Source organism: Leguminivora glycinivorella, chromosome 8 (genome assembly GCF_023078275.1).
Source record: "Leguminivora glycinivorella isolate SPB_JAAS2020 chromosome 8, LegGlyc_1.1, whole genome shotgun sequence".
NCBI lineage: Eukaryota > Metazoa > Arthropoda > Insecta > Lepidoptera > Tortricidae > Leguminivora > Leguminivora glycinivorella.
Genome location: NC_062978.1, coordinates 10386032 through 10530210, shown reverse-complemented (window position 1 = coordinate 10530210; position 144179 = coordinate 10386032). Strand labels below are relative to the sequence as shown.

Genomic DNA, 144179 nt, shown 5'->3' with positions numbered 1-144179 from the left:
GCGGCGGTTCTATGATAGATCAGCCCTGCCGTCTTCTTAATGTCTTACCGACCACTAAGCTCTTGATTTTCCGTCACTTCGGCTTCTCAGTCGAGGCTTCCATAGCAATACTCGCCGGCCACATCTGTCTTCGTCTCTGCGGCAGGTACTTATTGACTAGCGTCATAGAGCATACACAAGTATGGTGCATTGGGGTAATTTCTAAAGTCGTCTAATTTCGAAAGTTACATAAAAATGACCATTATTTCCATCATATTAAGATTTCCCTTTCGAAATTACCCGAGCATTTCAGTGCTTCGAAATTACCCCAATGCACCCTACTGGTAATATTGGACTTATAATCTTCTAAATTCAATACAATCCATATTGTGGCTGATATTGAATATCTGAGTGGAGTATTTTAAAATCAATAAACCTTATCGATATAACATAAGCACCTAAGCCAGACCGCCGTCTCTCGGCCTACGTACCTGCACTATCGCGCCTACCCTCGATTGCAAGTCTTTGAACTCTGCCCCCTACCAGACGGTACGTAGGATTTACTTGTCCCGATCGTGATCCCCAACTTTGTGCTCATTGATTAGCGAATCAACGACCCCTATTAAACAATCTGTGTTCAAAAATTTGTCTGTTAGCAGAGGTAGGAATCGCCTAGCTTCGGGCGACCTCGGCGTTACTCGGATCGCATTGCTAGTAATGTTTAGGGGTGGGCACAATTTGACGTCCCTTTGCGTGCGCTACCATAGATAAGATAATTGCTTGATTTGACAACCTTAAATTGCAGTAGAAAGTGATAACACGAATTGCTTAAAACTTATGAAGTTTCTTTTCTGTATGGCAGTACTGTGCGTTTGGTGTAACTTTGTGAAGCCTGACAGCAATTATCAAAATTATTCGTAGTTAGATTTTATTATGTATGTTGTATGCTCCCCTCTGCAATAACAGCCCCTGTTTTTGGACGCTCTGCTGGCTTCCGCTTAAAGCCTACTTTAAAGCTTTCCAAATGGATTGTGTCTTAAAATTTCTGCAAATTTGTGCGCTTAATATGCAAATTCTGACAGCACTATAGGCGCATTGTTAGTATGACATGATGAGCAGGCGTTCTACTTACCTAGTTTTGCTCGTAAAATACATTTTGAAATCTATATAAAGCTTGTTCTCTGCTTTTTAAAGGTCAGTACCTCTTTAACTTACTCTAACCATAGGTTCAGCTATTTACTCGTAAATGCTAAGTTTCTAACACGATTATTATGATCTATCGCTTTAGCAGTGTTAAACTGACATATGATGTGAGGTCTCCGTAACTTATTTTTTATCACGCTTAGTAGGTAAGTTTGGAATTGGATGCAAGCAGTTATATAATTTTTTTTTCCGAATTATACTCGTTCGTAATTTTAACTCAAAGAACATGCCCCAAGCCCCACGTTCCACGATGTACCATTTTAAACATCTCGCTAACTAATGTCATTTAAGTAAGTACGGTAAGTACATACCTACTGTCGGTAGCCATACAGGTTTACTACACCAATATGTCTCTTCTATGCACATATATCGTTTCAATATAAATCCTAATAGTCAGAAGGTGGTGCATATGGTTTAAACAAATATTAGTACTTGCCTAGCAAAACATACAGTCACGAATGATTACTTAATTAATACATACACATGCCCAGTGTCATTGAACCACTGCAAGAGATTTGGTCTTTGACACAACGTGGACAAGAGCTGTAGGTACATACAGTCGGTCTGGTCACCGCGGCGAGTACTAAGTAAATACACGCCCGTTCGCTTTCCAATTAAGTTCAGAAACTGTTTGAGTTCTGTTCAGGTATCATACCTGAATGCCTTTGACGTGCTCTCATAACCGTTCAAGCGTGATGTGTAAACTTGCGTTTCCATTCACGGTATGGATAGTAGATGAAAGGTAGAAACGAGTTTACTAAGTTTACTGTCTGACAAGTTTCGGAAAAACCGGCCAAGAGCGTGTCGGGCCACGCTCAGTGTAGGGTTCCGTAGTTTTCCGTATTTTTCTCAAAAACTACTGAACCTATCAAGTTCAAAACAATTTTCCTAGAAAGTCTTTATAAAGTTCTACTTTTGTGATTTTTTTCATATTTTTTAAACATATGGTTCAAAAGTTAGAGGGGGGAGGACGCACTTTTTTTTCCTTTAGGAGCGATTATTTCCGAAAATATCAATATTATCAAAAAACGATCTTAGTAAACCCTTATTCATTTTTAAATACCTATCCGACAATATATCACACATTGGGGTTGGAATGAAAAAAAATATCAGCCCCCACTTTACATGTAGGGGGGGTACCCTAAAAAAACATTTTTTTCCATTTTGCATAGTGCTAACGGTTACTGAGATTATCCGCGGACGGACGGGCGGACGGACGGACAGACAGACATGGCGAAACTATAAGGGTTCCTAGTTGACTACGGAACCCTAAAAATGTTGATTATATTTTTCGTTCGTTCATCGCTACGTACCTACTAAATATCTGCGTCATTTCAAAATCGAAACTTCATCATGTAATAAGATTAAAGGCTGTCAGAATTGTCACGAAGCGAGCATTAAGTAACATGGCAGACTGTGAAGATTTATGCAGTCGGGCAGTCTGTGAGCAATTGTAGACAGTGAAAAGGTCTCGCCGAACTTATTTAAATTACGCGACAATTTTCTTTGGCCGTAATATTAAGTGGTGGAGGCGTCGAGCGCTAAATGACGCTTAAAGCCGTCGCCATGAAAAGGGCTTCGCAGGCAGATTCAAGCCGCTCTGCTAGCACAATGCCGCTGATCCCTAGCCTTGCTCCAACGCCTAAATTATTACCATTGTATTATGAATCCACAAGGTTTATGACACTCCAAATTAAGTGAGTAAAGTTTGTTTTCAAATTTGGCGCGGAAAGTACTTCATGGCTTAATAATTTGCACAACAAAGAGATACTTAAGAATGATAATAAATCTGGTTCATTTAAGCACCTATAGCATAGCATAGAGCGTTGACTTTTAGACAATAGCTATAAAGTCAACTCGTTTTACTCACAAACTCGAAATTTTGCTGTAACCGTGAATGGTAACAGTAGGTAATGATTTATACTTGTTGGCATATCATAAGTGAATATAGGCCACGTAGACTGTTGTGTTGTGACTGTTGTGTGTTGTGATTATGATTTAAACTGGTTTCTAGAAAGGGGAAGGTTTTCCGGGGAGGTACATTTCTTTACAAAAACTTGTCTAAGGATAGAGTTGTTTATTTATTTATTTAAACTTTATTGCACAGTAAAAAAATGTACAAAAGGCGAACTTAATGCCAGAAGGCATTCTCTACCAGTTAACCTTTGGGCCAAACAGCTAGAGATCTATGCGCTTAATAGGTGCAGGAAATGTCGCAATGACGAGAAATGGAATACCTACTAAATAACCATAAATGTTTATGTATATCATACAGCTTACTATTATATAGTTGTTACTGGTGACTGAACTTTAGATAATAGCCAATTCGCAAATCTTTCTACTTCGGTTCCGTTTTCAACTCTTGCGACTCCACTCTAAATATCCAGCTAAGGCAAGATAGAGGCAAAGAATCGTGTATCAACCTTCCTCGGTGACTGGGTTTTAAGGGTCGATACTTGCCACCATTTACCACAAACCATATGTAGGTAACTAAATAGGTATGTAATACGGAACATTTTTTTTTATTATTACAAACACTTCAGTCAGGCGCATCACTCAGAGAATCGGGATATAATGATATCGAACTTGTGTTTACTTAAAACACTCCCTTTGATCGTGTTTTTTATCGCCATCCACTCATTTCGAATTACCTATTTTTTTGCAGCTCATTGCGTTGTTTAATCGTCTTTAAAGTGTAATAAATGTTTAAAAAATTGTGTTAAATGTTCTATCGGATCTCACGGCAGATTACGCTGGATTATCCTCTAACGTCGGGGTAAGCTGAAAAGATTGTGCACTAGGACATTACCGTACGGGCGCTTTTGTCTAATCCTTTGTTGCTGCATTCTTTGCACTAATTTATTGTGCCGTTTTGCTATGCCCGGCTTCTCAGGGACCATTTTGTATTTGGTTTTATGCCTTAGGTTTCTAGTATTTAAAGTATTAAGTAAAGTTAGTTTCAGAACTAAATCATAACCCCTTAGTAAAATCAGAATGTGTCGAAATGTAAATATGAATGAAACGGAACGACAAACAGTAGGTACAGGTACCCATTCTACCCAAAGAGATACTCGTAGATAACTATACTCATCTAGTTATCTACGAGTATCTCCCAATAAGTATCCTTGTTATCACAAGACACCTCTTTGACACCTTTGAGAAACGGTCAAAACAAACAAAGCTGTTTTATTTACTTTTACAGCTTTTACTAGCAATATACAAATATATGCGGGCCGATTTTTGAGTCTGACGCGTTCGAATTCAGAAAATTGTCACTGAAAATAATAAGCAAGTCACCGTTTTCAACCGGTATTTTATTGACAAAATCCCGTTTGCGAGATTCAAAAATCGCCCTCCTGGTCTACAATAACGACAACCGTATCGTCAGTATCGCGCGCATCATAGCAAGCGTGCTCTGAATGCCGAAACAGATTGAAATATGAATCCAGATAAGGCTGTCCTTTGAATAGTTTCGAAAGAAATGGTCTCGGTTTAGCATAATGCGGGACACTTAGTCATCGTTTATCTACCGGATATATTGTGGCATATATCTGGAGGCATTTGTCTTAGCGATTTCAGTGGGAATGCTGTTGGACGCCATTCTAAATTGTTACATTACTAAATATTTTGGAACATTGCAGGTCGCGATATTCAATCTATATCCATGTGTGGATTGTGAAATATGAAACTCAAAATATTTGCAACAACTGGTGACATAAATAAAATGTTCAATCGTAATTACCTAATGGAAAATTCGGAACTGATCCTCAAATAGGAGCTGTTGAATACGTATAAGTATTGCTGATAATTTTCCAATTAAGGAACAAATCAAATTATCTGCGAAATTTGATTCAATTGCCAAAGTTAAAAATGTAGTCGAAAAATTAAAAATGTTTAGGACTGGGTTACATAAAAAGTTTCTGTGCTCTGGAATTTTATGATACATTGCTTTGAAATAAGTGTTAAAATAGAGTGTAGTTGGTACTTGGTACGAAGTCCACACAGCCTAAGCGACTTGTTACAAAACTCCATTCCCCACACTTAAGGTATTTCAATTTCTCTCCCAGCAAAGGACGTGCCTATTTGCTTGTGAAGCGAAACGGAACATGTGCTTAGGCTTTTGCGGGGAGCGGAATGGGTACGGTTAACCAACGACTAAATCCTGCTTAGCCTGAATTAGCTTAATGCGACTCGGAGTGTTCAATTTAGTAATTACCTACGGCGTAGATAGGTTTAATTGCCGTACTCGCAAGAATAATTCTTCGGACTATTTCTTTGTAATCAAAACGAATAGCTGGCCAAATGTGTTTAATACCACATGCAGGGATACGTAATTCTGTATAATTATCAAATATGGAAACTCATAAAAGAGTGTGTCGTGGTTGAAAAGTGGTTTTGATACGAACATAAGGTTTTTGTAATAAATCTTCATTACAAACTTAACAAAATTCAAAACATTTTTTATGACGTAAATTTTTTCTTAGCACCCTAATATGAGTATGTAATGTTATATATATGTAAAGATCTATCGAATGGTGCACTACTATATAATGTATGTTGTTTAGACAGTAAGGCAACTAATTAAAGTATTTAAGAGATATTAGAAAATCATTAAGGCGATTGAATTACTAATATCAAACCTGCACAAACTCGATTACCCAATATTTTTAAACAGGTATATCACCGAGTTTTGAACTCGTTATCGTCCAAGTCCCGTCCGTGCCTCGACTGTTCTCCCAACAATAAATGCTACGTCAAACTTCTGCGCTCCCGGGCTAAAGATAACCGGCTTGTGTTTGTTTCGAGAACTTTGCACGGGTTCTCACTTTATTTCGTTTTAAATTTGCAAAGAGTTTGCTGGGCTTTAGGTGAAAGTGGGCATGTAATTTGTGAGATTACATTATGGTTTATTTATAAATCTTTGGCCAGGTTAGGATATTTTTTTTATAATTTACCAAAATCATTCGCATTGGTTTGAATAATGAAATTTAATAGACAATAAAGGTAACTAATTTCTAGCCGCACGACTGTACGACTTCAGCTGCACGACTCCACGACTGCAGTTGCACGACTCCACGACTGCAGAGGCACGACTGCACTACTGTAGCTATACAACCGCAAACCTCTGCGCTCCCGGTCTAAATTGTATGACCTTCCTCTAAGAACAAATTAAATTATTTTCACAGAAAATATTATATATGACCTTGAGCGAATAATAAACCTAGTCTAGCCATAAATTCTGTTACAAAAAGATTTTCGTGTAGAGAGAGACCTTCCTATAGGATAGCCACATCCTATAATTATTATAGCATTTTTGTTGGCAATTTACCCCTCTATCAAATAATATACCTATATTTGAATAAAATAACTTTAAAATCGTCTCTCGTGACGCAATTCACTATGTAACAGAATTTATGACTAGACTAGGTAAAATATCTCGCAAACGTCTGATCTAACTCTACTCTAATTTAACCCAAGGTAAAAAATAAATGCTTTTCCAAAGTGTACTTGTTTTAGATAAGGTGAGATGAAAGTCGATAGGTACATCAAGAGATTAGTTGTTTCCCGCCCCAGAAGGAAGGATCCAGGCAAAGTGGTGCCGTAGTGACGTGCAAATAAAAATTTATTAAACTTATCGTCGTAAAAATTTTATGTACTTGAAAATTCTGTTAATATATGTATTGATTTTGATATATGTATGTACGTTCCAATTTCCCTCACACTTAAGCACTACTCGAGGAATTATAATGCTTTCTCTTAATAAGAATTAAAAGTCGTTCTTAAAGGTAACTAAAATAATACGTCATAGTAATTTTGAATAAAAGTATGACATTTAATATAACTCTTGCGCAGTATGCGATATAAAATAATTGTAAAAGTAGCTTGGTCTGAATCTACCTGAGGTAGCTTGATTTTTTCCGACAAAATCACGTCAAAACCTTACTGCATTAAACAAAATGCGCATTGAAGCTGCAACAACGTTTCATACCTAAATTTCCATCGACGTTTACCCATCCCTAGTCTGTAAAGAGCTCCATAAGTTAACCGGCAGTAGTGAAGCTTGTCATACATCAAGCCGGTGACATATTCCCCGTCATGCGCTCTGCATTCTTGAGTCACGTACGGAATCAAGCCCGGCTTATTCAAGCGGGTGTTATATGACTCGTTCAATAAACGTTGGTGACAAGATGAGAAATAAAATTACTCATTACGTAGTTGAAGCTATCATATTTGTTTGTTTTTCTTTCTTTAGGAGCTTATATTATTATATTAAAGGAGACGATTAACCAAGAAATAAAACCCCCAAATTATGGAATACCATGTTTTAGTAGGAAATCGGAAAGAAGAAATGGTTTTGATGACAATTAACGCTCTTTGAATCTGAAATCGACACTTGACAGAAGTTACCGTGGTGATAGCACAATTAATGTTAACTGTCTTTTCTTTTAGATCTCATGATTAGTAGACCTAAGTACACCTAAGATATTTTAGAGATTATTGTAAGAAACAAAACAACCTATTTCTAAGATATTGTCAATACCTTAATAGAACATTTTAGATAGGCCCTCACTAATCGAATATGTTGCGTTCCTGTGGCTGTCTACCGAATGCGCCCTAAGTACGGGATCAGACGCAGGTAGGCAGGATTTGAGACAATATTCGAACATGGCGGTACACGTCGTTACCCGCCCTAATGCATGGTTGTCTAACCTCTGTATCTGGAGAACAGAATTAACCGGTTCGTCTGATGTTATGGCTTGGATACATGGATACAACACCGGATAAAATATATCAAGTCTACGAAAAAAGCGTAATCGGTAATCATTTCAGTTTTACACTTTTTAGTTGTATGAATAGGTAGACGTTTGACCACGATCACACCTGATGGTAAGTGATGATGCGGTGGAGCACGCTTACCTATGAGATACCTACCACGTTACTTTTGTTGATATTAGGTTAGATGGTAACGATACTGACTCATTTCTAACAAATACATACACATATCTGTTGAAACATATGGGTCAAATTATCAAATGGCGAGATGGTAATAAACGCACAGCAACTGCAAAATTTATTTGGATAGTTTAGATACTCCATTCTCTTTGGTGCTTGATAAGAGGGTTGAGCAATATGAACAAGACGAAGAATTACAGGCGTTGTGAGCTTTAGAATTCAATATAAATAGGTACAATATATAGACCCAAGACCCAGAATAAATTATTGTTTATTTTTCCTATCGATTTTGAGCTACCATGAAAATTTACGCTACTTATTCCTTTTAAATATTTATTATTTACCTACACCAATTATATCAATTCTTATCTAAAATAATTTATCTGGTAATTTTCGAAGAAATTATGATTCTTTAATAAAACTTTTCATGATTACTGGGGGATTCTTAAATAAAAACGTAACATTTCCATCAGCACGCATCACGCATAGTTAGTTGCCTACCTGTTCATTTCCCTCCCTAAGTTAAGCTGAGAATAGAAATAGCGTAACCGCCTTTGGTGATTCGGTGCACTGTGCATGGTTCATTTAGACTTTGCGACTATTTGTGTTTACAACTAGTTGACACTAGTGCTTTATTTCCTGTTATTTAAAAATACTATACGACTGTTACTTATGGCGCGAGGCCATTGCTTTGTCATTTTGAAACATTTCCAAAATCTAGGTCGGCAAAAAATGTAATCTTTACCAGTAGTCTAATCGGATCATCTACTTATCAACAGGCGTATAAATTCCGATTCAGATAAATAATGAGTTAAGAATTAAATTGTTTGTGCTAGATCATCTAGAAAAATCAAGTTGTGCTAGAGGGGCAGATTCTTAATTCAGATCACGCCTATCAGTCGATGTTATTTATTTGAGTTATTTTGCTACAATATTAATTGCTCTTTAGCCAATCGTCAAGTGTAAAGGAGCTCTAATGGATGGTATCTGCCTTTTCTCTTTTAATGCGTCTGTACCGATAAATTGCGCCCCCTCGCGGACGAAACGGCAAATGTTTATGGATGTAATCCTCTGCCGGTACAACGTGCACCGTGCCGGCTGACTTTCAGCTTAATGAATGCAATAAAATGTCAACAATGTACGTGATCGTTTAATTTATTTTTAAATCCATGAGAGGGTTCCCTATGAACAAATAATATAATCATGTTTTTGAATTGGAATATTTTTAAATTGGCATCGAATAAAAAACGTTTAATCTTTCCTACATACATATGGGAAAAACCCTGTAAATACGCAAAATACCGGCAGTTGTATTAATAAAATAAAATAAAAATAGCCTTTATTCTATGTATTTATACAGGTTGAAATAAATTGACTTTTGAGGCCATAATGAACAACTTTTATTATGGGACCAATAGTGAAATCGCAAAAAAAAATTGACTGTTCCATAGAAATGAACAGCATCTATGTCTGATTGGAATGTAACAGCCAATTTTTTTTTGAGATTTCAGTTTTGGTCCCATAATAAAAGTTATTCATTATGACTGACCTCAAAAGTCACTATGCAAAGTTTGAATTTATCTCACCGTGTATTTATACGTCGCCTCAGATACCCATTATTCGTACGGTCGTATTAGCATGTTCAATATAATAAAATTTCTCATTTTTTACTATGTACTTATAGTTTATAATTGTGGCATACGACCACGGCTATCTTCTGAATCTCTGCAAGTATTTATAAAATTTACAAACTTATTATAACATTGAGTTTATGTATTGAAAAGAATACACAGCTGTGAATTTCATGCATGATAATTTCATAAAACAATTCTATCTTGTTTCATACTTTTTAGAGCACATTTTATAGTAGTCGGGTTTTAGTTTTTGAACTTATTTTTTATTTAACTTACTTTGGAGTTACTGTTTTGTTTATTAAATATGAGGGCGCTGAAGGCACCCGGCTTAGGAAAGCCTGCGTCGGGCTTCGTCCGACACCTTAAGAGGATACGGTAGCGAAAATGCTAAAATGGAAAGGAGCGGTTTCAACTTAGGAATTTTAGTTAAATATACAAGTGTTATTAACTAGATTTATCGAAAAAAAATTGTCCATTAAGAACAAGTCAGTCAAAAGATATTTCAAAAAAATCTTTAAAATCGAGGTTCCGCTCTCGACTCTTTCCTCCTTCAAAACTAAATCAATCGGAACTAAATTTGAGAATCTGAATAACAATGAAATAATCTATGTCGGACCGTTTAGCTTTTTTGGTTAATTGTTACCAATCTTGAGTATCACACCTTTTTTTGCGCCAGAATGAAAAAGGACGTTTTTGGAAATTTTTGATTGGCTCTAGAGTCTTTAAAAAAATTAAAATTTTGAAAAAACCCCCGACCGCGACATAGTGGACCGATTTTCATGAAACATGGCTAAGAACACTCCCGACTAACTCAGCTTTCAAACAAAAAAAACTAAATCGAAATCGGTTCACCCGTTCGGGAGCTACGGTGCCACAGACAGACACACACACAGACAAACAGACAGACAGACAGACAGACAGACAGACAGACAGACAGACAGACAGACACGTCAAACTTATAACACCCCGTCGTTTTTGCGTCGGGGGTTAAAAAGCAGAATATCAAAAAATCAAAACGGTCCGACACAGATAAAAATAATAACAATCTGTGTTGAAAAAATCATTGCTCTATCTTCAAAAACCAGGGAGGAAATAGTCGAGAGCATTTGTATGGAGAATTGACCCCTACAGTATCGTCTTAAAGGGCGCCGAAGGCGCCGGGCTTATTACTGCGTGCGTCGGGCTTCGCCCGCCACTTTAAGTTAGAGGGCGCCGAAGGCGCCCGGCTTAGAACCGCGTGCGTCGGGCGCCGCCCGACTCTTTAAGATAGAGGGCGCCTTCGGCGCCCGGCTTAGGACCCCGTGCGTCGGGCTTCGCCCGACACTTTAAGTTAGAGCGCGCCGAAGGCGCCCGGCTTAGTACCGCGTGCCTGACGCACGTAACCTTATTACTATCATGATAGTTGCTTTTTAACTACACTGAGACTAATAGCACGTGCCGTTTAAACGGGAGCTAGCCGCCGTGAATAATAGAAACAAAGGCCTTTGTTTAACAGATTACGGCTAAAGCGAAAAGTTCATCTCAGAAAATTCACACTATACCTATTGTACCTCTTTGAAAACTATTATTGGATATATCTTAAGCATTCAAATGCACCCTTAGGCTTTTGCGTCGCACACTAACTTGTCAACTCTCGTTAACTAAACTCCCAGTTACTTTACTGTCTAACGAATGAGCATCTGTCCCTCAAACTTTACATCTCACAAACGTTTACGGCACGTAAACATTCAAGGCTAACAATCAAAACAAGTATAAAGACAAGTCGAAGCCATAACGAGGGCTGCTCCTAAATTCTTAATACCTCACGTAACACTAGGGGGAGACTGCACTTAACTTTTATTGTCGAAGTGGTCCTTATTCCAACTCACTTTCGCGCGTTTCCCATCAGCTGTCCCTTTCGTTCTAGTAAAGATGAAAGAGGAAGGATGTACGGCCGGATCAGGATTGTAGGAGTAGATGTTAGGAGGAACAGATGCTTCGATCGATGATAATGCACTACGAGTTGTCTCAGACTTGAGGGAATTTTGAAGGGATACACTTTAATGGAGGTGTTTGCTTCTTTCTGACGCGCTTCTGTTACTGGAGTTCTTTGTGCAGTTTTGTTCATTTTATTAATATTTATAACACCTTCACCCTGAAAAGCATTAGTTTGTCAAGAAATTACATTGAAAAAGACATTTTGAAGTTTAGTTAATTTTGATTACTTAATATCGTCGTAATCGCTCGGTAGTGCTAGGTATCAATACTATCAATGGCGGCTGGTGAAAATTTCTACAAGGCAACACTGAGCAAAAAGAAACCTAACGGTTGGTTAGGTAGTAGTTAGGTACTTTACTATCAATTTTAGGCAAGCCTGTGGGAATCGGCTTGTATGGATCAGTCGTGGCTGGTAGGTATTGAACATGGTATCTGTTGATTTACGTGATCATTATAATGTCTTATAGGGAACAAGTACGAAATGGATATTTATTAGGGATGTTACCGACTATTGAATTGGCCGACTAGGCCGACTACCGACTAGTCGGCGCTTGAGTGGCCGATTAGTCGGCCGACTAGTCGGCTAGTCGGCCAGAACATAATATTCGAGTAATTTATCAAAATTTTTGAATTACATTGGTCCTTTGTTGGCGCTTTTCATTATTTTTTAAAGGTTCAAAGGTCAGGTTATTTTTTTTATTTATATTTTAAGTGGGTAGGAATCCTGCCTATGAAATCGATAGTCCTTTGGTAGGACATTTCTTTCTGTGATGACCGCAGTTGTTCTTCTGACTAACAACATAACAAAATGGTTCATAATACAACAATATCAGCTGTTACTTTATGTTTGTACTGTTTTTCTATCACTTATAATGTGCCGACTAATCGGCCTTTTTTGCCGACTAGTCGCCGACTAATCGCAGACTACAAATGTGGCCGGATAGTCGGCTTTACCGACTAGTCGGTACATCCCTAATATTTATCACTTATGAGTTATGATTATAAAATAACACTACCTATATGAAAATGGTGTACATAAATATGTTTTATTTCAAACTTCTTAATCGCGGCGAGTGGCACTAAAACGTGACCTTATTCTGTTGGCCCAACGTGTGGCCAATGTAGCCATACGTTCATCCCTCTTCTTTAACAAAAATCGAATATGTTATAGGTATTTACGTAACTTATTAAATATTACTTCCTTAGCTACAATACCTCATTTAATACCCCCACACGTTGTAAAAGGTACTATCCTCCTATTTCAGTTAAGTTTTCATCGTCCAAATACAGACAGAACAGTTTCTTGTCGCGCGCGAGTAGAGCGTTAAACAACCTTGCTAACGACCTAGATATAGATGTATTTAATTGTAAAATCCCTGTTATTAAGCACTATATGATTCTTAAATGTTTCGTGTGAGCAAGTCTAAGAGATTTGTCATTTATATTTAATTATGTTATTCTTATAATTGTCATTACCATCCACTATTGAAATACCACGTTTGGTCTGAATTCTTACGTCAATGTGTTTGTGTCCGTGCGTTGATGCTTTTCGTTTGAGTAATATGTACTCAAATGTATTAATATGTATTGTTTCTATAAGTGTGATCCTGTAATTGGCTTTCTATCTTTTATTCAGTAGTGTTATATTGTAATAGTAGCTGTTGGATCTCCATAAACTAAAATAAATAAAATAAAATAAATAAATAAATAAATACAATTACATCTAACAAGTAATACAGTTATGATTCAATCCCGACCAATGCTATTTGAAAGAGTGCTCTCAAGAAGAAATAAGTCCGTAGAGGCTTGTTGACTCCATTGTACACCTTTCGCAGGCAAACATTTGCCTCTAGTACCAGTATGCGTAGCCGAATGCACAAAAGCTCACGAAACGCTCACGATAATATCTTTTGTAGTTCTATCTATCTCTACCGCTCTTGCGTATTGCCGCGGCAGAGCCAGACTACCTTTCTGCGGCGTTTCGATTTCGATTCGCGTCTCAGAAATACCATTCGGCTACGGGGCCAGGTCTATCGCGAAAAATTAAAATTGAAGTTTCATTATCTGCGTCTCTATTGTACTTCTATATTCGTGTAATAGAGAGATTAGAGAGTGGAATTTCCATCCAGCGGTTGACTCTTATTGGTCCAATAATTTATACATAATCGTCATTCTCTATCACTGTATTTACTTTTACATTAGAACTTCAAGTATATAGATCTAGATCAGATCTATATCGTATCTAGATCTCATTTTTGAGGTTTAGTAAATATAAACCGATTAGCGTTTTGCTTGCTACGGCGCAAACGATTGTCATCTATGATAGGCCCTCTGATGCTACCCCTATTGCCAAAGCTCCGTTGATCTTATTAAAACCGGCCAAATAAGTCAATCGTTAGCCCTTCCATCGTTAGAGCGACAGTAATACCGGCAGAATATCCCGAGCAAGTGCACAATAACTCTTCCACATCTAACTTCGCCTCTCACATACCTAGCCTCGAGTTTTAACGAGCCGAACTTGTATCTAGCTAACAAGTAGGTTGTTAGACCAGCCGATTGTAATCCGCTTACTCGCCCTTCAATGGGATTAAATACTGCAAAATGAACACGAATAATGATTCCTGTTAAATGGAGAAGTTTGTGAACAGGTACCCTAGCTAATGTCACAATCGCTTACGATTCTTTACCGTTTCGTAGCTTGCTCTCTCTCTATCGCTCTTCTCTATTGGCGCGACAGAGCTAACCGCGTTTCTATCGCCACATAGCATCAAAGATTTTCACTTTGGCTAGGCCGACTGAGATGTGAATAATTTGGGAGTGCAGTGGCTAGCTGGTTCGTTACCGTTTCGTAAGACCGTCAAAGATTTTCACTTTGGCTAGGCCGACTGAGATGTGAATAATTTGGGAGTGCAGTGGCTAGCTGGTTCGTTACCGTTTCCTAAGACGAGTTCAATCAATCAATCAAAATCAAAATATTCTTTATTCAAATAGGCTTACAATAAGCACTTTTAAATTGTCAACAGTGTACAATGTTCATCTTATTCTAAATATCAGAGCAATTTATTGGTGCAATAAACAATATTGTTTTAAAACTACATTGATTTAATAAAATGATATCAATCTAAATTGTATAAAAAAATACTAGTATAAAAACTTCTAGAATAAATTCTAAATGTCAAAAAAATTGTATAAAAATACATTGAATTATCAATAATTATCATCATTAATAAGCTATATAATTAATGGTTTTCAACAATACTTGCATCCCACGGTGTTTCATCATTCATGTAGTCTTGTGTGCTGTAGTAGGCTTTAGAGATCAGTATACGCTTTACATAATGTTTAAATCGATTAAAAGACAGTTCAGTGATGGCATTAGGAAGTTTGTTATAAAATCTTACACAATTACCCATGAATGATTTTTTAATTTTATGGAGCCGAGTGAAGGGCACTGCAAGCTTATGCTTATTTCTAGTGTTTATATTATGTACATCACAGTTTTTCTTAAATTTACAAATGTTTTTATGTACATACATAATATTCTCATAAATATATTGACAATGCACTGTCATTATATTAATGTCCTTAAACTTATCTCTAAGTGAGTCTCTATGGTTCATTTTGTATATTGCTCGAATAGCCCTCTTCTGCAGAACAAATATGGTATTTATCTCTGAAGCACTGCCCCATAGTAAAATACCATATGACATAATGCTGTGAAAGTAACTAAAATAAACTAATCGAGCTGTTTCCACGTCTGTTAACTGACGGATCTTGCTCACTGCAAATGCTGCAGAGCTCAGTCTATTCGAGAGGGTAGCAATATGGGGACCCCACTGAAGTTTAGAATCTAAAGTTATGCCAAGAAAAACTGTACTATCTACCAGTTCCATTTCCTCATCCTTCACAACGACACTTGCTTGTTCATTTTTAGCATTACTCGTTACAAACTTAATACATTTAGTCTTTTTCTCATTTAACAATAAGTTATTAACACTAAACCAATTAACTACTTCGGAAATAGCATTGTTTACATTTTCACAAGTTTGTTGCTGACGTTTGACTTTGAAAATAAGGGAAGTATCATCTGCAAACAATACTATATCATGGTGGGTCTTTACAAGATATGGCAGGTCATTAATGTAGATAAGGAACAGGAAAGGCCCCAATATTGATCCCTGCGGTACACCCATAGAGACTAGTGACCCCGGTGAGCGCTGTCCATTCACGTCGACCCTTTGTATTCTATCGTGTAAGTAAGATTTGACTAAATTCAGTGCCGATCCTCGCACTCCATAGTAGTGCAATTTCCTGATCAGTGTTTCATGACAGACGCAATCGAAAGCCTTAGATAAATCACAGAAGATACCCAAGGCATCCTGTGACTCCTCCCAGGCATCGAAAATCTGTTTGATTAGCTCAACACCAGCGTCGGTTGTTGAGCGACCCCGTGTAAAACCAAATTGTTTATTGTGCATTAGATTATTGATGTTAAAATGTTGCAATAGCTGAAATAACACTAACTTTTCAAAAATTTTGCTGAATGTCGGTAACACTGATATCGGTCTAAAATTAGTGGGGTCGGATGTGCTACCAGATTTAAATAATGGAATGACTTTACTGTGTTTCATAAGATCAGGAAACTCACCACAATCAACACTGTTATTAAAGATAACTACCAAGTCAGGCGCTACAATTTCTATCAAAGATTTAACACCATGGACAGAGACTCCCCAGAGGTCACAAGTTTTTTTAACATTAATTGATTGAAATGCCTTAATTATATCTGAGGTACTAACATGTTCAAATACAAGGTCTCTACTACATTCTGTGACATTATCTTCTAACAATGTAACGGCAGATGCGGGTGATGAATTTAAGTGCCTAGTTGTGGAAACTGGTATATCAGTGAAGAACTTTTCAAATTCTGTTGCTACTTCTAAATTGGAATCTACAATTTTGCCATCAATTTTTAATTTCAGTTCATTTGTTCTTTGCTTTGACCGACCAGTCTCCACGTTAATTACTTTCCACGTTGCTTTAATTATATCGGAACTACTTTTAATTTTCTTGCTTAAATAATTACGTTTAGCGGTATGACAATCTAATTTAAACTGTTTCGAAAATTGTTTGACATGTTCTTTAAATTCATCACTCGTATTAAACCGCCGTTCCTCATACAAGGCATACAATGCACGTCTTCGTTGATGTAACTCTGCAGTTGCCCACTCACTAAAAACTGATGCATCACTAACCGTGACCGTTTTTGTTGTAAATATCGTATTATAATTTTCCATATATGTGTGAAAGAATGAATTATACATATCATTAGGACTCATGTTTGGAGACAGAACGGGTAGCGCCTGAACTAAACTCTGTTTCATTCTTTCCACGCGGTCCGAGGTTACTGGTACAAAAGTTATCTGTTTTTTCCAGGTATTTTTCCTAGCAGCTTCAAATACCATTAATTGACCTAAATGGTCGGACTCTAAATTGCTGATTACATTTTTTGTAATAGGAAAAATATCTGTGAAAATATTATCTATACAGGTTGCACTAGTAGCAGTCACTCTAGTAGGCTCCATAAAAATGTGGTTCAGATTACATGATTTGAAAAAATTCAACAGCCTACAACTTAATGTCGAATTTTCTAGAATATTTACATTAAAGTCGCCGCAAATAAGTAATTTCTTGCTGGAAGGCGATATTTTCAGTAGCACAGATTCCATTATGCTTTCAAATAATTCAAAATTACTTAATGGCGGCCTATACACGCACACAACAATAAATTGCTCCAATTCTACTGCACTTAGTTCTATAGTCCGTTCAACAGACATGGACACAATATCCTTGCGTTCCTTAAATTTTAACTGATTATTTATTATAATTAACGACCCACCATGTATGGAACTATGCCTGGTGAACGAACTTCCTACCTGGTGATTAATAAATTGAGGCATTAATTCATTATTTTTTAACCAGTGTTCAGTAATACATAAAATATCTATATAAAAATCCTTCATAAAAAGTTCAATTTGTAAATCTTTACCTCTAATACATTGAATATTTTGATGCACCAGGTGGATATACTTCCCTTGCTTACAGTTTTTTTCCTTATATTTACTTAAGTCTAGATTGCCAGAGACAGAATCTTTTGTCTTAAAAGCTAGTTTAAATCATTGGTTATGACTGGAACCAATTCCAAGTTCATACTTTGCTGCTCAATAGGAGCAGAATTGTCTGCCAAATTTTTGGCAGAAATGTCAAGTAAATAGGATAGCGATAATGCTATTTGTCTTTTGTAATAATTTGAAAGGTAACAATTACCTTTAGTCAAAAATACCATAGGCATATGGTATTTACTAACAAATTCGTAAGTTACCTATTGAAAGGAGAACTTCGACTTGTATTGCACTTAGTGTATTATAGTAATTAACTATGACTACCTAAGGCCTTCATAGGGTAGGTACGTACATTTTAATAATATATATATTAGTTTTAGTTTTATTTATATGAGGATCTTTTAACATTTTTATGAGAAATGAATATGAATTAATAAACATAATTTTATAGGTAGGTTGTTGTTGTTCAACCTATGTTGAATTTTTTGTAGAACAAATTACAAAACATTTATTTGAAACAGGGTTCTTGAAACATAAAAGAGAATCATTACATATTTGCCAAATTACATTTTATATAAGAAAATTCGCCCAATCGATGCAGCTGGCATAAACATTTTTAAGCTAAAATTCATAACATACCTATCAATAATATTGTCTTCGGTTACCGCGATAGTTACTCATGAAATAAAACTATGGAAACGGATTACGCGATTTAATCCGTTTCCATAGTTTTATTTCATACCTATCAATGTTATTTTATTTTATCAATTTGCTTGCAAAACCGAAATTGAAATTGTTAAGCAACTGTACTATTTTCCTTCCAACTTGTTAGTCTTACATTTATTTTTATATTCGTAGCTACGATAAAGAACACACGAGACCTAACACGTTTCCCGTCACGTCAGCGATTGGGCGTTCGGATTTGCCTAACGAGTGTAGAGAGAAATCCCGACAATGGATGAACCCGAACTATATATACCTACGAGTTTAACTGTCCTAAATACCTGAAACTTGTTCTATGCAGAATGGTACAAAAACTTATTCTAGCATTAAAATAGTTTCAATGCAAAATTTGTATATTGTCAACTCTTACATAAAACCTTGTATACTTAACAATTTTGTTTGTTACGTGTTTTATTGAGGTATGAAATCTGGGGTACTACTATATTTAATAACTTAAGTTGTTGTTAAAGTCAGCAATGGAAGCCAAATTGGTGAAACAGAATTCAACACATCTTTGTGTCAATAGAAATAAGGATCTGTTGCGATTCATTAAGTTAAGTGCAGTGCTATCACTATCTTTTTGAAGCTAACTGTACCAAAGCAAACAGATGGAGCAAGAAATGCTTGTGTTGTATGGTTTACTCATGAACACAGTCGATGTTACTACTTAGTTAATGATATTCTGCTGATTGGTACAAATGCATCCATGCCGTTGAAAACGGAGTGATAGAGCACGAAATCTGAATGTTTTCAATGATTCACGGTTAGTTTCACTCGTCATCATCATCATCATCATCATGTCAGCCCTTTATCGCCCACTGCTGAGCATAGGCCTCGCTTCTAGTAGGTACAGTCAAGTGCAAAAATACGTATCGATTTTATCCGCTCAAAAATATGTACCGAGACCTTATTCCGCCGACATAAAGTGCTATGGGACATATTTTTGATAAGTTGTACGCACCCATATTTTTACACTTGACTGTACGTCATGTATCGCGGTCCCGAGCTAGTCTCATCCAGTTGTGCCCCGCAATTTTGCGGATGTCGTCCACCTAATGAGCTAACGGATGCCAAGCGCTTCTTACATCTCACTACTAGATATAGGTATACGTTTGACTATTAGATATATAGTGACCTTCACCAATGATGCATTTCATTGCGTTGAAATATAGGGAGCAAGACAAAAACTAAGAAGGTAATCACGCTCTTTAACCCTATCAATATGTCTAGTGAAAATATGAATAAATTCGTTTCCTACCATGATATACCTAATTACAACAACAGGGGTAAACAAATCGATTAAATGCCAGTCCCGCTGTCGCATTTCCACGAGGCAACCTAAATGAGCATATTTCACAAAAGTGGTCGCTTTATAAAGGTAATCCCGGCTTAAATCCGCCGGCATATTTGTAACAATGAAGGGATATTTGACACCGCTCCGCCGCCAACCGCGCCTGAGTTACCCTGAATATCATTATAAAATTATGGTATTTATCTTTAAAATTTGCTTGCTCGCGAATGTACTCTGAAAGATGTTTACCCTCTGCATTTGGAGTTTCAGTGATAGGTACCTATATAAATTGTGGCATTTACGATTATGAGCAAATAAAGCCTTAATTATCATGCAAACATAAACCAAATCATTAAGCTTCGTGAATCTATATAAGTATCTAGGTAGGAATCTAACTAAACTTTGTAGTGTTGAAGTGACTATACTCGTACTTTCGCCTTAGCTGTTTGTCCTGTCTGGCTACATCCCCGCTACCAATCATCGGTATTTACCTTGCGCCCCTCCGAGATTTTACAGCAATTACGTGTGTTTTGTAGGTATCTACTCGTATCTATTCCTCCCAAAGCGTTTCACAATTAAAATTGGTTTGACATCGTTTGAACGGTCAGTGCGATTAAACCGTTCTGTAAATAATCCAAAAATAATCAGGTAGCAATTAAATACAGCTTTGAGACAAACATTGAGGGAACATCAAAGGGACAGAGATACGATAGATACGGGGACACGTGGTGTGTGGTGCAGGGTCCCAGTCCCAGGGGATGGGCGCGAGCGGGTTAAGCCAAAATCGCAACAGGTTTGTAAAGTTTTATTTATATGAGGATCAATATTTTGCCATAACTACGTTATTCCTTGTCTTTTTGCTAGTTATAAATTATTATTAAAACAATAGTACCTAACCCACTAGTCAACTAAAGTTTCTGTGTAATATTTTGACGGTAGTTGTATTCAGGGAAAGACAAAGATTGCTTCAAATGCCCGAAAAACTGCCACGTGAAAGAAGCTCGTAAGGAAGGAGATTTTCACATTTTAGTGATTTCTAGGAAATCTCTAAACATAAAATTCGTGGAGGAACTATCTACACAATAATTATGTGCTTTCCATAGCAAAAGGATAATGCAAATTGCATAAGGATCTCTCGGGTATGCCAAATAACTACTGCAATGCACAATATCACTGATTGCGATTTTTGCAAAGCGACTACAACTAGCTATGACATGGGCCAAGGAAAATAAAAAAGGAAATATGTAAAATAAATATTGCGTAGGCAGAAAGCATAAACGTACTAGTGGATACAAATTAAAGAGTTTTATTTGCTTTGATACATTTAATAATTAGACTTATATTGACCGGGATATAGACCGTGATTACCTTTTTGATTTTTGTCGAGCTCCCGATATTTCGACGCAGTTGCATGCATCATGATCACGGAAAACTGACAGTTTCCCGTGTAACCGTGTAAAATAACCGTGAATCATTCAAAACTCTCATTTAATAATTGTATTCGTTTTACGGGGGTGCGATGCAGCTTACGCTACGAGTAGGGATGGTTTTAATTTGTAATACCTAGGTAGGTGTATGAATTACGAAAAGCTGTTTAGCTTTGCCAAAGGAAAAACGAAATAAATCAAAGTGCAATTTTATACAGTGTCGTAATATAAGGGCTAAAAGAGTAACAACAGATACAGATAGGCTCTATGTATGCAATAGTTATTGATTGTTGTTTAAATTAATATTTATAAGATTTATCGAATTAGTTGGGTTGATCTTAAAAAAAAGACCAGACCAGTTAGTTCCATTCGTCTTAAGCAAAAATCTACGAATGGAACTACCTAACATACCTAGACAAGAGCTTAAAGTACCGATGAACATGAATTTTAAATTGGAGCTTTTAGACCACGGACTTGTACCACGGAAACATTGAGTCAAGTTCTTTTCATTTGCAAAACATTCCCAACTATACATTTGTAAACATATCTCATGTAACAAGTAACTAGTGGATTCAACCGCACTGGATACCGCGAGGAAGAAAACTAGCTTAGCCGGAAGCCACCAAGTTTACAAATCCACTGGCTGAAACTGGCAGCGCAATTACTTGCCCAGACACTTTTAAATTCCCGCAACATTCGGGAAATGGAAACGTCGGCCTTCGTTGTTGCTACGTGCGTGTAAATGAAAGAAACGACCAAAGTATATCGGGACATGCTCAGGTAGGGTTTCGTAGTTGGGCATTTTCAGAAGTTGGGACCCAATATTAGCGTAAGTCGTTAACAAAAATTAACTCGCTGTCAGTTTTGTGACGACAATTAAGCATAAAATCTGTCTAAAAATTAACTTTTTTCACGTTCTGAATGTAGATTATCGCTTAAGACCCTGACAACACCCAATGACCTTGACGCTAACGTACACTGTCTATTCGCATGGGAGTAAGTGAGAGCGCGATGTCACTAAAACAGGGCGGCTAGGTACGAAAAGTGCGGAAAAATATTAAAATAAAATAGGAAAATGCATTATTTGTGCAATATGTTTCGTTAGTGTTTTAGATATGTATATTTTTGTTATTGTAATTTTAATTAAAGACAACTAAGTGAATAATTGAACGACATGGAACCGTTAAATGACTAACTCGAGACCAATCTTTGCAATTTTTTTCTATCGAGCCGATTTCGTTAAGGTGGCTCGCTTTCCATACAAAAAACATCTACCATTTATTTAGTCACCGCACACTACAACTAAATAAAAGTATGCGCATGCATCTACTATACATTATCTGTCGTCGCGGTAGTGAATGAAATACATTGTTTCATACAGAAATCATGGACAAATCCTTGTGAATTTTTTATTAATTTTACGTAAATGTGCGTGCCAAATTTTGTGTACAGACACAGAGCCGTCATATTTCGCGCATTTTTAGTTGACATTGTCATCAGAGACATTTGGCTCTTGACAAGTAATTATTTAAAGATATTGGTTTAGATAACTCAAGCAGACTCAGAAATAATGACGCATTTTGTCAACAAAGATACATATCGTGTATTTCGACACTGCTAATGTAAATCGAAATGGCATCTCGGTCAAACGACCGACTATGATGCAGAAGATCGTGGGTTCGAGTCCGGTTTTTTTTAATCATTTGAACTTTTATGTATTTATTAAGTATTTTTTATTTTTTTAATGGAATATTTGACTATTACTATATTGCTTTCCTATTTTTTATTTTCATACAAAAATACAATACAATCCTTTATTATGCCTTTGTTGATAAAATAAAATATTACACGTCTGGTATAATACATTATACATAGGTCATAGTGTGGGCATAGTATTAGTAAAGTATTGCATTTACTGAGCTGGTTGACCTATGTTATTGTTGTGTGAATGTTTTTCTTCAACAACTAAATGGTTATATACAAGAATATGGGTAGCTTTTGCACATTGTAATTTTTCCTCAGTCACCCGTTGACCACGAACGCTGTAAAGTGTTTGAAACATCGGGATGAATTTTAAACTCATTATACGCGATTTAATCCGTTTTCATAGTTTTTATTTCATGAGTAATTATCGCGGTAACTGAAGACAATATTAACTAAATGGTTACAAATAATAATTATCATCAATATAATCTGGTCCAGGCAGGCAATTATGGTCGCGCGATAAATGATAAAACATCTGGCCGTCCCTATAATCGCACTTACTAATAGTGCGACAGGGACGGCCTGATATTTTATCGTCTATCTCGCGACCATGCTACCCGTGCTGTACTAGCTTTTGCCCGCGGCTTCGCTTGCGTTAGAAAGAGACAAAAGTAGCATATGTCACTCTCCATCCCTTCAACTATCTCCACTTAAAAAACATGTCAATCCGTCGCTCCGTTTGGCCGTGAAAGACGGACAAACAAACAAACACACATTATCTTTGGTGAAACAACGAATTCTTCCACTTCAGATTATAGAGTAACCAGCTTTTCCCATTTATAATAAACTAGCTTTTGACCGCGGCTTCGCTCGCGTAAGAAAGAGACAAAAAGTAGCCTATGTCACTCTCCATCCCTTCAACTAAATCCCCTTAAATAATCACGTCAATTGGTCGCTCCGGTTTTGCCGTGAAAGACGGACAAACAAATAGACACACACACCCTTTCCCATTTGTAATATTAGTATGGATTTGATATGACATTATTATTTATATTTAAATAATTATATATGTATAGCCCAATTTCGTCGGGAACAGCGTGTTATGTAATGGCGTCGTTGGTGTACAGTCGTCTGTCACGCCGTGAAGGTGCGTTCGATTCCCAGGATTCTATAAACTTTTTGTATTTTTTTGGATATAAATTTCGTATTTTTTATTGACCGAGCAAGAATGGAGAGCCGAAGGTATCAATTTTATCTTAGAGAACCTATTGATATTTTTATTGTCATTTTGATTTTCTATTTATTAAGTTGAGATATAAAACACAACTTTTAATACCCTCGCTAAATATAATATTTTATCGAAATTACTCCTTAGATAAAAAAAGTCCACTTGAGTTTTTAAAGCATTACGTTACTCAGTTAACTATTGCATTTTCATTTACTAATTTACATACATACATACATACGATCACGCCTGTATCCCATAAAGGGGTAGGCAGAGCACATGAAACTACTTAAGCTTTACTAATTTAAGATTTCAAAAGCGATTTGAATACCCTTGCTCCATCGAAAATAAACAATTAGAAAAAAAAATCATTCGAATCGTAGTTTAGAAATTAAAATTTATCTATACTTTTTTGGAATTTTTTAAAATATCAGATTAGGATAATTATGTTAGAAATTCTGAGTTCGACGAACCCAAAAATTATTACCATGTAAGAGAATAGGTTTTTAATCTTTTTTGTGGAAAACGCTCAGTAACTACTGTACGAGTACATATACATTTATGTATAATAATAAAACAAAAAATAGTGTCTCATAGTGTTGTGTTCCTGCCGGTGAGTAAGGCTGCCAGAGCTCAACGAGGGTGTGGGGTGCTGACGACGGGAGGACTTACGGAACTAATTTGTTCCGTCTATTGTCCTTTGAGTCGTCGGCAACCCAAACCCTCCTTTGAACTTGTACACTCCTTTTTGCTGTGCACACGCAGCAAAGGGGAGTGTACAAGTTTCTAATGGGGCGGCAACGCGCATGCGACACTCTTTGAGTTGCAGGCGTCCATAGGTTACGGTGACCGCTTTCCATCAGGCGGACCGTATGCTTGTTTGCCACCGACGTAGTATTAAAACAAAAAGAGAAAAAGTCCTGGATTCGAACCCAGTACTTCCATGCAAATCATGCGATGGCACGTATTTACCGCAAGGCTATTTAAACAAGCAGTCGCCGCGTGAAATTATCGACTAGAAGGAATACAACAACACTGTTTGTATGTGTGAGTGGTACTTAGAAATAGTGTAAAATAGTAAATTTATTCACATTGAGGGGATTAACGTTACAATGAGAAGTTGAATGTTTGTTGTAATACGTCAATTTTAATATTAAATGTTCGCGAAGCATAATTGAAAGTATATAAATGCCTGTACGACTCCACAAAAAAAATAAGACTGGTAATTTGAAGATTAACGCCATCTAACGCAGCCTGAGCTTCGGGTAACCTAAGCGAGCCACCTTAAATCGAGTACGGCTATGTTCGTTGAAATATAATAAATAGTAACATATAATTTACTTGCCTTACCAAAACTAATAGTCTGTCTTAAAAACCGGCCAAGAGCGTGTCGGGCCACGCTCAGTGTAGGGTTCCGTAGTTTTCCGTATTTTTCTCAAAAACTACTGAACCTATCAAGTTCAAAACAATTTTCCTAGAAAGTCTTTATAAAGTTCTACTTTTGTGATTTTTTTCATATTTTTTAAACATATGGTTCAAAAGTTAGAGGGGGGGGACGCACTTTTTTTTCCTTTAGGAGCGATTATTTCCAAAAATATTAATATAATCAAAAAACGATCTTAGTAAACCCTTATTCATTTTTAAATACCTATCCAACAATATATCACACGTAGGGGTAGGAATGAAAAAAAATATCAGCCCCCACTTTACATGTAGGGGGGGTACCCTAATAAAACATTTTTTTCCATTTTTTATTTTTGCACTTTGTTGGCGTGATTGATATACATATTGGTACCAAATTTCAGCTTTCTAGTACTAACGGTTACTGAGATTATCCGCGGACGGACGGACGGACGGACAGACAGACATGGCGAAACTATAAGGGTTCCTAGTTGACTACGGAACCCTAAAAACTGCGCAAGTAACATCAATTTTGCGCAGTTGGGTGTTGTCAGCCCCTTAAAGTTTATGTAATTAATTACATTACATTATTAACTTTTATTAACAAAAACAATATTTTTATTGAAAGCCGATTCCGCATCGATATGTTTGGGGAGACCCTTATGCTATCAAGAAATAGATTAAAATTTATGGGTAGCCACATAAACACTAAATGTGTCAATCTAAAACTTCACAATAGTGAGAATGCACAAGATCAATTATTAAGTTGTACAGCGAGTTGGCTCTCGGTTTGTGAGTCGGGAAATTGGCCGCGCGGGATCGCACTGTCGCAACTTGTAACTTGAAAACTATATTCTGGGGAGATTTGCGAGAGCGCGCCAAGTCAGATATCTAGTGCAGTACGTCTGAGGTATATTTAGGTTATCATTAACTAAGTGCCGGGTTGACGGCAAGAGGCCTGACGGAATGACACTGGTGCCTTGGAGTATGGGTTGGCCGCTTGCCTGGGAGGCTACCAGGTCCTGTGTATATACCCTGGTACCGTCCCACGTTCCAGGCACCAAAGTGGGTGCTGGTGCGGCTGCATCCTTGGCTGAAGACCTCAAGCGTCGCAAGTATGTCACCCTAGGCAGTAGTTACATATTTGCAGCGTTTGGGGTCGAAACCCTGAGGCCGAGGGGGCATAGTGCGCGTTGTCTCTACAAGCCGCCGATCTGAGAAATGAGCCATGTGACGAAGCATTTAAGCGCAAATTGAGAAACCTTTTGTTAGATAACCCCATGTACTCTGTAAATGAGTACATGGATTTGAATTTTTAATGACCGATGATATAATTATACCTATATTTCTCTGTTATATAATATTTTCTTGCTTCGTGATAATTTCATGATATTGTAACTTAATTTATTAATTTTATTTAGCTTGGCATGTGTATTTTCTTTCTTTGTAAATGACGATCCTCATTTGGGAGACACAATTATTTTTATTTGGAATTTATTATGTAATTTTTGACGATCATGATGAGAAGATAAACATAATTTTGAGATGTAGCAAATTTATAGTGTAATTTTTATCATGAAATAAAGAAATCAATCAATCAATCAATCAATCAAGGAATTATCTAAGCGCCTTATAGATGCTTCTGGTGACCAGAGGGCTGGCCAATACTTTGCTCAGCGGATCCAGCGGGGCAATGCGGCCAGCCTTCTGGGCACCTTACCCAACGAAAAAGACCTGGGCCAAATTTTTTATTTATAAGTTTTAATGTAAGTGTTTATTGTGTTATTTTATTTTTATATGATTTACATTCTTAATCACTAGTATTCAGAAATATCTACATTAGAAAGGGTATTGGTTGGTTGCCTATATAAAGGTTGATTCAGACGATCTCGCATAGGATTTTAGTAACATTGCGGACCTTTGAGGTTACGCCCAGCAACCGAATTAGCCGACCGATCAAATAACACGATGTACTACTTAATTGAAATTCCCATGCGAGTAGTCGCTCTGTGTAAATGGGTAATAATATCAATACTTCTCGTTCTCGTTATCTTCCGGAGTGCCCTCTTTTCGTGTATTCGTGTAAATTTGCAGATCATGTAAGATCATGACTTAGTCTTGGCTGTAACATCGCCATGCCCCCATCACAAGTTTTAACTATATGACAAGGAAACGGAACGAGATTGCATCAGGTGCGGCTTGTTTGTATTGTACTCCGGCTAAAAGGAGTTTGTTTTAGTTTGCCTCTTCCTTTGGTTTGCGAGGGAGTAATTTGTTTTTGCCATGAAGATAACCAGATTGTTTATTTTATTCTATAATGTATGTACTTATTTACTGCGCTGGCCCAGCGACCTGAAGTGGATCTTGGCCTCCGATACTATTCTATAATGTAGACTTTGGAAATGTACTCGTAAAAGATTAATTACCTAGTTGGTAGTCTCCGTTATCTCTGTGTATCGACGCGATTAGTTCTAACTGGGCCTAATACGAGTATTGATGGTCTTCTTTGTTTCAAGTATGTACTTAATTAAAGAGTGGCTCACGATAGAACAGAATGGGACTGGCCGAGGTGTCAATTTCTAAAAAAAGTGACTAATAGCGTGAGTCCTTTAAGATCCCGTTCGGGTTTCAATTACAGCTGCATAACTGTTCAAAAGTTCATATGGCGGGCAGTCGCTTTTGTAAAACTAGTGTCTACGCCAAATCTTGGGGTTAGTTGTCAAAGCGGACCCCAGACTCTCATGAGCCGTGGCTAATGCCGGGATAACGCAAAGAATCCTCCTTCAATCATCCCATTACTGTTGAAAAGTTGTTCTGGCGGAGTTGATATTGTAGCGTGCCGCTTGCAATTTCGTTTAATTGATAGTTTTTTAGTATCACGATTTACTAATTATATTAATTATTCATTTAACTCAGATAAATTGTTATAATTTACAATCAATATAAGTAAAAGGTAACTTAAAATAAATATTTACAAATAAACTAACTATTAAACCCCGCTCCTTATCGTTTCTGGTACAAAAGTACCAATAATACTTATGGCGTGGATGGTTATGGATAACTTTTGCACCAAAAACGATTCAGCGCGGGGGCCCTCTCCTTTTTGCCGTAATCTACGGCCTATGTTGCGCACAAACTCTTTTGCGTTAAATAAAAATAATATTGAATAATATTAATTATTCATTTAAAAATATAAGAGTCTTTTTTTTTCAGAATTAACTGTAAGTACTTCTTTTGGCCTTGATAATGTGTCGTCAAAATATTTCATTTTACCTGCGCGCTTTGCGACGGCCGGTCTGGCCTGGCGCGTAGTGGCCGTGCCTGCTACGCCGAGGTCCCGGGTTCGAATCCCGGTAAGGGCATTTATTTGTGTGATGAGCACAGATATTTTTTCCTGAGAATCCTGAGTCATGGATGTTTTCTAAGTACCTCTATATAAGTATTTGTAAATTATATAATATATCGTTGTCTGAGTACCTGCAAGTCAATCTGTGTTAGGGCCCATTTAGACGGTACGAGAACTCGCATACGAGTTCTATTACATTGCGGTATTTGATGGCTGTGCAAACTTGTATGTAACCTCAACAGCGCGCAATGTAACTAAAATCGCATGCGAGTTCGCACGCCGTCTAAATCAGGCCTAAGAATGTTCTATAATATTTATTATTATTTATACCTACTATTAGATAGATGTTTCACAATGGTTATTCACATTTTTGGGATCGCCCGTGTCCCTTGTTTAACTATAGTCGCTCAATGTTGTGGAAACGCGTGCGAAGGCCCGATACGGCAAAATATAACATGTCATAAATATTCCCTGCTATATAAAAGGATTTATTTCGGACAGTTTGAGTTTTTTACTTCCGGATCCGGCCTTAAATTTTAGGAATATTTAGAGATTACTCACCCTTACACTGGCATTAAATGTCTATAGTGGCAATTTCAGAATTTGGGACCCCCCAATTAGCGAAAGATGTAAACAAAAATTAACTCACTGCAGTTTTGTGACGATAATTAAGCATGAAATTTCAATAAAAATATACATACAATACATACAATCACGCCTGTATCCCATAAAGGGGTAGGCAGAACACATGAAACTACTAAAGCTTCAGTGCCATTCTTGGCAAATAAGGGGTTGAAAGAAAACGAAACTGTGACATTGCAGTCACGGGAAGAAAGGGGATGGTGAAAAATATTGTTATTGTATTAATTTCATAAACTTTAAGCAATAATCTACATTCTATGATTTTATGCTTAATTGTCGTCACAAAACTGACAGCGAGTTAATTTTTGTTAACGACTTTTGCTAATTGGGGGGCCCAAATTCTGAAAATGCCCATAGTGTGAAGGTCATCATTAAGTGCATCTATGAGAATATGCTTTCGGAAAGAGAATGTGGTGGAGCAAAGTAATACCCATACTAATATTATAAATAGCAAAGTGTGCGTGTATGTTTGTTTGTCCATCTTTCACGGCAAAACGGAGCGACGAATTGTCGTGTTTTTTTAAATGGAGATACTTGAATGGATGGAGGGTGACATAGGCTTCTTTTTGTCTCTTTCTAACGCGAGTGAAGCCGCGGGCAAAAGCTAGTAAAATATAAAAGTATTGTACAGCTACTAAAAGATCCTACCTGCATAGGAGTTTGTATGCAAAAGTTTGTAAGGAAATTATGTAGTAGCTAATGCTGACTGTGATAGTACTTTTACGTTCAGTTGATTACACACATTTAAATAAACCTAAAATGTGAGTGTATTTAGTAAAACGTCCCTTTGTCGATTGCTATAAAGCCGCTTTTCATATAAAGATACAAACAAATCTCGTCTTTATGTTACGAGTAGGTACATTGTTGTCGGCATAGTTGCATACGCGTTTCAAGCTTAGGTACTTACCAAAGAGCCTACATATTATTCTTTTATCTACAATTTTTGTTTTGACACTCGTACATTCAAATGAATTCGTAATTAAGTCCCGTTAGATAAAAGTGGATGCACATTACACAAAATGATGATATTTAAGCTGGCCTCAGACAAGGTTATTTACCCAATTTTTATTTAATGTCACAGTTTCGTTTTCTTTCAACCCCTTATTTGCCAAGAGTGGCACTGAAACTTTAGTAGTTTCATGTGTTCTGCCTACCCCTATATGGGATACAGGCGTGATTGTATGTATGTATGTATGTGTTATTTAATGTACTAGCTAAATACACAATTAAAATTCTCTATTCCAAACATTTTCTAATTTTTTACTTTTTCCTCCAGAATTCAGAATAAACGTGCACATTTATAGAAAAAGTTTACATATTTTTAGCTATCGTTCATAATAAGTTGGCATACATCGTCGATATTCAATCAAAAACTCAGGATTCGAACTACTACTACGAACACTGAAATTCCTAGAGGAAGTAATGAAACTAATGAATCTGATAGAGTGGTTATCATTACAGACTACTCCTATACCTTATCACGTTATCAGTAATATCATCTATTCCTAGAATTGTAGAAAGAAAATTAGTTAATGAGAGATGGACGTAGGTAATGATAATCACAGTGCACGGATCTTTTGTTTATGAGTACGATATTTAATGTCACACACAGGTCGAACGCGATTAATTAACATTATTTTCCCCTCACTAGCTCGGAAACACGTGTTTTGTCCTTTAATACCAGCGGGTAAAAACGCATTTTATCCACTAGTGGGTAAAGTAATTTGACCTTGAATAAAGTCGAATTTACTGATTTAAAATTGATAAAAGTAGGTGAATCTAGTGATAAAGATGATTTACCACCTGTGGAACTACTGAAAGCAGACGAAGCAGTGATAAACGCATTTTTTGCGTTGTAGTTTCCTCGCTATAGTGAGGGGAAAAGTTTTGTGTTACACTCGGGTGCAGATGTATTTTACTTCTCGTGTGTTAAAAAACTCGCAAGTTCAGGATTCTATTCTCGAACCACTCGCTTCGCTCGTGGTTCAACTATAGAATCCTTTCACTTACTCGTTTTTCAATTCCACACTCGGCGATAAAATACAACTTTGCCCCCTTGTATAACAAATAACTATTTTACCTTTTTTCCCAACGTTTCGGCCAGGTTGCACTGGCCGTGGTCGCGGAAGACTCAACCAACCTGGCCGAAACGTTGGGAAAAAAGGTAAAAATAATGTTAATTAATCGCGTTCGACCTGTGTGTGACTTTAAATATGTGTACAAAGCGCGAGAACTTAAAGTATTATGATTTATGAGTACGATATCGCATTGATATCATATTATCGTCACTCTAGAAGATATAAGTGCAAATATGTAAGTACCTACTACACTACACTTGCTTGTACTCTTATCATTAGTATTTACGTCCTACTGACATTGTTCATTTACACACACATTGTATATTTCGTGTTTTAATTTAAGCCAAGTCCATATTGCTGCCGGCTTCATTCCGTGGGAACTGACAGATTCAGAGCAGAACTAGGTCCAGTGATAAATAACGTTCTTATTTATACAACCAAATAGGAAACCTTTGTTCATTTTATTTTAAAACAAAACGTAACTTTTTCAAAGTGGAAAAGATTTTCATAAAATGCTAGAACGTAATAACAACACCCGTCTGAGAGGTCATCAGTATAAACTGGTCTCTTGCAAATCATACAACAATCCTCAGACGTTTCTGTAGTAATAGAGTGGTAAAAGCTTGGAATCAGCTCCCGGAGATAGATATCGGCCCAAAGTGTAAACGAATTCAAGAATAAGTTAGACAAGCACAGTGCTGATTCCGCATAACACCTGAAACCGCTGCCGACAATTGGATACAGGCATTATCAGTTACTACAACTGCCTGCCTACATTACAAATAACAAAATAAATAACTAGAATGCATTTCAGAAATATGTTTTACTTGTTTTTTTTAGTCAAACAAGTGAAAATAGCGAAACGAATAATTTTTTTGACTTAACTTGTAACCCGAAGTCGATTTGCTACTATTACTTACCTATAGTGCCTCAAAATGTCATGTCATGTCATGTCATAGCGTCACGTTTCAGTTAAAAGATTTTTTTTTCACTTGTAGGTAGCCTATGTTTTTGTCGTAACGTAGTGATAAGAATATTTGGATTTTGTTTTCGTCCACCTAGTGAAAGAACCCAAAAATATTAGGATCAGTAATCAGCCCCTTTGTTAAAAAAAAAAACACGTCTATATTAGTTACTGAATTCGGAACTCTAGGTTTGCCAACAATTGTTCAGTTTAGCGTAACCACAATAACAGACCGTAATTTATTCAAGTTAACTTGTGAAATGTTAATTCATGTACTCAATTACAAATAACTGTCCAATTAAACGATGGCCGGGGGCTGTATATCTCAAAGTGAGCGCGGCAGGTAAGCGGTGGAACACACGGTTCGGAAATCGGAATATTAGATATTTACCGCGTGGTTTTATGATAGACGCAGCGTTGAACTCATGAAAAATGACAAATTGCCATGTTTACCACGTACTCATAGAACATGGTCATTAAATTATCCATCCATACTTATATATACTTAATATTATAAATGCGAAAGTAACTCTGTCTGTCTGTCTGTTACGCTTTCCCGCTTAAACCACGCAACCGATTTTGATGAAATTTGGAACAGACAATCTTTAGACCCTGAGACAGAACATAGGCTACTTTTTATTTAAAAGGGATGAAGGGGTTGAAAAAGAGGTTGAAAGTTTGTATGGGATTTCTTAATTTTAAAAGATAAAACCATGAAACTTTATATTTTAGCACTTGATAAGAAATCATTGAACATCTTGATAACGGATAGGGATAGGGATAGGGATAGGGATAGGGATAGGGATAGGGATAGGGATAGGGATAGGGATAGGGATAGGGATAGGGATAGGGATAGGGATAGGGATAGCGATAGCGATAGCGATAGCGATAGCGATAGCGATAGCGATAGCGGTAGCGGTAGCGGTAGCGATAGCGATAGCGATAGCGATAGCGATAGCGATAGCGATAGCGATAGCGATAGCGATAGCGATAGCGATAGCTATAGCGATAGCGATAGCGATAGCGATACGGATACGGATACGGATACGGATAATATGGGTATCGTTAGAGGGATACGGATAATCGGTCGGCGGTCTATTACAATCAATGCGCTCTAAGACGATCGTTGTTTGCTTGCTTGAAGATTACGTTTGCGATAAGTATAAGCAAAATGTAAAAAAATTTAAGGGATAATAGAAAAAAGTACTTTTTACCCACCGATTATAGTGTCGAAATACGGGCTATGTTCCGATGTTTATAAAGGTTTCCCCAGCGTATATAGAATTACCTACGCTGTGGTCGATGTGTAATATTTCTACAATCATTGCAAGCAAAAGTATTATGTGCAATCGAAATAATCTCAGATAAATATACCTACAGAGAGACCTAAGGATCCAAATGAAAATCTTAATGAATACTTTTATTACGCGGGCGAAGCCGCGGGTAAAAGCTAGTTAGAATATAATGATAAAATCACATAAAAAAATATTTCACTATTGATATTCCGTTGATCGTTTGTGATAAACTTTTGTACCGATCCCAGGAGATTTGTAAAGTAGGGAAAAAAGTTCTACACATCACAATCTTTAATGTCATAGAACAACTCGCGCAAATGAGGTTGATGTTGATTCTTGGTGGCGTGAAAATGAGTAACTAAACTACTAATCAAATCATCGATCCGACAGTAGGTACATAGTTGCCTCTGCCTGCAAAGCCAATGTTAGAATTCCGGCAATTAATGTGTTATGGACAGTATTGGACAGGTATGTTTGTTCCTGTCCCATGGTTATTTTGTATTTCGCTGCTCAGTGATAATTGCTTATTAACCGCCCTGCTCGTATGTCACGCGTTGTTGTGTAGAACGAGGTACATATATTTAACTGCGACCCTATGTAGGTTTGTGTTTTCGCTCCAACCCCTCAGAACGGGTTACAGTTACGTAAGTGCGAAAGTTCAAAGTTTCAAACGTGGCGTAATATTTTTAAGGCTTTTTCATTACCCTTTACTGAAAAAAATATGTTCTATTGATAGCTAGCTAGCTAGCAAAGTTGAAAAATATCAACAAACGATATTATATGACTATAATATGACTACCAGTTCGGAATGCTAATTTTCGTATTCAATATAGGTAATCGGAGTGGTACTGGGCTTTTAATGGATGTATTTATGTATGTACCTATTGAAACACATTTTGTGATTGTTTTCATAAATAAAATCCTCGGCAGCATCATCATAATCAGACTTTGAACGCCGATTGTTTAAGTGTTGAGTAGGTATATGCGTTATTTCAAGAACGCCACATATCGCGTTCCTAAGCTAATTTCACTAAAACTAGTAACGAAACGACCTCTAAGTAAAAACTGGTAGGATGAAAGCGAGTCTCAACCTTCATCTACTTATTGCCTAAGTCTTATCATGTTGAACTTGTAAAATTGCGACTTGTAACTTTACAACAAAGGGTCATGTCATCTCAAGCGTTTCCCGCTGATTGCCAACCCGCGGTTAATTCTCAGTGGCGTGAGTGGCTCACAAGCCACCTGGGTAAAGCCTCCTAAACTCGTCGAGACCCTAAGGAGTTAATGTTTTCATCCATTAACTGAACCGAGCACTTATGAAATTCAGGCCCGCGATCCGAACGAGATTATACGGGCTAGCTGACATGTTTCCCTTTGCAGGGTTGTCGCTTTTCTATTACATTATAATACATTTTGAAAGGTCACGTTATAAGTTATCTAGCTTGAATACCGGGTTGGCAATGAGCATGAAAAAAAAAAAGCTTTTGTTGGTAGCAGTTAGATATTTGATATTGGCTTGTGAGCACCGAGCTTTTGAACTCTTGAAATTGAAAATATATACCTAACCTAAATAAGTAGCAGAACATGAGATTTTGACTCTTTAGAATACATTATGTACTCGAAAGCATAAATGCCAAGGAAAATGTAAATTTAAAGAAAACAATTGGTTCTAGTAAATAATCGTTCGGATCCGCTGTTCACTATTTTATTATAATAATATGTTATTTCCCGTGTCGTTTACGTTATCGAGTAACGTATTAAAAACGCATTGTAACCACACTCTCTTTCTCTTTCTCTGTCCCTGGTCCCAGCTCGCTAGTTGGGGTCGGGCCTCCTTATGGCTCGCCGCCAGGACGCTCTGTCCCGGGTTGTCGTGGTTGATGGTGACAGTTGCTTGAGGTCTCTCTGGACATTGGACCACCACGAGGCGGGCGGTCTTCCTCTTCCTCTGGATGGATTGGGATATCGAGCACCTTGCGGACGGTGTGGGTGTCTTCTCGTCGCATGACGTGGCCAAACCATCGCAATCTGCCCTCCTTCAGCTTGTCGGTAATAGAAGCGGTCTTAAATGTGCCCCGTATGTAGTCGTAACCAACGGAACGCAGTTGTAACGCATTGTAACCACACTGTTGCAGAATTTTCCTTAGTTTATAAGTGCAACCGATCATGTTCCGTGCCATAATTAACAAATCAATATAATTAAAGTACAATGGATATTCTGCAATTGACTGATAAAACCTGATTTCTCTAACATACCATATGGGGTTTTCAAACAAATTATAGGTACAAACGCCATAACACGTCAGCCGTAGCGACAACCCTCAATCCCCATATTCGTTACCTGGTCTCCGGCACCTCAGGCGTTTGTTGCGTCTTAGTCGAGCCTTGATTAAGCACCACCTTCCCCTAAACATAGCTATCAGAAACCTTTAAAAGGGGCGAGGGAGATCAACATTCATTGGCGAATCTTTGCCAAGCCGTTTGCTAATGGAATACAGATGTGAAATGATGTACATTCCGCGGTTCACGTAAATGCCTATGTTTACTCTATTATGTTTTGCTGAATACGTTGACGGTGGAAGGAGGCAAACACAATTTCATTATCTCGTAAATTAGATGATAAATGACAATTAGTACCTTCCTACACTGAAATTGAAAAATAAATGAGGAAGGTATTATACTCCGTTTCTTCGTTATAATTTGTAATTGTAAGAGTAGGAAGTTAAGTCTTATATTACTGTAGGGTCATAATTTGGTAGAATCAAAGGATAATTTACATAGGATTTACAATCTTTATACTTACTAAGAATCGTATCTCCATTTTTATAGCGTCATCTATTAAATACTATCATAAGTACACTGAAGATGCCTACAAATTTATTTTTTTATATGTGTATTAACGTGATATCATGATATTAAAATAAAGAAGCATCTCATTTAATTTTATTCTTATAAAAAATAAAAATACGCAAAAATATTTGGGGAAAATATGATTTCGGCCACTTCCAGGCTTCACAGCGCCATCTAGTTTTAAGAATAAAAGACCCATACATTTCAGGGGTACGCATTTTTGTATGGGATTTGTCTGTCCCGGTATTATATCGTCCTTGGTAGAATTAAGGATGACTCAAACGCTTCGGGACAGGTCGATGTCTCAATTTCTATAAAATGAGTCACTTGATAGTCTGAAGAATAGGTTATATTTTCTACAGACATTGTCACTTCGGCCTAACTCGTGCTATTCTAGTGTGAGTCAACCTTTATCAGACGTAATAACAAGATGCCCGTGTGGTGACGGGTTGAGAATTTCACCACCCCCTTTCTTCCCGTGGGTGTCGTATTTAAAAGTCGACTGTGGGGTATAGGTTAAATTGTGACTTAGGCGAGAGGCTGGCAACTTGTTACTGCAATGTCACAATTTCGTTTTCTCATCACTAGCTCGGAAACACGTGTTTTGTCCTTCAATACCAGCGGGTAAAAACGCATTTTATCCACTAGTGGGTAAAGTAATTTGACCTTGAATAAAGTCAAATTGACTGCTTTAAAATTGATAAAAGTAGGTGAATCTAGTAATAAAGATGATTTACCACCTGTGGAACTACTGGACTGGAAGCAGTGATAAACGCATTTTTTGCGTTGTAGTTTCCTCGCTATAATGAGGGGAAAAGTTTTGTGTTACACTCGGGTGCAATAGTACATTATATCAGAGGCCGGGAAAATGAGGATTTCCGGCCAAGTGGTTATATACTCTATTATCTATCTTATATTATAAAAAAAATGCTCTAAAGGACAATATTTTATAAAAAAAAGTTACTTTGCAGGCCTAGGCCTAAAAAATAATATGAAATCCCTTTACAGTCCTCTCGAGTTGTTGCGCCCAAAAAGCGATACTTCCCAGCCCATTTTAAGGAACGTAAAGACAATATTTCATTGCATGTTTGAGAAAATGTATTTTACTTCTCGTGTGTTAAAAAACTCGCAAGTTCAGGATTCTATTCTCGAACCACTCGCTTCGCTCGTGGTTCAACTATAGATCCTTTCACTTGCTCGTTTTTCAATTCCACACTCGGCGTTAAAATACAACTTTGCCCCATTGTATAACAAATAACTATTTCTTTCAACCCCTTTTTGCCAAGAGTGGCACTGAAACTTGAGTAGTTCATGTGCTCTGCCTACCCCTTTATGGTATACAACGTGACTGTATGTATGTATGTAATAACAAGATACATGTTATGGGAATGTTTCTCTCGTACTCGTGATATTAATTTACAATAGGTACATCTAAAGCTTTTTTCATCACACTCGCTCAGAAAGTGAGCAATTGCACGCAGGCGTCACGGAAGTTATTATAGAAAGATCTTTCTCCAAAAGTTATGATATTTTTAGTAGTCGTCGCGATTTAACTCACTCTCTTGCAATGTTTAACTTCCGCCCCGCGTTACACAATGCACTATTATAGTGCTTTAACAGAACAACCATTGGTTTGGCGTGGACTAGTCTAACAAACTGCCACAATGATGGATTCATCGGCCAGTGCAAATATTCCCGGCACGCTATCTACCCATTACGAAGTGCCTAGTGGAATAAGTATTGAGTAACAAAGTAAATTGATAAGCACTTGAAAGAAACGTTGTTTTAAAGTTTGGAATGAACCCTGTTTTTTGTATACCTAATTTCGTTACAGCACAATAATTAGAAAAAAATGTCCGAATTCGAATAACGCGTTGCCGTAAATTTTAAACTAATAGTATTTTATACAATCGTGATATAATACAAAGCTTTTCAGTCGATCATGTTTAGGCCACGAAGCTTGCTGAGTGGCCTAATAGTACGGTAGAGTGAAAAGCTTAATTATATCACTATTGTATACAATACTTTTTCTATGAGTCATCATTTTCATCATCAATGGACGAAAAATATCATCATTCAAGTTAAAATAATGTTAATAGCGTCATTCACCGTTGTATCAACATCGAATTACCTATCAACAAATTGTTTATAATAACCGCCTCTGATTGGTCGATAACGCGATAGATTTAAAAAAAAATGTGTTTCAGATGCAGGATAATTTGCCAGGTATCGCAAATTAGTATAGAAATAGTATGAAGTTCTATTTTTGAAATTATTACAGTTAACTAAAGTCAACTATAATGAGATATTATGGTTGAGTCGGAACTGCCATAGAGTATCCAACACTGAGAAGTTAGCACTTATAGTTTAGTCTGTGGTGTCCTAATTGACAGATTAAAGTCGACGAGTAGAAAAAGTATTAAACATACGTACATCATCATTCATTATCATTCATTTCAGTCGTTAATCGCCCATTACTGGCTCCGTAGCCGAATGGCATTTCTGCGACGCGAAACGCCACCGAAATACCGCAGAAATATAGTCTGGCTCTGTCGCGCCTATATGCAAGAGCGATAGAGATAGGTAGCTACGAAAGAGATATTATCGTGAGCGTTTGTGCATTCGGCTACGCACACTGAGCATAGTCCTCCTTTCGTGTACGCGGTGTACGCCACTTATCCCGGATAAAACAGGTTCAATTTTAAGCGTAACCCTTTATAGGTCTGGTCTCAAAAAAGACCACCTTGTAAGACTATCTTTTTGTATTATTTCTTGCACAGAATTTTTAGGACTATAGGATGGCGATGAGGTGATATCCACGATTTTTTTGTCTTGCCCGTTAAAGGGTTATCATTTTACAAGATAAATATTTTAAGCTAAAATAAACTAGAGTTTTTTTTAATACAACGTCGATGAAAACAAGCATACGGTCCGCCTGATGGAAAGCGGTCACCGTAACCTACGGACGCCTGCAACTCATAGAGTGTCATATGCGCGTTGCCACCCCATTAGAAACTTGTACACTCCCTTTTGCTGTGTTAAGTATAAGTACATAGCAAAAAGGAGTGTACAAGTTCCAAGGAGGGTTCGGGTTGCCGACGACTCAAAGGACAATAGACCGAACAAATTAGTTCCGTAATTCCTTCCGTCGTCACTGTCGTCAGCACACCGCACCCTCGTTGAGCTCTGGCAGCCTAACTCACCGGCAGGAACACAACACTATGAGTAGGTCTAGTGCTATTTGGCTGCGGTCTTCTGTAAGGCGGAGGTACTTCCTCAGTTGGGCTCTGCTCTAGATTCGAGCGAGACGATATCCGCTGTGCTGTGCCCTACCACATAAAGAATATCATTCGCTATGCCCTACCTCCTACAAATCGTAAATCGTATTGCCCTCCCTCATGTCCTCACCTATAAATCTACTCGCATACGTTCATTTCTAATAGACCACCTCATACCAATTTTATTCCGTTGGAAATTAAAGTCAAACAGAATTGTCCAGACATGTTGATTAATCGCGTACGAACTTTCAGGAGCAACGTTTATATTCAGAATTTCAGTTTTGTCCATTTACAGAACAAGCTGGACATTTCAATTAGGAGATTGCTTGTCGGCCGGTCGAGGACAAATAGGGGCCTTTGTGCGCGGTCCTTGACGGCCCGATGTGACGTCATCACCATATTTTGAGCTCATTGATTGGAGGCAGCTAACTTATTGGTTTAATAACTCACCACTTATTTTCAAATTACATTGGCAATAGCTCCCGATTAATGGTATTCCTTATTCCCTATATTATTTAATACTTTACATTAAATTCGATACTAAATTCTGCATTCGTTGACGGTTCGATGTACACTTGTGCAGTCATTGGTAATTTTTGAGCTTATTGATTAAAGGTAGTTAACTAATTGATTAAATATGTCACAATTAACATATTACATTATTTATTTTAAAATGACAATGTCATTATAGCCTACAATAAACTTAAAAACTATAATAACCTAAGAAACAAATATGGATAACTAGCTTTTGCCCGCGGCTTCGCTCGCGTTATATTCGAAAATTGCGGAATGCTCCATACAAACATCCACCCCCCATTTTAGAAAAGTGGGGGCTTACAAAGAGACAAAAAGTACCATATATCATTCCATCTATTCAACTACCTCCACTTATAAAACCGCCTTCAAAAAAAGCGTGTTACAAAACACGGAGAAACTAAAAAGCCAAAAATAATAAACCTTCGAATTCAGTTTTCTTATCGGATTGCAATAATCTAAACATCCAAATTATAAACAAATCAATTATTTTTGTCGGTTCCAGACCTGTTCGTCGCCTTGCTATTTCCTGTTTGCCCCACCCAACCATACGCAGGCTGGCCCCGACTCCAAAAATAATTGATTTGTTTATAATTTGGATGTTTAGATTATTGCAATCCGATAAGAAAACTGAATTCGAAGGTTTATTATTTTTGGCTTTTTAGTTTCTCCGTGTTTTGTAACACGCTTTTTTTGAAGGCGGTTTTATTTTATGTTAAAAAGTTAATTTATTTGTTGATTTTTAGTGGTTCCTAGTGATATTATATGTATCAGTCCGAATATATGTACAGTAGTGAAAGAATTATCCTTTAACTCCTAACCGTTGAGGAGTTGACCTTCCATCATCAGCTCAGCCACATAAAATTATTACCATCAGGCGTAAATACTGGTGTACCTTTGAAAAATACACTAAGACCATTACATGTGCCTATAACATTTGAAGAGTTCCCTCGATTTCTCCAAGATCCCATCATCAGACCCCGACTTGGTGCCAATGGGACCATCTCGGGGTTATACCCGTTCGATCAAAAAAAAAATTTTGAAAATCGGTCCACGATTCTCGGAGATATCGAGTAACATACATACAAAAAAAAAAAAACATTCAGTCGAATTGAGAACCTCCTCCTTTTTTGAAGTCGGTTAAAAACATCACGTTACATTTATAATATTAGTATGGATAACATTAAGAACCTAATATCTAAGTAAATAACTGGCTCTAAATCCGTACCTTGTGGCAACTTGGATGGCAATGCCTACACGTTGTCCGAAGTCCTTGACGAATGACAACCCGATTTGATGTTATCACCATATTTGAGGTCTTTCTTGGAGGCAGCTAACTTTTTGATTTAATTGCCCATTATGAATTCGCTTACTTAGAACATAATTTTCACTAAATTTGACATTAAATAAACTGAAATATATTCGCTTGAATTCTTAATTAGAATAATTATGTTTAATGCCAATCCCATGAGATATGTTTTCCTACAGTCGGATATGTGTATCAGAAGTCATGTTTTTGTTTGAATTTCGAAGCGTCACTATTCATATTGACTTTAGCATATATATAACTCACTCAACGAAGCCTACCTCATCGGAAAAAAACTCGTGTATAAGTGAATTTTGGCATAGTTGTAGGCAATGGTGTTCTAATTCACATACTCAAAGTACTCAGGGGTGGAGCTAAAGGGTGGAGGGGGGTGCAAAGGTCCCTTTCTAGGGTTCCGTAGTCAACTAGGAACCCTTATAGTTTCGCCATGTCTGTATTGTCTGTCTGTCCGCCCGTCCGTCCGTCCGTCCGTCCGTCCGTCCGTCCGTCCGTCCGTCCGTCCGCGGATAATCTCAGTAACCGTTAGCACTAGAAAGCTGAAATTTGGTACCAATATGTATATCAATCACGCCAACAAAGTGCAAAAATAAAAAATGGAAAAAAATGTTTTATTAGGGTACCTCCCCTACATGTAAAGTGGGGGCTGATATTTTTTTTTCATTCCAACCCCAACGTGTGATATATTGTTGGATAGGTATTAAAAAATGAATAAGGGTTTACTAAGACCGTTTTTTGATAATATTAATATTTTCGTAAATAATCACTGCTAAAGGAAAAAAAAGTGCGTCCTCCCCCCTGTAACTTTTGAACCATATGTTTAAAAAATATGAAAAAAATCACAAAAGTAGAACTTTATAAAGACTTTCTAGGAAAATTGTTTTGAACTTGATAGGTTTAGTAGTTTTTGAGAAAAATACGGAAAACTACGGAACCCTACACTGAGCGTGGCCCGATACGCTCTTGGCCGGTTTTTGTAGAGAATTTGATGAATATTGAATATTGTTTGTATCTCAGAACATTCTTTGCTACTGAACCTATCAAGTTCAAAACAATTTTCCTAGAAAGTCGTTATAAAGTTCTAATTTTGTGATTTTTTTCATATTTTTTAAACATATGTTCAAAAGTTAGAGGGGGGGGGGGACGCACTTTATTTTCCTTTAGGAGCGATTATTTCCGAAAATATTAATATTATCAAAAAACTATCTTAGTAAACCCTTATTCATTATTAAATACCTATCCAACAATGGTTGGAATGAAAAAAAATATCAGCCCCCACTTTACATGTAGGGGGGGAACCCTAATTAAACATTTTTTCCATTTTTTATTTTTGCACTTTGTTGGCGTGATTGATATACATATTGGTACCAAATTTCAGCTTTCTAGTGCTAACGGTTACTGAGATTATCCGCGGACGGACAGACAGACATGGCGAAACTATAAGGGTTCCTAGTTGACTACGGAACCCTAAAAAGGAATTCATACTTTTTATCTGGGATCAATAGTTAATGAAATATGGAGGGGACAAGATGGAAAATACAGAAATAAACACACACACACACACACACACAAGTATATCGTATACGTAGAATATACATACATACATACAATCACGCCTGTATCCCATGAAGGGGTAAGCAGAGCACATGAAACTACTCAAGTTTCAGTGCCACTCTTGGCAAAAAGGGGTTGAAAGAAATAAAAAATGTGACAACGTAGAATATCTTACACGTATACTTATTAAAAATTAGAATCACGTCTAAAAGTTACATAAAGGTTAGTTTTAGAAGTTCCAATAGTTCTTCGCAGTAGATAGATATGTAAATAGTAGGCGCGTACATTTTTTTTTAACTTTCCTAGCTAAGTGATGGATCGGGCACGCCATGTCTGCCTCTGCGTACTTCTATGCCAGTCCATTAGCCAAATAGGTTTTCATCACACAAGCTAACTCTAACATGATTATATCAGAACATTTGAAGGATGTCATTCTGATATCGTGCATTTCGCTCGTGCCTGCCCGTAGCTGTATTGGTGCGAGCGAGACACACGATAACTGAATCACATTCTTTGGGGGTATCGTTCTGATGCCGGTGTATGTTTGAATTAGCTTGTTAGCCTTCGAACGACATTCTCAACGCGCAATGTACCCCTGTGTGATAAATGTTGAGTTTTCCAAACAACTCTCGTTTCTTCATTTAATATATAAGACATCTTTTATAGAAAATCTAGTTCCTGTGGTACACTACTTACCAGTCCAAAATTCCTAAACGTTTTTTCTCAATTGTTAGGTATTTTACTAGAAAACAAACAGCATGAAATTACTTTACCTATACACAATAATTAACATACATAATTAATTATATACTCAAAAAATTGTGTTTAACTAATGTCAATACATTATAGGTAGGTACTTGTACTACATTGTAAAATTTGTTACATAAGTACCTATACCTACCTATCCTATAGTACATCCTATGTATCTACCTATCGAATTTCCTAGGCCCCAATTTCATATCGGTGACAGGTGCGACAATTGTCACAAAAAATTACATATCTAGAATTATTGGTTTCACCACGCTGACAGGGGCGACAATTGTAGAATACAATTGTCACGACTAACCATAGGGACAAATGTATCAAATCATTAATAGTTATATTATTTCTTATAAACGTGAATAAAAGAATAAAAAGTAAAAATACCATTATTACAATAAAAATCTACAAAAAACAAAAAAAAAAACAAATTAAAACTATTCTACTAAACTAATAGTTAGAATGCTTAAATAAACTAAAAATATTTCAATTTGGAATTCGGTGTAAATACGAAGCTACGTCGTTCATTTAAAAACGCTCAAATTAATTTGAGGGTATTTTTTTTTCAGTACAGATGGTCGTTTTTTTACGCACTAGTTCGAGAAGTGGTTCATTATATGCGAGGTTGAAACTTCGGAGGCTCATCTGTACTGAAAAACGTCGTACGATTCACGTGCGAAAAGGAAATTCGTAACTCGTGTCGATTTAAAACACTCCCTTCGGTCGTGTTTTAATTTATCGCCACTCGTTTCGAACTTCCTTTTTTACGCACTTGTATCGTAATGTACTATTTTGACATAAGGTAAAACTTTTATTTTAAAGATGTGTTTAAAACACAGAATCACAAGAGAGCCCAGAAACCTGGCTCTATAAAATTACTTAACACGTTAAAAAGTGAAGCCAAAAATGGATTGTCTCCATGTCTTTTACCTAATATTATAAAAAATAAATGAAAAACAACCAAGCGCTCTTTTACATCAGAGCAAATATTATGAAACATATATAAGTTTTCACGTCATTATGTAAATTATAATCCACGAAAAAATAAGACTTTGACCTTGCTGAATACCACTGCCGATAGCTAATTTCAATGTTTTGATGGTTAACGGCATAAGATATTGTGTTGTCTGTGTCTGTTTCTGATAAAAATGTGTTCTTAATGCGTTTGGCTTTATCAGAAAAACTATCCGCACGTACATTTTGCTGACGACACACTGTCTATCAGTTGAGCAGCAACAACCCAGCTGTCCGGACGTCTGATCCGTTGTGTTTAATTGTTTATACACTTTGTTTAGTTTGTGTGCCTAAAAGTGGGTAATAATAACCTCACTGGTGAAATAGTCTAAATAAGTGTGAAAACATCGTATAAAATGCAAGGTTAGTCTAATATCGGGGCGTTACCAAGGACGCTGTTGTTAGGCGTGGTCTTATGTCAAGCGCGGATCCAGCTTTATGCCCAGGGGGGGGGTCACGTGGTCTATTTGTATGGCCAACTTAGGCTCCAGGGGGGGGTCATGACCCCCATGACCCCCCCCCCTGGATCCGCGCATGTCTTATGTGGTTTGTGCCAAATTATATTAGGCCGTACTTGAGCTTTTTTGACACCGGGCGCGCCGGCAAGGTTATAGGATAGACTAGACGGCGGAATGATGTGCGAATTTATACTATCTATGTAGGTATAAGAAATAGGAGGGGTTTCGTTTTCAAAACGCAAATAAAGGACACATAGGTACTTTGTGCGTTTCCACATTATCCGATCCGATATCTGATGTCGGACCGATCCCATATATTTACGCCGCCATCTTGGATTTTTTAATTTGAAATCCTTCCTACATCCGATATCGGATCGGATAATGTGAAAACGCACTTAGTGTGATTGCGTCTGTCCCGTTTGTTAGTCATAGTATAGGTATTTCTCAGAAATTAAGGCGGTGGTGTGAAGTAATCAGTAATAAGTATGTTTATTGCTTTCTTAGGTAATATTTATGTTTTATTTTTATTTTGTTGTATTGTTTGGGTTCGAATCCTGGTAAGGGCATTTATTTGTGTGATGTACACAGATATTTGTTCCTGAGTCATGGATGTTTTTTATGTATATAAGTATTTGTATATTATATATATGGATGATGAGTTCTCTGGGTATCCACAACACAAGCCTTCTTGAGCTTACCGCGGGGCACACCGTTTGGGGAGTGTCCTAATAATATTTATTTATTTATTTATTTTGTAAGGGCGGTCAAAAGGCTGACAAATAGTTTCCATTGAATAAAAAGGTCTTGTTACGGAACCACTCATTTTAACAAATTGGTTGTTAGTTGCTTTTAAGTGTTTCCATCATTATCAATATTATCGTCATTAGTATTGTCTACCATTGTTGTCGGTGCACGCACAAAACAAAAAAACTGCACTTGCACGATGTTGCGTGCACTTGGTCGATGTTTTGGGATGTCTTGGTGCAGCCATCTTATCAATAGTTTATGCTCCGCATATGAAACTTAGTTTTACTGTGTGTGTCGTACTACATTTGAAGAGTTATAGATACGCTACGGAGCGAGAATGACTGGCACATTGGCTAGGCACCCTGAAGTGTCGTCGGCCGTTGTACTGTCTTGTATGTGTCATCTTTCTTTGAAATATACACGGTATAAAGTTTGGCTGTCGAAATGAAATAGGGAGTCAGCGGTTTTAGCCAAAACAAGATACCTATATTATATTATATTTGACCGTATTTTCTTTTCTGCTTATAAGTATAGGATCTTATATCTCGATGGCTTCGTCCTTTGTTATCATGTTTTTCCTTTATTTCTATTTAATCGTATTGTAAATAGACAGAAGTAGCCTCTTAACAATTTTATCTATGAAAACATTTGTTTATTGTTCTTATAAGTAGATAAATGCTCATTGAGTCATAGTTTCTTATAGCTACCGTTATCATTATTCAGCCGACTATTATCTCATTTACAAAGTGATATGGAATCCTATGTATCTGTTTACGAACATGGCGTTATTTTTTCAGGCAAAGACGCTTCCAATTTAGACGCGGGGTACCCGACGCTTCCCATGCAAGACACTACGCCGCGCACGGCACCACCTCCGTATACCGATCACCCGCAACCTCAGGCTGGATGGCAACCGCCACAAGATGGTAACACCGGTTACCCGCACCCGGCTACCGGGTACCCTCATCCTCAACCTGGTCCAACTGTGCCCCCAACGGCGCCCGGAGTTACTGTGATCGCCGGACCGACCGTCATAGTTCAATCTGTTGTGGGCCCGGAGTCTACTTGTACGACGTGCCGCAATTGCAATGCGCAGATATCTACAAGGATTGATAGGAAACCGACTATGAAGACGCATCTCATGGCGATGCTACTCTGTGTACTTGGGTACGTTTTGATTCTACCTGTCACTTACAATTAAGTCGAGCTATAGAGTCCCTTACCCTTTGAGCCTATGGTCTATGGTATGGATCATAAAATTCATAAAGCTGTTTCCAGCCTGCGCTTTTAACAAGCAAATAGGTACACTTCCTTTCCGGCTCATTGGTTTTTGAGATTATCTACTACAAAACCTGATTTGGCTACATAAGCCAAAATATTATAAATAGGTACTTCTATTTGCGATGGTAATTAATTGTTAATTTAGGTACTATATTATAAATAAATGACTACAAATTTAGAGATTATAATGACGTTATTGTCACAGATGTGTAATGTGGTCTTCCAAGAAAATGACTATTCAATTGTGATAAGAGTTGTTTACAGACCCAGCTGCCAGTAGGGCGGCCGGGTTTTCCTATTACAATCAAATATAAACAAAAAAGTAAATATTGTTACCGCTGCCAAGACGAGTATTGACGAGGAAAAATATTGTTATGATGTAATTTATGACTACTACGGGAATCACAGGTTACCTATATATTATATGTAAGGGTTTGAGCGCGTCTTTATTAAGATATAGGCATCTAGGCGAAGGATTTATATGTACCTATAGAACAGGAAGCTACTTTTTGAATTATGCGCATGGAGTGCAGCGAGCGTAACTATCGCACTAAGCCTCCGCCACACATAAAGCGTTTTGATAGCGTAGCGTTAGCGGACCGCAATGATAGCGGTGCGCTGGCGTTCCGCTTGCAATCCGCGCGCATTACGCTCGCAATCCGCGCTCGTTAGTTCCCGCCGGCGTCCGCTGGGCGCAACGCCAGCGTTCGTCCGGCGCACCGCTATCAATGCGCTCCGCTGACGCTCCGCTAACGCTCCGCCTACGCTCTCAAAACGCGCATCTGTGGCCGAGCTTTTACAAATAGTGCGAAAAAGACGGCCTGGCATTACATCTTTTATCACGCGACTGGTCCAAGAGCTGGCAGGATTTTGGAGTAGGTCCTTGAGGCAACCTGGAAAGGTGCTCAGATGCTTCTATGATCATAGCCAACATCAGGTCTGCAAGTCTGGCAGCTGGGGAGCGGGGCTTTATCGAGCTATGAATTTTTAAAGATTTAATTTTTTGAGGCCCAAAAAAGGTGTTTGAGGCAACCTGGAATTATTAAAAAGTGAAAATAGAGTTCCTCAGAAGTCGCATAGTATTTATGCCAGATCATTTGGCCGGGTCCTTCACCGTGCCAGAACGGTACAAAGTGGTAAAAAGAAAAATTCCAAAAAAGGTTCTTGAGGCAGTCTGTCATTTTTACCAGTGAAAGACTCATCTTTCACTGGTAAAAATGACAGACTGCCTCAAGAACCCTCAGGTCTAAATAGCCATGGAAAAATAATGCCATGACATGAGGTGGGGTCCGTACCCTGCCATTCGATCTTGAAAGTCAATTTTTTAGTTTTTCGTAAATAACTCGTAAACGGTGGCCCACAGCAAAAAAATATGTTAAACAGAAAATATCTACATAAAATTTCCTACAAGAAAGGTTATGTACGTTTTTTCGATAGGATCAATATATAAATGGATAATTTAGTAAGAAATTTTTTTTAATCGATTACTTGCTCCGTTTTTCGTCAATACCTCGTAAACGGTGGCCCACAGCAAAAAATTATCTTAAACAGAAAATATCTACATAAAATTTCCTATAAGAAAGAATATATAACTTTTTTCGCTAGGATCAATTTTTTAGTTAGAAAGTATTTTTAAATAGATATTTGGGCCGTTTTTTGTTGATAACTCAAAAACGGTGGCTCACAGCCAAAAATAATGTTAGACAGAATTAATCTACATAATATTTCCTACAAGAAAGGTTCTATACGTTTTTTCGCTAGAATCAATATTTTAGTTGGAAAGTATTTTTAAATACATTTCATGGGCAGTTTTTTGTTAATAACTCGAAATCGGTGGCTCACAGCCAAAAATAATGTTATACAGAATTAATCTACATAATATTTCCCACAAGAAAGGTTCTATAACATTTTTCGCTAGAATCAATATTTTAGTTGGAAAGTATTTTTAAATAGATTACATGGGCCGTTTTTTGTTAATAACTCGAAATCGGTGGCTCACAGCCAAAACTAATGTTACACAAAATTAATCTACATAATATTTCCTACAAGAAGGGTTCTATAAAATTTTTCGCTAGAATCAATATTTTAGTTGGAAATTATTTTTAAATAGATTTCATGGGCCGTTTTTTGTTAATAACTCGAAATCGGTGGCTCACAGCCAAAACTAATGTTACACAGAATTAATCTTCATAATATTTCCTACAAGAAAGGTTCTATAATATTTTTCGCTAGGATCAATATTTTAGTTGGGAAGTATTTTTAAATAGATTTCATGGGCCGTTTTTTGTAAATACCTCGTAAACGGTGGCCTACAGCTAAATAAAATGTTCACGAGAAAAAAATCTACATTTTTATATATAAATATACGTTTTTTCGCTAGAATCAATATTTTAGTTGGAAAGTATTTTGAAATGGGCCGCTTTTTGTTGATAACTCAAAAACGGTGGCGCACAGCAAAAAATAATGGTAGGTATACAGAATTAATCGTCATAATATTTCCTACAAGAAAGGTTCTATAAGATTTTTCGATAGGATCAATATTTTAGTTGGAAAATATTTTTAAATAGATTTCATGGGCCGTTTTTTGTAAATACCTCGTAAACGGTGGCCCACAGCTAATTAAAATGTTCACGAGAATAAAATCTACATAAAATTTCCTATAAGAAAGGTTCTATACGTTTTTTCGCTAGTATCAATATTTTAGTTGGAAAGTATTTTGAAATAGATTACATGGGCCGCTTTTTGTTAATAACATCAAAAACGGTGCTCCATTACCAGAAATAATATTAAACAGTAATAATCTATATAATTAGACTTATATTGACCGGGATATAGACCGTGATTACCTTTTTGATTTTTGTCGAGCTCCCGATATTTCGACGCAGTTGCATGCATCATGATCACGGAAAACTGACGAAGGCGGGTGGATGTTAAAGTTGTATAGACAGCGCGCGATCTACCCTCCTTCGCGCGCGTCGGCTGCGTTCACTTTCAGCGTTACCACTGGTCGCGTTCACACTCGATGGTCTGTCCAAACACACTATACTCACAGTGTCACTACGTTTGTTCAATTCTGACTTCACCGGTTTTTTACACAAACAAATCACTGGATTCCATACATTAGATAGTTTGAAGCCATCCTCACGATTGAAATTTTTATATTTGTGAATCTCAATGGCTTCTCTTACCAATCTCGGTATGTAGTGGCGTTCCGTCGAAATTACCTTAGGACTATGCAACTCGATCCAATGATTTGCACCCGACTCAATGAGATGTTGAGCAATAGCAGACTTGCGAGTATCGTTCTTTTTGACTGCAGCAATGTGTTCTTTAATTCTGCAGGCAATAGTGCGCTTGGTCTGCCCTATGTAAGAACTGCCACAACTGCACTCAACTTTGTACACACCAGGTTTTTCCAGAGGAAAATTGTCCTTAGGTGACCGCAAGAACTGTGCAATTTTCCTGTGTGGGGTGAAGATAGTTTTTACAGAGTAATTGTTTAGTATTTTAGAGATCTTATCTGTCACTCCCTTTACGTACGGCATAAACGCTGGTTGTCTCTCTACGCGATGAGTGAGGTGCTTGGGTTTTGCATCCCGTTTATTAACGTTAACTCGGTAACCATTTCTCCTCAGGACTCTCTGAACATGGTTCAACTCCTGTACAAGATGAGAGGAGTCACACAAAGCGTGTGCTCGATTGGTTAGTGATGTTACGACCGAGTTTAACTGTCTGGGATGATGGTGTGAGCTCGCATGCAAGTAACGATCTGTATGCGTCGGTTTCCTATAGACAGAGTGTCCCAGCATGCCCTCGGCTCCAACCTTCAAGCTCACATCAAGAAATGCAATACCCCTATCTTTTTCCATTTCCAATGTGAACGACATGGATCGATGCACGCTGTTCAGGTGTCGTAACATTTGTTTTGTTTGTGTAAAAAACCGGTGAAGTCAGAATTGAACAAACGTAGTGACACTGTGAGTATAGTGTGTTTGGACAGACCATCGAGTGTGAACGCGACCAGTGGTAACGCTGAAAGTGAACGCAGCCGACGCGCGCGAAGGAGGGTAGATCGCGCGCTGTCTATACAACTTTAACATCCACCCGCCTTCGTCAGTTTTCCGTGATCATGATGCATGCAACTGCGTCGAAATATCGGGAGCTCGACAAAAATCAAAAAGGTAATCACGGTCTATATCCCGGTCAATATAAGTCTAATGAAAATAACCGTGAATCATTCAAAACTCTTAATCTATATAATATTTGCTACAAGAAACATTATGTAAGATTTTTCGTTAGGATCAATATTTTAGTAGGACAGTATTTTAAATAGATTACACGAGCCGTTTTTTGCAAATAACTCGAAAACGGTGGTCCACAGCTAAATCAATCTTCAACGGGAATAACAAACATAAAATTTGCTACAATAAAAGTTTTGTACGTTTTTTCGCTAGGATCAATAATATTTAAATAGATTTATTTATTTTATTTATTTACACAAAGAAAATTACACAGTATGACAGTATACAAAACTAAAGCACCGTGAATTTTAAATAAACATTACAACAAGTAGCACAAAATTAAACATTAAATAAACAGCAAAATCAAAACATTACATACCATAACATAACTAATAAATAACAGATGAAGGCCTAGCATCCAATCCCACACAAAACCTCATGCATTCGTCACGTATAAACGCCCATCTGCTCGCAAGAATATCAACATTAGGTGCCACGTCTAAAAACTCATTCACTATTTGCAGTGCACGAACTAGCGGTCACTTGCGGCAAAACACGGTTCAAGCGGCCGGCACCGCCAGTAGGGGTGCCTACATTCACGAAAAGCATATTTCGTCACAGAGGGAACAAATAGACGGACCAGCTGGGATACTAAAACCGGGCAATCTGACTCCCCCTTCAAAATACCACATGCAACAGACATCAGCACGACATTACGCCTAACTTCTAACGAGAAGAAACCCAACGTCCCCAAAAGGAATTTTCTTGGGCACAAGAATCGGTAATACCCGTACATTTTTTTATAAAAGAAACGCAAAAATATTTTTTGGACCTTTTCGAGCAGCAGGATGTAGAGCGCTTCATGGGGATTCCAAACGGCTGAGGCTGTCTCAAGCTTACTTCTCACGAGGGCAGTATAAAGAAGCTTTATGTCCCTGGGATTGTCAAATTCTTTGGCGTTGCGGACAACAAACCCAAGCCTGCGGTAACAGTCTGCAGCAAGCATTGTCATGTGCTCATGAAAGTTAAGGTGGGAATCTAAAACAACCCTCAAGTCCCGTATTGATGTGACACGGGCGATGGATTTCCACCCCAGGAGATACTGCCTACACAGGGGACTACGCGCTTTACAAAAAGTAATAACCGCACAGTTGTCAACATTGAACTGAAGTTTCAGAAGTTTGTTTACAAGACTCAATTCATAAACCCGATCAATATCACTTTGTAAAGATTGTAAGTCGGAATCTTCCTGGACCCTGTAAATTAGTTTCAGGTCGTCAGCATAGAGTAGGCATTGCGCATGCTTAGGCACCAAGGCCAGATCATTGACCATAACACCAAAGAGCAGAGGACCCAGAATAGAGCCCTGACTGACCCCGGAACGGGTGGGGTAGGCACTCGACACAAAGCATCCGTGCTGCACATATTGCCGTCTATCACGTAGATAACTAGCAAAAAGGCAAAGCAGTTTAGGCGAGAAACCAATGCTGCATAATTTGCTTAAGAGTACGTCGTTATCTACGCGATCAAAGGCTTTTTTGAAATCAAAGTACATCACGTCCACCTGCATCCCTCTATCTAAGTAGCGCGAAACGGAATCAACCAAGGTTAAGAGGCCTTATTCCTAAAGAAGAGCGGTTTTTGCAAAATGTAACATTTTTCATTCAAAACTATAAAGAAACTATACTTAAGTGATTATTAAAAAAAACCGGCCAAGAGCGTGTCGGGCCACGCTCAGTGTAGGGTTCCGTAGTTTTTCGTATTTTTCTCAAAAACTGCTGAACCTATCAAGTTCAAAACAATTTTCCTAGAAAGTCTTTATAAAGTTCTACTTTTGTGATTTTTTTCATATTTTTTAAACATATGGTTCAAAAGTTAGAGGGGGGGGACGCACTTTTTTTTCCTTTAGGAGCGATTATTTCCGAAAATATTAATATTATCAAAAAACGATCTTAGTAAACCCTTATTCATTTTTAAATACCTATCCAACGATATATCACACGTTGGGGTTGGAATGAAAAAAAATATCAGCCCCCACTTTATATGTAGGGGGGGTACCCTAATAAAACATTTTTTCCATTTTTTATTTTTGCACTTTGTTAGCGTGATTGATATACATATTGGTACCAAATTTCAGCTTTCTAGTGCTTACGGTTACTGAGATTATCCGCGGACGGACGGACGGACGGACGGACGGACAGACAGACATGGCGAAACTATAAGGGTTCCTAGTTGACTACGGAACCCTAAAAACTGATAATGTTCCTAAAAGAACATATCTTAAGCTAGTTAATCATAATATAATATTTTAAAATATGTCTTTTTATACTTAAAACAAATCAGTTTTTTCGGTACACGTTTTCAAATTTCGTAGTGGGATCACTCGTTTAGAATCGTGATTGTGCTGTTAAATATGTTATTTGGGGTAATAAATGATCACAATCCTATTTGTTATATCCAGCATGGGAAGCATGGTCGCGCGATAGACGATAAAATCTATCGCGCGACCATGCTCCCCGTGCTGTACGAGGTAATCATAGTTTGACATTTTAAGATTTATTTGAAATGGTGGATAAATAACCTTCCGTATCTTCCCCATTTTTTCGATAAAAAGAGGTTTACATTATGTATTTTTCCTGCGATTCCTGCATTTATTGTAACTCTTAAATAATATTATCCTAAACTAGAACTTCTTGTTGACATATAAGAAAAAAATTATACATATAGGACATACCTTTCTGTCGACAGTCATTTTTTTAAAGCACCTGAAATTCGAATAAAATACACTGTGTTGATACGGGCCCGCTCACTCCGCTCAGTCTGCGCCGAGCGCTCGTAGACAACGGACTTGCGTTCGATCGTCCGGCGCTCCTTGCTTTCGTAAGTAGCTAGATAGTTCCGAGAAATGCTGTATACTGCGACTTAACAAATCTTGATCCCGTGGGTGGCAAACAGGCATACGGTCTTATATATAGCTGCAACCCCACTGATTTCTAACCTCTCCCTATATCTGGAGAACGGCTAAACCGATTTCATTTCATTTCATTTCATTTATTTTGCAATGTGTGTTACAAAGGTCTTAATGATTTCGACGGTCGAAGTGTCTTTGTATAGAGGGAGCGGGGAGACGTGTGGAAAAAATATGGAATCTGGTCTGCAACTCTTGAGTCAAAAACTGTTGGACGGCCTGGCTAAACGGGGGAGATATTGGGGGGGTGCTCGACCAAATGTCATAGAAGACCCTGGGCAGTTTTTGAGGCCGCCATTTTTTTTTCAAAATGGCCGACTTTTTTTTTGTAGATTTTTCAAGTTTATCCTAGAGTGCTCAAATTTTGGTCATATAATCTCTCTAGGGTCTAGATTAGAATGATATAAAAAATTTTTGAAAAATGCTACAAATGTGAAAAAAAATTCCACTTTTTGTATGGCAACTTTTAAACCGTAAGAGATAGCCGGGGGGTGCTCGATCAAATGTCATACAGGAGCCCGAGTAGAAAAAAGTTGCATCAAAAAATTCAAAATGGCCGACTTTTTTTTTTCAAGTTGGTCCGAGCGCGCTGAAATTTTGCATGCGGCTGTATGGGCCCCTAGAATACAAATGTCAAAAAAAATTTTTCGAAAATCCAAGATGGCCGCCGTTATGGCAAAATAAATTTTTCAAGTATTTTCGCGAACCCGAAGGGCGAGCTTCAGGGTGGGAGGCCGAAGGCCGACCGCGGAGGGCCGCAGGAACGGAGCTCACCTTTAGGCTCCCACCCGGGCCAAATCCAAGTAATTTCACTGCGGGCATAAAGTGCTCCCATACAATTTCCTTACAAAAGTGTCTTAAACAAGCGTAACCGGCGGGCCGAAGGCCCGGCGGTGGAGCTTCGAGCCGAGCGAAGGCCGAAGGCCGAGCTCCGCGTAGGGCCTAAGGCCCGGAGCGTCCCTGATCGACTCGCCGGCGGTCCGGGAAGTTGGAAAAATACTTTCCAACTAAAATATTGATCCTAGCGAAAAATATTATAGAACCTTTCTTGTAGGAAATATTATGAAGATTAATTCTGTGAAACATTAGTTTTGGCTGTGAGCCACCGATTTCGAGTTATTAACAAAAAACGGCCCATGAAATCTATTCAAAAATACTTTCCAACTAAAATATTGATTCTAGCGAAAAATGTTATAGAACCTTTCTTGTAGGAAATATTATGTAGATTAATTCTGTATAAGATTATTTTTGGCTATGAGCCACCGATTTCGAGTTATTAACAAAAAACGGCCCATGAAATCTATTTAAAAATACTTTCTAACTAAAATATTGATCCTAGCGAAAAATCTTATAGAACCTTTTTTGTAGAAAATATTATGTAGATTAATTCTGTCTAACATTATTTTTGGCTGTGAGCCACCGTTTTTGAGTTATCAACAAAAAACGGCTCAAATATCTATTTAAAAATACTTTCCAACTAAAAAATTGATCCTAGCGAAAAAAGTTATATAACCTTTCTTATAGGAAATTTTATGTAGATATTTTCTGTTTAATATATTTTTTTGCTGTGGGCCACCGTTTACGAGGTATTAACGAAAAACGGAGCATGTAATCGATTAAAAAAAACTTTCTTACTAAATTATCCATTTATATATTGATCCTATCGAAAAAAACGTACATAACCTTTCTTGTAGGAAATTTTATGTAGATATTTTCTGTTTAACATATTTTTTTGCTGTGGGCCACCGTTTACGAGTTATTTACGAAAAACTAAAAAATTGACTTTCAAGATCGAATAGCAGGGTACGGACCCCACCTCATGTCATGGCATTATTTTTCCATGGCTATTTAGACCCTCATCTTTCACTGGTAAAAATGACAGACTGCCTCAAGAACCTTTTTTGGAATTTTTTTTTTTACCACTTTGTACCGTTCTGGCACGGTGAAGGACCCGGCCAAATGATCTGGCATAAATACTATGCGACTTCTGAGGAACTCTATTTTCACTTTTTAATAATTCCAGGTTGCCTCAAACACCTTTTTTGGGCCTCAAAAAATTAAATCTTTAAAAATTCATAGCTCGATAAAGCCCCGCTCCCCAGCTGCCAGACTTGCAGACCTGATGTTGGCTATGATCAGAGAAGCATCTGAGCACCTTTCCAGGTTGCCTCAAGGACCTACTCCAAAATCCTGCCAGCTCTCCGTCTAGACCATGCTTGCCTGCCAGGTTCTAGCCGGCCTAGACGAAGCGACAATATTTAACGCTCTTTTTCGATTTTCCGTATTGGTGCGACAGAGCCAGTTGCGTTCCGTTTACCACGGAGCAGGAACGAGTGTCACTTTGGCTATGCCAACAGATAATCTTTACCAAACTTTGCTGAAACAAAATCCTAGGAATAAATAAATGAATTCTTCCTTTTAAAGTTGTTTGAAATAAGAGTGTTTTTATCTTTTTACTCGATTGTCACCAACGTTTTTGCATCAAGGTCACGGCGATAACATTTTAAAGTCGTGTCAGTAGAATGAACGTGATCGTATTTATTAATAAGCAGATGCAAACGTGATATAAACCATTAAATCGTGTATTTGACAGATACAGGCCCCGTAGCCGAATGGCAACGAAATGGGTGGAATTTCTACGACGCGAAACGAAAACGAAACGCCGCCGCGAAAGGTAGTCTGGCTCTGTCGCGCCAATACGAAAAAGCGATAATAGATATCTACGAGCGTTTCGTTTCGCGAGCGTTTGTGCATTCGGCTAAGCACGCAGGTATCCACTGTCAAAATCCATACTAATATTATAAATGGGAAAGTGTGTGTCTGTTTGTTTGTCCGTCTTTCACGGCAAAACGGAGCGACAAATTGACGTGATTTTTTAAGTGGAGATGGTTGAAGGAATGGAAAGGACATAGGCTACTTTTTGTCTCTTTTTAACGCGAGCAAAGCCGCGGGCAAAAGCTAGTATATTATAAATGATAGATGAATTTATATTTTAGGACTTTATTAATAATTTAGTTTTCTGTTATAAACTGGTCCTTATGTCTCATGTGCATAGGGATCATTAAATAAGATTTTTTTGTTAAAATTTCGGTAGGAAAACCACAACATAGTACAAGAGTATAGTTTAGTACGTTCATTTGATCTGAATTCTGTCAAATGTTATAAAATGCCTAGTTTAAAAAATACAAATTAATTTGCTTTATAATAAGGTGAAGTATTTTATAAATATACCACATTTAGGGTGATTCATATTTTATCAATGTTAAAAAGTTCTATGTCTCACCTCCTCAAATTGTTCTCTGGTAATAAAAAATATAATTATAAAAAAAAAGAAAAAATAAAATAAAATAAAAATCATTTTGTATGAAAAATAAAAAATTTCATTGTGTGGTAGCGACCTCTAAAATTTTACGAAAAATTCTGAAAAAAAAATTACAATTATTTTTTTAGTACCAGAGAACAATTTGAGGGGGTGATACATAGAACTTTTTAACTTTGATAAAATATGCATCACCCTAATATCACATAGTACGCAAAGAAATTAGAAATGGTTTTTACAAATTACTTTTTCCCCTCACTAGCTCGGAAACACGTGTTTTGTGCTTCAATACCAGCGGGTAAAAACGCATTTTATCCACTAGTGGGTAAAGTAATTTGACCTTGAATAAAGTCAAATTAACTGCTTTAAAATTGATAAAAGTAGGTGAATCTAGTAATAAAGATGATTTACCACCTGTGGAACTACTGGAAGTTGTGATAAATGATGTTTTTTGCGTTGTAGTTTCCTCGCCATAGTGAGGGGAAAAGTTTTGTGTTACACTCGGGTGCAAATGTATTTTACTTCTCGTGTGTTAAAAAACTCGCAAGTTCAGGATGCTATTCTCGAACCACTCGCTTCGCTCGTGGTTCAACTATAGAATCCTTTCACTTGCTCGTTTTTCAATTCCACACTCGGCGTTAAAATACAACTTTGCCCCCTTGTATAACAAATAACTATTAACACGAAGGGTTCTTACTTCGCTCAGGTCGTTTGATTGTAGGTATCTGTTAGCTATTAATTTCTTCTGCACCAACATAATGTCTCTAACCCAATGGTTGAAAGGTAGAGAATGCCTTTTGGAATTGTCCGCCGTTTTTACATATTTCTTTAGTTTCGCAATAAAGTCTAAATGAATAAATAAATTATTTTTCCCCTCACTAGCTCGGAAACACGTGTTTTGTCCTTTAACATCAGCGGGTAAATACGCATTTTATCCACTAGTGGGTAAAGTAATTTGACCTTGAATAAAGTCAAATAAACTGCTTTAAAATTGATAAAATTAGGTGAATCTAGTAATAAAGATGATTTACCACCTGTGGAACTACTTGGAAGCAGTGATAAACGCATTTTTTGCGTTGTAGTTTCCTCGCTATAGTGAGGGGAAAAGTTTTTTGTTACACTCGGGTGCAAATGTATTTTACTTCTCGTGTATTAAAAAACTCGCAAGTTCAGGATTCTATTCTCGAACCACTCGCTTCGCTCGTGGTTCAACTATAGAATCCTTCCACTTGCTCGTCTTTCAATTCTACACTCGGCGTTAAAATACAACTTTGCCCCCTTGTATAACAAATAACTATTGTTTCAGGTCCTATGATAATTTTTGTATTCAATTCATACTATTCGTGAAATTTAAAGCAAATAAATTTTCACCACACCAACTAGTACCTAAAGGCTTTGCTATTCGAAAATAGCAAAATTGCATTTTATCCACAACAGTGCAAAATAATTTCATACAGATTTTAACTTGATGTCTTAAGCTGGCTGGTAGAATTTACCTATAAATAAATGATGATTTTGAATCATATTAAATATTGAATAGATTGATAGATTTGATTTAGTTTCATGTTTTATAGTCAGTATTTAGTTCGTGTTGGTGTGGTGAAAAATATATTTTGTGTTTCACTCGGTGGCAAAGTTTGTTTAACATGCGTGCCTTGAAAACCTCGCAACGCTCAATATTCCACTTTTTGACCCACTCGCTACGCTCGCGGTTCAATATTGGAATCTTTCGCTTGCTCGGATGTCAATATTGGCACGTGCGGTTAAACAACAACTTTGCCCACTTGTAAAACAAATAACTATTCTTTCCACAGATGCTGGTGTTGCGTGTGTGTGCCATATTGCATGGATTCCTGCCTCGATGTAGACCACTACTGCCCGAACTGCGGAGCCTTTGTCGGATCATACGCTCACTAAAATCGCAGATACTGTTAAAGATATATTCCCAATGCTATGTTTCACAATGTATAAGGGTCGGTTTATACTCGTATCTAACACATACTTTGAGCGTGTCAGGGTGCGTAGCCGAATGGCACAAACGCTCAAGAAACGCTCACGAAACGAAACGCTCGTAGATATCTATCTCTATCGCTCTTGCGTGTTGGCGTGACAAAGCCAAACTAGCTTTCGCGGCGTTTCGTTTTCGTTTCGCGTCGCAGAAATGCCATTCGGCTACGGCACCAGATAAGTAGTAGTAGTAGTAGTAATACACTTTATTGTACAAAGATAAGAACACACACAGTAAAGAAAAAAAGAACACACACATCATTTGTACAAAGGCGAACTTATCCCATTAAGGGATTTCTTCCAGTTAATTATGTCCGGTCTGTTTATTTACTATTGAGTTGCTTGTCCATCGGCTAATAGAGTATGTCTGTCTAGACTAGACTGAACGAAACGTGACTGTGAACATTGAATTTTAAAATGAAGTTTTTAAATAAAATCTTAGTATTGGATGTCGACATATGTTATTGATAAATACGAGTACGTTTAAATTTGTATCATTTTGTATTTCACTATTTTATACCTTATTCGTTGTAATTTGTAGGTACCTATGTACAGTCTGACCAAAAAGAGTAGAAATTAAAGAGTGTCAACATTGTAGTGTCATCCCTTTCAAATGAATACGTGTGAGAAAACGAGACGACACTACGATGTTGCCACTCTTTCATTTTTCTTTTTGTTCAATGTTCAGTCTATAAGATAGGTAAGTATATGTAAGTAATGTTTATTAAAGTGAAAAATAAAATGAAATTTTCGTATTACTTAATGGCTACGTGCGAAGTGATTGGAGGGGGTAAGCAAAGCGATCGCAGTGCTTGCGGTGGTCAAAATCGACACTAAAAATGGGATGTCAAAACTCTCACAGTCATCAAAACTCATACAATATAATACAATGTGTAATGTTTGAAACGGGGCACCAATGTTTTTTCGTTGTTAATTGTAAAAAGAATAGCATAAATAGTCGTCACATGTTGTATGCGTTTCCTAGAGCACACTGGAATTTGGATCAAAGAAATAACCCCAAATGTCAAAACAAAATATTATAATAATTATATTTACGCTTTGTTTACTTAATATTGTCCATTACGCTGTTAGTATTTTTCCTACCGTAAAAGATTATGCTCAAATATCCAGGCCTGGCCTGAAAATAGGCCCGTGTCGGAATTTTCTGCGGCCGCGGACATGAACAGGTACATACGTTTAGACTTGTTTTATATAGGCTTAACGGGATGGAAGTTTCGCGAATACCATATCACACGCTCGTAGAACTTCTACCATTACTCCTATGTTCTTCAACATTCCTTATATGCCCTGCCAGCACCAATTTATTGCCTTTTTCAATGGCCGGGGGTTAGATGTTTATAAGTAATGCTTTGTAAACTGATTTTTATTATTATATGCATGTCTTTATAATCTATGTACCTAAATTACACTTGAAATATTAGTAGCTCTTGTTATTCTATTTATTTAGAATTAACGAAAAATCGTTAAAATATATGTTTGTTTACTTGTAATTTTTTTGACATTTTCCACTTCAAGTTCACATCGTAGGTAGCGTAATTGACGTGCACGTGGCCAATACGCGCATTGTACAATTTTTTTTAACAATTTGTCAACAAGTTGGTTCTGATGCATGCTAGTCTCACTAAAACATCATACAATGTTGCGTCAGGGTAAAAAAAATGGAACACAACCTCAACTGTGGCCACTGATTTTAATGATTAGTGACTTACTTATAAGTAAGTAAAGTAAGTCCGTACTTTAAGAATTTAAATTATCATGGGGTTCGACCAGTTTAATTCAGATTAATCTGGCTGAGACCTAACTTAAAATTTGAAAGTGATCTCTAGAATACCAAAAGTGTAGTTTGTAATTTGAGAAAATTATAAATGTCTGCACATGACGCAGTTTTAATACATACATACATGTAATCACGTATGTATCCCATAAAGGGGAAGGTTGAGCACATGAACTACTCAGTGCCACTCTTGGCGGTTTTAAATGTATTGATTATATTGTACTGTTTGATACTATGAATAATAGAACTATGATCATGTATGCGTTATGTAATGTCAAATAAAAGAGTTAATCCATGATAATAATTTTATTCCATTTTGATTCCATTTGCAATATATATCCTGAAAATTGTATTTATCTGGTAATAATTCAGACTCAGGTTATGATGGTTCAAAAAATCATTTGGAGAAAAGCTAGATAGTGCCCTTGAGATTCGTTTGGCAAGGTATCCGTGTAAAACAGATTAGTACTGGTATGAATCAGTGTATCATATACGATATATTGATATTCTGATACAACTATCGGTTAGATGCCAACGCGACAATCAATGACGTTCCGTAAGCGTTTCGTAGATAACAAGCTTTGCTTCTCGCTCTTCTATAGTGGTGCGACAGAGCCAGACTATGTTTCGACACTCAGCCTTAACGATTGACATTACGGCTAGGCCGGCAATAGTGAATTAATAGAATAGAGCGTTTGTCTTAAATCTGAGTATAAATCAATATTAAGTAATAGTACTTAGGAAATGTTAAAAATGTGTTGTGAAAAATTGATATCTCAAAATCGAAATAAAGTACCTAAACTACCCATAACTACATGTTATATGCATTTATAAAAATAGCTTAGGTACTTTTAAAAAAAGAGTAGTACATCACATAACATAATTCATAATTCATAATTCATAATTCTTTATTTGCGATAGATATAGTGTTTACAGATCTTAGTCAAACATATAGTTTCATATATCTAGACTTAAATAAGTCATGCAAATTTTACATTTTTTAGCTTACTTGCTAATACTAACTACTTAACTAAAGCTACTTACTTACATTATTAAAATATTCGGTGGTGCTATAAAAACATTTCTGGACTAGCCAACTAAATAGTTGTCCCCTAAATTTTTTGACTGGCAGATTTCTTAACGGCTCTGGTAAATGATTAAATATCTTAATACACATCGCATAACAATTTTTACCCTTCATTGCAGTGTGCATTTTTGGAAGGACAAGTTGATCTGGATAACGTGTGTTAATTTTTGTAACCTCTCTTTTCTTTTGAAATAATTCATTATGCTGTTTAACAAAAATACACACTTCATAAATGTATATTGAATGTACTGTTAGTAATTTTAAGCTAACAAAGTATTCTTTGCAGGATGTTGGTATGTTGATGTTGGCTATTGCTCTTACACATTGCTTTTGCGCTAGGAAAGCACGATGAATATGCACAGAATTTCCCCATATCAATATCCCGTATCGCAAGTTCGACGCTACCAAACCGTGATATGCTTTTAAGGCGGTTTTTGTATCCGCTATTCTCGTTAGTCGCCATAGGACATATGCAAACCGATTAATTTTAGAACAAATCTTGTCAACGTGCTGTTTCCAACTACAATGATCATCCAACACGAAACCAAGAAAAGTAGTACTCTCACATTCTTTTAAATTATGACCATTATATGTACACACAAGTAAACATTAAAAACACGAGCTCCGTCGTTTTTCTGTATCAATAAATATGTATTAATGTTGAAAACAAAGGGATTTAATGTGGAAGAAGTGCAGTGCTATGCTTACCTTGGAATTACGGACCCAAACATTCAAATAATCACCATTGGACACTAAATAGAAAGGTGAGAAGATTAATTTGACCGTTGAATCACTTGTTTTTGAACTACAATAACATTAAAAACCCTAAATCACTTAAAAGATAACGGCACTGCTAACAGCTGATTGGAAGATTCGGCACGACTGACAGTGCTGACAGTGACAGCGCTCCAACGTGACAGATGCAAGTGTTGCCATATCGAAATATCTCTGCGTTTACGGAGATAGCTGTAAAATCGTGTGAACATCGACGATATTTTTAAGCACCTTGTGAAAAATCCAAAAATGATCTGCTCCGAGTGCAAGAGGAAAATAGAAAGGGGAGAACTATTGAGTTGTACCTTCTGCCAAACAACTTATCACTTTTCATGCTTCAACTACACTACAGCTTTTATGAGAGAGCATGGCAATGAGATAAAAAAATACTGGAAATGCCCCCCGTGCGCAGCGAATTCCCGCTTACCCCGCGATGACAACACGCCTGCGTCTCCAACGTGGATGAGACAACCGCCGACTAATGAAGCAGACATGTCGTTAGACGACAGTAATGTTTCGAATATCATGGGTGACACCAACATAACGGATACACCATCCCCAAATCACCAGGTGGAAACCCCAATCGAAGAGAACACGAATATGAATATAACCACGGAAAACATATCTTTCGATAGATTCAAACATTTAATAAAGTCAGAATTTGAAACTTTGAAAGATAGTCTGACCGAATCTATCACCAGAAATATAAAAAGCGCTACTAAATGAAGTGAACTCAAAAATAAACACACTTCAAGAAAACATATCTCGAGAATCAACAATATTAACTAATGAACAAAAACGACTACAAGAAACCATAAACCTCACAAACGAAAATATTAAACACTTAGAGGATGAGAACTCAAAGCTACGTGCAGAAGTAGAAGCATTAGCGAATAAACTAGACAACAATAATCAAATGACAAATGGAGAGAACACTATTAATAATAATAAAAGTATTGTTCTCTATGGTTTGGAAGAGCACACTGATGAAAACAGCTATGTTCTAATAGAACGTGTTGCTAGATTGTTTTATGAAATTGTGGGCACAGATATTAATGGGTATATCGAAGATATAGGAAGAATAGGAAAACGAGGAAATCGAAGACCAATACATATAGAACTTATAAGCAAGCGGATGAGGAATTATATTCTAAACAATAAATACATCTTCAAAAACACAGGGTTTGCAATCTCGGAATTTATGGACACAAACACATTGAGACAGAGACGAGTAATAAGAGAGACTTTACAGGACGCACGAGCACGCGGTCTGCGTCCGATAGTAAAAAATGGAAAGGTTTTTGTAAATGGATCCGAATACTGCTGTAACTCGCTGCAGACCACAGAGCACCGACAAACAAATGGACCACAAGCACCGGAACAAACCCAAGAGAACTCTAGCTCGAATAGTGAAATACACGTGCAAAACACAATAGCTAAAGATAATACATCAAACTCTACCTTTCGGAACTAAATTGCAAATTATATTCCAAAATATGCAAAGCTTATGGAACAAGACCCACCTCCTTCAGGCTTTCACAGAAGAAAAACCTCAAATACAAATAATAAGCATCTCGGAAACCTGGCTCAATAAAACTAAGGAAGATCTACTGGATATAAAGGGATACAGTGTCAGCTCGTCCTTTTGCCGAACACAACACGAAGGTGGAGGAGTGCTCATATTGACAAAAAATGGAATACAATGTCTCGACCGTACAGATATTACCTCAATCTCTTTGGAAAAAATAATAGAAATAAGTGCGATTGATCTTCCGCAGGCAAACCTTTTAGTCATAAATTTATATTGGCCAAATAGTAAGAGAGAAATTGAACAATTTTATATAAGTTTAGAAAACCTTTTAAAATTGATTAGCATCAAAGACAAGAACAAAAATATTGTTATTGGAGGTGACTTTAATGTCGACTTTCTCTCAAACAATAGAGAAAAAAATAGGTTATCAAGTTTAATGTTATCCTTTAACTTTCATCAAAAAGTCATAGAGCCAACTCGTGTTACATCAACTAGCACTAAATGTATTGATTTAATATTTACCAACTTTAACACTAAAGATTCTATATTAAAAATTCACGAATATGGCTTTTCAGACCATAAAACTATTTCGCTAAGTATACCTATATTCGCTCCTAACTTACACACCCTAAACATCTGTAAAAGGCTTTTTAATGACGAAAATATCTCCAAATTCCGAAACGAGATCCTAAATACAGAATGGCATACACTATTTTCATATAACAATAACGTGAACCAAAACTACAACAACTTTCAGAATACACTGCAACAAGCTCTTGATAAATGTATCCCTAAAAAAAATGTCAAAATAAAACTAAAGCCCAAAAAACATTTTTAACCCCCGGTATAAGAATTTCATGTAAAAATAAAAGATTGCTAAAACTTCTTGTAGCTCAGACCAAAAGTGAGGTTCTACGCTGCCATTATAAGCAATACTGTAAATTATTAAAAAAAGTTATAAGCAAATCAAAAAGAATAGACAATAAAAATAAACTACAAAGTTCGAATAACAAATCCCAAACGATGTGGAAAATTATCAACTGCGAGACAAATAAAAACAGACAACAACGAAAAAATAATATTCAAATTAAAAGCCAAAACGATATAGTAATAAATGATCCATCACAAATAGCTAACACGTTCAATAACTATTTCCTGACCATGGGAAGCACCCAATCGAGAGGTCAAAACAGGGCACCATTAACGAATACAATTAACAAATCATTCTTCCTCAGACCGACAGAGCCTAAAGAAATACAATTAATAATAAAAAATCTAAAAAACAAAACATCATTTGGCATAGACGAAATTCCCTCTTCCTTAATCAAAACATGCGCGGATATTTTAACTTACCCATTGACATGGCTCATAAACCAATCATTCTCAGAAGGAATTTTTCCTGATGATCTGAAAACCTCAATAGTAAAACCCATTCATAAAAAAGGTGATAAACAAGACTTAAATAACTATAGACCAATTGCTCTTCTGTCTACAGTAGCAAAAATATTTGAAACAGCAATGATAAAACGGCTCTACTCTTATTATGAAAAATTTAAAATACTGCACGATAGCCAAGATGGATTTAGAGAAAACCGCTCTACCACTTTAGCCATCTACAAATATGTTCAGGGCATAATGGATGAAATAAACAATAAAAAATATGCCATAGGACTCCTGTTAGACATGAGCAAAGCTTACGACAGAGTTAGATACGACATCTTATTGAACAAACTATACAGCACGGGAATCAGGGGGATAGCCCATAAATGGTTCAAATCATACCTCAGCAATCGCGTACAGTTAGTCCAAATAGAACATACAGATTTTGAAACAGGCCAAATACAACATTTCAGATCAAATAGCGTGACCCAGACAGGCTCGATCCCCCAAGGAAGTGTCTTGGGATGCATTCTGTTTCTAATATATATAAACGACTTACCGAATGCAATAGAAGATCAAAGCGCTCTATTTGCAGATGACGTTTCAGTATTGTTCTCGTGTTCTGAAAAAAATGAAGCTGAAAACAAATTGACTGTAGCAATGGAAAAGATTGAAAACTGGTTAGATATTCACAATCTCCAACTTAACCTTGAAAAAACCAAAATAATTCAATTTAAACCTTACCAAAAATCAGCATTACCAATAATCTTTAAGCACAAGGGCACAATATTAGAGTCTGTAGAATCAGCCACCGTACTGGGTATCGACCTAGATAGTAACATGGACTGGAAATCGCACATCCAGAGACTATCAAAAAAGCTGTCCTCCTTTCTATACGCCCTACAACACATCAAACGCGCGACCGATTTCCAAACCGCCCTTTCCGCGTACTATGCATACGCATATTCAAGAATGACCTACGGACTCGTTTTATGGGGGAATAGTCATGATATGGAAAATATCTTTATCCTCCAGAAAAGATGTGTTAGAATACTTACCAATTCGGATCAAATGGAATCGTGCAAACCACTCTTCAAAAAACACCAAATACTCACTTTACCGTCAATGTACATCCTAGAAGCATGTAAATTTGTTAAGAAACACACTGAGTTGTTTACTCCTACAGTAGCAAATATCAAGAGAAACAACCGAAATTTAAATAAACTACAATTGCCTCTAACAAAACTTAAAATAGTCTCATCTAGCCCTCATTATATGACTATAAAAATATACAACCACCTACCAAACTCCCTAAAAAACATTGAAAATCAGCCGACGTTTAATAAATATTTGAAAAGTTTTTTAATAGATAAATGTTATTATACAGTAAAAGATTTTTTTAACGATAAACATGATTAGATAATTAGAAGTATGAAGTGCATGTTAATTTTAAGCATATATTGCTGTGCCCTTGCAGGGCGTCACATGTAAACCTACCTTTTGTAAGTTCCACCTAATATTATGTAATGTGATATGCAATAAAAATTTGATATTTGAATTTGATATTTGATATGAGACATTAAGATTAATCTTTTTCCCCCTTTGGTTGATAAGTTGCATATATTTAGTTTTGTCTAGGTTTACTTGCAAATTATTTGCTTTAAGCCATAGTATTATATCACTGATGGTATTATTAATTGAGTCATTGTAGTTCGAGTTATTATTGTCAGGTATGACCACCGATATATCATCAGCAAATAGTGTGCAATTATAATTGCTAATTAATGGCAAATCATTGACGTAAAGTAAGAAAAGAAGAGGCCCCAAAATTGTCCCTTGTGGAACTCCTACTCTATTGTGTTTCGTTTCTGATTGGAATTTCTCTTCTATATTTTCGCAGTTGACACTTGTAATTTCAACCATTTGACGTCGATTACTGAGATAGCTTCTAAGCCATTTCTGAACTACACCTCTTAAACCATACACTTCACATTTTTTTAGAAGGAGGTCGTGAGAAACATGGTCAAAAGCTTGGCTCATGTCGAAAAAAATTGATACTGTTTTGTTTCCTTCATCTACATTATTAATTATATTGTTCACGACGTTAAAAGCAGCTAGTGTGGTGGATTTTCCTTTTTGGAAACCGTGCTGTTGGGTACTTAATACTTCGTATTTATTTACAAAACTCATTAATCTTTTGTGCATGGCTTTTTCTAAGACTTTGGCGAGGATTGGGATGAGTGTAATGGGTCTGTAATTTTCTACTTTTACTTTGTCCCCTTCCTTGTAGATAGGCTTGACGATAGATAATTTTAGTTTATCAGGGAAAGTGCCTTGCTCAAATGTCAAGTTTATCAGATAAGATAACACAGGGGCTATTAAATCACCTGTCAATTTCAGTACATCAGTTGGAATATCATCATACCCAACAGATCGGGTATTATTCAGATTTTTTATTAAGTCCGACACTTCCTTTGAGCTTGTGGGCGATAAAAACATATTTGCATAGTTACTATTAAGATGGTAGTTATATTGCAGAAAAAGAGAGTCAAATTCGTTATTATTAGTGTTAGTGTTGTTGATAAAGAAATTGTTAAACGCGTTTGCTATATTCTTGGGTCCCTCGATCAAAGTATCATTAACAATTATTTTATTCATATTATTCTTTCTATTATTTACTTTCCCCATATCCCTATTAATGATGTTCCAACTGGTTTTAGCCACATTTTTAGAACTACAGACAGATGTTTTATTATCTATTCGTCTGGATTCGTTTATGCATTTTTTAAGAAGTTTATTATATCTATTATAGTTTATTTTATCTTGGGGCGTCTTATTTTTGTAATATAAGTATCTTAATCTCCGTTTTGTTTTAAATGCATTCCTTATGCCTTTTGTTATCCATTTCGTATTATTAACAGAATGCCTGACTTTAGCTACGGAAATCGGGAAGCATAAATTGAAAAGCAAGGTATAAATCTCATAAAACTTATTAAATGCACTATTGGCATTTTCTTCCATGTAAACCTCTGTCCATGACAAGCTTTCCACGCAATGGCAAAACTTTTCTAAATTATCACGATTGAAATCTCTTCTCTTTATATATTTATAGGAAGGGGGAATATACTTTTCGCGTACTGGTATTCTAAGTAGCTGACCAGTATCATGATCTGATAAGCCTAATGGAAGAACCTCCGCTGTAGCATGTGGTATATTGGATATTATCTGATCAATACAAGTATTTAATCTTGTGGGTTTTGTAATATGAATATGAAAATTATGATTTTGAACAATTCTCTGGAATTCATGAAGAGATGGCGTTGGTCGTAACAAGTCAATATTGAAGTCCCCTGCAATAATGACGTTAACAGATTTTTTTTTGATTATGTGTAACAGACTATCTAGCTTTGCCAGAAATGTTTCAGTGTTATAATTGGGGATTCTATAAACACAGATAATTATACAATTAAGATCCAATATTTTAACTCCACAGACTTCAAAATTATATTCAGTTTTAAGATCATTTAAAAAAGTAATAGGTTTTACTTCTAAATACTCTCTAGCCAATATACAAGTTCCACCTCTTTTTTTGTTTCTCGAAAAAGAGTCTGCAAGTTTAAAGCCATTAATGTTTACATTTCCTTCTTCTCCTAGCTTTACAAAAGTCTCCGAAAGACAAATTAAATCAATATATTTCCCATGATTTTCTAAATCGTTAAGTGTTATTTCTAATAAATCTCTTTTGCTCAGTAAACCTGCGATATTTTGGTGTAACATTAAAAAGTTATGGAATTTCTCTGCAGCACTAGTTACTACATCGTTGTTCACGAAAAAAATCCTCTTCAGTTTGAGTACTCGTTGTGGCAAAGTGCTCATGTGTTACATTTAATGGTGAGCTACAATGTAATGTATTTTGATCATCGTTACATGTATTGTTATTAAAATCATCAATTTCAGATATGTAACGTTTCAGATCCCTGAATATTGTTCGCAGAGCACTATTATTTATAAAACCCGATGCTCTATCAAACATTTTACTCGAATATGACAAATATTTGTTACTATCTAGAATGTAGGCAAAATTATATTTGCACGCTTCACTATACAACATTCTGTTAAAAGATTCAACACGGTTATTAAACAGTGTCCCAAATTTGTGCAGTTTGAAATTTGGTAAACAAATAATTATATTAGTGTGCTTAATTTGTTCTAGTTTTAACCTCAAATAATTAATAATTTTGTAGTAATTCACCGTGTCCTTAAAGTCTGCAGCACCAATTAAAATCACACAATAGTCCAGCATCGTAAAATCTTCAATTTTGGATTCCACTTCATGCAGCAGATGGCATATTCCAGCGTCTGTTTTTATGTAGTGGCAGATATCATCTGACTCGAAAGTTTGTTCCATTGTTTGCAAAATTTTGTTTTTGGCATTACTGCTAATAAAGCATATTTTTCGCTTTCCTTTAATATTATGATTTTCAGTTTCTGTAGTATCCTCATTGTCTTTAATTTCAGTAATACTTGTGTTAGTGCTACTAGTACTTGTATTTTTTTCATGTGAGCCAGAGAATGCATCAGCTGTTTCCGGAAAGTCAAACGGTACAGTTGTTATTTGTAATGATATGTCCTCGTATTGGGTGCATGCCGGCGAGAGGATAGGCGTGTCATCATCACTGTCCAGCACTTCTGATCTTTTAATTTGTAGTAGTTCTTTCTTTAGAGGAGTGAGTCTTCGCAACGGTACTTTATCTGTAAGTATTTTTTTATAGATATCAGTTTTTTTCTGCTGCTCTTCTAATGCTCTTTGCAGTTTAACTATTTGTGTATTAAGATTGTCGACCTCCTCATTTGCGCTAGCTAGCTGAGTAGTCAAAGAGCTAACTTGTGACTTTAATTCATAGATCTCTAAGGATTCTGATCCAGTTATATTTGGAAGGCTGTGTGAGCTAATGTCAAGATCGGTATCTCCTTGAGACTCTAATGCTGACTCTGGATCTGATAGAACTTCAGTTTCTTGGGATTTTGGCAATGGTTTTCGCATTGTAATTTTCTGATGATCAGGGGTTTCATAGATAGGTATGTGTGTTCCATAGTGTTGTATCCTGTCTTGGCCAGCTAATCTTTCAGTTGTTGCAATAAGCCACAACCGGACGCACTTATCAAACTCGTCGAGTACAAACATAATGAGTCAGCCGCGTTTCACCACAATTTATTATTATTCTGTACATCCGATGCCTGCTGCTTAGATTGACGAAAAATCCGTTTCATTGAATTTTATCAGTGATATCCGATAATTTTGTTATCATCGATTACGTATCTACAGTTATCAGCGAGCGGCCTTTTATGTATCGCATCACAGATGGACACTCAGTTCAGTAAAACTGACTAATACATACTTACGTATTTGTAAAAAAGTTTGTGAGGTATATTGAAGTTATCATGGAAAGTAAGTGTCAAAGTAATGTCTAATTGATCTTCCAATTCTACACATACCTAAAGCTGAGTTTAGACCAGCAAGTTATTGCTGCAAGTTTTGAGACAGAATTATATGCAAGAAAGAGATAAAGATATTTGCCACTCACTCTTACCTATAGTTGCGTCTCAAAACTTGCAGCAATAACTTGCACGTCTAAACTCAGCTTAACAACAGGCGGTCTAACATAACTGGCAACTGTCGCCCACGAGTCTATACTTGAAGTCGCGCTTGATGTATGGACTCGCGCGCGAGAATGCAAGTTGTGCTAAGCCATCTGATAATATTTCTATAAGAAAATTTAACTACTTCTCACTTTTCTTATTTCAACCTTTTCTTGTTCTATTCTATGCCTGCTTCAAGTTTTCAAAAGGTAGTCTGTCCAGAAAAAAAGAGTCCAGGGCCCTTTCGTTCTGCGACGCTTCTTTTAACGCACAGACTAATAAAAATTATATTTTAGGCAAAGAACCCACCACCATTGACGCACATGCACCTAATACATCAGAGTACCCCGCAGGACCCCCTCCGTACTCAGGATATCCTCCAGGTCCGCCGCCGGTCCAGGTCACACATGTAGTCACCCCTGGGGCCGTAATAATACAGCAGACTGTCGGACCAGATCTCACGCACACTACTTGCCGGTCTTGCCACCAAAATATAGTCACAAGGGTTGAGCGCAAAGCGTCGACGCGGACACACATTTTCGCGGGTCTCCTTTGCTTGTTTGGGTAAGTACATTAAGACGCTACGGGAGCGAAAATGCTAAAATGGAAAGGAGTCTCCTTTTCAATTTGGGAATTTCAGAATATACTAGTGTTAGTAACTAGATTTATCAAAAAAAGAATGTCCATTAAGAACAACTCAGTTAAAAGATATTGCGAAAAAATCTTTAAAATCGAGGTTCCGCTTTCGATTGTTTCCTACTTCAAAACTTATTTAAACGGAACGAAATTTGAGAATCGGAATAACAATGAAATAATATGTGTCGGATCGTTTAGATTTTTTGACTAATTGTTACCGGTCTTGAGTATCACACCTTTTTTTGAGCCATATTGAAAAGGGCCGTAGCGTCTTTTAAAATAAAAATAGCAAAAAAATCAAAACGGTCGGACACAGATAAAAATAATAATAATCTGTGTTGAAAAAATCATTGCTCTATTTTAAAAAACCAGGGAGGAAATAGTCGAGAGCGTTTGTATGGAGAGAATTTACCTATATCGTATCGTCTTAATGTATTCTAAGCTCCATTATAACTGTTTGGACAAAAGCGCAAAATATTATGTGCGTATGTACGTTTTACATGTTTCTTAATTGTTTCCATTCAACCCCTTAATTGCAAAGAGTGGCACTGAAGCTTGTGGAAACAACTTACCATTAAATATTGATAAAAAAATAAATAACTTAATAACATCAGCTACATAAATATCTACACACCTGTATTCACTTTTGAACCTTAATATATGTATAGATACTCGTATTTATACACGTGACTGTATCTGTATATCCAATGATAAATACAACGTTACGTTTCGAACGTTACGTGGAAAGCGCAACGTGAAACTAGATAAAAAATACAAGATAAAGATAACACTTTGATTATATTTTATAAATGTAATATTATTTTCTTAGGCCCACTTGCACCAACCACTTAACTCAGGGTTAGTGGGCTGTCATCTGTAAAATTCCATATAAAATGGTGGGTTAACCCTCGGGTTAACCTTCCATTTTCTTTGGTGCAAGTGGCCCTTATGGGTTAAATTGTGGCGTAGGCGAGAGGCTTGTACCTGTCACTGCAATGTCAAAATTTGGATTTTCGACCCTTTTTACCAAGATTGGCACTGAAACTTAGTAGTTCATGTGCTCTGCCTACCCCTTTATGAGATACAGGCGTGATTATATGTGTGTATGTATGTATTTTCTTATTAATTTCAGTTGCTGGTGTTGTGTATGCTGCCCTTACTGTATGGACTCCTGCCTTAACACTGATCACTACTGCACAAATTGTGGAGCGTTTGTCGGAACCTACATTAGATAGACTTATTATATAAAATCTAGTGATAAATAATTAAATAAAAGAACAGAGGCAAAGAATATATTTTATGGGTATTTAAAGACAACATATTAAGCGATTTGCCTCATCCTTTGTAATGCGGACTGCAAAGGAGTGGAATGCGCTCCCAGCATCGGTGTTCCCAGAGAAATACGACCTCGGTCTCTTTAAACGTAGAGTGAATAGGCTATTACTGAATCGGTGAGCTCCATCTTAGACTCTGTCTTCACTTCCCATCAGGTGTGACTAGGGTCAATCGCCGATCAGTCCATAATAAAAAAAAAAAAAATGTTTTATGCCCGCAAGTTGTTTCATAATTTTAACGTAATTAGTACATTCTATCTACAGAGTGGGGCCTGTAACAAAGGCGAAGAATTGAACTATAGGCTATTCTCCTTATACTGATCAACATTTGTTCGGCGACTTTTAAAAATAACTTGTATTTTGATTTTTATCACCCTTGAAAGTTTTTTCTAAGAGGTAATGTATTGCGAATTCTGTTAAGTCTAAAGTGTGACAAACAACGTCAATGACAACAATAATGGCGTACATTGAAGCTAATATTTATTTTGTATGAAAAATTAAAAATTTGAAGACTTCATAATTTTTAAAAGTCACTGAACAAATGTTGATCAGTATAAGGAGAATAGCCTATAGTTCAATTCTTCGCCTTTGTTACAGGCCCCACTCTGTATAACCATAATAACTATAAGCAAAATGGGATCATCCTGATTTCCTGACTGACTGTAAGGTTAGGCTGCTAAGGGCTGTTACAAACTGGAGATTACAATGCGGCATTTGAACGGCCGAAGGCTATTCGAATTAACATGAACTGCGTGCGTAGCCGAATGCACAAACGCTCACGAAACGCTCGTACATATCTATCTCTATCGCTCTTGCGTATTGGCACGACAGAGCCAGACTACCTTTCGCGGCGTTTCGTTTTCGTTTCACGTCGTAGAAATGCCATTCTGCTACGGGGCCTGTATTACACTGTTACAACGGTCTGCTGCGGTATTGCCGCGGATGTTGTCAATTTCCGTAATAAAATGGAGCCTGAGACGGCGTGAATGTAAAGAGGCCTTCTCCAGCAGTTGCAGTTGGAATTCATTCATAGACGACATCCATTCTGCTTTAAGGTTGATTTTTTTCAGATTATATATATTTTTATACATAATCAACCTGAAAGCAGAATGGATTTACCCGAGTTTGAAGTTATTTAAGCGACACAAATATTGTTTTCTAGAAAACGTCACATTTTTTTGGGAACTATATTATTTATTATCTAATAGGTTTCACATCTTCTTGGAGGCTAAAAAAGATAATGGTTGAAAATGCTGAACCAGTAGGGCAATCATGGTCGCGCGATAAACGATAAAACATCGGGCCGTCCCTATCGCACTTACAAATAGTGCGATAGGGACGGCCAGCTGTTTTATCATTTATCGCGCGACCATAATTGCCTGCCAGGTCAGTTAACTTAATTTAAACAAAAATATAAACAATTTGAAAGTAAGTTTTGTATTCTTTAATTATAATTTATAATTATAGCGAAATACGGAAAATTACTGTATGGATATCTAATCTAGGGTTGAATATAAAACTTTTATGTATTTGTACTTTTGTAAATTTCGTAATAAGTTTATTAATCCTACTAGTAGTTGTTTCAGTAATACTCGTATACCAGGGTGCGTAGCCGAATGGCACAAACGCTCACGAAACGCTTACGAAACGAAACGCTAGTAGATATCTATCTCTATCGCTCTTGCGTATTGGCGCGACAGAGCCAGCGGCGTTTCGTTTTCGTTTCGCGTCGGAGAAATGCCATTCGGCTATGGGGCCAGATCTTGACAACACATTCGATGTATCTTTATGCCTATATGTAATATTGCAATAAACAAGTTTATCAAAATTAATATTTGTTTAATTAAGTTTATCAGGACTGACACTTGATACCACGAATTTTTGACACTGATATCGTGCGTTATCAATAACATGCTTTTATAACGGATGAGCTTACGTATACACAATGCATTACCTATAATAATGTTTATTAAAAAAATCTCAATATGTGGATGTAATGGATATGATCAACAAATTTCAGTGCTTGCGATTTAGCTAGTCAAAGATTATTTATACGTCTACGTATACATAATCATCATCATCATCATTTCAGCCATTAATCGCCAACTGCATAGGCCTCCCTTCGTGTACGCCACTTATCCCGGTCCTGGGCTAATCTCATCCAGAAGTGTCCCTACGTATAATATATGTTTAGCTATTTAAGCCTTTTTTATCTTCATTATAAAATGTGTTATGTCAATCACGGGTCCATATTGGCTCATATAAAATTATTTGTTATAAAATTATTGTTTATACCGATTTGTGCTCAGAATGATCATTTCTCATATTTTTACTTATCATAATTTTGTTTCATTATTATCAATAGTACTACTATCACTGTTCATAATAATAATTTAGTCGAAAATTTTTAATCATAAATTCTATACAAATATTTAATAACATTCATTATTTTGTGTTTAAGAAAATCATTCATCATAAAATTATTTAAAAAGTTTTGGGGAAGTTCTATGAAAAACTTGTGCCATTTATAGAAGCGCGCTTGAAGCTTTTACAGTGACATATACAATTTACATTAAAAATTCGTTTCTGGTTCGCTCACGGTCAACCTAACTCGCTCCTCCTCGCTACGCTCGTCGTCGCACCTAACTGGACTGTCACATGTGATGTCTGTTCTGTTAACAATAATATAACGATAAATTATATTACTCGCAATCGTTATGATCAAAAAGTATATAAACATAAACATTAGTATAAAACGTATTTATGATGAATGACATTATGAACATAAGTCATTCAAAGTTACGATAGTTATTAACATAAAATTGTTATAAATAATGATCGTTATAATGTAAAATTGTATGAAAAACATTTTCGGACTACCAATAATCTATATAACAATTTTATATGAACTTTGGCGCACCCGTCAATCACTGAAACCCAAAAAAAAAAAAAGACAGTCTTAGGTAACATAAGTCATACTGAACAACTTTTCAACTGTACTGCAGCAAAAAAAGAGTGTATTTCCTATGTGTGTTGCTGCCTTCTGGGTTTTTATCGGGACTTATATTTGATAAGTATTTTTATCACTGATATCATGCAATTATTCATAACTGATAGCTTTTATATGACATATCAGCTGACTCAGTACATTACTATAGACGAGCATCAAAAAACGTGTTTTAGTTCATAAATTAAAAGCAGTGAAAAAAAAAACAAACATGGACAGTAAGTTTTAGCATTATTAGTATGGTACCTATCTTGTCTGTATAAATATATACGTGTACATGTCTGTATACTTGTATAACTGTATTGTGTGCATGTTTAGTTGATGCTAATTTCTCAATGTATAGGACCAGCACCCCCTCCTTACTCCGGGTACCCGCCAGGCCCACCAGGGCCGCCCCCGGTCCAGGTCACCCACGTGGTCCCTGGCGCCGTCATCATCCAGCACCAGATCGTTGGTCCGGATTCCACCCTCATCACCTGCCGGTCTTGCCACCAGAGTGTAATCACGAGGATCGATCGGAGACCATCGACGAGGACGCATGTGATTGCGCTTCTGCTTTGTCTTTTTGGGTAAGGTTATCTAATTTTAATTTTGGTAAAATCTAATGTAAATGTAGGGTAAACTCGCCTCATTCGGTAACACGCCTAATTCGGTGATACAAGCTTTGAAGCACTATTCCGAAAGACAATTTTTGGTTGTTTCACCGAATTAGGCGTGTCACCACAGGTGTCACCGAATGAGGCGAGTTTACCCAATTATAATCTACGAGAGAACTGCCGCGTGCCGGACTGTCCGCGTTGTGACCGAAACTTTATTATTGTCCCTATCAACTTCCGTGACGGACCAGATATGCACTGACTGACGAATCTGTAACGACATACATTTAAATTTAAATTCGATATGGCAAAACAAAATCAGACCAGTTGACGACAGACAACGGAAGGAACAGAATATCAACCTGTTAAATTATTAAAAGTAAGGAGTATTATAATTATAAGTGAAACGTGGCAATACGTTATATGCCAAACCTCTATTGTTCACTGTAAATATTCTTATTAGATCTAAGATGTTTAAATGACGACAATTATATTTATTCATATTTTCAATGTCTACTTTGACATCCATTAGTTGATCAATGTTAATGTTTATATGTGTATCTATTTATTGATTTAAAATTATTGTTTGTATCAGTTGATGATAGATAAGGCTTTGATAAAGAAACAGTATATTGGTTATTTTTTTATACAGTTCGTTCGGATAGTGGCTGGATTACTTTAAATGTAAAAAATTGAAGCTATTTGATATATAATTTATTTCCTAGTTTTAAAACTGTAATAAACAAATCAGTAGTAGGTAACCTATTAGCTGTAAAAACCGAGCTCTATGCCATGTAATCACAGCTTGATAATATCATATTTTACATTATTTTCCAATACAAAGTATTTCGGTCATAATTATGGTCATTGTGTTATTTCGTGCTCAAAGTCATCAAAATAAAATACTATGTATGTAGAGTACTTACAATAAAATATGACGTAGTATTACTAAAATATTGAATACACAACGCAAAAAGAAAAATGTGAATCCTTAAACTTTTTATTGAAATAACTTTATTCAATAACAATATTAAGTAGGTACATAGTATTATCATAAAATAAAACTAAACTATTAAATCTAAAATTATTCTAAAATTAAACTTACTGCAATACATAATGAAACGTCAGAAGTAATAATTGTATGTGTGGTTGTAACATATTTATACCGTTTATTTAAGAGGCCACAGGAGCGAAAATGCTAAAATGGAGAGGAGTTTGCAAAAAACGGTTTTTTTTCTGGCTTAAAAAAAACTTTATATCGGTAGTTATCACTATTTACTGTTGGCAACACCACCACCTCTCCGCGTTGCACGCCGCATCGGGGATTTCGAATGAATGTTAATCGAATTAAAATTTACGTTATTATTATTGAAGCACAATACAACTCACGAAAAACCGTTATTGTCGAATTATTTGTTCATCTAAAAAAAAACCATATTTAGAAAAAAAAGGGTGCTCGGTTTTTTTCATGTTTTTTACGGAATTCTGAAAAAAAAAAAAAAACATTTGGTTTTTTTTCTATTTGCAAACCTAAAAGGAGCCCCCCTTTCTATTTGGGAATTTTAGTTAAATATAGTGTTATTAACTAGATTAATCCTTCGCCTGTGTTTGATAAGGATCCTAACATAAGCCGTTGGACTTTAAAAATGTATATCAAAGTTAATTATTTTATGAAAATTTCTTGACAGACACAGACGACGGGTTAATCGAAAAAAAATGTCCCTGTAGAACAACTCAGTTAAAAAATATTGCGAAAAAATCTTTAAAAGCGAGGTTCCGCTCTCGACTGTTTCCTCCTTCAAAACTTAATCAATCGTAACGAAATTTGAGAATCTGAATAACAATGAAATAATCTGTGTCGGACCGTTTAGTTTGTTTGGCTAATTATTACCAATTTAGAATACCACACCTTTTTTTGCGCCATAATCAATAAAGCCGTTTTTGGAAATTTTTGATGGGCTCTAGCGTCTTTAAAAATAAGAATATCAAAAAAATCAAAACGGTCCGACACAGATAAAAATTATAATGATCTGTGTTGACAAAATCATTGCTCAATCGTCAAAAACCAGGGAGGAAATAGTCGAGAGCGTTTGTATGGAGAATTGACCCCTCCTGTATCGTCTTAAACTTGTACTTATTGATTTAACTAGAGTTTTTCTTACAGCTTCTGGCCCTGCGTATGTCTCCCTTACTGCATGGACTCATGTCTGAATACCGATCACTACTGCACAAATTGTGGAGCATTCATTGGAACTTATATCGGATAGATTTATTGCATACCTGTCATCTAGCATACGAGTAGATCGCGTTCTTGAACGCGAGTCGATTCGATACATCTAGCGCGATTTTGGGTATGGACTCGCGCGCGAGAGCGCAAGTTGTGCTGAACTTCTTTTCCCATGATGTTCCTGTCCGACAACCGAATTGACTTACCTACTCGTATTTATACCTTTATACCACGTCAAACGAGAGAGGATCCATGCCGATAGATGAATCAGTTATTATTACTCTAAAGGAAAAATAATTATAGGTACTTATTGTAAGTAATAAACAATGTGATTGGATTTCTGCGTTAATATTTATTTACTGCAGTATGTATTGTATGCATTTGCGTACGAAAATACACCAAAACAGCAGGAAAATAAGCAGATCATCAATAAAAATAATATTTTAACTGTTGACATATACTTGTTGTTATTTTTTTTTATGAATAAAAACATTATGATGTTACATTTATTTACTCCTTTTTGTAGTTTGAACATGTTTCTTTTTAAGGCTGCCTTAATTTCTAGTTTCAATAGATATGTACTTTAAATACCTACTAAAGGACTGTTATAGGAGTGTTGAAAAATAAAATAAATTGTAATTTCATATAACTAAAATATTATGCAGTTTCTGAATAGCATCATCGACATTCACACATACGGACAGGTACAAATAAATGACGGAATCGCAAAAAGCGACTAATTCTTTAGACAAACTACAAATATTTCATGGAATACCTATGTATATTCCTCTTCAATACATAGCATGTCAAGTGGTTATTATGAAATAACCTCGATAACGCTTATCAACCTGCAATAATGTCCAACAATGGGGCGGCAATGTGTGTCACGTAAGGTCACCAGACACATTGCACATTGGCTGCTGCTGTTTATCTTGCATCTCATACAAAGGTACATTAGTTATTTGTTATACAAGCCCCCTTGTAAAAGTTGTATTTTAATGCCGAGTGTGGAATTGAAAAACGAGCAAGTGAAAGGAGTCTATAGTTGAACCATAGTTTGTCTATTATAATAGTTGAGTCTATAGTCTATAGTTGGTTCGAGAATAGAATCCTGAACTTAGCGAGTTTTTCAATACACGAGAAGCAAAATACATTTGCACCCGTGTGTAACACAAACCTTTTCCTCACACTATAGCGAGGAAACTACAACGCAAAAAATGCGTTTATCACTGCTTCCAGTAGTTCCACAGGTGGTAAATCATCTTCATTACTAAATTCACCTATATACTTTTATCAATTTTAAAGCAGTTAATTTGACTATATTCAAGGTCAAATTACTTTACCCACTAGGGGATAAAATGCGTTTTTACCCGCTGGCATTAAAGGATAAAACACGTGTTTCCGAGCTAGTGAGGGGAAAAGGTAGATTTCATGCTAATATGGTGGGTACAATACAAATGCTCTTTATTGCACGCTTCAATACAGGAAACAATATAGTAAATACGAGTATAGACAATAATTTAGAAGAGGTAAAACAGGTGGTTTTATCGCTAAAAAGCGATCTCTTCCAGACACTCTTTAGATAGCAGAACTTGATGGCAAGAAGTGCTATTGTATATTTTAAAAGTTTTTTTTAAATATTTCTTTAATGTTTTATTTATCCCGGAAAACCACAACGTTACGTAAGACCGCCGCATGGCTAGTCATACAAAAGTCCAGTCTAACAGGAAAAATAAGTCCTTGATATATCTTGTACCATTAACATTACAATATGTCCATTGACTAAACAAATTAATAATAATTATTATCCACCTTTAACCTGTTTTGAAAGTACTTTAATATTATACTTTTTAATGTTGCAAGGTATAAAATTCTGCAACACTAAGCGGCATTTATGAATTTGTATCTTTAGTAAAAAAAATCCTACACTACAAAAAATAAGTTACATAGTAGCTATTCTTACTTGGCCTCCCAAATTTTAATACCTACTTACGAGTATGCTGCTGATAATTCCTGAGGGAAATTTATCTTCAATTTTACTGTATGCATATTAGGTCCTCAAGATACTCGCCTTTCTTTCAGGAGCACTTGAGATATATGAGGAATATTATTAAAGTAAGCTAAAAAGGTATGCCGGGATAATAAGTAAGTGTAAACCCCCGGAAAATAGGAGTGACTACATGTTTGTACATATTAGTCACATTACACCTTTTTGTATTCGTAACGGCTCAGCCACGACATTGGTCTAAGCGCGGCAGCGGTGAGCGGCGGCCATACATTGGAGCGAGACACAGCGATGGGACTTTTCATTCGCACGTATGGCTGCCGCTCACTGCTGTCGCGCTTAGACCAATGTCGAGGCTGGGCCGTAAGACTGAAAGTAAATCTCGCAAGAATTGTTGAGCATACCGATATAAAATTGTGTCGAGTTGTTGGCTACGAGAAAATTATGTTAAGAAATGAAATTACCTAATGTTTACAAAACGAATAACAATAAAAAATGACGAAAACACGAAACCGAAACAGCTGTGTAACTGTGTAGTGTATGGAGGTACAACTGCAAGGTGAAGTTGGTACAACCATAGATAAGTTTAATTGTCAATGAGATAAGATTTTCAGTACTAGTATATATACCTAACCTAATTTTCCCTTTAGTCCAATTTTTAATCTCTAAAACTCTAAAATAGTAGGTAGTGGTGTAAATATGTTAATCTCGTATGACCCATTCCATTTTTCCCATTTTAAATTTGGAACTTTCTTTTATTTCTCTAAGAGTTCAAAACTCGAACACAATTTTAATTTGAACTTGTTCAACGAGATAGAAAAGATACGTCTATTTTGCTATTGTTCCGCCTACGTCACGGACGATGGATGAGTCATCGTGCGTCTTTGGGGGCTCAACCATAGATAAGTTTAATTGTCAATGAGATAAGATTTTCAGTACTAGTATATATACCTAACCTAATTTTCCCTTTAGTCCAATTTTTAATCTCTAAAACTCTAAAATAGTAGGTAGTGGTGTAAATATGTTAATCTCGTATGACCCATCCCATTTTTCCCATTTTAAATTTGGAACTTTCTTTTATTTCTAGAGTTCAAAACTCGAACACAATTTTAGTTTGAACTTGTTCAACGAGATAGAAAAGATACGTCTATTTTGCTATTGTTCCGCCTACGTCACGGACGATGGATGAGTCATCGTGCGTCTTTGGGGGCTACTACTGACGGCACGACACCCGGCTTACTACTAGTCACTAGTCTCACATCACCACGAGCGTGCGCCCGTTCTGTGCCAATAAGTAGGCATTTGTGTTTGTAGTGACAGCCGGTATACCAGGTCAGTTAGTTTTACTATTTTATTCATATTTTTTTTGGAATTTTATAACCAGTTGCTCGTTAGGATAGTGACTTGTGTTTATAATGTAGGTATGGGAACGTTGCCATTTTTTTATAACAAACGAATGAGTATTTCTTCGATTGTGAATTAGGCATATCTGGTAGGCGAGAGCACTATTTTAAGATATCCGAGTATTTCGTACAGTTACCCGCCAATGTTCATTGAAGTTAACGTCTGTTTACATAAAAATGTTGTTTGAATTCTATCAAGCGGTAACAACCTGTTACACAGGTCTACCTACTTTGACTGCCGAAAATTACTTAATATGGAATCATAATTAGAAAATAAGTTTTTAATAGAAGAATAACGTACGTATAAAACTGTTTTATGAAACAAATTCAATGTAGAATACTTAAAAATCGTATAAACTAATGTTTTTACACGTTTTTTTACACTGGAAAGCCGGTAATGAAACATGTGACCTTGGCACGACAATTTGGTACGATAACATCTTCGTAACTATCTTTTTTTTATACCACGTCGGTGGCAAACAGGTATACGGTATCTAATGTTGTTTTAGGTTATGATGTTTTTGTATCGGGTTACCATAGCTTTTGTGGTGACATGGTATTGTGTATTGATTTATTGAGTACCTACATTGTTTACAAACTTTAAGGCCAGTTCAACGCTGATATCAGATTAACATCTAACTGGACTTCCGGTTGGGACGCCATCATAGCGGTTTCGTGTCGTGAATAATTTATTTTTCTTTTATACTCATTAATGTTGTTTAAAGTGATAGCGTATTATGCAGTAAACTAATGGTGTAGTGAGAAGCTGATGAAGAATTGTTCTCGAAACGCGTTTAGCCTCTTTTTTGTCGTAAACGGCCGGTAGTCCACGTGCTCTTGTAAAATCTAGCTATCAATTTACAAGTGCTAAGTCACCGTACAATGTCGTACTTACCGTACAAAAATTACTAATATTAGCTCATATCACCTTGACACTGGCGAAATAGTCCCAATGGACTGAAGCCATTTAATTTTAAAAACTGAACTGAACTGAACTGAACATCTAACTGTAAGTCTTTCCAAAATGACAATTGTTTAGAGAAAACGAAACAAACGCTATGATTTCCATGCACTATTTACGATTACCTTAGCTACCCGTAGCGTCTCGTTTACACAATATTGTCATCGTGGCTATGTTCTACTGTCACTCGTGATTCAATTACATACGTAATTCGTTTGTTTGTTTGTAAATCACATACTTGAGTGTACATAACCTGTATTGTATCTTGTGAAGTCCTAAGAAGAGTTTTGCATCATTTGTTTCATGAAATATGCAACCGGTATGTAGGTTCCTCTACAAATCAACCACCAATCAACTTCATAGTTAGTAGCACACTTAGCAACCTTACTAAGTATGAAGTTGGTTAAAAGAATAAATAAATAAAATTAGTAGTTAAAACGAATTAAAAATATAACAATAACTATTCGATGGTAGCTTATGATTATAGTACTTTTACTTGTAGTACAACGAATTATATTATCATAATACAAACAAAGGCATGTCCTGTTTATCTACGCGCAGCTTGCAACAAGATTAGAAAGATACCAGTACGTATTTACACTGAAATAATAATGAAAATTACATTTTTATAGTCGTAGGTAGCTGTCTGAATAATGATAGCGATAGTTAGGTACCTATTTAGCCTCACTTTATTATTGGGATGATACCTACGCGCGTTTGATTGTCACGTCGGAAGAATACAGTGTCTAATGTGATGAATCTTTACGATGAACGTTCATAAATACTATTTCCCATTGGCCATTGAATTCAAGAATTCCAGATTTGTAGTTAGGCTCAGGTCTTGGGCTGTAAGCAGAGCACAATAATGAAAAATAAGAATATAATAGTATAGACATTGTGACTGCTACAATAATTATGGGATTAACTAAGGTAATTACCCGCACCGAAACCGCGCCTTTCCCATTTCGGCCTCGTAGTTTTATCCTATTGCCGTTTGAAGCCTATAAAAAAGATTTCTAGGTCATTGTATTCGATAAAATTGACATATAAAACCTAAGAGCAATAATGAACACAACGCAAAGAGAATATTAAATACACAAAGATTTAGATAAACTGCAAAAATTATTTGTTTGAAAATATACTTAGGCACTAACTCTTCTTTTCATCCGTTTCTCTCTGTTTAGCCTAAAGTGGTATAAGTTTGCCTTTAGTCACAGATGAAGTCATGGAACAAGAAGTCTATTGAGTGAATATTCTTAAACTGACAAATTTGTAAAAAAAATCTTAGAGCAGGGAGAATAATCCGTTACCATGTACCATCCATTACGAGCAAAGGGGCGACTACCTGTAAAGATACCTTATGGCAAGTACTGTGCTATTGTTTTTATACATAGAAACAGGCCACAAATGACCGTCAACGTTGGTCGTTTGATTGTTAAGAATGTTAATATTTCATTTTGTGTACTCTTTAAAAAACAACGCATCCATGTGTAATAAGAACGGACCTGAACTAAAATCTCTCTCTGTCCCTTCCTCCTTGCTATGGGGCGAAGTCACAGTAATGGCGAAAAGTAGGTACTGTTTCGCATTTTTTCCAGAAATTGTTTGTGTACATATCCTAGGCGAATCCGGGGCAAAAGCTAGTGCCATCTTTAGAACCACTTTATTAAGTGCTCGTTACAAATAATAAAAATATATGTGTGTATGTAAATACTTATAATGTAATTGTGGATGGGGGTGGCACCAATCCAACGAAAGAAGCATTATCAATGGCATAACATCAGCTGTATTACAGGGTTAGGTATTAATTTCTTATAACTAAACTATCTAGTTTTTTAATGCCGTGCTCTAAAAAATCTAAAAATATATTGACATGTCACAAGCTCTTGAAATCGACCTAATCTAAACACACGGTCATAGGTTTGGCATTTTATTACCCTTTTTCGGCGAGCCGCTCTTATAAAGTAGGTACTTGACACTATCGCATACACGATAGCTAAAAACAAGAGTTCTGTTTCAAATTCGTGTTAAAAGGTCGTAGGTTGATTTTATTAAGGTGATATACGTCGTCTTGTTAAAATATTTATTGATCGAAATTATGAAATGACGTATGGTTAATGTTTTTACAGTAAGTACATAGTATCACTGCAATTACTAATAAACACAGAAATTACGAGTACATACGTTCAGGTCAGTTTAGTCTCTTTATTGGTAAAAATAAAAGCATTTTACAGGTCATGTCAGGTTATCACAGAAATAGAAAGAAAGATAGTTAAAAGGTACACAATAAAATAATAAATTACTTACATTATTCATTAATTAATTATAAAAACATTACTTTTCTAAATTTACTTATGATCAATAAATTATATTTATTACATTATTTATATAAACGTACATTAAAACTTATAAACCATTCCAAATTGATATACGTAGTTCCAATTTTGTTTGTAAAAGATAAAAAGAAAGAGTATGATACGATTTTTATGAAGTTACGGCGCCCAAAAAGGCCACTAAAAAAGGCCTATAGTTAATACGTATCAGTATGCACTGTAGGGGTCTTTTTGGTCAGACGTCGAAGGTCGAGGTGTGAGGTATGGTGGAGCGATGTCGCTGGCCACGCCCGGGGTTAGGCCTTGACCTCCCTCAATAAACAAGTCTAATCAATCACGTGACGAACTGAATAAAAGCTTATTTTTACTGTCGTGTTCTTCTGATAGATTATGTACCTAATATGACCCACGTGACTCAGTAGCATACTAGTAGTAGTGGTGGTAGTAGTGGTACTTATCGGCATTTTTTTTAGTTCACTTCATTGTGTTTCGGTTTCTCGAATCAGGTGAACTTTTTGGCATATCCTGAGTTCACAAATGTAAATTAGGCACTCATTTTTATAAAAACAAATATTAATAATAAGTTAGAATTCAGAGTGACCATCAAACATATCTTAGAATTGTTAGGTAGATGACTAACACTTAAATTAGATATTGCAGTGTAAAAGAGTGTCACTCCACATCTAATCTATTTAATTAAAATAATAGTGAGTAACAGATAATATTACTTCTAGTTATAACACTTATAATAATTAGTCATCATCACTTAAAAGGAAAATTATTAACTATAGACGATGAGTCTCAGTCGTCTTTCAATTTCCAATACTGATCATTAGAACTCCCTGAAAAAAATATGAAATAAAAGAATAAAAAACCGGCCAAGAGCGTGTCGGGCCACGCTCAGTGTAGGGTTCCGTAGTTTTCCGTATTTTTCTCAAAAACTACTGAACCTATCAAGTTCAAATCAATTTTCCTAGAAAGTCTTTATAGAGTTCTACTTTTGTGATTTTTTTCATATTTTTTAAACATATGGTTCAAAAGTTAGAGGGGGGGGGACGCACTTTTTTTTCCTTTAGGAGCAATTATTTCCGAAAATATTAGTATTATCAAAAAACGATCTTAGTAAACCCTTATTCATTTTTAAATACCTATCCAACAATATATCACACGTTGGGGTTGAAATGAAAAAAATATCAGCCCCCACTTTACATGTAGGGGGGTACCCTAATAAAACCTTTTTTCCATTTATTATTTTTGCACTTTGTTGGCGTGATTGATATACATATTGGTACCAAATCTCAGCTTTCCAGTGCTTACGGTTACTGAGATTATCCGCGGACGGACGGACGGACGGACAGACAGACATGGCGAAACTATAAGGGTTCCTAGTTGACTACGGAACCCTAAAAATAGTGCGTGGAGTCCCTCCGCGCGGAAGAAGTGAAACTTCGTAATACGTTGTTTATCAAAATTTGAGTTGACGATTAACGCGTTAAACGCGCTGTCTGTTGAAAGCCGCCTTAGAAGTTTCACTTCAAAAACGTTTGAAAGGTCATATTACAAAATTATTGTAATGTCACACGTTAAAAATGTTATATTGTGTGAGGTTAGTGTCTGTTTCAAGGACTTCAATGGATGCTATTTCGAATACTGACTGACATTCTAGCTGGCATTTATCTATGCACTAAGCGCATTAGCTCGCGTTCGGAATCACTAATTCGTGTATCACAAATAAAATATAGTCAAAATAATAATACTTTTTGCGTGTGTTGAGAATTCAAGAGGCGCCGGATATCGCGCGTCTAAAATTGACCGTGGCCTTGTCTTCTAAGTGGGTTAGTTACAGCGAGATCATTTTAATAGAGTAAATGTTTTTATCCAGGCTTTAATAGAAGCAATTGGATTAATTGACATGGTTAATTCGGTATAATTTGAATTGGGTCTTGTTGGCCAAAAATGTGTTAGGCTCTCTAGTTTCTACAAGTATACCTAACGACAAAAATTTCTGGACGATTACATAGTCCTGAGGCTTATACTATTAGTGAATTTGTTAGCATTGGCTTGTAGTGCAGTAGGATTAATAGTATTAGCTTTTAGTTCAGTAGGCTTTTACGTATTATGCAAACCGGCCCAGGTTTATAATTAAACATTTGCAGAACGCAGTGCAGGCCCCGTAGCCGAATGGCATTTCTGCGACGCGAAACGCCACCGAAACGCCGCAGAAATGTAGTCTGGCTCTTTCGCGCCCATACGCAAGACCGATAGAGATAGACAGCTACGAAAGAGATATTATCGTGAGCGTTTCGTGCATTCGGCTACGCACAATGGAGAGCGTAAACATGGTTAATACTCTCAAGCCACTCAGCCGATAAGATAGACCAATTTTATTCAGAGAAACATTTATGCGCCCATGTATGTATACCTAACATACCAAGAAAGATACAGAGTCGGTGACGTCGTCGTTTGGTCGATGGTTGATTGTAACATTTTAATGAATTAAACGCCAATAAGTACATAATTATATTCTTAAATAATTAACATTTTTGTACAATTACATTTTGTAATTAGATAAGTACTTAATTTAACTATCTTCATCTAGTAATGTTCGATAATATTACCTACCTAAAATTATTGACGTTATTAGGCGTCTAACGATTCGATACTAGATAAACTTAGTTATTATATTAGCACCATACTGGCTAGACTTAACAACTCGTATTAGTATTACTGGTAGGTAGTCATATAATTGTTTTACGATAGTAAGTGCTTAACAGTCATGTAAAATATTTTCATTTTATTATAATAATATATGGTGTTTAAAATAGTATTAAGATTGATATAAAATAGTAATAAAATCTGTAGGGACGTCGCAACTAACTTCGAGATGGCTTCTCTCACGAGGAAATTAGTTTAATATAACCACCTTTTCTTTGACATTCGACATCGCGACCCCAACATGTAAACTGTGTACTAATATTTTACCTAAAGGGGGCCGATTTTTGAGTCTCACGCGTTCGAATTCAGAAAATTGTCACTGAAAATAATAAGGAAGTCACCGTTTTCAACCAGTATTTTAGTGACAAAATCCCGTATGCGAGATTAAAAAATCACCCCCAAGTTTCAAAACGTTACTTTATGATGAGTAGTTACTCATTTCGGGGTCGGTTGTATCAAACCGTCTGTTATCGTTGAAGCGTTCGCAAAATTTTATTGTGGTTGATGCAGGTCTAAAAATATTTAAATTCTTTGCAGCTCCATCATGAACGTTGCGCCAGTCGGTCCCCAGCCCACCAACCTGACCTGCCCGTCATGCCGCGCCTCCATTATGACGCGGGTGGAACACAAGTCTACCACCAAGACACACGTCATCGCGTTGTTACTATGTTTGTTCCTGTAAGTACTTAGTTTTATCAGTTTTACTTTACCTTGATTTTAAAATACTTGTTTTAAACATGCTCCACTAATGTGCTAATGTTTAAGTATTTCGAGTCGATGAATGTTTTACGTTTCGTAGAACAAGGTTGTTCTCTTAGTTTAGTATTGTAAATTAAGAGGACAGGAGACGATAGAATGTATTATCATAACATTGCATCACCATAGTCCCAATTTTAGTCCTTCGTGATATTAGTTCGTTTGGTTTAAGTTTTTTTTTATCTTATATCCTTCTATCATGTTGTCTTTCGGTCACATTAGTCGAATACAAAATACAAAGTAAAACAAATAAAATAAAGTGCTTTCACTGCTTTTGAGAAAAAAGATTTAATCATATCGAAATATTCCTGTACAAGGATATCTTTTAAAATATAGTTTTTATTTCCTGGTAGTGTAAGTTTATGTTTTCATATTGCAGTTGCTGGCCATGCGTCTGCGTGCCTTATTGCATGGATTCCTGTAGAAATGCCGACCACTACTGCCCTAGCTGCAACACCTACCTTGGCACTTACCAAAAATAATACCTAAAACTTATTAAGACAATGTTTTATAACGATTCCGTAGTTTTATAAACTCGGTCTATATCAGCGCACTTTTATGCTCATTTGTTTTGCAACGTACAATCGGATAATGATGTATAATGTAACGCAACGTAACTTGCATCGATGATGCGGGCAAGAGCACATTCCGCAAGAAATATGTCTCCGATCTTACTTAAGAATGTATTCGAATCTTACATCCCCAGTGAGATGCCAAGCGCGGATCCAGCTTCGTGCCCAGAGGGGGGGGTCACGTGGTCTATTTGTATGGCCAACCTAGGCTCCAGGGGGGGGGGTCATGACCCCCATGACCCCCCTGGATCCGCGCATGTGAGATGCATTCAGGATGCGCTGCAATAACATCATTAACAGCCATATTTGAAAAATTCGAACGTGCTCTAATCAGTCCATGTGGCACGGAAATCAATTTGGCATAGTCTCATTAATTCGCAAGATGTTGTTGAAAGACCTTTTATAGACCGAATAGTTTTTTTAATATTTAAGCTTCACTCATCTAGCTATTAATATATACCTAAGATATAAGCTTGAAAAATAGAGGTACAAACCAAGAAAAATAAAGGTACCTAAAAACCATAGAAAGCAAGCAATGGTTTCGTTACCAAAATGTATACTTGATTTTTTTTTGTGAAATATTTATATGTTGTACTATATGGTCCCTGTATCTATGATCGTTGCAAAGACGATTGTGTATTACGAGTGACAATAGGCTAGTTTCCTACTAGTCAAATCAGCTTCTTTTTAAGAACTGTCAAAACGATTTGCTAGTATGGAATTAATATGAAATACTGAGGAGTGACGTCACGGTCAATTCATTTACTTTTTATCTTTCTCTTTGACTTATTAAATAGAAATTTTGTTGAAATACAACTACTGTCCATATATTTATTCAAATTTTGTGGAACTTTATTTCGTGCAGTGCATAAAATATTTTATTTTAAGTATAGGAAACTAGCCTATTATGTTAGTGTTTTTTTTATTTTTGTGAGATTAGTTAACTTTGAGTCTCTTTCATAACACTAAAATAGTACAGATTTCTTCCACCTAATGAAAAGGTAAAAATGTTTACTTATCACTAAACGCAAACCATTCATGTAAAAATACTATCTATAAAGGTCAGACCATGTCTTATTTCAATGTTATATCAATTCTATGTAAGCAATTCCAAAGGATGATAATAGACTATTTACATGTTATAAAACAGTGAAAATAGATATAATAGATTAATTAAATTAAACACAGTTTGATGGCGCACAATAAAAGAAGTAGGTAAGTACTACGACACTACAATTAATAAAAACAACATCAATTTCGTATATTCCTGATTTTTATAGGTCTAAGTTTAAATATAGTTTGTTTAAATTTTTTTAAGCTTATCTACCTAAAGTTAGACAGGTATCTAACGAGGCAGTAGACGCTGATGTTTGTGTTTTTTTGAGATTTGATTAGTGTCTTAAATACTTATAACGAATATGTATATTGCATTTATCACTGTTGGTTGATATACTGTTCTCACTTCTCAGACTTGTTGACTCTCTTCAGAGACAAAAGCGGTGCCTTAAATTGTCTGATGCTGACTATAATAATCTCTAACGATCTGCTTTAGATAAACGGCAGCCTAAATCATAAACATATATTATAGATAATTGTGCCTTAACCACAAGCCGCGATAATAATACAGATCAACGAACAGAAATTCCTAATTTAGACACGCAGATTTTTCTCAGTAAATTTTGTAACACTTTTTTGAACATTGGTGAATTAAAAGTTTTTTTACAACATGTGGGCCTTTTTACTTTAATTTTTGTGTTAATTTATTATAAATTATAAGTAGTTAATACTGATTGAAACCGTTCATTATATTTTGTCCGCCTTTTTTTTTAATTCTGTACACAGTACTGTTGCGTTAACATAAGCGTACAATCGTACATAACACGTTTTTTCAGTTATAACCTCCTAAAGCTCACAAATCTGACGAAACTGATTGTTGTTAAACGTTGGGTAAAAGGTAATAATGTTATTTTATCGCGTTCGACCCGTGTGTGTCTTTAAAAAATGTACTTGTTCTTATAAAGTTGTATGTCACATTTCAGTTGTCATGTATACTGTAAATGCCAACCGCTATGTATGTACTTATTTAATGCAAAACACCAGAGCAGAGGAATGATTGATGTGGTTGGCCTGCACATTAGATATTTCCTCGCTGCGGCTTTGACGAACACGTTTTGTTGCCAGAAAAGTGGGTTAGGTTAGGTTCGGACTGCGAGCAACACGTGAACTCTAATAATGTTGCCAATGCAGTGGGTAAGGTTGGAACTGCGTGTAAACTGCCACTCCCGCTAAAATGAACTGTTGCCAGACGAGTATGTAAGTTCATGAGGTATGCATTTGCTTCATAATTATGATGCTATGTTGTAATCATGTTGATCCTGAGTGGTTAGACAATTGAAACCTTTTTTCACCGTCGTTTTTTAAACAATATAAAAATATTAGGTATTATATTATGATATTAACCAAAAATATTGTTAAACTACATAATTATTTAAAACACATTTAGGGATGTCCCACTTGAAAACCATGCACTATAAAAAACGCAGGACACTGGTTCGAGTCCAGTCCTAGAGTTCCTGGATACCAAATCTTCGTAATTTTTTTCTTCGAATATGACATTTCTCTCAAATCGCAGTTTAAAAAGTAGTGTCTATTTAACATTAAACTATTTTCATGTAAAATAACTTCATCTGTTCTTTAAGAGGGGGTAGAGCAGGGAGAATTTTCAGAATCTGTCAAATTACCCCATTACACACACAAACACCCTTCACTCACACTACCTCAATTTACTGTGAAAGGTCAGTGACCCTTAATTTTTTTCAAGAGTGTTATTTTGAGTTTGTAGTCAACTACTTACCTCCTTTGAGAAATTAAACTGTAAAAAAGGTAGCATACAAGAAGACAGAGAAAAAATTCGCATCATCTAGCTTTCCTTCTCTGTTCATGTCTCATGTGACTTAAATTTACCTAAATATGTAGATAACGTTCCTTACTCAGTTGATTGTTTATCTAGGTGTATTTCAAATTACTTTGCACTTCATTTTGCGTTACTTTTCTATACTTACTTAGATTAAAAATCATCAGCCTGCCTATTCCCGCAAACATTATTCAAAGTCGTATGTGAAGGCCGATACCTCCAGGCAGACAATTATGGTCGCGTGATAAATGATAAAACATTCAGCCCTATCGCACTATTTGTAAGTGCACTAGGGACGGTCCGATGTTTTATCATTTATCGCGCGACTATGATTGCCCTGCAGCTCTTCAGAGGCCTGTGCTGTGCATTACGTATATGCGGGTTGTATTAAAGACTATCAGATATTTTCTTTATTCTTTTTGGTCGTTAGGTTTTTTTATCATTTAGTTTGATACAAAATAAAGTATGTGTATAAAATAAAAACCTAATGAATAGAGTACAGCTAGCAGCAGTCAAGTCAGAGACACAAAGAAAGACAGGGAATATCGACGCATATCTTATCTTATCCCAATACCGCCATCGCCATCTGCATCAGACTCTTTATCTTACCCAATTTCCGAGTCTCTTCTCTAAATTTCAGTTTCTTGGGTTGAAAATGTTGAAACTCATACTTAGTAATAAATAAAACACAAAAAAACATATAAAAATCACAATATAATTTTAAATTATAGCTTAGACCCTGTACCAGTTGCAGTCGCCACGTCTGTAAAGTCCCTTGTAGTTTCTTTTAAATGGCTAAATACCTAGATGTTATGTCACAAGCATCTGTGACGTGACTGAAAATTAAAAAACATCGCTCAGAGATAAGGTTCAAATTAGCATGGCAAAAAATACAACAGTGCAGTCAAAATACGAAAAAGCAAATGTCAATGTCAATATCACTGCCGTATTTCAGGCAATAAGGGCTGTTTTCTCAAATATGAAAAAATCTCAAAAGCAGGACTTGTCAAGACTTTCTAGGAAAATTATTTTTAACTTGATAGGTAGACCAATTTATAAAAGTTGTACGAAAAAAAATTCTGAACTAAGTTTGTAACTATATATGAAAAGCATTTTTATCTTAGATTGCATATTTTAGTATCGTAACGATTTTTCTTTCAAATAAAAAAAGAATTATTAGAATAGATTCACGGTGTCTACCGTAAACTGGGGTTACATTGACCAATTTGGGAATTTAAACTTCTCTAGCTTCTACATGTAATGGGTAGCTATAGCTAGCTTCTACATTTAATGGGTATTTTTATCCATTAAATGTAAAGAAAGAAAAAAAATGGGGCCATCAACTTTTTTAGTCTTTTCCTGCTAAAAATCTAGAAAAGTAACAAAATAATGTACGCAGAAAAAAAAACTATGAGATCAAACTTAAACTGACATTGGGGTTACTTTGATACCCTATGTTTTTTTAAAATGGTAATCGAATGTAACCCCTTGCAAAAGTATTTTATCTCAAGAAAAGATAAAAGAACGGTTCGCACAGTCAAATATTAGAACTCTTTAACGCTATTTTGGGGTTACTTTGATCAAAAATAAAAATTACCTACCATCTTCGAAAAACCAACTTTATTTGTAATTGTTTCAATATTTATCACACGAAGAGATCAAATTATCTGCCTCAACTCAACAAGTACCGTGACATAATCAGACAATAATCAACTATGTGTCATTATGGTCAATGTTACCCCATGCAAGTGATCAAAGGCACCCCACAGAGTAAATCATTAGTAATAAATGCCTAGTTTGACTTTATGATACAAAACTCAATACTTACAATGGTAGGTATAGCTAAGCAGAAACACATTTCTGGCAAGCTACTTAATATTCATTGTGAATCTTTTACTTGAATACCACTACGTTAGTTTAGAAGTTATTTAAACATGAAAAATAGCAACAAACTATGCTTATATTTTAACACGTTATCCGCACTGCCCACGACCATACTTACTTGTTCACTGCGTCAGAGCACCATTTATAAAGGTTGGTTTAAGGTTATCATATGTGTAGATTTCGATAAATTTATTTTATTAATACATAACCGACTACTCACCAAAAGGGTCAACACTAGCACTTTTCCCTATTCACCCCAACGTTAGGGTGAGCGAAAATTACTAAATAAAACGACATATTTTCAAAGACAAACCGAAGTTCACACCGCTGGAAGATTTTTTGTGTAAAAAATTAGCATGGAACATATAAAAAAAGTGCTATCGACGTTCAAAAGTCGGTTTTGGTCCTATTCAGCACAAATTACGGTAGTTCATACCCGTTCCGACCCCATGTACCCAAAATCTTTAGAAAACGATGTACTAAGTAGCCCAAATTGCAGCGCCGTCTCTAGATGAATTGGGTTACTAATTTATGCAAACTACTTAAGTCGCAATAGATGTCATTTCATTTAGTATTTTAGAGGTAACTAGTAAAGATAATTTAGTTTTACAATTGTGCGAAAAAAGATTCTAATTTGGCCAGATTTTTTAACCGACTTCCAAAATTCAAAAGGTTATAAATGTATAGTTTTTTTTTAATATCACTTCTGGTCCAATTTCAAACCCCACAAATATTAACGGCAAACTGATAATGACATTAAGTTTTTTTGAAATAAATTTGTGACATATGTGGGTAGTTTAGTAATTATAGGCACCGACTGATTGTGGGTAGGTTTATCTTTTCGCTCTCTGCTAATAAATCTTGTATGGAACGGACGTGTTTTCTTTGGTGCCTCTTCATCAGTGCTGATCTTCGGCTGGGAGCATACCTTATAAAATTAAATGCCAAAAAAAAGTTTATCAGCAAAAATTACTTATTTGAAAATAAAGTCATAACCGTTTTCATGCTTATACATTGAAATAGATATCACGCACGAAAGTAAGAACGACAAGGCCCCTTGGTGGCTGAGCCGGGAATCGAACCCGCCATGTCTCTCGCTATACCGTAATCCTCTAAGTGCCACTTGCACCAACGAAGATGGAGGATTAACCTGAGGGTTAACCCACTATTTTACATGGAATTTGACAGTTGACAGCCCACTAACCCTGAGTTAAGTGGTTGGTGCAAATGGACCTTATAAGATTCATATACGAGGTGGTCAAAATGTGCCTATCAGAGATAATATACACTAGAGAAATTTCGTTGGGTACCACACGGCGGGCGGGTGGCCTAGTGGTAATGACGTTAGCTGCGTAAGCTGAAGACCCGGGTTAGATTCCCGGCTCGGCCATCAGTAGGCCTTGTCGTTTTTTCTTTCGTGTATGATATCTATTTCAATTTATGTATGTATGTATGTGAACACTTTATTGTACATAAGACAAGTTAGGACATATAAATACAGTATAGTTATGGTGTACAAAGGCGAACTTATCCCTATAAAGTGTCTCTTTCAACCTTTGAGCGAATTGAGAATTTATTATTTATATAAACTTGAAAAAGAACAAATCAAAAATTATTCAATAAAATAATTTTATTTCTTCCATAGTTGTATAGTTTCATACTTATGATTTTTATTTTAAGTAATCCATTTATATTATAGCAATCATGGGTGAAACGTGGAGGTTGACAGAAGTGTAATTAACATTTCTAAATGTTGATTTCTTGTATCTAGTCTAACTACGAAGCAATACATTGACTTATAAATTGCATCCATATACAGAGAGGTCATTCATAAAAACATCACTTTAGGTAAGTTATATATCTTTTATACAATTTGACAACCATTGACCACACATCCCAATTCACCCCTCTTCCGACCCTAATCACCCCTTCGTACACCTATTCACCCCTTTGCGACCCGATTCCCCCATTCCTGATCCTATTCACCCCTCAGGCCGCGGATATTTATCCATCAAATTGAAATTGAAATTGAAATCGTCTGTCAATAAAAAGAAAATTGTAGTAAGTATGTATGGAACATAAACTTTAGAAGTGTAGGTATACACTACATTCAAAAGGATAACGAACAAATTCTGAGCAAAATTTTGCACAAAAATAAAGTTAAAATGAGTAAATAATACAATAAATTTAAATGCCAACTTTGACAGACATTTTCATGCCCCTAACTAAATATATTATTTTCCCTGGAACTACGGAACCCTACACTGACCGTGACCCGACGCGCTCTTGGCCGGTTTTTCTTCTCAATGAAATGCAGATATAATAAAAAATTACACATCCCAATTTATAATAATTTTTTTTTTTGCAAAAAATTCATTTTTGGCACAAGCTTTACCTTAGCCGACTGTACCTTTCTTTCAACAATCATCTTTTGCTCTCCGAGATGTTTCTAAAAACACCTTACTCAATGGGGATACGACGTTTCATAACAGAGTTCCTCTGACCACCTTTCTGCTCCATCATCAGATCACCTCCATGATACCATAATATTGCATTGTCACGTGATTTACATATGTGTGCAAAATTTCAGCTCAATCGGAAACCGGAAAGTGGGTCAAATTTAGCTTCTACGTTTTGACCCAAACTAACAAGGCAAGTTGAATAAAAGCTTGTAAAAAACCGGCCAAGAGCGTGTCGGGCCACGCTCAGTGTAGGGTTCCGTAGTTTTTCGTTTTTTTCTCAAAAAGTACTAAACCTATCAAGTTCAAAACAATTTTCCTAGAAAGTCTTTATAAAGTTCTACTTTTGTGATTTTTTTTACATTTTTTTAACATATGGTTCAAAAGTTAGAGGGGGGGGGACGCACTTTTTTTTCCTTTAGGAGCGATTATTTCCGAAAATATAAATATTATAAAAAAACGATCTTAGCAAACCCTTATTCATTTTTTAATACCTATCCAACAATATATCACACGTTGGGGTTGGAATGAAAAAAAATATCAGCCCCCACTTTACATGTAGGGGGGGTACCCTAATAAAACATTTTTTTCCATTTTTTATTTTTGCACTTTGTTAGCGTGATTAATATACATATTGGTACTAAATTTCAGCTTTCTAGTGCTTACGGTTACTGAGATTATCCGCGGACGGACGGACGGACGGACGGACGGACGGACGGACGGACAGACAGACATGGCGAAACTATAAGGGTTCCTTAGCTGACTACGGAACCCTAAAAAGGCTTCTGATATCAGATTTGTAATAAGTTTAGTTGTCATAGTTTAAGAACAGATGAGACAGACATATGACAATATAATACTGCACGTGTTTCGTGAGATGTCAAATCACCTCATACAATTTACCGCTCTAAGGCAACTAAGGTAGGGTTTGTTATTGCACTTTAATTACATATTAATGATTTCTAGCCCGTAAGATATATATTTGCTTTAACAATGGATAGACATTTATGCGAGTGAGAGTGTAATTTAGATTTTTATAAGGAAACAAATATTTGTAAGCGACCCGATCAGATATTTATACGAATAAGGACCCTCCCACATCTACCGTGTTGGCCCGACGCTACGCTCGCGAGACGCTAGAAAGAGAGACTATGTTTTTGCCGGTCACGAAGCATCACAATTTTTTGCCGGGAATATGTCGTCATATACTTATGGCCTTTATAGAGAATCGGATATATTGTCACGGCCGTTCATAGTCATATACGTATGCTGGTGACTGTTCCATGAACATCTGGTCTAGTTGAATGGAGAAGTGCCATTCAAGACGAGCGTTACTTTCTAAACAACGATGAACTTACGGTTACTTACGTGTTCGTGGTATGCACAGGGTAATCTTTAATGAAATTAAAACATTTTTTTATATAAAAATTTGAACCAGAAGCACACCATACGGAATATTGTATTTAATAAATAGGTACTTATATACCCGCCCGCATTTCCCTTTCTTCTATTCTAAGTAAGAATCGATTAATAAGTATCTAAATATGTAAAAATAAATTAAATTATAATTGTTTACATACAACCTGGTTGACAAAATTTGACGTAGGTGCTGTCATATATATTTTTAAAATGACGTACTGTTAATACCAGCGTAATGAAAATTTATTCCAATGAGTAAAAGAAAACATGAAACTCTTTTCAATTTAACCGAACTAGAATGAAATCATTTATACTCATTCGGTTATGTTCGTTATTTTCTTTAATAATGTGATATATTTTTATTTATTTTTGATGCACAAGCCATGCACCTTTACACTTTAAATGAGATTGGATCTCCACCTGACATTATCGACTTACCCTATTTATTTTGAGCACAGTTTTACACTGGTATGGTTTTTCGTGTACGTACACGATTTTCTGTCAAAATATTTGTCAAATTTAATTGTCAACGCGGAGCGACCGGCGACACGTCTGCCTCCGATGAGCCGCTCACGGCATCTAATCGAAAGGAAAATTCTGACAGCAATGGCGAATGTATGGAAATTTTACGATAGTTTAAATTTAAGGTAAAATTTCTTTGTTGCCTTTGAGAGGAAAAATATAAAAAACCTCAAAACGTGTAGTCCATTTATCTGGCTTTCAGAATCACATAATGTTATAACTAGAGTATTGAATTTTTTTAACAAAGTTTACTAAACGGCGACATACGTTTTTCTCATTTTAGGTCAACTTTGTGTGGGTTTAGTTATTACACCGTAAATAATTGGAGATTGTGAATAGTCAAAAGTTGTAGACACACTCTTTAAGATAATAACTACATTTATTTTATTTCATTTAATTTAGAAATGTGAGCAGCATTTGTTAAACGCCGAATGCACTTTTCGAGGATTTCGTACGACCCCCTCTTAAGAGGACGCCCGCCTAACATGTACAGGTATTCGTAGTATAGACCGCGGCCAGACTACATCCGAATATATGTTCGTTAATGTATGTGCGTTGTCTGGTTCATGACGTGGTGTGGTACATTTGAGGTGGACGAAGGTCATACGCCGCGAATGGCGCCCGGAATCCAAACAACGATTCGGTGTCTACTCGCCGCGGCGTTTATTAATAGAACTGAATTTTCGAAGAAAATATGGACTAAACAACTTTAGTGCATATCATTACTGGTAGCATTTGTCTGTTGTGCACGGCAGATCAGCCAGCCTAGCATAAATGACAATCGTTCACGCTGCGTGGCTCTGTTGCGCCAATGTGAATGATGGAGACGATATGCTACAGTTTACAGAGCGTAAACAAGAGAGACTGCGGGTCATTGACTTGTTATAACGTCACCTCGGCATACCTACGTCACTCGCTCGCGGTCGCCTGTTAAGTACCTACCTACACGCTAGCCGTTCATAGGAATGAACAAGTGGCCGAGGGGTGCCACGCGCCCGTCTGTGTGGCACGTACCTACTATTCTTCTGAGTTTTACGTGGTAACTCATTAGTATTAGTTAACTAAAGCGTAGGTATATAGAATAGACGGACCATAACCTTACCGAACGCAGCAGGGGAAACTGTTAGCCGAGATCACAATCGCAGAAAACGAATGGAAACGCAAAACTACTTTGGACCAAGCGACGCATCCCCAGCCCGCTTACAAAGTTCCTACCCCATATATCGGGTGATTCGGGAGCTCAAGGCAATCCGCGAGAGTCAATAATATGCAAATCCAAGCGTAACGCGAGTGGGAGCCATCAAAATTTTACGCCTTTCGCATTTCTTGCGCAGTGAAATGGCTTCCGAACAGTCCCGGGAGTAAACGTGTCTACGTTTTCGAATTATTTTTAGACGTCCAAATGATTAGAGTGGAAAACTTATACCTATTATTTGTATAGTGTTTTGCACTATTACTACAGAAAGCATACAGATAAAGTTCTCATAATTGAAGCTATCTTTTTCCTTCAACGGCTAATGTTACGCCGTGGCTTGCGTGGGCGACGGTCGCGCGATGGTCGCGCGACGGCGATGCGACGCATACGAAATCAAACCTTATCGATATGGAAGTATGAGACGCGACGGCGACGGTCGCGCGACCGTCGCCCACGCAAGACACGGCGTTAGTGTTACTGTTAATAATTGCTGAAGATTAAAGAGCGAACAAATTGCGACAGCAAATTGTGACGGTGAACGTTTATACTTGCCTTATGTCCCTTATAAAGGAACTTAAAAGGCAGATGTCAAAACAAATAACATTAGAAAGTGGTAAAGGATTGTGAATATTGTGATACACGTGTTTAATAATTTTTAGAGAAATTAATTGTATTTGACCTAAAAAACTTCCCTTAAAGTTAACGGAGTTCAATAAAAACATAATATGTACAAAACATAGGTAGGTAGACACCTACGTAGCGCTAGCTAGAAATGTTTATTTTAATGACCGATGCATGTTTTCGAAACAAACTGTCCGCGTGTGCATGCGTGTGTTTCTTATTACAATAATCAGGGGAAGTACCTACTAGTATAAGTAATTCAATCAATTGATAACAACGTCCTTAATCACTTTTAAGTATTGTATTATTAATCATCGCTAGGCTTATTTCACTTCTTAGTTCTTCGTTGAAATGTCTATTATCTTCTGCTGCCGCGTCATTTGGTTCTTGTTACCTTTTTTAAGCCGGAAATGTTTTCTACGACCACGGCCATCGTGAGTCAAGGCCTTTACTTACTGTACAATAGGGTCATAGGCAAGCTGCTTATCGTTGGCGATCCGTAGCATATTGTACTTATCTCTCTATCGCTCATCCGTAGTGCGACAGAGACAGTTGAGTTTCGTTCGCTACGGAGCGTAACGATTTGCATTTTGACTTCGTTTATGATTCGCACTTAGTATCGTATTCAATGAAGTTAGGATATTCTAGAATTTAACTGTTTAAATTGCAATAGAGAAAAACAATGAAGAAGACCTTTGCTATCGCTTGAACCGTTCAATATATTTCACAGTACTTCCTCGATCATATTGGCGCTGTGCCATGATCAGAATTAAAAAATCCTGAGAGGCACATCTACATAATTTATTCAGGTAGACAAGGGCATTATTGTTAGTCTAATTTGTCACATCTAATATTAAAAACGAAAACGAGCAAAATGTCCAGGGAGTCTTACTTAAAACAATCCTGATTACAGTGATTACGTATCTTCATGTTGTAAAGAAATAGTTTAAATTATCTACGTATTTTTTTGGTATTTGATAATTGTTGACTACGTACAACCAAGTCAAGTCTTAGTGCATTTTCACATTATCTGATCAGATATCGGAGATCGATATCCCATACATTACAGGCGCCATTTCGGATTTTTTCCATGGAAATCCTTCCGACATCCGATATCGGACCGAATAATGTGAAAACAGACTTACTCGTGTACTCATGACATAAATTCGAATCTTCTCAACAATTTTGGAATACCTAAATGCTATTCGAAAACTTAAAATTCACAGCTAAGCGTAGCATATTATATAAGCGAAACCGAATTAATTCCATAAATCCTAACGTTATGCTGCACTATCTCTAGTCGGTTAGTGATAAAGTTTGTCCATTGAAGCCAAGCAAGTCCGAAACTTGGCTCAGCCAAGAAGACGCAAGACGGTTCAATTTAATTATTGCCGGTTCAAAGGCAGAATGCATAACGGCGATATATTGAAGCACTATGGGGATAATTCTGCTGTTGGGACTTGTGGTTGACGATGCACATCGATAGATTAAATTAAGTACCTATATTAAATTTATTTTTCAATTTTTTTGTAGTTCGGGTGTGGCCTGCACTGTAACAGGAGCGAAAATTTTTGATCAGGAACTGTTTTATTCACTATCGTGAGACTTAGGGCCGGTTGCACCAAACCGTTAGGTACCTATAAAGCATTCGTTAAATATTGTATGGGAAGTTACATAAACCTCTGCTGCTTGACGATGATGTGTCTGTCAAATGTGGTTGATGCAACTGACCCTTAAAGATTAAATTCTATTTAATTTTCAATTTTTTTGTAGTTCGAGTGTCGCCTGTAACAGGAGCGAAAAATTTTCTTCATCAACTGTTTTCTTCACTATTGTGAGTCTTAATCGTGTAAAATTCAGTTTTGAATTGGTTTCGTATTTTAAATTTTCTAATAATACACGTTACAAATGTGGGCATCAAAATATTTGACTACCTTGAAGTCGATATTTAGACCGAATAAAAGCCACCTTGAGGACTTCATTTATTCGATGCATGTTGAACTAGACAAGGCTTTGCAAAATGCCTTAATGAAAAAATAATTAATGCTTAAAATGTTCTAATGACTTGGGACTACTCTTAGACCCATTATGTGGCATATTTGGACGTTGAAATGGATAAATAGGAGGCTATGTTGTACGAAATTTTCTAAATGACGGGTGTTTTTCCGAGCCGAGAACAGTAGACTAAATAAACATATGTAAATAAGAATGTTACCTAGTTAAACGAAATAAATTACGAAAAAGCCTGCTGTTTAATTAATGAATAAATAGTTTGAAACTCGCGGGAAATGGAGATGCATGTGCAACTACCAACGACTGGGTTGCTGGTATTTTTGTTGCTATACGCTAAATTGAATACTGCGAGCGTTTCCGAGGTTTGCTCTTGATTCTGATAATGTAAACTTGCTGTATTCCGGTTAATTTTTATTCACGCTTACGGTCAATTAAAGGCTTCCCTGGTGGCATTCGATTAGCTACTCTATGAATATGTACCGTATCATACCTACGGGGTCGATTTTGGGATTGTACTGCTGAAATTCGTACTTATTTTCAATAATATCGACACTGCATTCATCATCACTACATTAAAATACTATTACTTAATACGATAGAAAACAATCGTTTCAATACCAACAGATTCTTAAATTTCTAATCAATCGCTCATGTTTCAATTAAGTACTTAGCATTTTGACGTTTTCCAAATGTTTTTCGGCAAATCGAGAAATGACAAAACCATCCCCTCAGAGTCAGATTTTTGTACGGTCACGGACTTTAATTCTAGGTTATTTTATACTGGACGTCTCAACAATTAGAGTTATTTACATGTCCGTAACATAAAAACAGGTTATCTCAAACTAAACACTCTAGAGGTGTATGTAACAACGTTCCGCCAGAATACACCCGCGGGCAATATTCGTGTAAACTATTCCCAGATCGGACGGACTGTAAATGAATGAACGTACATAGAAGGGAATGTACGAATCAACTCACAATAACTACCATACTGCAGTCTGCCATGTTCGTAAACAGGGTACTATTTACCGCTGATTGTGTAGTGGCTTTCCAACATAAAAGCATTGCATCAAGCATCCATACTAATATTATAAATGGGAAAGTGTGTGTCTGTTTTTTGTCCGTCTTTCACGGCAAAACGGAGCGACGAATTGACGTGATTTTTTAAGTGGAGTTAGTTGAAGGGACGGAGAGTGACATGCTACTTTTTGACTCTTTCTAACTCGAGCGAAGCCGCGGGCAAACGCTAGTAAGTATGTAGTTCCTTTTTAGTTAATACATGAACTTAAATAGGTACCTAATAGATATCCTTCATGTGTTTACAGTTTTTATGCAGGAAATGATTAGGTACTCATACGACCGTTGTTTCAGAAACTTAAGTGCAGTTATTATTGGTAGGTATTTATTTAAAAAAAAAAGACTTATTAAAATTGTGATCAATTTCCGCATCTCGTGTCTCTCCAGGCTGTCAAATCCATTTTTACGATGTCTTTGCACATGACCATTTGGTTTCTGCAAGTAAAAAGTATGCATGAGAAATACCCAAGTGTAGCTTACCTGTTAGTAAATATATTTAATAAACAACAAAAAAATCTTTGATCACCGTAGTAAGTAGGTACAATACCAAACTGCCAGTGTTAAAAGATATGGAATTTGTAATATAATAATGATCATAACGAATGTAATGCGGAGGGATGAAAGCACAGACCAACCCCTATAGACATCTATTACAAGACGACTCGCGGTGGCCAGCCTTCCTAGTATTTGCACTGATATAAGCGCGGGCGCTCGCCGTGCCCGATCAGTATCGACCAAGTAACAGACCCGAAAGCAGCGCGTGTTTTTCGCACAAAAAAATTGGAAAAGGGTATTTTGATGCCTTAAAGATGTCCACCTGTAGTGTGAAATGGTGTGGAAAGGTAACAAGAAGCTCAAATTTAAAAACAGACGGCATTACATTCCACAAATAAGTCATATTTATAATTTATTCAGAGCCGGCATAGGTCAACTTACATTGGCCACTTACGCGTCAGTAGAGGGACAGTCATACTTCTGTCCCTTTTCATCTGGCGCGACTGCCCGCCGTCCTTGAAACGGCCAATCACAGCGCGCTTAACACATTCCCCGCCCGCTCCTCGCACCCCAAACACTGGTGACTCGTATCGCGAACCAAATATACAAGACTGCCACTCTATAGGAGGTTCTCTGTGGATGAAAGGCATGTGACGAGAAAGATATTACGAATGAATGTGGAAGGTGGTGGAAGTAACGGGAGGGGAAAATCGAAGAAGAGGTGGATGGACTGTGTGAGACATGATATGGAACTAAAACAAGTTAATGATGAGATGACGAGTGACAGAGATGTATGGAAGTGAAATACATGCTGCGCCGACCCCAAGTGACTGGGATAAGGGCAAGAGAATGATAATGATGAATATGGTTTTCCACAAAAACCTAAAACTGGGTTTTGACAGACATTAGTCGAAGTAACTAAATTTACACTTACGTGGGACCAGAACGTATAAATCCATGTCGCTGGATTTGCGTCACTTTATCACCGACATCGCATAAGAGCTGCGAAATCGTAGCTTTTCTTATTTCATGAAGTTGTCCTGCAAAATGTTTAACGAAAAATAAAAATATATTATGTCAAGACATATATTTACCGGCTAAGAATAAATGTAAAAGTGGAAACAAAGCTACCTTGAAATTACGACCTTCTGTGTCACTATTCTAGCGATCTGCCAACTGTGCCACCAAGATTTCATCCATAGTGAGCGAATCTTTCCAACATATAAGTCAGAGGCTAAATTGATAAGCTTAATAATAAATCAATAAATAAATATTAGTGTTAGTGTCCCACCTTACACAGATCAACTTAGCCCCAAACTAAGCAAAGCTTGTACTATGGGTGCTAAGCGACGATATACATACTTAAATAGATAGTTGAATACATACGTATATACATAGAAAACATCCATGACTCAAGAACAAATATCTGTGCTCATCATACAAATAAATGCCCTTACCGGGATTCGAATCCAGGACCGCGGCTGAGCAGGCAGGGTTACTACCTACTGAGCCAGACCGGTCGTCAATAAATAATAATAAGTAATCATTCAATCAATAAGTAATAATGGTGAAAGCGGTCTTTGTGTGATTGTCAATTTAATAATATAAAAATCTTCATTTTCATGAACATAAATATTTACATAATTATATAAGAAACTAAGACTAAACTTACTCTCTCTTGCTCTTGAGGCATTGTACCAAGGATACTGGCGACATTCCTCGCAGTATCGCAAAGCTGATACGTTTTGCGAGGAAGTCGCCAGCTCTTCGGTCACCAGTTACCTCAACCAGACGCTTCGCAATTTCTGTGAACAACTTGTTCGCGCCGGGACCCCATGCACCTAGAGTTTCTACGTCAAAAGGTACAAAAAGGTATTCTTTGCCAATAACAATTTGTTGCAAAAAGTAAAAATCTTACTTGGAGTAAAGGCATTTGGTCGATTCGGGCGTTCGTACCAGTGTCTGTCAGATACCACGCTTCTTATGAGCTGATCCACCACCAAACAGTAGAATGTGGGAGGAGCGTAACCACCCCTAACTGGTTTTTCCACCCACACACCAGCCATAAGTTCTATATCATTTACGTCGTTATAAATATCTTTGAGGAGTTCCAATTTCTAAAACAAAAGAGACAAGTAAAATTAAAACTGCAAAATGGACAATTTTTTCGTTTTTTGACCATTTACTTATAAATTAAAACCGAAATAAATTACACATATGAAAGAAAATGTGACCAAGTCCTCTGGTGCCTGAGGCTGGAATCGAACCAGCGTACTCTCCAATCGCGGGAGATGCCTCTTTATCCGCTCGGCCACCCAGGTCACAGCTGTCGAGGTCGAAATTATCTCTCATATGAGTAATCTATACAAGGACTCGTAGCGCCCTCTGTCATCATTTACTTATAATAATGTAGTACGAGCAAAAATATCTAAACTCATTTTATGCTGATCATTTTTGGGGTTTGTTTTCAGATTAACTTTTTTTTCGTGTAGATTTGTAGAAGTGTGTAGAACTACTTACGTCAGCATCAATTAAATCATCCAAATCTTCAAAACTGTTCAAGTTTTCCCTGTACCCGGAGCAATACTCTCGGTATTTTATGTAAGAAGGAAAACCAAAATATCTTCCTTTAGTCAAGTCGCTTGTAGCTACGTCCGAAGCACGCTGGTGCCGTCCGAGGACAACGTCAGCCATCTAAAAATAAAGAAATGTTTATATTATGATTTGACAAGATTAGGATTTAAAAAAACTTTAAGTCATAAATTATTCTTTAAAATAATTTAATAAACTTATATATGTATTATACTTATTATATATTTAATGGTATAATTAGTATAAAATGAAGGACACACAGGATAGGACTAAAAAACGGAACGCTTTATTAATTTAATCATTTTAATTTTTATATCCAACAGGTGGATACCATCCATAATGTCTTCTACCCGACTTGTCATCGTTTGGTTTTGCAATTAGGTATATTGTGTAAATAAATATTGCTGTAAAAGATACCTACGCAATAGGGAACTTTAGTTAAAATAAAATATTTTATACCATGCACGAAATAAAGCATCAGATAATTATACGAAAAACATGGACAGAAGTTATTTTTAAATCCAATTTCTATTTAAAAAGTGAGGTAGAAATATATAAAGTAACTGACTTGACCGTGACGTCACTCAATTTGATTTCATATAAATTCCATATCAAGTAGTTCAAATTCGTTTTGACAGTTCTTAAAAAGAAGCTGATTTGACTAGGAGGCAAGTAGCCTATAGGAAAACACCACAAAATAAAATTATAAAATACTTACATCAGGATCGATCACATAGTCAACTTTACCGCTGGCCTGTCGAAAACTTCCTTGTGTCATATGATCAATGTTATCATCGATAGCAAGATATCCCGTTCGTAAAGTTAGGTTCACTATTGGTATTTGCTTTAAGTAATGTCCGCTTTGATCGTACATCCTGAAGTAAATTAAAAAAAAAGATGTTTACCTAGTGTCCAAATTTGAAAAAAAGTTTAAAGTTTTTATTGTATTGAATATTAGCCGGTAACCAATTTCAACACACAATTATTAAACATCCTGGTTTACTGAATTGCAAGATGCGAAAATTTTCCCAAAAAACTGAAAAGTTCTTGGCAATTTCATGAAAATTTCACAAGAAATATAGGACATTTAAATTTATGAAATGGAAAGTTTCAATCGCCATACAAAAATAAGGGAAATTTAGAATTTTTCCTGTCAATTGAAAATTTTGCAATTTTGGAAATTTTCAGTGGGCACATCACTAATCTGGCTATTTATTCATCAAAGCAAAGCATTTTTAATAGTTGTGTAATACGAGATTGTGTGTTTAGGCATTGGTAAAACACAACGTGAATAAATAATGAGAAGGACAAAATACCCATTAAAACAATGAAGTTTCAAATGCAAGTAATTACAATGGGAACATACTTGAGTCTTCCTTCCTGCATAAGATGAGCCCATCGGAGTATATAAGGAAACTCCAACGATATTTGCGGTACTACGTTGCTATTGTAAATATCTCGGAACCCTGGATGAGAAGCTAGGACAAAGTCATTCTTTAAATTGTCCCAACCTGTAAGTTAAATTAAACAAGTTAGAAATTTAGTAAAGAATTTTGCGTGCTAAAATTTGGCCTCGAAAACTAACAGAGTTTAGTATTATTTCATATAATATTACTAGGTCCTTTTATTAACATACAAGCCATTCATTTACTTTGAATTCATTTGATTTGATTAGTAGAACTAGGAAACAAATAAAAACTATTTTATTAAATACTAGCTTTTACCCGCGGCTTCGCTCGCGTTAGAAAGAGACAAAAAGTAGCATGTTACCCCTTCAACTATCTTCACTTAAAAAATCACGTCAATTCGTCGCTCCGTTTTGCCGTGAAAGACGGACAAACAAAGAAACACACACACAAGCTTGTTATTTAGGCAGTCTACTAGAACTACTATAGTTATATAAATAAGATCAAGTCCACTGGTGGCGGAGCCGGGAATCGAACCCGGGTTTTCATCTTATCTTATTATTAGTAATCAAATTTCGACTAAAAGATTAAGTTCTACAATAGAATTCCACTTGATCAGCAGTAGATTGAATTTTTTTTTGAGAGGATACAGGGCTTATTTTTGTAATATAATACATTTTAACAGGGAAATAACTTACCAAGTAATATTGGCAGGAATTCATAATAGAATATTTGCACATATGTAGCAATATTAATATCTCTCGCAGTATAAAATAGCTTCTCGTCATCCCAGCATGGGTTTATAGCTGCTAGTTGTGAAGCTATTCTGTTATGGTTACGCCAAAACCAAATTGAAACAATATTGATACCAAAAAGCGTGTTTATTCCATCTTCGGCTGTAAGCAAAAATCGTGGGTAGGTAAATTTTGTGTGCAACTTTAACTTTACTTACAAAATTAGTAATAAGTAAATATTCTTTATTGCACGAATACTTCGTCGTTATTATATCCGTATAGGAAAAGAGAAAATCATCGAAGCGAACATGGTCGGTTGAACCGTTTTGCAAAAAGTCTTTTTTGATAAACGGGTAACTATTAACTACGGAACCCTAATAATTGTCTTTCACAATATTGTGTCCACGAATGCTGTTAAGTGTTCGAAACGTCGTGATGAACTGCAAATCCATTATACGCGATTTAATCCGTTTCCATAGTTTTATTTTATACGGAACCCTAAATTGAGCATGGTCCGACAAACTTTTGGTCGGCTCTTACTTTAATTTTACCTGTATTATGGCATCTAGTCTCATGAGGTGCTTCATTTAGTAAACAAAGATTCGGCATCGTGTGAGCTTTCGGGGGCCACACACGATTATCTTCCAACTCATATTTCAGTAGCCCTCCTGAGAACAGTCTAGCTTTTTCTAGAACACTCTTTTTCGTGTTACCATACAAGATGGATAAGTCAAATAGTGGCGTGGCTGCGTTAATCTGAAAAATAAAGTAATACAGTCATGTTCATTACTTAAAGGCTGTATACCGGGTGATTCATGAGTCGTGAGCAGGAGTGAACAGGGTACTGGGGAGGGTCACGCTGAGCAACTTTCATAATGGGGCAACACTGAATTGTGATTATTTTTCTTAACTATGACTTAATTGATAAGTACTTAATAGATAGCTAATTATCAATTACGTTCTAATTATGACTTAATTGATGATTAACTATCAATTAAGTCATAGTTAAGAGCGTTATAACATTTCGGCGTCGGGCGAAATTAGGTATTTTACCCGCCGCGCGAGCCCAATATGCCGACCCTTTGTAGCACGTCTTATCACTCGCTCGCACTACAATAATGGACAAAACAATCTTGATCCTTTCTATGGAATTTTGATAACAACCACAATCTACTATCTCGATATAAACTTTTGGTTTCTAATAAACATTATTTTGTACGAAAATACGAGAATATAGCGCGAAATAATATCAATTATGTTAAAATTTATTTAAAAAATTAAAGTAATAATTATAAAAGTAGACCCCATCCCAAATATTTGCTTTTGTTATATGATAAGTATTAGAGTAAAGTATATATTAATATGATGATAAAATAAGACAAATACAATTCTAATTACTTCAAGGTGGTGCTCACGCTCAGGGTCTGATGATGGAGCCAGATGGTGGTCACCAATACTAATGAACAATATGACTATACAACTTCGTGGTTTACATGTCATTCTAGCATTTTCACTTTCACATTTCAAGTGCATATACCACGAGTATAGGTTTTCGGGTGTGCTGATTTAAAAATTAATGACCGATTTGGAATCTGACATTGCTGACTGTCACTTTGACACAAAAGTCGTCATGGGTGTCGTAAAATAGGTTTTAGGGGGTGCTGATTCCAAAATTAATGACCAATGTGGAATCTGACATTGCTGACTGTCACTTTGACGCAAAAGTCGTCATGGGTGTCGTCAAATAGGTTTGCGGGGGTGCTGATTCCAAAATTAATGAACTATGTGGAATCTGACATTGCTGACTGTCACTTTGACACAAAAGTCGTCATGGGTGTCGTAAAATTGGTTTTAGGGGGTGCTGATTCCAAAATTAATGACCAATGTGGAATCTAACATTGCTGACTGCCACTTTGACACAAAAGTCATCATGGGTGTCGTAAAATAGGTTTTAGGGGGTGCTGATTCCAAAAATAATGACCAATGTGGAATCTAACATTGCTGACTGTCACTTTGACACAAAAGTCGTCATGGGTGTCGTCAAATAGGTTTCCGGAGGTGCTGATTTGAAAATTAATGACCGATTTGGAATCTTGACATTGCTGACTGTCACTTTGACACAAAAGTCGTCATGGGTGTCGTCAAAAAGGTTTCCGGGGTGCTGATTCCAAAATTAACGACTATTTTGGAATCTCACAGTGCTAATTGTCATTTTGACACAAAAGGAATCATGGGTGTAGTCAAATAGTTTTTAGGGGGTACTGATTCCAAAATTAATGAAATGATTTAAAAAGTAATGACCGATTTGGAACCTGACATTGCACAGTATCCCTGAAAACCTATTTGATGACACCCATAACGACTTTTATGTCAAAGTGACAGTCAGCAATGTCAGATTCCAAATTGATCATTAATATTGAGATCAGTACCCATGAAAACCTATTTGAAGACACCCATGATCACTTTTGTGTCAAAGTGACAGTCAACAGTGTCAGATTCCAAATTGGTCATTAGTTTTCAAACACCTCCGGATACCTATTTGACGACACCCATGACGACTTTTGTGTCAAAGTGACAGTCAGCAATGTCACATTCCAAATTGGTCACTAATTTTGGAATCAGCACCCCCTAAAACCTATTTTACGACACCCATGACGACTTTTGTGTCAAAGTGACAGTCAGCAATGTCAGATTGAACATTGGTCATTAATTTTGGAATCAGCACCCCTAAAACCTATTTTACGACACCCATGACGACTTTTGTGTCAGAGTGACAGTCAGCAATGTCAGATTGAACATTGGTCATTAATTTTGGAATCAGCACCCCTAAAACCTATTTTATGACACCCATGACGACTTTTGTGTCAAAGTGACAGTCAGCAATGTCAGATTCCACATTGGTCATTAATTTTGGAATCAGCACCCCCTAAAACCTATTTTACGACACCCATGACGACTTTTGTGTCAAAGTGACAGTCAGCAATGTCAGATTCCAAATTGGTCATTAATTTTGGAATCAGCACCCCCTAAAACCTATTTTACGACACCCATGACGACTTTTGTGTCAGAGTGACAGTCAGCAATGTCAGATTGAACATTGGTCATTAATTTTGGAATCAGCACCTCCTAAAACCTATTTTACGACACCCATGACGACTTTTGTGTCAAAGTGACAGTCAGCAATGTCAGATTCCAAATTGGTCATTCATTTTGTAATCAGCACCCCCTAAAACCTATTTTACGACACCCATGACGACTTTTGTGTCAGAGTGACAATCAGCAATGTCAGATTGAACATTGGTCATTAATTTTGGAATCAGCACCCCCTAAAACCTATTTTACGACACCCATGACGACTTTTGTGTCAAAGTGACAGTCAGCAATGTCAGATTCCACATTGGTCATTAATTTTGGAATCAGCACCCCCTAAAACCTATTTTACAACACCCATGATGACTTTTGTATCAAAGTGACAGTCAGCAATCTGAGGTACTACATATTCGTAATCTGAAAGTAATCAAGTCAATAATTTCAGTTATTTTGAATCGACTATGATTCCGAATTATTGGTAATAGTAATGATTGTATAGATGATTAGTGATTCCTTTACATGTAATGGTAATTTACCGTTTCACTTGATTACATTACAAGTAATCTGACACCCAGTAGTGTCAGATTACAAAGTAAAATCAAGTAATCGTGTAATCCGGAATCGATTACGATTTCCCCATCTCTGGGTTTAGTTATATGGTTCATTGGTACTGGTGACCACCATCTGGCTCCATCATCAGACCCTGAGTACTGTAAGAGAGTCGGCCTATCAGTGGAGAGCATCCAAACATTTAAACAACGCTTTGAATCAATATTTTTTTATATTTTAGGAGCTAAGTACAACCGTTCACTCTCAATCGCTGCTTCTATATGAATGCCCCATTGAAGTGTCTGTTTTCCTTGACGTTCTTATACTGTTCCAATTTTAAATCAGGGACTGCCAGTCAGCGACCATGACTGCTGTAAAAGGTTTCATTCTGAATGCGAAACCTCTTACATATCCCTCCCCCTTATGTTAGAAGCAGCCATTGTTCACAATACTACACCCTATCCTATCCTATTCTACCCTAACTACCGGTTGGCCCTACCTAAGCCAGGCCCCCTACATACAAAAAAAAAAAAAAAAAAAAAATCTCCTAACACCCAATAGTGACAGCCTCATTCAAGGTAGCCAACATCTAACGCTCTTTGCGTGGTTGCCTAGTCCACGGTTGAGACCGCCATAATTTGGATAGTTGGACTATAGCCAAGGTCCTCGCAAATTAGTCAGATATGGACTATGGTTAGGAAAACCAATGGCAAAAACCTAACCCCTGCCCATCGACTAAACCCTTTTATTTTGAACTTTCTGACAGCTAATTGTCTGTGGCCATGACTAGATGACATTGACATGACAGCTGTTAGCAAATTCACCTAACTTCAAGTAAAAAAAACAAGGCAAAACGTTTATTTCACATGAAAAAACATAATAAATTTTGAAGATGCCGATTCTTGTTGGCGGTGGCGTTGAAGTGGGGGCTTCTCATGGCCGCCAATCTTCCCGCCGCGCCGGTTGCGAAGTGAAGTGGAGCCCGAACGGCTCATGAAGATTGCTGCAGCTGCAGTGCGCTGCACGTTGGTGATGACGACGAAGTGGGGGTTGCATATGACCGCCAGCCATCTCGCCACACCGTGAACAGCTGGATCAACTGGTCATCTAGTCGGCCTTGTCTTGATACATGTAAAAGAAATGTGTATGAACATTGTTCTTTGTAGTCAGGAAATTATAAGGGTGTTGTGACGTATTACTCTATAACTTTAAACAATTATATCTATTTATTAAATATTTACAGTTTGGGGTGTGTTTTATTCCACAGTTTACATGTTTTTATATAACTTAACCTTATTGGTAGCTATAGGAAAACATTATGGAATAAATTTGAGCAATCAGTTATCAATAATTGTATAATAAATTAATAAATAAATTTCCCAAACCATGTACTGCACTCCACTATTCAAATGCACTCTGAGCATTGGCTACTATGTAAGAGAGTCGGCCTATCAGTGGAGAGCATCCAAACATTTAAACAACGCTTTGAATCAATATTTTTTTATATTTTAGGAGCTAAGTACAACCGTTCACTCTCAATCGCTGCTTCTATATGAATGCCCCATTGAAGTGTCTGTTTTCCTTGACGTTCTTATACTGTTCCAATTTTAAATCAGGGACTGCCAGTCAGCGACCATGACTGCTGTAAAAGGTTTCATTCTGAATGCGAAACCTCTTACAGTACCACCTCTTGTCAAAGGTCTTGTTGAGACGAACCCAACGAGCCTAAACACGAAGTCGTTTACTTACATGGTTCACTGGTACTGGTGACCACCTTCTGGCTCCATCATCAGATCCCGAGTACCATCTTGATGTGTCTTATCATCTTGACCGTATTGTAATTTTCACATTTTTATCATCACAATGTTGTAATACTTTAACATTCAAATAACAAAGTATTACAAAAGCAAATATTTACGGATCTAGGATCAAATTCGTTGGTCGCTGTTTACACACACACAATGCGAGGATAGCCCGTGTATAAACAAGGCGTCCGACCCACACAACGATAAATATTCTCGACGTTTGCGATGAAAACTCGGAGACCAAGGCGACATACGTCTTACCTCCTCGAGCTCCGGCGCGGCACTGAAATCGCAGGCGTCCGTCGCCGGTAAAATAGCGACAGGAAGGCTAGTTTTCAAAAAATTGGCAAAAAATCATGATAAAATATTATAACGACAAATGGATAACAGCAGTTTAAGCACATTGTGCAGATTATTTATATACTAAAATAACTTCGATAACATGTAGATTTTCGGAGAAATGATCACTTGTTTCGATGTATTTTCAAGACAAAATTGAGTTCGTTTTACTTTCAATTTCTCAATTTCAAAGGATTAAATGATAAATATTGTTTAATGGGCCTAAAGTACAAGATATTAGGAATTTAAATTTACCGCATTTAATGAGAGTGAGCTTATCAAATTGTACATAATAAGAGCTCCGAAATCTGTGCTTCGCGCGGTTTTTCCTAAACAAGCATCAGAAAAAAAATCATTACTAATTGAAAACGCTTTTTCATCCATATGTTTTTTAATGAACCGACAGTTAATTAGATTTTCTAACTGAAACAAGTACTTTAACTGTCTTTTAGTATGAGTAAAGTGTACAATTTTGCCGATAAATATTGTACATTTTACAATATATCGCCTTTTTTTGTCATAGCGCTCTTAAGAAAAAAAAAATATCACAATTTAGTGTTGCCATTATGAAAGTTGCTCAGTGTGACCCTCCCCAGTACCCTGTTCACTCCTGCTCACGACTCATGAATCACCCTGTATATACATGTGCCAGTGTGAGAACCATTTGCAAATATATAAAGCCTGACTAGAAATATGACTTTTGTCAGGAGGGCGCTGTTATTCTGACGTATGGGGTGACAGTTTAGTATAGTATGAAGAAAATAGTTCTAATGAAATTTCGGAATATGGCGCGTACTCATATATTTCTGGTCAGGTTTTGTGTAGAATGTGCACGCGGCACAATTTGTATTAGTTCGACCATTCCGAATACTGCACGCATACATCATCATCATCATTATCAGCCTATCCTCGTCCACTGCTGGACATAGGCCTAGTGCACGCCACTGCTCCCGATCTTCAGCTAATCTCACCCAGCCCGCACCAGCCAACTTGCGGATGTCGTCACTCCATCTTGTCACAGGTCGTCCTGCACCACGTTTGCCGAGTCGCGGTCTCCACACAAGAACCTTTCGGCTCCACCGACCGTCTGTCCTGCGACTAACGTGACCAGCCCACTGCCACTTCACACATCGCACACATACCATGATGATTGATCAATCATCATCTGACACATTGCAGCAATAAAAGTAGTTGGGTTAATATATTTTTTTTTCATACATACCTATTTCAAGTTTGTCACTCTAAGCGATATTCTCTCGATATAGCGTACATAGTCCGGTGTACATACTCTAGAGACACTCGCTACGCTCGTAGGTGGTAGCTTCTATTTTGAGATATGTTGCTTGCCCTCATAACAAATAACTTTAAACTAACAAAACCGACTTACTCGTTCTGGTATGGTGCCATTCATCAAGCAGCCACTTGACTGATAGGTGATGGGTCGAGTCAGGTTGAGACATCTTATATCCGAGAACCTGTGGACAGGGTCGTCGTTCGGAACGCTTATGGGGGTGCACATTGGGTCAGACTTGCCTTTCGGGAGGCAGCAGTAAGGCTTCCATAGAATGTAGTTTACTGAAAATAAAGAGTAGATTAATCCATACTACTTATTATCCCCTAAGTTCTTGTGTCCCCGTTTTTGTACATATTCCAAAATTTATTTTGAACTTTTGTTGAGTGACAAAAGGTTCTTTTAAAAACAAAACAAATGACTGCAGGACTCAGGAGGCTATTATACATACGAGAGCGTACGTACATATCTGCCTGTAGGTACGTTATCTCTTCCTACTTAAATCACTGAACCGATTTAATGGAAATTTGGTAAATAACGTAGGATAGTTTTCATCACCCAAATCATCCCTATACCGGACGACTAATGTCGTCATTATTTTAACATAGCACTGTTTTAGTTTACATTAAATACAATAAGGTAAATATTTATTTATTGTTTATTTATTTATTTTTTGTAAACATAATTTACAGCATTACAGTCGAAACCAGAGCACTGTACAATTCAGTTTAGATATTGTTAGGTGATTAACATATTTTATATATTTTTTCTGATCTTTCAGATCTTCCACAGTCTGGAATAAAATGTCTTAAATAGTATCAGGTAATCCTAAGTGAATCTCTTAAAATCCGGAGGTCGCGGGTTCGAAGCCCTGCTCGTACCAATGAGTTTTTCGGAACTTATGTGCGAAATGTCATTTAAAATTTGCCAGTCGCTTTTCGGTGAAGGAAAACATCGTGAGGAAACCAGACTAATTCCAATAAGGCCTAGTTTGGAAGATCAAATGGCAGTCGCTTTCGTAAAACTGGTGCCTACGCCATTAGTTGTCAGAGCGGACCCCAGGCTCCCATGAGCCGTGGCAAATGTCGGGATAATGCAAGGACGACGACGAGCATCAGGTAATCCTTACTTGTATCTTGAACATTGACGACATCTGAAGCTATGAACACGAAGAAGTGAGTGGCTAGCTGAGTGAAGGTTTGATCGGGACGAATGCCGCTGGGCAATAACGTGGTGCGCACGCGTCGGGTTAGAGGTAGAGGATCGCCTGACTGGGCCGGTCTGGGTTCAAATCCTGAAATGAAAAATGACAAAATGAAAAAACTAATATTTAAATCGCCTGCCTGAGACAACTAAAGACCCAAAACAAAATTCATTGCGATGATTTAACACAGAGTTGCCATCTTGGTCATCGGATCAGCTTCTTTTTATCATAATATTGCAGTAGGACCTATTTACATACGTATGCAAAATTTCAACTTCCTCGGAATATGGGAAGTAGGTATGGTAATATAGTTTGTGGGGAAAGAGACGAGTCACAGAATGTGTTTGCGCCTCAATTAAAAACCCTTCATAATTATTGTGAAAATTATAATTCCAACTAAAAAAATACCAAAAGGATCTTGTAGCGTTACGTACTCTTACAAGAGTCTTTTGCAAGAGTACGTAACCGCTAACCTAAAGGGTGAAGAGAATTTGAAGGGATGAAATGAAAATAAGTAAGTAAATCAGGGGTAGGTACTTTATTATACGGCTCTTTTTGACGATATGACACGAGGTATGTAAAAAATAATAAGTCAGGTAATCCAAAGTCCCAAAGCAGCGGCACGCAACGTGTGGGAAGACTCGAGGTAAAGGCGTGCAGCGGTTAGGGTGATGCGGAGTACGACGTGCAGCGGCAAACGTCGGCGACGCGCAGATCTATGTCTCAGCGCGGTGTTGCAGCCCGCGTGTTCGAGCGTCAGGCACGACCAGCAGCGTTCGTAGGAGCTCACGCGCCCGAGCGCCAGGCACAACCAGCAGCGTTCGTAGGAGCGCCCAGCAGACAGGCCAGGTCACGCGCCCTAGCGCCAGGCACAACCAGCAGCGTTCGTAGGAGCGCCCAGTAGACAGGCCAGCTCACGAGGTAGATTGCACGGCCCGCAGCTCGCCGAAGGAGGAGAGGACGTGAAGAGGGTTTTCTTGAAGAGTGCGGGGCCTGGCATGGCCCCGCACGGACCCTTTCATATCATCATATCATATCAGCCCTTTATCGCCCACTGCTGAGCATAGGCCTCTCTTCTAGTACGCCACTTGTCCCGGTCCTGAGCTAGTCTCATCCAGTTGTGGCCCGCAATTTTCCGGATGTCGTCCACCCAACGAGCCAACGGATGCCAAGCGCTTCTTACATCTGTGAGCGGCCACCATTCTGTTAACATTTTAGTCCATCTGCCATCACTCTGCCTAGCAACATGTCCCGCCCAACTCCATTTTAGTTTGGTAATGACGAAACCCACGTCTAGCACCTTGGTGCGACGACGGATCTCGGCATTCCTCACCCGATCTTGAATCTTGATACCGAGCATGGCGCGCTCCATGGCTCTCTGTGCAACTCGGATCTTATGCACAGCCTTTTTAGTGAGCGTCCATGTTTCGGCACCGTAGGTCATGGTGGGCAGGACACATTGGTTAAAGAGGCGAGTCTTCAGGCATTGTGGAATGTTAACAGGTTTGAGGATGTCCGCCAACTTGTTGAATGCCGCCCAACCCAGCTGGGTTCTCCTAGAGATCTCCTGCTCCTGGTGTGTTTTGTCAAAAGATAGAATATGTCCAAGATACACGTAATGCTTGACAGACTCTAGCTCTTCGTTCCCCACCATAATGGTTGAGACCGAATCACCAGAGATGTTCGTCATTACTTTAGTCTTGGACATATTCATCTTAAGACCTATCTTCAAAGAAGCATGGTACAGGTCTTCGACCATGCCTTGGAGCTCTTCTAGGGTCTCGGCGAACAATACAATATCGTCGGCAAACCTCAGGTGCGACAAGAAGACACCATGGATGTTGATACCAGTTTTGTCCCATTCAAGCGTTTTTATGACGTCTTCAAGTACCGTCGTAAAAAGCTTGGGTGAAATGGTATCTCCTTGGCGCACCCCCCTACGGATGGATATTGGGTCACTGAGCCTATGAAGCCGGACTTGCATTGTTGCCGAGCTGTATAGCTCCCGGAGCACATCCACATAGCGAGCATCAACTGAGCAGCGATGGAGAGAGTCAAACACGGCCCAATGTTCGACACTGTCGAAAGCCTTTTCGTAATCTACGAATGCCATGCACAAAGGACGGTTGTACTCGTGACTTTTCTCCATAAGCTGCTTTACTACGTGAATGTGGTCGATCGTCGAAAAACCGCTGCGGAAACCAGCCTGCTCGGAAGGTTGGCATTCATCGAGAGTACGAGTAAGACGATTACACAGAACTTTTGCAAATAAGTTGTATGTGTGGGAGAGAAGGCTTATGGGGCGATAGTTGTTTAGTTTTGAAATGTCTCCTTTTTATGCAAGATGGTGACTATGGCTGCTTTCCAGGATTCTGGTGTGCGAGTACCTTTATAACTCGTTATCCCTTAGGAAACGACGAAATAATGACTGATGGGTTTGACACGAGGGCCGCTTATATACCCATGATTGCGAATTTAGGAAACTAAATTTTAAATTTAAAAAATTATCGCTAGCCAATTATAAAATATGGTCTAAAACTAATAAACCTACATTAAAAGTATACATACTTAACTCTTTAGTCAGATTAAAACTTTCAAAGAATATTGATTGACATGGTGATGTCAATCAATAAACAAATATGTCAAATTAAAATATGAACGTAATTCAATGTTTTTCTGCAAACAAATAGTTAAAAATGTTGTAGACTAGAAAGGTAAGTTTCGCCGTTGCGAACTACATCGATCAATACTATGTTTATTACATGTAGGAGAAATAGAATCTAATTTTGAACATAAATCGTTGCAGTTACAGACAGACGCCAGTAAACAGATAAAAAGGATTACAAGAGCATATCTACTACATTTGTCAGGAAGAAAACATGAAATATTTCCAGAAGGTAACAAAGTAAATTTAGAATAGAGATCATTAGAAAACTAGAGAAACAAACAGAGGTCGTAGTCTTTCCACGCATCTTACAGATTCACGAGAGTTTTAGGTCTCCCTATAACGTTAACATGTGCATTTTCCAGGCAAGTGAACTGTCTTCAGTTCGTACAGAAAGTACGATTTTGATGAGTTTAAAATCGGAATAAGTCGCTGTCTTATAGCAACAGAGTGCAGGATCGCCAGTCCGTGAAGTTAAATATTAGAAGGTATTATTGAGATACTACAATCTATATAAAATAGTTTATTATTTTTATTTATTTAGGTAAGTACTTAATTACAAATAAAAATATCTAATTCATTTACACAGTAAATTAAATAAAAATAAAATAAAAATTTACATGAACCATGGTATTTACACAGACAATCGTTAAATCACTAAGGTGGTAATTGTTAGTTGGCAATTGTTAATAAATAATAAATAAAACCAGTGAAGACACTTGAGGAAGAAGAGAACCAGTGCACCTAATCCGGTAAGTTATTCCCCATCCCCAGAATGGATAGGGTATCATACATTTAACGGCACTTCTCTTTCTAAACAGTGTGCGCAGCTAACGCTCACGATAATATATGTTTCGTAGTTATCTATCTCTATCGCTCTTGCGTATTGGCGCGACAGAGCTAGGCTGCATTTCTATCGGCGTCTGGCGTCAGCGATTGCCATTCCTAACATAGTACCTAGCTTAGCCAACACATCTCTATCGTCTCCGCTACGTATCATAACTTAGCTCTCTATCACTCTTCCGTAATGGCGCGATATAGCCTGATGCTTTTCGTTCGCCACTTTACGTTAACGACCGTTACTTCGGCAGAATCCACATATGTATAATATGTGCGTGCATGCATGTAGGTACACAAGTTACATACCTACATTTCAAGTTAATAATAAGATTGTAAAAAGTTTTTCCTACCTTTCCCGTAGTGCGCAGGTAGTACCCTCTTGAAAGGCGACCGGCCAGCACCTCTCGAGGGTTGCTGCAGATTGTTGCAGGACCCGTCTAGACGTCTACCTTCATTGGGGTTACAAGGTTCGATTTCTATTGTGCAAAAACTGAAATTATAAAAACTCCAGTTAAAAATAAACGCAGTTAATCAAACACACGTAAATCATACTATACAATTCCATTTAAGAATTGTCTCTTATGCCTTAGCTTGCAATCTAATTCTGTATATTTATTTATTTTTCTTTGAAATAATGGAGTTATGGTAGTGATAATGGAAGAATTACCTACTTTTAAATAATAATAAGTAAGTGTCCATTGGTACGCTCGCAGCCAAGTGGAAAAAATGGTCGACGAGATTTTTATCTGTGTATTTAATAGTTAAAATTTCATAATTTTATAAAAAATTTAGTTGTAATTTTGAGTGAACAAACAATATAAATGTATACTTACAATGTTGTATTCGCCTTTATATGTTGTTTCAAAGTTTCCTGGCTTATAATTTCTCCACGAAACGTATCATAAAATATAGTCTCTTTAGCATGCAAGTTAACAAACATTATTAAAAACAGGAACTGCCACATTTCTGCACCAACTTTAAAAATATTTAAAAAGATTTTCCTGCGTTTGAACTCTGAGAGGTACAAACATCAATGGTGAGATAGGGCCAGGTAAAGTTTTCGGTTCAAATAACTTCTGGTCATTTTAGGGTCGCTGCGTTAAATAGAAAATCCTTTGGTAGAAATTTCTAAGAAAAATTGAACTAGCGTAATTATATGTTTTTTTTTGTACTAGAATTACTTAGTATTTCAATCAAAAATTATCATATTAAATATTTCAATCCAAAATTCCTTCTAACTAAATATCTGACAACCGGGAAACTTGCGTCTAGTAGGGTGCCTAAATGCGTTTTTTTTAAGATATACATCGTCACTACTTAAAAAAAACTCGTATCTCACGCTGTTCCTTAAAGTTAAAACGCAGTAAGTCTATATGCATTCCATACATACTTCACACACTTACAGTTTTCTTTTCATTGACAAATGAAGATACAAGTTTTTTTAAAAGTAGTGACGACATACATATACATATACTTTATTTATTTATTTATTTTTATTGGTATATTTTTATTTACTTAGAACATAGAAGTTTGCAATAGTTATAAAATGTCCCGTTTAGAAGATAATATCTGGGCGACCGAGCTTCGCTCGGTTCTGTTTCGTATCCTTGACCTGTGTCGCCATCTAGTTCGAAAATATATAGTACCTACATCGATCAATCGAAAGAACTCTCAGTCTTAACAACACAACTACTCCACACGAGATGGCGCGCGTTTCGTCACAAAAGCTCAGTGTATTTTTCTATTCGTGTTAGCCTTGACCTGTGTCGCCATCTAGTCTTTGAAGTAAATAATACTTACATCGACCGAAAGACTTCTGTCTCAACAGTACAACTACTCCACACGAGATGGCGCGCGAAGAAAAACGCGTGAAAACTCGAAAATTCGCGTTTTCCGGGACCTAAGGATATGTTAGATCGATTTTTCACCCACTAAAACCCCCACATAACAAATTTCAGCGAAATCGTTAGAGCGGTTTCCGAGATCGTCGGTATAAATAAATAAATAGATAAATAAATAAATAAATAAATAAATAAATATACAAGAATTGCTCGTTTAATAGTATAAGATTTTCATAAGTTTCATTTACCCCACTAGACGCAAATATCCCGGTTGACTATACTTACATAAAGTGTATTAACGGAACACTTAATCTAAAATACGGATTTAGCTTGATGATAAAAAATCTTAAATTTCTTGCTTTAATAAAATAATTTATTGCATTCATTAACATATTTGCCTTCGCTGTTTTAAGTCGGTAGGTATACTCCCACCATACAAGACAGTCGTAACAAACAGTAAAAATATCTTGCAATTTTGTACCGTATCCTCGCGCAATAAGTATCAAATTCTAGTCTATTTTCCAATATAACTTTTGAAAATTAGTCAAGTTTATTTATAAATTGCTTCAAAAACAAAATTATCATATCACAAATATTTTTGTATCTGTATAATGTATTTGAGTTGTAATTAAAGTGTTTGTCAGTAATTAACCTTTTTAGTTTTTACGAAAAGTCACACAATTATTTATATTTCCGGCCTAGCATTCTAAGAAAACTGAATACATATCATAGATGAATATATCTATTGTCAGATGATTTCAAAAAGGGCGCTCCTGATTCTACGCGTGTTATGTCAATAGAAGCGTACAGTATAAACTGCTAATGCGGTTTTCGCAATTATATCACAAGAGCTTATTACTGTATGTGGATTATAACAAACATGGTACTATGTATCTACTTGTACAAACGTAGGGGGAGCTTGAGGAAGTTTTTGGAGGCTTATTCAGATAATAATTTCTTACAATTAATTTGTTGTGAATATGCTCAGATATCAGCAGGGTTAGCACATGATTGCCGCGAGAGTATGTCGCCGTGAGATAGACTACGCGTCCTTATGTCATTAATACAGTTAGAAGAAGACGTGTCATCTATCTCGCGGCGACATACTCTCGCGGCAATCATGTGCTAGGCCTACAGAAGTGTCATTTAAACCAGAAACCTAACCACTGACATTCTATTCTATGATGAAATTATATGACGTTTATTTATTTTTCCCCTCACTAGCTCGGAAACACGTGTTTTGTCCTTTAATACCAGCGGGTAAAAACGCATTTTATCCACTAGTGGGTAAAGTAATTTGACCTTGAATAAAGTCAAATTAACTGCTTTAAAATTGATAAAAATAGGTGAATCTAGTAATAAAGACGATTTACCACCTGTGAAACTACTGGAAGCAGTGATAAACGCATTTTTTGCGATGTAGTTACCTCGCTATAGTGAGGGGAAAAGTTTTGTGTTACACTCGGGTGCAAATGTATTTTACTTCTCGTGTGTTAAAAAACTCGCAAGTTCAGGATTCTATTCTCGAACCACTCGCTTCGCTCGTGGTTTAACTATGGAATCCTTTCACTTGCTCGTTTTTCAATTCCACACTCGGCGCTAAAATACAACTTTGCCCCCTTGTATAACAAATAACAACCCATGCCTAAGCGACGCTAATAAAATCCTTACCAACTTAGCTTCGTCTGGCTCTATATTTTATTTTAGTAATTTACAATTTATTTAAGTACTACCTTTTGCCCGCGGCTTCGCTCGCGATAGAAAGAGACAAAAAGTAGCCTATGTCACTCTCCATCCCTTCAACTATCTCCACTTAGAAAATCACGTCAATTCGTCGCTCCGTTTTGCCGTGAAAGACGGACAAACAAACAGACCCACACACTTTCCTTTTTATAATATTAGTATGGATTCAATCTCTGTTTTTAAAATGAAAGGACCATTATTTGACTTACATAAATGTAAACAATATGCATAGGCTGTTTGTAGAACATTAAGGGGCTACTAAAGGAGCGACTGACAGCTCATAGGCCACGCTTGTCAATTACCTCAGCCCCCGCAAGCACGCACACATAGAAGCGCCGAAATGCGATCCGCGGAGCAATAGAGCTCCATCTAGCTTTATGAATGTAAACTACAACTATCAGTAGTCCGCCAAAGAAAAATATTTAGGCAAAATGACATAAGACAATTTCACGCTTCACAGATGGCGTTGTAACTAGTATTGTATTAAATTCGTATGCCCAATGTCAAATAACAAAACGAATGGTTCTTAATGTTCCTATCAAAGCTATTATACGTTATTATGGCTTATAGAGTTTTTTCTACACTCCATATTATGCGCCTTAGGAGTTTTATGGAGACAGCTATAATATCGATATGTACATTACGAATTATTCTTGGGTATATATAGGTCTAAGTAGGTAATTCCCTTCTTACGATAAAATTTCCTTGCTACCTAGGTATCATTTAATATACGTTGTAATTGTTTTGTTTTGCTACGATAAATATCTAATTTACTTACCTTTTAGAATATACCATAACTTCTGTAACACTGCAAGCCGTGATGTAGGTCAAGTGCGTTTTTACATTATCTGATCACATATATTTACGCCGCCATCTTTGATTTTTTCCTTGAAAATCCTTCCTACATCCGATGTCGGATCGGATAATGAGAAAACGCACTACGTACCTACAGCGAGTCATTAGCCGCCTCTACAGCATTTTTTAGTTCCGTTTTTCACACCCGTCGCGCAGCAGCTACCAGATCTTGCTATGCCACTATGCGAAATGCAGGTGCTGCTAATGCTGCTATACGGAAACTTAGAAAACCTCTAGATTTGAAATTAATGAAAATTGGCGTTTACAGATTTTGAAAAAAAAAACTTGTGGGTGCAAAAAAACTTCATTTTAATAACGACTGTCAAAACGAATTTCTGAACTTTCTTCTGATACGGAACTAATATGAAATTGAGTCTCACTGAGGTGACAGCTAGGAACTAGAGTAGCCAAAAGCAACTAAATAGCTACTGACGCCACGGCCAACTCATTTATTTACTTTTATCATATATTTATCAGACTTAATACAATTTTAATTCAATAATTAACTAATGTTCTACCAGTTATCCGGTGCTTTATTTCTGTATGATATAGGACCTACATTACTAATACAAGTCCGGAAACTCGTACACTCCTTTGAAATTTCGACATGAAAAGAAATATCCTAGTATGTAAACTTGTGCTTAAAAAACACCAAGTGTCTAAAAAATGGTAACGAAGTGGAAAAATTAAATTTGAGACCCTTTTTTTAGGAAAACATTAAGTGGGCCATTTTTTTTTTCAAAGTTGTCCACACCTCTTTTTTTGTAACATGGGTATTTTTTACGCGGTTAATACTCAGAATCGCGAGGTTTTTCGATCCTAATAGGAGGAATAATATCCCAAGATTTCCATACATTTTTTCGAACCTTCCATTCCGTTATCACCATACAATATGTATGAAAATATGGTAACGGAATGGGAAAAAACCTTGGGACACTTTTTTTCTCCTATTAGAATTGAAAGAGCTCGCGATTTTGAGTGGAATCCACGTAAAAATTTCTAAATCCAAAAAAAGTGGGGTGAACAACTTTGAAAAAAAAAATGGCCAAGCATACCTATTTTCGAAAAAAAAATGTTTGAATCTTTATTCACGAAAATGCCTCATTACGATACAAATGCGGAAAAAAGGACTACATTTTTCAGTACATGTGGCTCTCTGAAATTTCGATCTGACAAAAATGGCCCACTTCTCGCACTAGTACGTGTAATATAAAAGCACCGTCTGTAGAGTGCTGAAATAGTACAAGTGCAAAAAATTGAGATAAAAAGTCCAAAGCCTAATGATAACATATTGATAACTAAATCCCAATTTAATTTATTTTGTTCAGGACCAGGAAGTTCAATTCCTGAAATGTTGAAATCCCAAGCGTTGACTTTCCCGGAATGTTTAATTTTTACTTTAGCAAAATGTCGAATTCTTATTTTGTTCAAATATTATACTTTCTCCGAATATAAAGTTTTAGTTAGGTAATTTTTTAACTTCATTCAATATCTTTTAGAACTGACTGGACGCCACCTAACTCACAGGCACCTCAGGTACAACGCAAACACCGATCAACATAGACTTACATACATTACATTATAAATAGGTATATTGTCTTCGGTTAGGGCGATAGTTATTTTATTACTCGTGAAATAAAACTAGCTTTTAATGTCGTCGTCGGAAAATATCAGGATATAATGATATTGACAAGTAAATTATATAAATACGCTATATATATATAACATATAAATACGCTATTTAATCTCTTTTCATTCTTAAAAATAACGTTGAGTTTGCGGTCACCTTCGTTGTTACATGGATCCGAATTAGGGTCCACGTAATGAACGTCCGTGTACCCGTGTTACATCCTATGTCCGAATTCATGGAATTTTATTTGGAATTGAATATTGTTAATTACAACAACAGATTGCTGTGATATTAAAAAAAACGGCCAAGAGCGTGTCGGGCCACGCTCAGTGTAGGGTTCCGTAGCTTTTCGTATTTTTCTCAAAAAGTACTGAACCTATCAAGTTCAAAACAATTTTCCTAGAAAGTCTTTATAAGTACTTTTGTGATTTTTTTCACATTTTTTAAACATATGTTTCCAAAGTATAGAGGGGGGGGGACGCACATTTTTTCCTTTAGGAGCGATTATTTCCGAAAATACTAATATTATCAAAAAACGATCTTAGTAAACTCTTATTCATTTTTAAATACCTATCCAACAATATATTACAATGAATGTTGGGGTTGGAATGAAAAAAATATCAGCCCCCACTTTGTATGTAGGGGGGGGGGTACCCTAATAAAACTTTTTTCATTTTTTATTTTAGCACTTTGTCGGCGTGATAAATATACATATTCGTACCAATATTCAGCTTTCTAGGTCTAAAGGTTACTGAGATTATCCGCGGACGGACGGACAGATAGAAAGACATGGCGAAACTATAAGTTAAGTACTAGTATCTGCAAATGTATATAATAAAATACATTGATTAGAGGGAGCTAAGGAGAGCTGAAACAAATTTTCGTTATAAAAGTGGATTTGTGTTATAAAAAAAAATTGTATTTGTTAGGGATAACTCTACTGTGAAATAATAAACACTAAATTTATAAAAATTGCGTACTAGACTTCAAAAATATTTTTTACTCAAAATTTAATAATTATTCGTCATGAAAACATGAAGAGAACTGCTGAGTCACTTTTGTATAAGAAAAGGAAAAGTACCTATGAAAAAAAAACAATTTAGTTCCATTTCTGCTATTGCAGCTGCTGCAATTTAGTTTAATTTTTTAAAGCTTTATATTTACTACTCGTTCTATATTATTTACTAAAAGTTTAATATGTACGGATCAAAACATGATTAATAAATAAATTTATGAGTAGATCTATGTTAATAAATGTACTATAAATTACAAATATTTAAATATTTATAAATTAAATACCTATGTACATGTGACGTGTAAAAGTGCCCCTGTGGCCTATTTGCTGAATAAATTATTTTGATTTTTGATTTTTGATTTTTTTGAAATAAAACAAATTAAAACTATTCTAAACTTACTAACTCGTACTAGTTGACTACGGAACCCTAAAAATGTCTTGGTTCATATTAAGGCAGTAAAAATATACATCCGCTGCGGAAATTGTGCATCTTGTAAATACAATCTGAGCTACTGAAAATTGTCATGTTTTAACCAAAAATGGACGCCAAAAAAGATGGCGAGATGCATGTAATGTGACGGACGGACATGGCGAAACTATAAGGGTTCCTTAGTTGACTACGGAACACTAAAAAAGATATTAATTCTACATTGTCAACAATAAATATGGCAGGAATGGAATGTGACAGGAAGAAGAAGAAGTAATACCTTGTAATTATGCAATCCTGCCCTTATTGTTATGATTTTTTAAATTTAAGGTACAGCGGGGCAAATTTCGACTAGAGGCAAATATAATAAAGTGTCCACCGGTTATATATGGTAGGCTTGTGCAGCGGTGCACGTAGAACTCAACATCATAGTGTAATAATGGAAAACAATGGATCAGTTACAATTGTCTCCCAGTCGAGATTTGCCCCTGTACACCGTACCTGGTCTGGTTGCTTGTGTACTATGATTATATAACAGGTATACCCATTTCAGACCATCGCATGGTGGGCTGGATGGCTCGAAAAGAGGACATTCGCACTTTTTTCACAAAATCATTTTTTGAAAAATGCTATCCGATAGAGAATAATATAGGGAACAATACATGTAGTATACATTTTTTCGAAATAAAGCATATTGACAGCAGAAAAAAATAAAGTCTGTTTTTTTTTTGTATGGGACCCAAAAATAGGTATCTTGTTTCTCAGAAACTATTAGAGGTCCCGTCTTCTACCTCTCAAGACATTGTTTATCTGCTTGTGTAGAGTAGAAAACGGTAAGCTGATTTTTCATACAGGTGCTGTTTTTTTTCTTTAGTCCAGTCAAAAGTCCACACATTTTCGATTTTTTCGTTTGTGACTTTTTTGGGATTCCACAATATTTTTCGACAGTTTATTTATCTAATAATAATAAAAAGTTACAGATGCGACCTTCTTTGTCATTTTTTTTTGGGAAAGAGTTGATTTTGGTTCAAATTTGTTGTTAATTATTTACAACTCAATCATTTTATGGAAGATAAAATAGTAAGTATTATTTTATCTTGGAACAATTATTGTTCGCAAAAACAAAATAAATCATAAAATGTTAATTAATAATATTTTACAATTTTTATTTTATTTTTTATTTTTTAGTTGTATGAAAAACTTAATAAACGTTACATCCATTATGTGTTGTTATCATTTTAACTTTTAACTATCGAAATATAATGTAAAAACCCAAAAAAGTCATAAACAAAAAAATCGAAAATGTGTGGACTTTTGACTGGATTAAAAAAAACAGCACCTGTATAAAAAATCTGCTTATCGTTTCCTACTCTATACAAGTAGATTAACAATGTCTTGAGAGGTAGAAGACGGGACCTCTAATAGTTTCTGAGAAACAAGATACCTATTTTTGGGTCCCATACAAAAAAACAGACTTCATTTTTTCCTGCTGTCAATATGCCTTATTTCGAAAAAATGTATACCACATTTATTGTTCCCTATATAATTCTCTATCGAATAGCATTTTTCAAAAAATGATTTTTTGAAAAAAGTGCGAATGTCCTCTTTTCGAGCCATCCAGCCCACCGTGCGATGGTCTAAAATGGGTATACCTGTTATATATAATCATTAAATTCGACACGTAGCTAAGTTCATAATCAGGAATCACCCTTTTTTAGTTAAATTCGCAAAAAAATTTTTTTCATAATTTTCATACATAATAAATGAATTTATTAATGTGAGAGACCCTTAAGAATAACATTCAAGTTAGTGTCAAGTGATTGACGGCACATGTCAAAAGAAACATTAGGAATTGGTAAAGGTTGTCACGTACGTGTTTCGTCTTGAAGATTTATATTTTTTTAATAACTCGATAACCGTAAGAGTGAATACGCAAGTTTCTTATAGAAATTAATTTTATTTCATCTAAAGAACCTTCCCTTAATGTAGTTAATGGGATTAAATAAAAACAGGTTGCAGTTTCGGAACGTTGTTTTCGATTGATATATTTAAAATAACTGGGATATAAACCATATAAAGCATAAAACCCAACGCTCCGTGCTGCCTACCAATTTCAATTAAAACATTTTTTTATGTGATGTCTTGCACCTAACCTACCTATTATTAATTTACTATTATTAAATGTAGTCTAACATGTCTATTACATATTATTATGTTGAACATGTAGAGGTCTGTTTGGTAATAAATAATTATAACAGATTTGTTATTTTCATATTTTTACCTCTGTGCGAGGGTGCAACTTTACTTCACCTACACCTTTACTCTAATAAACCATATACCTATTTAAAAAATGACAAACATCTGACACCTCATAAAAAAAACTTAATATACCTATTTAAAAAATGACAAACATCTGACACCTCATAAAAAAAACTTATTCAATGGGGCTAAGTATATTGATTGTGTACACTTATGAGGACACCGTGAATCAATATACATTTTTAAAATAAAGAATAACGATTTAATCGTTAGAGATATAGGTACCTACAGGGTTAGCGCATGATTGCCGCGAGAGTATATATCGCCGCGAGATAGACTACCCGTCCTTATGTCATTAATACAATTAGAAGAAGACGTGAAATCTATCTCGCGGCGACATACTCCCGCGGTTATCATGCGCTACACAAACTACCCCAAACAACCAAAAAAGGATGTGATTGAGTGAAATAATTGATTGAAATAAACAAATTGGTAGTTATGTTGTTTTATTTTGAAGGTATGTATTTAAGAAGATGAAGAATACAGGTTATGCTATATGCAAATTAATTTTTTTGATGATATTAAATTGCAGGAGTCGATTTGACCTCAATGGTGTGCAATCTAATTAAAATCGTATGCAAGCTCAGTTGTAAATTATTTTATAAGCTTAGGAGTAATAGGAATGTATCCTTAAAATTAACGAAATTAGGAAAACATCGTGTATAATATTCATGTCTTGAGAGAATCTCTATCTCTCTCTGTTATTCTCACTCAGAAGGTGGTGATCTTCAATACGACTCGGGTAGTCCGGCGGCTCCTCTTTCTGCAGGAACGGTGAAAGCGAAACCTTTTCCTGATTGTTGACATGTAACTGAAAGTTTAAAATTTTTTAGTAGGTAGTAAAATTACGTTTTTAAAACAAAGATGTCAAATCAGGTGAACCGGTGAACATGAAAAATCTCTTTGTTCGAACTGAAAGAGAGAGGCTTTGTTACAATTTTTTGTTCATTTAAAAATCAAAATAACGGTAACAACAAAAATAGGGCTTGAAATCGTCGAGGAATTCGACACGACAGGACGATAATTTCTAGAACACAGGATTGAGGCACAAATTAATACAAGTAGTTATGACTGCTTATTGTTACCAGAACTTATTTCAGATCATACGTATGTTGTCCCATAAACATAGTACAAAAAACCTAGGTATTAGGTACCTTCTTACTGAAAAAATGTCCGTTGTTGAAGCTGTAGACAGATCCTTAGTCACTAACATAATTATCTTCATCACTTTTGACAGCTAGGATGCTCTGATGACATTAGAATTCCCTTAGTCAGGTCCAATCTATCAGAATGGTATTAATTTTATTTATTATTTTAAGCCAAGCTCAAGTTAGTCAAGATTAATTTAGAACTGTAAATTAAACCTAAACGCACTGGCTAGTTCAAACTAACGTACAAGGTAAATCCACGTGATTATTTTATTTTACAGTTTGTCAGAGTTTCGTTTCCTTTCAACCCCTTATTTGCCAAGACAGTCATAGAAACAAGAGTAGTTTTGCAGGTGATTTGCCTACCCCTTTATGGGATACAGGCTGGTTGTATGTATTTTTTTAAATATTATTTTATGTAAACTTTATTGCCCAATTCATTAAAATTTCGGACTAACTTATTTACTTACTTACTTACTGACAAGTTTTATGTCATCGATAAAAAAACCTGAAGCTATGAAAACAGGTGATAAAACGAAACTGATTTAATATAAAACAAAACAATTTTTTTTTAAACGTAAACTATGGTTTTTTAGCAGAGTTATTTTCAATCTTTTTATACTAAAGATTAAAAATATTGCTATTATTTAGTTAAATTGATAACCAAATATACAATTTTTGTATAGGTTTTTTAATTTACAGAGGTAAAATCTTTTTCAATATGATGGATAGAAATAAAAAATTAAACAATTAAAATCTAACTAAATCTAGCTTAACCTAGGGGGACTACTCTGTTCACTTTTATTAATAGTGGCTTAAAATTAGTGGAAGTTAATAAATGAAATAATCATAATATTCATAATACAGACTTACATACCTACGCTTAGTTTGTACCTATACATATGACTGTTTAGCATGTCGAGCACTAGATATAATGACCTAAATATTATACATTATTTGTATAAAATCCGGTATCGGAAATAAAAACTTACACAATAAATAAAGACTAACTTAAAAATAACCAAAAAATACACCAAAATGAATTCCCGCTGGAAGTACGAGTAGTCGAGTATGCCTATTATATCAATATTACCCGCTAAATTCTTTGGCCAAGGAATGAACCAAGCCTAGGGTTTCCTAGTACTGTCGAAGAGGACCTCCTTCATAGGTATATTAGCTGAAGTAACTCTCTAACTTCACTATACCAGTCTCCTTTAGTGATGATCAATCCTCTTAAGTAGTACCTATCAAATACCAGAAGCGATGCTATGCCTTATCGTATACTCCTCGTGCTAAGAAAATATTATATTTATGATGATGGTTACACGTAATCATGTAGAAACAGACGCATTCATTGTTTGTGCATTTTCTGAAAAATATTTATGAACATGTAAATATTTGTCTCTTAAACTATTTAAAAACGCAGTCTAAAATGAATAGTTTTTTTGGTTTTTCATCGGATAAAGTTGCCCAAAGATTCCTTGTATTTACTCTTACAGATATTATGTATGTTTTAGTTATGAAGATGGCGTTAATGCAGTACAAGGATATTTTTGGACCTATCTAATACTTCCCATCATACCATCTTCGATTCCTATTCCTATATAGAAGAAAATATAAAAAATTGGAGTAGGTACATAATTGGTCGTTTATACACCTAAACAATTTAAAAAAAAGTGCTAATGGTTCGGGAATACACAGATATCACATACGTCAGTATACCACAGGTCGATATTCAAGTCCCTACGTTTTTTATTGAATTTTTATTGCATCTTTCAAAACACTCTCTCATCCGTCACTGTCCGATGATATCACGGCGCTTTTTAGTGGCAAGGACAGACCTATTTAGTTGGACCTGATTACAGTCTTCTAATCACATGTAAAAGCTACCACGTAAGTACCATTCCTTAACACATGAGCTTCTTCTACTCCATAACTATAAATTCATAAAGCTTATAACTATTTGTATATTAAAAGACTAAATGAATATTCTATTTCGGAATAACTGAACCATTAAAAAAAAAAACCGGATTATCAAATCAAAGTATGAAAACGAATTAACATTTGCCTCCTAGATAGTTGTGATTACCAAGACCTTCTCTGTCAAAAGTCACCAAAGGTACCCGTTCTACTAAGCTGCCGAGGTACCGAACCCGTCCTTTACAGATTGATTTACACTCCTCACTGTTATATAATTAAAAACTCATCCATTCAACTGTACGTAGAAAGCAAACTGGACTATATTTAGAATCCGTGAATCCGGACATACGGGTAACTTGGGTACCCGGACCTTGATAACACGGACCGAGCCTTACATCCGGATTTATATAACACTACACAAAAGCGAGCCAGGCATAAATGAGCAAATCCCCTAACATGAGCTATGTGTGACTGAAGGGTTCCTGATCGGATCATCATCAGCAGTTCTTTCATCAATCTCTTAACATGAGCAATGCGTTTTTGAGGAATTCCTTTCTGAACATCATCAGCAGTTTCACTTCGTCAAGGACTTACTTGATTCATAATCCAAAACATTAGAGATTTTAGTTATAATACAAAAGTGGATACCATCACTAAAACTCCAGCATGATCAAAATCTGACTTGAAACCTCAAAGTGCTTAAAAAACTTAACTCGTTAAATTCGTCGTTGAAAAGTTTCATTTCATTTATTTCATTTATTTGTTGTAGTCATGTACAGTAAAATTAAGATGTTACATAATAAGGTCTAATTTTTAAGAAAAAAAGGTTCTGATGAAAGCTACTTGCGAATGTTGGATAATGTAGAAATGTGTAGGTATTTTTGTAACTGTTTTAATGCTTTAATTATTCTATGGCAACAAAAATCAATATACGTATACCGTTAAGGTTTGAGGACTTTCCTCAATTTCTCATGAATCCGATTATAAGAAATCGAAGCTTGACAAAATTTGACTTGAAAACCCAATATGCTTAACAAACATAACTAAATAAATGTCACTGTTCTGAACTTAAATGCATGCTGTTCTAATAAAAATAGCAAAGTCACTATAAGTGTGCCGTTCAGATTTGAGGAGTTCGGGTCTGACCATCATCAGCAGTTCCACTGCACCAAATGTCACTATTCTGGACGTAAGTGCATGCTGTTCTTATAAAAATACCAGTCACTATAAGCGTGCCGTTCAGATTTGAGGAGTTCCGTTCTCACCATCATCAGGAGTTCCACTGCACTAAATGTCACTGTTCTGGACGTAAGGGCATGCTGTTCTTATAAAAATACCAAAATCACTATAAGCGTGCCGTTCAGATTTGAGGAGTTCCGTTCTCACCATCATCAGCAGTTCCACTGCACCAAATGACACTGCTCCGTACGTAATACATGCTGTTCCTTAAAAAACACAAAAATCACCATATGCGTGTCTTTCAGATTTGAGGAGTTTATTCGATTTCTCCAGGATTTCATCATCAGAACTGGGTCCTGAGAAAAATGGGACCAATGTGTATGCATATATATTCAGTGAAAAAAAAATTCAGTACCGGTCCAGTAACGACGGAGATATCGTGGAACAAACATAAAAAAAATATAAAACTAACCTAACCACAAAATTAAAATTTTGAAAAACCCCCGACCGCGACCTAGTGGACCGATTTTCATGAAACATGGCTAAGAACACTCCTGACTAACACAGCTTTCAAATAAAAAATACTAAATCGAAATCGGTTCATCCGTTCGGGAGCTACGATGCCACAGACAGACACACACACAGACAGACAAACAGACAGATAGACAGACAGACACGTCAAACTTATAACACCCCGTCGTTTTTACGTCGGAGGTTAAAAAACATACAGACGAATTGAGAACCGTCCTTCCTTGAGAGATTTGAGGCGGCGGTTAACAAGTAAGGCCATGACACCCTGGAAGGGCATGCAACATAAACTTAAAACTAGACTAAAAACTAAACTTTAGGTTTTATTATATAATAACAATTAATTTAATGATTTCATTTGACTACATTGAATAAATTATAAATTTAAAACAGATATCATACACGAAAGAAAAAACGACAAGGCCCACAGCTCTGGTGGCCGAGCCGGGAATCGAACCCGGGTCTTCAGATTACGCGGCTAACGCCTTCACCACTAGACCAGGGTGCCCGCCGTCGTAAGAACAAATCGAAAAATATTCAATAAAATAATTGTATTTGTTCCCTAGTTGTACATTGAATAAATACAATTATGTAATTTAATATTCTATAAGATTATTGTATCCTATCCAAACTATAATATTATCATTATTTATGAATTAGTAATTTCTTATATTTGCTTTTAAATAATTCATTTCCAGGTTCTAATTTGATTGTATTAGGAATTTTATTGAATATCAAAATTATTTATTTACACTTTTCTAAATTCGTTTTTGGTAAATATCGGATCGGATGATGTGAAAACACACCCTATTCTTTTGTGCCTATATTTTTGGTATGAAACCCTAAAAAGGAGAAAGCCAGTGCTTAGGTTTATTTTACTGTTCTGGATTAAGCTTGAGCTTAGCTATATACATAATAATAATAACGTTTGTCGTACATGCCACTATCTCGATGACTCGGGCACATCATTTTCGGTTGTCGTATTCCTGCTAACGGGGAGTACTTGCACAGACATGACATCGTAGCCAGGATAATTCACCAGCAGCTTGTCTTTTCCATACAGTCTTGTAGACCGCGAAGCGCGAAGTACCGTGCTAAAAGTAGGTACCTACTTACCTGCGCCAGTTCTCGAAAATGGTCGAGATACTTGGTTGATTCGACGATCATTGTCCTGACCGTCGTTTCGGCGAACGATCTCATAAGCAAAAGTGAGCGACTAGCTAGAGGTCAGATGCAGAAGGCGGTACTTCTGTACACGGCGCGTAGGTCGGTCACCTTGGACCCTGCCTGCCCTGCTGCTGGATGTATTTAAAAAATAACCATGTACCTGGAGTCTGTCTTTTTCCTTTATTATACCGTTGTTTTTTTATCTTTTGTATTTTTAGCATACGCTACATAAAATATTTTGACATACTAACGTCAACGAATTTTAATCACAGACAACCGCAGAACAGAAAGATCACTGCACAGACCATACAGGTTGTTTGACAGCGAAGTACGTACTAAGTATAAAATATCAAAGAATTATAGCACTGAACGACATAACTACTTATGTTTTAATAGCCAAGCCGAAACGGCAGATTTAACATTTTAAAATTGTACTGAAACACATCCAACTTATCAGTACCTATAAAACCATGAGTCGTTTATGTAAATGCCCTTGGAGATGATGAAATGAGAAAATGAGCCAAATAAATATCTGTAAGTACTCGTCACACTAATAAATACCCTTGGCGGGATTCGAACAAGGGACATCAGCTTTAGCAGGCCGGCAGGACCAGTCCAGTCCAATATGTACACGTAAGGATTTCACTCCAGAGTTGTGGGTTCAAATCCCGTTGCGTGGCCAACCAACTTAAACATTGTAATTTTTTTTTATTGCAATATCTATTCTTATTTTTCAATGAATGTATTTTTTATTTTTGTTTTATTTTATTTCACTTATAATTGTGTAAATTATGTATAAGTACAATATACATATAAAACAACATTGTAGACAATTAGGTTAGGCTCCCTCAGAAAAGGTTTTCTTCTTTTGAAGATGAATCAATATTAAATTCTTTATTTTATAATTATTTATTAATTTATAATTTATAAGAAAAAAAAAAAACAAAAAGTAGAAATTTCGAAATAAAATGGAAAAAAGGCACCTAGAAGTTAGCAAATTTAGCTGATGGCTGGTACCACAGGGCCACGGACACATTATCGTTCGTGTCGAAATTTCATAGCATCTTGTAACTCAAAGAGTATAGAGTTTGACGTAGCGTTGGCAATACGCACACATGCGTATACATAATAAATACACAAAATGGACGTAGTTTAAGGTCAAAGGACCGAACACACAAAAATTGACAATAGAATTTAAACTTTCTGTCAATAGGAAAAGTCGTAAATTTCAATGTCATTTTTTTGAGAATGGATCCTTTTATCTAAACTACGTCCAAATTTTCGTAATAATAAATTGTCAAAAACGCTGCGCGATTTGACGTAGGTCTTGCCTCCTCAGGGCCCGCCGGCCGTCTGACATTTTTGACAAAAGGGACGCGAGTATACTATTGACGTATGAAAGAAAGAGAAACGAAACCGCGTAAAATGGCCGTTTTCTGTTGAATTCATGATATCGTAAATGATGATAAATCTTTGTATATACGATAATAAAAAATATTTCCTTCTACGAGAGACTAGATAATTTGGAAACCTTCACTTTAAAGTAGGTTAGGCTGATTAAAGTTGCATATTTTTCTCACAATGTTAGTTAAACGAAAAATTAAGACCTCTCTTTGGGTTAGATTTCTATCGAGAAAATTGTAAGCTTTCGTGTTTCGACTTGTACAAAAATTTCAATCATATAGTCAAGATATACATATCCAAAAATTAGATCTCTAGGTTTCCGGGGCTAAGCACACCAGTGAATCTAAAATCCTAATATTTATCGATGCATGGCCTTAATGAGTGGCGGCCGCGCGGTCTAGCCCATTACTCTATAGTTACCTGCATTACACTGGTACTACAGGATGATTCAAAAGACGTGAGCGTAGAATCAACCCTGAGCATTATAAGCAACTGTTTCGTACCGATATTTAGGGGAATTTGACCCTTTGAGCGTTAATTTACTATGTTAAGTATCTTTTTACAGTAGAAAAATAAAAATTTCGTGGTCTCCTTACAATTAGGATAACTAATTTCGTCAAATGTCATCAGTATATTATTAATTTAAAAAAAATGTTTCTCAGAAAATGTGTCAAAGTACTGCCAAAAAATTTTCCCCTCACTAGCTCGGAAACACGTGTTTTGTCTTTTAATACCAGCGGGTAAAAACGCATTTTATCCACTAGTTCAGGATTCTATTCTCGAACCACTCGCTTCGCTCGTGGTTCAACTATAGAATCCTTTCACTTGCTCGTTTTTCAACTCCACACTCGGCGTTAAAATACAACTTTGCCCCCTTGTATAACAAATAACTATTCCATCACTGTAAATAAATAAATTTGTCACCTACGAGCCCAAAAAACAGAAAAAGTGAGCTTGATTGATAAATACGATGGTCAGTAATGGTGAATTGGTGATGGAGGTATGTAAACTTAGTCCTGCTTAGGTCTGAATCACTCTGTATACGCTTACAGTATGTACAGCATTGATCCGCCATCGGTCGAAGCATTACCCGGCTTTGTCCGCGGTGCCAAATAGCGAGCAATCAACTGAATGGCGGCTTCACCCTAATTGTCAGCTCACGGCGTTATTGATTCTTGTTATAAATATAGATTGCTTAGGTAAATCATAATAATTACTAAGATTCTAGTTTTAATCTGCCAAACATCTGGTATATGCCATAAGGTCTTTGTCATGTCGAACTACCATATCTGAAATAGTCGCTTAAGCATGAGGATGCTTTGTCGTATAATTTTGTTATTATGGTAATTTAAAGCGATAATGTGGCACGTTTTTCTTGAAAGTTCTATATTAAGTTAGTGTGTAGACTTTGACCAGTTCTCGTCTCATGAATCATTCTGTATAAGCTTACAGTATGTACAGCATTGATCCGCCATCGGTCGAAGCATTACCCGGCTTTGTCCGCGGTGCCAAATGGCGAGCAATCAACTGAATGGCGGCTTCACCCTAATTGTCAGCTCACGGCGTTATTGTTTTCAGAAGTTCGTTACTGGAACTTGTTGGACGTGCTGCGTTTAATGCATAGTAAAAGTTGAAATCTGACCAACTTGTTTTGATTTATAGCCAATGACATTCTTATAGCTAAATATATAATGAAAAGTAAAAACAATATACAAGCTTTATCGTTTATAACTTTTGCTTTAGCGCAAACTACGAGTAATAAGAGTACTTATTGTATTATCTACTATGGGTACGGAAAAAATAACAGGTTGTTTTGTTTTGAAGTCTCATTCCCATCTCTTCCTTTAAATAAATTATAATCGGTTTCAGTTATTAGTAATTATCATTGATTCAAGGACTAACATCATGATATTCATGACTAAATTTTTGATATGTATAGGAATTATAATTATTATAACAAAATAGAGGTAATAAACTTAGATTATTATTTGGAGCTGTCAATATTTATGTAGTGGATAAATATGTATAAACAACGCACTAAAAGTATTTGAAAACATAAATTATTTTTCTAAATATGGATAAATCTGTACATTTATTGGTCAGTTAACTCAACTTTTGAAGCGTTATTTGATCCGCAACTTTTACTGACTATACCGAGACAAAGTAAGGGTTGTTTTCAGCCTGGCAAAGCATCAAGTTTTGATCTTCCTCTTAACGCGAGAGATCTTAATCTAATCCAGAATTAATCAATTACTCGATGACTAGACATTATCGGGGCATGGCGCATAATGAGCTGAATGTTGAGCATTAATTGGTTTGCAAATCCAATTAGGGCAGCCACGCATTAGGCACGTAGGTCTCATTACACATTACTAATGACCTTTCGTCTGTGGTACCTGCTTAAGTAGTCGGTCGTAGATACCATTGTAGTATTAATTGGTTCTGTAATTGTATTAACCTTTGATGTATGAAATAAAACTATGGAAACGGATTATATTGCGTATAATGATTTTACAATTCATCCCGACGTTTCGAACACTTTACAGCGTTCGTGGTCAACGGGTGACTGAGGAAAAATTACGTGCAAAAGCTACCCACATACAAGACATATTAATGAACCATAAATAATATAATTATATTTTTAAGGCTAGTTCACACACTGTTAATAAAGCTTGTTATACATATAATATTTAAAAAAAATACAATTACCATGTTAAAAAACAATTGATTAATTAATCTAGACAAAATTGCCAAAACCATTGCAAATGTCCAACACAAATGCCTCACAGTCTTCGTCGTGCTTGTTCCGTTATCAGATGTACTACTGGATCCCAAGCCGGTGGTAAACTAAAGCCATCTTCTCTATTAAAGTTTGTCTTTGATATAATTATGATCTAATTTTAGTAGTATTCAAATAGTTTAATGGATTGCGTCATGTATATGCCGGAAGATAGCCTAAGCGTGCTGCTAGTTCATAATGACATAGTGAAGTAGTATGTATGTTGACACCTAGTTGCTAGGTTGATCTGCGTAAGGCGTTCCGTATTTATTTTTAAGTAGCAGCTAAATGTAATATAATACTTAGGGCCAGTTGCATCAACCACATTTTACAGACACATCATCGTCACGCAGCAGATGTCTAGGGAACTTCCCATACAATAAAATTTAACGAACGCTTTAATGCTGACAGATGGTTTGATACAACCGACCCTTATTCAGTTTAACTTATAACATGCTACCTTCACGGACTTAGAAATGTATGTTAAGGCTAATATTTAAGTGCACGTTTTCAACTTAATATTACATTGACTTCACAAGTAATATTTGTTTAATAACCGAGTGGTTCTGAGCTGTGCAAACAAGCCGCTATGTTCTACCAGCAACTCGCCATCGCAAATGTTAGTGTTGGCTAACCAAATGCCGGTACCATATTTTCTAAATTACTGACAATGAGACTTTCATGAGAATATACTCAATACAAATTCGCTCTAAATTACTTTCATAAACAACTAAATGCAGACTTCAATATTTATAGGTACATTCTGTTTGGTAAATTGCTACGAGTATTTATAACTTTTCTGACCCGTGGAGATTAACTATGGAATCGGATGAAAATTCGTATTTCAAAACTTTTATTGTTTTAATGAATTTATATAAAATTCAATACGTACACAACCGTACAATAACCAAGATATCTGGAATTTCGCGAAGCACAAAATTAACCGCCTATCAACTTTTAGTCGAGATTAAAGTTGTAAGTTTTTTAAATTAATTTTCTTATCTAAATTAACTAAGAATTATTCACGAAAGAAATTTGACGATTAAGTATATATTATATTTTTTATCGATGAGTCAGTCCAATAAAAAAATACAACATACAATCATACCTGTATCCCATAAAGGAGTAGGCAGAGCACATGAAACTACTCTCAGTTCCACTCTTGGCAAATAAGGGGTTGAACAAAAACGAAATTGTGACATTGCGGTGACAGGGAACCCATCGACTCAGGCCCAGTCGACTTATACGAGACCCACGGGAAGAAAGGGGGCGGTGAAACTCTTATCCGTCACCACACGGCATCAAAAAAATATAAATACCTATCTCTGGATATCTGCAATTCCGGGCATCATGCAATGGACGCATAATGCTTATTCATTTGAAAACAAATACCTACAACAATTTATTTCTACAATAAAAAAATGTTTTTATTCTATACGAGTACTTTCTTGTAAATCAAACGAAATGCGTATTTAATTGGTAATAAACTTCAAGTCATTGTCCCTTATTTGTTAAATAAATGTCGTAGACAGTCCGATAAGGCAGTTGTCCATCCTCCGACATTCTCATACCGCCTTGTTGACTTTCAAGTGGACATAAACTTACCCTCCCCACTAATAAAATGTGCCCGCAAACTTAGTTTTACCACTGGTATAGATAAAATACGAAGTGGATGTTTCCAAATAGGCGAATGTTTATTTACATACCTACCTTCACAATGTATAGCTATAAATAAGAAAAAGTTTTTTTTTTGATAATAAAGCTGGCTTAGTACGCTACGCTACGGAATCGGCGAGTACTTGTCGCTTTTACAGAACGTGTGAAAAGGACGCAGCGACGACATGATAGACTATGCTCACGCGACCATGCCTGCCCGCCAGATATACAGATGTACAACAGTTTGTTTGTGAATATAGGGTACACAACCTCGTAGGTATCCAGAATTAGGAAGAGTAAATTGAAAGTGAGTTGCGCGTGGTCAGGGGATAACCGTGTACCGTGACCCTACTGTGACGAAGTTGATGTGACTGTTATTTTTTATAATTTATCATATTAAATT

The 144179-nt window shown here is 36.4% G+C and overlaps 5 protein-coding genes across 7 annotated transcripts; 4 read left to right on the top strand and 1 right to left on the bottom strand.

The window, feature by feature from the left end:
• Window positions 1–45478: 45478 nt before the first annotated feature.
• LOC125228809 (lipopolysaccharide-induced tumor necrosis factor-alpha factor homolog) lies at window positions 45479–62390 on the top strand. Its single transcript, XM_048133496.1, has 3 exons — window positions 45479–45641; window positions 47281–47650; window positions 60107–62390. The coding sequence occupies exons 1-3, from the start codon at window positions 45635–45637 to the stop codon at window positions 60207–60209; spliced, it is 480 nt and encodes a 159-aa protein (XP_047989453.1). The 5' UTR covers window positions 45479–45634; the 3' UTR covers window positions 60210–62390.
• A 9601-nt stretch (window positions 62391–71991) lies between these two features.
• On the top strand, window positions 71992–74737 carry LOC125228758 (lipopolysaccharide-induced tumor necrosis factor-alpha factor homolog). Of its 3 annotated transcripts, none has more exons than XM_048133428.1 (3): window positions 71992–72327; window positions 72803–73070; window positions 74275–74737. In XM_048133428.1, exons 1-3 carry the CDS (start codon window positions 72309–72311, stop codon window positions 74375–74377), a joined length of 390 nt encoding a protein of 129 aa, XP_047989385.1. In that variant the 5' UTR covers window positions 71992–72308; the 3' UTR covers window positions 74378–74737. The 3 variants fall into 3 exon arrangements, with proteins under 3 accessions (XP_047989385.1, XP_047989387.1, XP_047989386.1); XM_048133430.1 differs by having other exon boundaries at window positions 71993–72315; window positions 72860–73070; XM_048133429.1 differs by having other exon boundaries at window positions 71998–72315.
• A 2827-nt stretch (window positions 74738–77564) lies between these two features.
• LOC125228873 (lipopolysaccharide-induced tumor necrosis factor-alpha factor-like) lies at window positions 77565–80815 on the top strand. The gene is made up of 3 exons (XM_048133570.1): window positions 77565–77701; window positions 77827–78052; window positions 80244–80815. Exons 1-3 carry the CDS (start codon window positions 77695–77697, stop codon window positions 80344–80346), a joined length of 336 nt encoding a protein of 111 aa, XP_047989527.1. The 5' UTR covers window positions 77565–77694; the 3' UTR covers window positions 80347–80815.
• A 2675-nt stretch (window positions 80816–83490) lies between these two features.
• On the top strand, window positions 83491–91238 carry LOC125228964 (lipopolysaccharide-induced tumor necrosis factor-alpha factor homolog). Its single transcript, XM_048133699.1, has 3 exons — window positions 83491–83643; window positions 90261–90401; window positions 90859–91238. The coding sequence occupies exons 2-3, from the start codon at window positions 90268–90270 to the stop codon at window positions 90959–90961; spliced, it is 237 nt and encodes a 78-aa protein (XP_047989656.1). The 5' UTR covers window positions 83491–83643; window positions 90261–90267; the 3' UTR covers window positions 90962–91238.
• Window positions 91239–105305: 14067 nt separating this feature from the next.
• On the bottom strand, window positions 105306–123177 carry LOC125228891 (peroxidase-like). The gene is made up of 12 exons (XM_048133595.1): window positions 122999–123177; window positions 122516–122655; window positions 118586–118750; window positions 117553–117740; window positions 110934–111138; window positions 110347–110544; window positions 109609–109753; window positions 108961–109117; window positions 108171–108344; window positions 107569–107767; window positions 106585–106690; window positions 105306–105590 (listed from the first exon to the last, which is right to left on the bottom strand). The coding sequence occupies exons 1-12, from the start codon at window positions 123127–123129 to the stop codon at window positions 105515–105517; spliced, it is 1884 nt and encodes a 627-aa protein (XP_047989552.1). The 5' UTR covers window positions 123130–123177; the 3' UTR covers window positions 105306–105514.
• Window positions 123178–144179: the final 21002 nt, after the last annotated feature.

Bases quoted from the DNA above. Each gene is read 5' to 3' on its own strand.
- LOC125228964 (XM_048133699.1), top strand. From the start codon at position 90,268: ATGAACGTTGCGCCAGTCGGTCCCCAGCCCACCAACCTGACCTGCCCG. The intron at 90,402-90,858 runs GTAAGTACTTAG...TTCATATTGCAG, and splicing joins TTGTTACTATGTTTGTTCCT to TTGCTGGCCATGCGTCTGCG.
- LOC125228873 (XM_048133570.1), top strand. The intron at 78,053-80,243 runs GTAAGGTTATCT...TTTTTCTTACAG, and splicing joins CTTCTGCTTTGTCTTTTTGG to CTTCTGGCCCTGCGTATGTC.
- LOC125228891 (XM_048133595.1), bottom strand. From the start codon at position 123,129: ATGTGGCAGTTCCTGTTTTTAATAATGTTTGTTAACTTGCATGCTAAA. The intron at 107,768-108,170 runs GTAAGTAGTTCT...CTTTTGTTTTAG, and splicing joins ATGATTTAATTGATGCTGAC to AAATTGGAACTCCTCAAAGA. The intron at 106,691-107,568 runs GTAAGATTTTTA...AACATTTTGCAG, and splicing joins ACCAAATGCCTTTACTCCAA to GACAACTTCATGAAATAAGA.
- LOC125228758 (XM_048133428.1), top strand. The intron at 73,071-74,274 runs GTAAGTACATTA...TATTAATTTCAG, and splicing joins GGTCTCCTTTGCTTGTTTGG to TTGCTGGTGTTGTGTATGCT.
- LOC125228809 (XM_048133496.1), top strand. The intron at 47,651-60,106 runs GTACGTTTTGAT...TTCTTTCCACAG, and splicing joins ATGCTACTCTGTGTACTTGG to ATGCTGGTGTTGCGTGTGTG.